We start from the raw sequence: 144,179 nt of genomic DNA on the forward strand, positions 1-144,179 counted from the left end.
GCATGGATGCAATGTCCAAGAGGGATCCTTATCCCTGCTCTGATACCACCTAAACTGTCACACCTCAACCCCTCTGACGTATACTCATATAATAAATAAATCCCTTATCATAAAAGCAAACAATATACGTTTCTAATTCATAGAGTAGTGGAACCCTCTCACCACTCTATATACTATACATTTATCTTCATGCAAAAAGATGAGGAGGAGAAGGTTGCCAATATGCGTCAGCCGCCGAACCTGATAACATGTGAAGTTCCTATGACCCACGTCAGTCAAAACTTTACTGCTATCTTATTCCTGAAAAATTTAGTGGTTTATATGAGCCACAACTCAGTATATATAAATTTTCATCTTTAATCTCACATGATACAAACATCAAGCATATTCTTTTATCAATACATATAATCAGAAACAATATATAACATAATTTAAAAACAAACCATTTCATATTCATATGCATATGCCACTCTATTCAGTTTATTTTTCTATAACAGTCAAGCCTGATATTTGCCCGGGGTTTCCAATATGATTGACCGTAGGTCCCATTATGATTTGACCCGAAGGTCCCACTGTAATTTGACCCGAAGGTCCCAATATGTTTGACCCGAAGGTCCCAATATGATTTGACCCGAAGGTCCCAATATGTTTGACCCGAAGGTCTCAATATGATCGACCCGAAGGTCCCAATATATCCACTATGATTTCAGATCCAGGGCAAAACCATCACAGATTCTCTTTAATCCAATGATTCACATAATCAGTATCATAAACATATATCCAATGATTCACATAATCGGTATCATAAACATATCCTTTGTACCAATAACATGTCCATATCATATTCCATCAAATTATCCAATATATCTAAACAAACATGTCCATTTCAGCAATCAAATATTCATATCATATTCAACCATCAAAATCAAATAATTCATAATCATATCAATTTCACACCATATAATCCAATAATTCACTCCAATTCAACATATAACAATCAACCACATAACACATGTAAAACTAAAAGTGTGATTTATACACACCTACTTAGGATAGACAATTTTACCGAAGTCGTGATTCTAACTCCTGGTTTAAAAGCTCTGACCCTCCCTTCTTGTCTTATTTTCCTTCCTTTATTTTTCTTCCAAGTTTTTTTTTATTTTTTTTCCCAGTATTGCTATAAAGTATATATCGTACTAGTATGAAGAATTCTCGGTTTTTGCCGACTTAATAATTTGAGAACTCAAACAAAATAAATAAATAAATAAAAGTTAACTAAATTTACATTATCTATTTAGATGACACTTGTTGTTTGATGAATTTTAAGATGACAACTACTGTAGCTATAGGGAACACGTGTGCTAGCTAATCTGTGTTATCCACAATGTACAACTCTAAAATATATATAAAAATAATAAAATCAATGTGTTAGTAAGAAAACACTTTTCATAATTTTAATGAAATACAAATATATGTATTAGACGTGTACGTGTATGGAATATCAAATTCCAAAGTAATTAGTACATATGTGCATATTTAGAGCTCGCATGAATCAAATTAACTATTTCATGGTGAAAACAATTTATAATTTACGTACTATTATTTATAGCTATATTAATTTTTCAGTAACAAAATAGAAAAAAAGCTACCCTAGATGATGTCCATTTAATGTCTCTGAAATTTGAAAGATAATAAAATGTGCGAAACATAATAAAATGCAAAAATATGCCAAATATGATGCATGTTTTGGGTCATGGATGTCACATTCCGATGTCAAAATTTAATAATATTTTCGTAAATTTTCATGTATTTCGTCAACAGTTTTATGTCAATATAACTAACAAAATATGTCAACTTAATACATTTAAAAAATGTCAATATGAAACTGTGTTGACATACTCAAAGCATGGTGTTAACATGTTTAATTCACTGTGTTGACATTTTTCAGAATTTTTAGTATTAAAATATAAAAAACGAATTTACATGTGGAAATTTATAGACCATTAGATCTTTAAAATCTTATAGTGTTAAATTAGTTGTAGTTAGTAATTAAGGTGTGAGTTAGCAATTGATCATTCCCCGGTATCTAGAGAAATTGTTAGAGATTCGTATATTTGTATTCGTATAATAACTATATTCGGCTAAGGTGTTAGTTTACTTATCTATAATTTCATATAAAATGCATCTAAAAGGGATTTTATAATATTAAAAGATGAGACATCTAAAGAATGCAGGGTTATTAATATTGTAGTTCAAACTTCACTCATCTTCTTAGCCAAGTTTAAAAATGATTGAGTAAACTACGCAAATGGTCCCTAAATTATGCATTTTGCACGCAATTGGTATCTAAATTTTAAAAATATCGTGAGTAATCCCTAAATTAAAGTGTAATCAATTTATGACACTTTTTCACTATTCATCATAATTTTACACCCAAAATGCCAATAAGGCATGAAGGACATTTTTGGACTTTCATATCTAGATACTGAGTCTGATATTTTCTTTATCTCTCTCGTTGGTACTGAATACAATGTTTTCTTATAGTTTGAGTACCTAAAATGATATTATTCCCTTCACTTTATCAATCACTTTATGTTATATCTTCTTTCTCTCTCTTTCTCTAAAACTTTTAGGAAGTGAAATATTAAAATAAAAAATAGTATGAAATTTTAAATATATTAATTAAAATTTTTAAAATTATACATTTAATTATTAAAATAATTTGTAGCAAAATTAAATTTTGATTGTGATTTGATTATTTTTTTAATACTAGAAATTATTGTTTTATAATTAAAACTAAATTTTTAATTTTTAATTAATCCTAATTTTTAATATTTATTGTTAAAAAAATAATTGAATCAGAATCAAAATTAAATTTAGCTACAAGTTATTTTAATATTTAAATTTATAATTTTAAATTTTATTCCATATTTAAGAATTTTATAGTTGTATTTTTTAATTTAATGTTTTACACTCTAAAAGTTCTAGACAAAGGGAGAGAAAGAAGATTCGACACAAAGTGATTGAAAAAGTGAAGTGAATAATATCGTTTTAGGTACTCAAACTATAAGAAAATATCATATTAAGTAATAAAAAGAGAGATAAAGAAAATATCAAATCCAGTACCTAGATATGAAAGTCTATAAATGTCTTTCATGCCTTGGGGGCATTTTTTGTACAAAATTTTGATGAATAGTGAAATAGTATAAAAAAATGTGACTACCCACAATATTTTTAAAGTTTAGATATCATTTATGTGCAAAACGCATAGTTCAGGGACCATTCACGGAGTTCATTAAAAAAAGATTTGACATTTGTATGTTTTTTTCTTCTTGCATATACTTGTTACTTTGTTAAGTTGCTTGGGAAAAGTCAAATCGATAATAGTGACACCTAATATCGGATATTCTGTACAAAATGATGTGTTAATGGTGACTTAGTATAGTTACACCATGTGCATAAAAATTATAAATATAGATGTAAATTAAAAGCATAGCTTATACCTTTTTTGAGGAGCAAGACACGTAATATATTAATCCAAGTCCATCATTACACGATAATAATATTTATCATTACCCTTTCATTCATGTGTTCATTACTTATCTGGTACGACGAGATTAACACAAGAAATCAGTTAAAGCGGCACATTCATCAGTTCTAACATAAAGATTTTGAGTTGAATACAAACTTATGTTGAGTAAATTTTGGATTATGAAAATGTGATGTGTTAAACTGAACTAGAACATGGTTTTGGGAGTTCTAATATGAAGCATTCATTTATGACTGTTTTTTTATTTTCTTTGACAGTAAATTTTAGTCTAAAAAAACTAGGATACAAAGTAAATCACATTCCACATATCATATCTTATTACCTTAAAAGGATCTTCAATTTTTTCGAATCAAAACAGAATATTACATGTATATATGTTTTTTATTAGATAGGAATCTAGAGAAAATATAAATATTCATATGCTAAAATATTATTGTGTTTATTGATGATATTAATGTTAGTCACACTCTTTATATAGAGGGAATTATGACCTTTATAAGGAAATAATTACAAATTAATTACATCAAAATCATGCATAATGTATCGATAAATTAAGTCATACAGTGATATATCCCTCACTGCTTTGTAAAGATATCTTCTAATTATCATCAAGCCGGATGAAGGAAAGTTCCACAATCTACTATCCTCAATCTTCTTGTTCATGAAATGTTGATCTGTCTCTGCATGTTTGGTTCAGCAAGCAGTTGAGAAAAATACATATTCATATATTAAAATAAGTGTCATATAAAATGACAATTATTTATCCTATATTTGTAAAATTTTGATCAACATTTCAATAGGCTTCGTTTGTAGTTGCATCCAATTTTTATGCAAGCTCCATCTTTACTCTTATCATATGGATGATAGATTTTTTTTTATGAATGCATTTCTACTTTTATTAAATAATTGAAAGAATGTATTATAGCATAAATATAATTAATACATTTCTATTGTTATGTATATCTGTAAATAAATAATTTATATGGGATTAGGTTATCATGAAAAAGATCATTTTTAAATGTTAATCACAAATTTGACTCTTAAGTGATATTTAGTCTAAAGTTTCAAGTACCGTATGAAATTGTCTACATGGTTCTCTTTATAATTCGAGTTATATTTTGACCAATTGATACTGGCGATAATGCGAAAAAATGACATTTTAAATAAGATAATAATATCCAAATTATTGGTGTTAATAATCATAATTAAACCATTAAAAATGAAGCATTTGTTTTTCAGTACATGATTTTATGTAGTGTTGTTTTGTGAGTTAAGTGGAGAGAGAATAAATTTAAGAAAATGGTGTTTCTTTAGTTAAGTTGAAAATAATTAAAATAAGAAAAATTCAAAATGTTGACTTTGTTAAAACAAATTACTCCCTTTATCTTAGAATGCTCTAAAAATGAATACGAATCAGATATGTGAAAATAATTAGCAAATACTAAAACTTGAATTTAAGTTAAATTTGAACATGATAGTATTTGACTTGGTTGAGTTTGATTAGATGTTAAGTTAATCCATAATTACAATACAAAGTGTGTGATTTTGTTACTTATCAAAATTATTTAGATTGCATTAGATGTAAGATATATAATAATAATAATAATAATAATAATAATAATAAAAAATCGGACGATGATTTATCAAATAATCAAATAGTACCTTCTTACTATATTGAATAAATATCAATTAAAAATTCAGAATCATTTATAAATATTTATCCATGTCCCTCTATTAATTAAAAAATTCAGAAAAAACATATATTCATATTTTATATAAATTTTGTCATATAAAAGGACAATTATTTGCCCTATATTTGGAAAATTTTTATCAATAATTCAATAGACTCGTCGACAGAAGGTGCATACAAAAGTAAGGCTCCATCTTTACTTTATTATATAGATGACAGTGACCAATAATCTTACCATACATTTCTTCTTTATCCAGCATCCCTCTATTAAACAAAGTGTCATATAAAAAGACAATTATTTGTCCTATATTTGGAAATTTTCGATCATCATTTCAATAGACTTCGTTTGTAGTTGCATACAATTTTTATGCAAGCTCCGTCTTTACTCTTATTATATGGATGACATATTGTTTTTGTTTATGAATACATTTATGAATACATTTGCTTTTCAGTACAAGATTTTATGTAGTGTCGATGCAAAAAAATAAATAAAATGACATGTAAAATAACATAATAATATCCAAATATTGGTGTTAATAATCATAATTAAATACTCCATGCGTCCCATTAAATATGATGCATTTGCTTTTCAGTACAAGATTTTATGTAATGTTGTTTTGTAAGTTAAGTGGAGAAGATGTTATTTACATTTTATTTAATGTGTCATTTCTAATAGGACAACCTAAAAAGGAAAAAAAAAGTGTCACTTTTAGTGAGACATGGGGAGTAGTGGACAATAATAATAAAATTAGAATACTACCGGAGTATACACTACATCAAATTCATAACAATTATCTAAATTGGAGCATAATAGTTTCAAGTAGGATTGTTTATTCGATCGGGTCCAGTTTTGGTCGGACCAATCATGTAACGACCGCATTTTGTAAGGATAGAAACTTGGTTGATCGCGACTAAGGGGGAATTAAGAATCGTGGAAGAAAAAGGAAAAAAAAGGTGCGCAACTGAACATGAACTGAAACAAACTTGCAGCAGGATGGTTCAAGAATGAATAACATCATGTATGGAGACATGATGCATTCAACATTATACTATTAAAAGCTTGCCATCTCTGCTCAACACAGCCCATCGTCGTCGCTGCTCAATCTGCACATTTTTTAAAAGATATGCCGGGATGAGTACTTCGTATACTCAGTAAACACATGTCGAAATATTCATTTTTCAGAAGAAAAAAAATTTGGCAAGTCACAATTGAGTGAACGTGGGGTTTTATCGTAAAAAGGCACGATAACACTAAAATAGTTTATACGTAAAATTGGACTGATCATTTTAAGTTCCATTTAACATTTATAAAACATCTGAACATATGTGAACTGAGAATGTGACCACATTCCATGACGGTCACTGGACAAGCCAACTCGAAAGATGGCGTACGATGAATTTGAAGGTCCATACAACGCCTTTGTTGTAGTTTTGCCTCTTAGAACCGTTAGTGGTCCAATCTTTTTCATCATACTTTGATATTTGATTTGCTCTCGTACTATTTTATTGTGGTGCGGAATCCGGATTTGAGGGCAAATCCTTTCCACGAAGGGGAGGATGATATGACCATGGTGCTAGATGTCAAGAGTCTTCACTTCGACATGAGCCATGGATTGATTGGGGTCCAAGGATGAGAGAGATGACAGGCCAAGGATCCAATACAGCTAGAGGACCTCCTGAAAATGCGAGGAATGGAGAAGGCTCGGATTTGAGGACAAATTCTTTCCAAAAAGGGGGGAATGATACAATCATGGAAGCCGTGCATCAAAGTTTACAATTGTAGCTGGATTCAATCTGTATTTTTCCTATCAAAATGATGTCCAACTGCTCTGAAATTGCTACCAATGTCTTCATCTTCGAAAGAGCTTCGCGTGAGTATCTTACACGCCTCAATCGGAGTCCGATGGAGGGAGTTATGACCGTTTTACGGAAGCCACGCAGTGTAAAAAAAGTCCGGGTGACTTTTGGTCAACACAATCCACCCGGAAGGGTGGCTACCCGAAAGCACGGTTGAGATAGCAAATCCCACCCGGACGGGTGACTTTCGGTCACCAAAATCCACCTGCGTGGGTGACGCACGCAGAGACTAGATTTCGTGGGATTTTTCTTGAAATTTAGGCCTAAACTATAAATAACACATTTTCTCATTTTCCTACTTAGTTGATGAATGAATTAAGAGCTTGAGAGACTTGTTTTTCCTCTTAGAGGTTTTTATCCAAATTCCTAGTTATAGTTTGCTTGAATCCATCAATTCTTAGTGAAACATGAATCAAGTAAATATATAGTTTGAGGCTTGTGGATTCCTTGAAGGTTTAGCCATGGATGCTTGTTAGCATGGTATAAGTGCCTTTTGCTTATTCCATCAATGACAATTATCCCTCTTTCCACATTATCCATTGCTTGATCTTCCCTCTTTTAGTTTAGATTCAATAGTTGTTGTTGGATCTAATTTTGTCTTTTGCTTGTTTTGAGATATTGAAAACTACATCAAAAAATATTAGATCAAACATCAATTTGGATTTTCCTTGGGAAATGGATCTTGAAAAAAGGTTGCTCTCGGATTGTTTGTGTCGTTATTTATCCTTCGCTGAAATTTGAGCGTGAGTTGGGCGTCGCAGATTGATCAAGTAGGAATACCAAACGGACCCGGACGAACGATGTTTTCTGTAACTTGCACGTGTTCTATGAACGGCTCCAGTAGGCAATCCAGCTGATCAACTTGATATGATTCAACCCAGTTTGGCTCTATTGAGTGTGCGAACGGAGAGACGCAAGAGCTCTTTCAAAACCTTAACCCACAGTACTACTACTTAGTAAAGGGAAGTAAGGGTCGAATCCCACGGAGAGGACGTATTCTACATTTGTAAGGGACAAGTTGGGGATGGCTGCTGCTACGCTTCACTAAAGTGGGTTAAGTAGAACTACTAAGGGTATTAAACAAACTGAGAGATTAACTACACTGAACTGATCAACTCATTCTAATTGAAGAACTTATATGAAAGTTTCCTGAAATAGCTAAACAGAATAAAAGTGAGCTGGTGTCAAAGCTCTACAAAATGTACGATAAAACCAAACTTTACTAACAAACTTATCTTCTTCATACAACCAAATCAAGGAACAGAGTAAAACAGATTTACAAAGAATTCCATCATAACAAACTTCGCCTGAAGAAACAAACTTACAAAACTAACACATGACTCCAAATTAAAGCAGAAAAAGACGACTGTAACACGTACATAAACTGACCGATTCATACTCATGCAGAAATCAAAACTTAACCATCAGATCTACGACTGCCGAATTTAAATCAGACACGATCACACCATTAATCAACGTAAACTTAAGCAGATCTACTCTACCATACTGCCAATAACCAGATCTAAACATCCTAGCATGTTCCCTTCAAGATTTCTTCGCAACCAAGCAGAATTCGTAAGCTAATGGCTCAGATCCAACAGATTTAACAATGACAAGAAACTTAGTTGACAGACTCATCGTAAAACAGAAATCAAAGATGATTTAGAGAATTCATGCATGGAATAGAATAGTGCAAGGTAAACGAAAATGATTCATCAGATTTACTTCGCAAAAACACTAGAGTTAATAACAGCAAGAAAACATAAAACCAAGCGTAACAAACTCAAAAACAACAGATTGTATCTTCGTCCCTTCTCGGAATGGAATTACAGAACCGGAATGAAAGTTTGAAAACCAACACCCAACCCCACTAAAACTAAAACTAAACTAAGAACCAAGTGTGTGGCGGAAATCAGGAGTTTGGAGTGTTGGGAGCCCCCATTTCAACCCTAGGAGAGAGCTGAAGTCTATTGAGTGTTGCTTCCTTCCTCCTTCTCTATTTCCATTTATAGGAAGGCGTGGGGTCTTGATCCCTAGGGCAACTGTCTTTTGAAAAGTCTGTCGTGCCCTTGCCAATTGCTCTGTCTGATCCGTTTATGCAGCAAAATAATTCCTTTTCCTTGATCCGCTTGTCCGCCCAACTAATCGGTTCGTTCTACGAATATGGCGGACCTTTGCACACACCTGGCTCACAATTGCACTCTAGAATACAGAATTGGGCGTAGTTTTAACTCATAACACATGCATGAAACGAGCCTTATCAGATCTCACAATACTTGGATCCATATCACTTCATCTGCGAACTCCCTTCTCAGAAAGCTATGTTGCCTTCAAGCGCCTGGAAACGGGAAAGAAGAAGCTAAGTCGAGATTCAAGTCAAAAGCGAGACAATATAAGAAATAAAGGGAATTCCCCGAACCAAATTGAAATTTTGATTGGTAGATGAGAAGAAATTCTGCATACCTTAAATGTATGTGTAGGAATTGTTTAGAGGGAGGCAGCATGAATGTTGCTGGAATGGGCGGAAAGTGAATTTTTTTCTTATAAGTAGTAGAAGTTGATCTGGACATGGTGATTCAGCCTTCACATATCATCCATGTTTCTTTTTTTTTAAACAAAAACGCCCTTTATGGGCGAGGGGTTTAGGCAGACCCCCAACCCGTGAATAAGATCAAAAAATAATGTACCAACTCATGATCTTAGCCGAGAAGTGACTAAGATCTAAAACAAGAACATGAAAATGCAAAGTAGAGGTCCCACAAGCCGGGATCCTCCATGCTATCAAGAGGTAAAAAAATACTAAATACACAAACAGAAGATACGAATATAAACTAAAACCAACCATCATGGGAGCAAAATCAATCCACATCTGTACGTCAGAAATGGAAGTTAGGATATCCCAGTTGGTCCATCCTAACTAGCGCCTTCAGGTACCGAGGCGCAGGGATTGGATCGTAGTACGTGAGGGCAGGGGTCTGGACCCCCTACCTGCCAGAAAATCGGCAGCCCGGTTCCCTTCTCTGTAGGTGTGTGAGAATCGAACCTGCCGCTGAGCTATCCTACTCTGTATCAAAGCCATGTGATGTCTAAGATCTGCAGATCCAAGATGTTCGGATGACAATAAGGTAACCAGAGCCGCTGAGTCCATCTCTATCCAAATGTGTGTCGAAAGTTCCATAACCATCTCCAAATATCATCCATGTTTCTCATTAGAGAAATCTGCTTCATCTTGCAAATGTAGAATAGAAACAAGAAGTATATAGATAGTTTATCTGAAATGTTGTTTAGGTGATGAAACAAGATTCTTTTTGTACAACTAAGATTCTACTCCATGATTCAAGTAATTTAAATAATATTATAATTTTTAAATGTCGGGTTCATATGAACTAAATTGTGGGAGCCACCTGGTTTTTTGTTTGAGATTCATGGAGTTCTGCATCAGACCATTATGCACTGACATGGTGCGTTTAGGTTTAACTGTAATTTCACTTTAAGAGTGAGACTTTCAATATGTAATTATCGTATTGAGACTTTCAATATGTAATTATCGTATTGAGACTTTCAATATGTAATTATCGTATCTGAGAACTTCACATAGAACTTTAACAGTACGATATACACCAATATTTCATTGATCAAAAGAAAACAACCGAAATAGACAAAGATGAAGAAGTCTGGGCAACGAGATATTAGCAGCTAAATCCTCTCTATGGCGGATTGGGCAATTGGGTCGATGAAAGTCACAACCCTGTCTTTGCAAAATATTGGATAGATAATAAAAATAATGTAAATTGCCAGAAGAGGGAGCACTACGATCCTGATGAAGAAATTCCCCACTTTCGACGGGTCATTCTTGAAAAGCCACCATACAAATGATGTGCACAAATAATAAATGTTTGTGCCCATTATCCCCAGCCCAACGATCTATGAAAACACAATGACCTGGGATCGCTTGCACACAAAAATTAACCATCGTTAAGAAACGTTGGCTAGTGAAATAACAAATATGTCACATGTAAAAGAGAACTTAAAACAAATATAAGTATCAATGGCTATTCTACATTAAACCAAATTGGTTTCAAGTTGAAACTTCGTGGACTTCTACTATCGTATCATAGAGGGTCACAGACTGCAATCTAAAACTTTTACTGACCCAACGATATATGAAAGCCAAAACAAAACAAAAAACTGACCTAACAGTATACAAGGCTTCAATTTGAGGGAGGGTATTGACGTTTTGAATTACAAATATTTCATATCGGTATAAGGTGTAAAGATTTACTTACATAGACTGAGTTCTTGTGAGGTCCCATTTTGGTGGCACTAGTGTTGAACTTAAGAAGTGGGATTAGAGCGAAAGGGAGCTCCAAAGATAGTATCATCTGCAATAAAATTGAATTCCACAAGTCCTAAATATTTCATATGATTTGTTAATTTATATAATTTATGTATGTACAAACCGATGAATTAACGGTGAGTCGACCAATCCCGGAAGATCCTCCAATTTCTAGCGGCTATGGCAATGCACCTTGTCATCAAATTTCTTATCCATTTTCTCATGTTAAGTTCCTAGAAACTCTATAAACAATAATTCAATTTTAGTGAATATGACTTAAATTGTAACGCCCCACTTTTTGAACCCTAATTTTCGAACCCTAAAATTTTTCCATTTAATGCTTTTAATGCCGTGAAGTATGAGAATTAAATGACGAGTGAAATTGTTATTTGATATTTCAGTGACCTAATTGTGATTTGGAATTTTGACTGTGCGTTGACTGAATTAATTTCGTTTGTGTGATGTGGCATTTGAAATATTTGGTGTTTGGTGAATTTATTTGTTATTCGAATGATTGATAACTTGACTGATGAGCACAAAATAGTGATGGTGGAATCACAATTGATTTTAAACAAATGCTTTCCTGTAGGATTATTTATTAGACTCAATTCTGTGTTGGATCCGATAAATTAAATAAATAAAACAAGATCAATCGTGTGAAAAATAAATGGTGGATTACACATTGGGCCAAATTAACTTGAATTAAATCCTAAAAATAAATAATGAATTACACAATTTAAATAAAATACAAATGGTTTTGCGCCAAATTAACTTGAATTAAATCCTAAAAATAAATGGTGGATTACACAATTTTAATAAAATGCAAATGGTTTTGGGACAAATTAACTTGAATTAAATCCTAAAAATAAATGGTGGATTACACAACTTAAATAAAATACAAATGGTTTTGGGCCAAATTAACTTGAATTAAATCCTAAATATAAATGGTGTATTACACAATTTAAATAAAATGCAAATGGTTTTGGGCCAAATTAACTTGAATTAAATCCTATACTAGTGAGCCCAAGTGAAGGAGGATTCCTTGAGCCCAAAGACTCTTCCAAGAGAATCATCGAAATCTCTTTCCCCTCTTCTTCATGGTCAACCGTTTCTATGGCTCCACAATCTGCAAAATAAGTTCTCAATTTAAATCAGTCAATTAAATCATTAGCATTTAATTGGCAATCAATCACCCAAATTTAAACACATAATCACGGTATCTCAATCCCAATTCATTCTATTTTTATAACCCAATTTATTCATCCTCCTGAGAGCATCAACAACGCTCTCTTATCTGTCTCTTATCTCATCTCAGAGAGAAGAGACGGATAAGAGACAGCGTTGCAGCCTTCCGTCTCGGTCTCGTCTCGCCGAGCGTCTCGTCTCGGAGGGACGACTCTCGAGACGTCTCGCCACGCGCGTTTGCGACGTGGCGAGCTCCGGTTCGTCCGTGACGCCCACTCACCGGCCCGAGAGTGGGTGTCGTTTTTATACAAAAAAATGTTATTTTTTATTTTTTTCTAAAATTCAGGAAAATTTCAAAAATTAAAAAAATTCCAAAAAATATACTAGCTGTTTATAGCCATTTTTTACAAATTTATTATTATTTTTATTATTTTAAGCCCCCAATCACTTCTATAAATATCAAATCATTCTCACAAATTAATCTACCATAAAAAAACTCTTTATTCTCACTCAAACAGTCTACATTCTTCATATCAAAACATTATTCTTCTCCTAAATTTAATCCATTCATGGATCCATTTGAGCAAATGCGTCGAATAAAAAAATCAAACACCCTGAATTTTCAAGTATCGTTGGAATCCACAGACTAAAAGTTCGTCGGAGCTCTCTCCCAAATTCGAAATAAAATCCTTCACCTCCCCAAGTCTATCGCTGCGAATTTTTGTTGCCTCGAGCTTTGATCCCACGGAATAAGACGTCACAACTGATGATATCTTCTTCTGCTTCTTTGAGTTTTGAGATTTTGAATTTAGATAGAGTGAGCGAAAGATTTTAAATTATGTATTTTTTATTTTTTTAGGATTTTATTAATGTAGTTTTTTTATTTTTTTATGTTTTAAGTTGTAATTTTATTTTATTTAATGAACTGTGTTTTCATTAATTGAATTTGTTGGAAATAAAAATAAAAAATGAAATTGAATGAATAGTTAAGGGATGAGATGGTTAAGAGACGGATAAGAGATGAAGGGTTGTAGGTTCTGTCTCTTAGTTAAGAGATGGAGTGAAAAGTACAGTGGGGCCCATGAATAGTTAAGAGATGAGACAGTAAAGAGACGGATAAGAGACGCGGATGGCCTCATACATTACACTCTCACCCAATACTCGAGACCTCTCAATCTGAAATTCACTCTCATAGAAGATATTGATCATTCGTATTTTCCCACTCAATCAAGTCCCACGTTCAAAGTTCACAGTCAAACTCAAACTTCTTGCAAGAATTGGAATCTAAATCCAACCAACTTTAAGGTATTATTTTTTCTACTATTCTCCCTCTCTACCTTACGAGTTTGAAATGAACTCATTGCAACCTCTCTGTCAGAAATCGAGAACCAAATTCAAGAGGGGAACTAACGTCTATTCATTCGCAATCTGTCATTGAAGGTATACACTACTCCCACCCAATTCCAATTTCATATCACTACACTCAAGCATCATATTGGAATCTTGAATTTAAGATGCCCGGTCAACGAAATTTGACCAATAATAAATGTGACGAGATTTTTAATTTTGGAAATTAAATGATGTAGCGTCGATCTACGTTCCGCGTAGATGACCGTAGCATATTCACTTTCCCAAATTCGATTCCCAGTGAGTGAGAAAAATTGGATTAAAGTTGGTCACATTGTAGCTTTTAATAAAGCTATGAGATTAAAGCTTAGGGAGTAATTAACTAGTGTTAATTGTCCCACATAAGAGATGAGACACATCTTTTAATGTGTATTTATTAAGTGACTTTACTACACTTAATAATTATAGTGGACTAAGATGGGTTGAAGAGCCCACGCGCGCCGAGCCGAGCCGTGGCCTTGCCCTTGCCCTTGTTCTTGGACTTGGACTTGGACTTGGATCTTGGATCTTGGTCATTGGGTGGTTTTTGGGCTTGGTTCTAAGGCTTGTCCCTGGACCCAACCTTAATGTTTTGGATCAACGCTTGCCAGACCAGTGGTATGACACATCGTCAACTATGACGCAGTCAAAGTCTACGAGGCTGCCACGTAACGCAGTCCACATGCGACGGATGAACTGGGCGTATACAACGTCTAGATTCATCGTCAACCACTCCAGCTTTCAAATTCATAACGGCCAGCCGTTACAGCCACGCCATGATGACAGCCATCAAGGCTGGGTTGACCCCTGTAGTGGACTAGGCCTATAAATAGGCTAGTCATTTCTTGCATCAACAAAACAAACACACAAACATCATACTCTCTCTGCATAGTCCTTTTCCCGAAGCTCAGCCCTCTCCTCTTCCAGTTCGTTGGAGCTCTGGTGATAGCGGTGCTGCTTCAGCAGAGAGGTTGCCGTTTTATATTTGGGGAAGACACGCCAAACCGAGAGCACTACCGGGGCGTATCACGTCTTGCGGAAAGAAGAATTTCCTTCACTCGGCTAAGTTTGATTTCCAATTTTGTTTTCATTGTATTTTCAGTTTCAGATCTTCCTTCTTGGGTTGTATTACGCCCGGTTTTGTTTATCTCTTGTAATTCTAGTAATAATCGCAACAATCGCAAGACGAGATATAATTGACGTTGAAGGATCGAACCTTAACTGAACTTAAAACTATTGAAAGCTAATCCTTTGCTTGGAGATGTCGACCAACGCCAACACTTCCACTGCCACTACTCCCGCCACCGCCGCCTCCACTGTTCCGGCCACCGCCACCTCCACTACTGCCGCTCTCTCATCAACCTTGATGGGTCAAGGCACTCCCTTTTCCGCCCCAACTACCTCTTCGGTATGGGACAACCCATTTGGGGCGTCCACTGGATCCACCTTTGGTGGGTCGATAGGTTCCACTTTTAGTGGTTCCTTTGGATCCTTTAATGGATCGAGTGTTGGTGCCTCCGGGCTCAATACTAGTGTTGGATCTCTTGGGAAACACATATGTGGGGGGCAATACGCTCAAAACAAATTTTGGAGGCTCAACTGGAGTCAACATGAATGGTTCATATCAAGGACCTAGCTCGGTGCCTTTGATGCCGAAGATTATGCCTCCCGTCGAGAAGCCCCCCAAGTTTGGAGGATCCGACTTCAAGAGGTGGCAACAGAAAATGTTGTTCTACTTGACAACAATGGGGGTCGTGCACTATCTCAAGGAAGACGAGCCACCCATGCCAAGCGATCAAGAGACAAGATTGGAGGTCTTCTCCGACTACGACGCATGGCATAAAGGGGATTATCTATGTAAAACTTTCATTTTAAGTGCATTAGATGATAGCCTCTACAATGTATACTCTAATGTAACCACATCTAAACAAATGTGGGAAAACCTAGAGAAAAAGTATCGTAGTAATGATGTCGGTACTAAGAAATTTGTAATAGCTAAGTACTTGGACTACAAAATGGTCGATTCAAGACCAGTGATAGACCAAGTACAAGAGTTCCAAATAATTATCCACGAACTCGCCGCTGAGGGGATGATCTTGCCAGAAAACTTTATTTCTGGCACTATAATTGAGAAACTTCCACCTAGTTGGAAGGACTTCAAGAGCTACCTTAAGCACAAGCGAAAGGAGATGACCCTTGAAGAACTGATCGTGAAGTTGCGCATTGAATCTACGTGCGCAAAAATGACCAAAAGGTTAAAGGCCATGGCCACTTTGAAGCCAAGGCCAACTTGTTGGAGCAAGGCGGTCCCTCTAACAAACGTCCTCGCCCAAATCGTCCAACGTCAAAGGACAAAGGCAAGGCAAAGCAACCTGTGAAAGGCGACTGCTACAAATGTGGCAAACCTGGGCACTACGCCAAGGATTGCCGAAGCAAGAACAAGAGGCCTGCTGCCCACGTCGTCGAGAAGGAGTTCAAAGACTGGGATGAGAATGACCTCATTGTCGTGGTCACTGAAGAGGCCAACTTGATTGAAAACAAGGGAAGCCGGTACATCGACACTGGAGCAACTGTTCATGTTTGTGCCGATAGGAGCAAGTTTTCAACATGGGGAATCAAGCATCATCCCAAGTGAAAGGAACTGGAGATGTGATCCTCAAAATGACATCTGACATCTCTATCACCTTGAAGGATGTGTTGCATGTGCCCGACATCCGAAAGAACCTAGTCTCGGGATCTATACTAGTTAGTAAGGGTTTTAAACTTGTATTTGAATCCGATAGATTTGTATTGTATAAGTTTGGAAAGTCCCTCGGAAAAGGTTATGTAACCGATGGACTTTTTAAGCTTAGTGTGGCTATAAGCCTTGTTTCAAAGCCTTTGGCTATCAATAACAATGCATCTACTTCCTCTTACTTGATTGAGTATTCAAACTTGTGGCATTGTAGATTGAGACATGTAAATATAAACGCCATTAAAAGATTAATAAATCTTGATTTACTAGAGGTTTATAGTAAAGATAAATGTAAGATTTGTCTTGAAGCCAAAATGGCTAAATTACCATTTCATTCAGTTGAAAGAAACACCAAACCCCTTGAATTAATTCACACCGATGTATGTGACTTAAAATTTGTGCACACAAGAGGTGGTAAAAAGTACTTTATCACCTTTATAGATGATTGCACAAGATATTGCTACATCTATCTTTTGAAAAGCAAAGATGAAGCAATAGAAGCGTTCAAGAATTATAAGAACGAAGTTGAGAATCAACTTGGTTGCAAAATAAAAATGATTTGAAGTGATAGAGGAGGCGAATATGTAGCCCCGTTTGAAGAACTATGCAACGTAAGTGGCATAATTCATCAAACAACTGCTCCCTATTCACCCCAATCTAATGGGGTTGCAGAACGCAAAAATCAAACTCTAAAAGAGATGATGAATGCACTGCTTCTGACTTCAGGATTACCACATAACATGTGGGGGGAAGCGGTTTTGACAGCCAACTATATCTTAAATAAAATCCCTCTCAAGGGCAAAGATGTTACCCCGTATGAGCTGTGGAAAGGAAGGAAACCATCCTACAAATACCTCAAAGTGTGGGGGTGTTTGGCTAAGGTGATGGTTCCCCCGCCCTAACAAGTTACAATCAGACCTAAAACGGTTGATTGCATCTTCATTGGACATGCACTTACTAGTAGTGCATACATATTTGTGGTCCACAAGTCCGAAATTCCAACTCTGACTGTAGGAACAACGATTGAATCAAGAAACGTTGTATTTCTTGAAAATACATTTCCTTGTAAAAATAAGGAAAACGTAGCATCCAATTTTGAGACAAGAATTGAGGATGAAACCACTAGTTCTAAACCATTGGAGATAGAGCCCGATTCACACAAGCGTGCAAGGCCTGATCCGAATGAGGCAGCACTGAGATGTGGGAATAGGGTCAGAACACCAAAGACATTTGGTCCTGACTATATTGCATTCATGTTGGATGAAGAACCAACATCGATAAAAGTAGCCTTTGCAGGCCCAGACGGGTTGCATTGGAAAGAAGCTGTTCAAAGTGAAATTGATTCAATTTTGCTAAACCACAAGTGGGTGTTGGTTGATCTACCTGAAGGTGCTAAACCTTTAGGATGCAAATGGGTCCTTAAAAGAAAGTTTAAGACCGATGGAACAGTGGACAAGTATAAAGCTAGACTAGTAGTCAAAGGCTTTAAACAAAAGGAAGGGTACGATTTCTTCGATACCTACTCACCTGTAACGAGGATTACATCAATTCGAGTGCTTCTCGTGATTGCTGCTGTACACAATCTTGAGATTCATCAAATGGATGTTAAGATTGCGTTTCTAAATGGTGACCTTGAAGATGAAATCTATATGGAATAACCTGAAGGTTTTGTAGTACCTGGACAAGAGAAAAATGTATGCAAACTGGTTAAATCCCTCTATGGATTGAAACAAGCGTCGTTGCAGTGGCACTTGAAATTTGATAACGTGATGTTATTAAAAGGATTTAAAATCAACGAATGTGATAAATGTGTTTACATTAAGAACACTAATAATGGATATGTTATAGTGTGTCTCTATGTTGATGATATGTTAATCATGGGTAGTAACACCCAAGTGATAAACGACACGAAAACCATGTTAAAAAGAAACTTTGACATGAAGGACATGGGTATAGCCGATGTAATTCTCGGAATGAAATTTCTAAGAACATCCGAAGGAATCACCTTAACACAGTCTCATTATGTTGAGAAAGTACTAACAAGATTCTGTTAGGGTTAGTATACTAAAAGGCATGTTTCGAGCAACTTCGCATGAATAGAATCTTGCTTGTGTACGCAAAAACTCTACAATCCACTTTTGACCCGATTCAGTATCATTCGAGCAGTTTGCATGAATAGAATCAATATATTATTACATTGTGTTTGCTTGTGCGTTTATAATATGTTTTATAAACATTTAAATGCATAAGAAGTAAACAAAGCCTAAGTCTTTTGCTTAGTAGACTGGTTGTGGGCGTCGTCCACTTTAAGGTATCTACAGTCGGTTCTATGCAATGCTTTTGTAACATCCCAAAATTTTTGTGACTATATTTAAAATTTCCTTTAATGAAATTAATTGTTTCTATGTGATTAAGTTGATTATATGAAATAATTGTTATGAGTGATGTGGAATGAAGTATTGTCTAATTGTTATATGTTCCAATGTGAGGAAATTAATTAAGTGAGATCATGCATTTTATTCTAGCCAATTTAATGGGATATTTTCGGCCCCTTCAAAATTATTGGAATTAATATTCTCTTCTTGGATTTAATTAATTGTTTTGGGATATTTATCTAAATTAAATCCAAACCAAATTATCCTTAATAGGAGGATGAATTATTTTTCTTTGATTTAATTGATGCCTTATTGATTCCCTTCTTTTATTTCAAATCCAATTAAATCATGCCACATTTTACTTTCTCACTCTAATTGAATTGATATTTGAAATATTTCCTTGTGCCAATTAAAGCCAAATTTTCGCCCCTTCCCTATTTGTGGAGAAATTGTATTTGTTTCCTATTGTTGTGGAATCCCTTTTTATTCAAATAAATACCAAATAAATACTTATGTCTAATTAATTTGGGATGTGAATATTTTCTTTCTATTTTGTCTCCATCCCACACGCCCCATATGCTTCTATTTTCCTTGTGGAAATTTATTTATTAGTTACCTATTTTATGGGAGTCTTTTCCTATAACAGAATTTCCAAATTTAAATCCTATCCCCATTTAATTGAGGATTTAAATAATCCTCTTCTCCCCTATTCAAAATACACGCCCCCCTCCCTTTTATTTTGCTACTTGTAGATTTTTCAAATTATTTTATTTCCTTGTTTATGAAATACTCAATATCTTTTACCAAATTTTGAGTATTTTTCTCTCCAAGAAAATACCAAGTCAATTCCTTGCTAATTTATTTGGCAAAATTTTCGAAATTCATCCCCATTCCACACGCCTACTTTTATTTCAATTGTGGGAATTTTTTTTTATATCTCCCACAATTTAATTAATTCATTTAAGTGTGGGATTTTAACCTAGACTATAAATATTAAAAACCTTAACCCTAGCTCCCATTGTCATCCTACACGCCTCCCTCCATCCTCCCTCACTCTCACACGTTTTCTCCTCCTCTCCCACTCTTCCTCCCCAAAAACCTCCCATTCAAGCTTTATTCTTGCACCCATTGAAGTGATTTTCAAGAGTCTCCGACGGATCACATCGTTCTTTGCTTCTACCGATTTATTTTTGTCCAAGAAGGTATATTTGCTCACTTTTCCTCATCCTTTTCGTTTGAACCATGTTCTTGAGTCCTACATGCATGTAGAGAGTGTAGGATTAATAGATCGTAAGATTTACCGGGGGGAAAGTGTGTTGTCGTAAGAACTTGGATGGTTATGTGTTTTTGATTGAAATCATGTGATGTTGGATTGGAATATTTGGTGAATGATGTGAGTTTATGTGCAAATATGTGTATGAGAAACCTTAAAGCATGATTATGTGTTTTCAAGCATGAAAAATTGGTGTTTGTTTGATGGAAGATGAAAACCCTATTTTCGAACTATGAACCCGAAATCTGTGGTGCACGACCAGTAACTTATGATCTGTAATTGACCCACCAAACGAATGAATTTTGATATGAAATTTTACTGAGTAAACTTCGAGGTGTTTCCTGTGTCTCGCGTGAATTTCAGCCCTTTTATCGAAAAATGAATTTTTAATAAATTTTTGAAGTTGACTGCGCAAATCTGCCAGAAACTCGTGTTCTCGCCAAGAATATTTCATTTTCTGTTTGACTGACCAAATGACCTCCGATTGATTTGATTCTTGAACTATATGAAAATGTGAAGTATCTTCTGAGTCGTGTTAAATTTTCAGCCATTTTGGGCATTGGATGAATTTATGGTGAATTTTTCAAATGAACTGCGCAGTGCTGTCAGAAACTGTATGTTCCGACCAGAGAGTTTAATATGTGATATGACTGACTAAATGACGTGATTTCGGTGTGAAAATTTTCATGGATGAACTTGAATGTGTCCTCTGTATTGTGACCAAAATTTAACTTCTTTTGAGGTCTGGTGAATTTATAGGGATTTTTACAAAACGGTCGCTCTGTTCTGCCAGTTTTCTGCCTTGTTAAAATGACGCCTAGTTTCAAGTTTAAAAGTATTGTATGATGCATGTATGTCCAACGAACGTGTCTAAATGGTGTAATCACTTGTGATAAGTTGGAATGTGTTATGTGTGTCTTTACACCTTTGTGACGTATGTTGGGTTGGGGAATTTGAGAAAAACGATGAGAGAGAAGCGATAGGACATGCATAGTAAAATGTTGTTGTGGAAGACTGACTTGTGTTGTCATTAACAAGGGTGTTGTGTTTTCGTGAACTCGAGGATCGAGAGTTGCTATAAGTTGAGTTGTGAATTGCTAGGCGAACGAGGTGGGCTTTCTTTTCAAACCTCTTTACTTTTCCGAAAATGCTATGTGGCGTTATAAGGGTGGTTTAACTGTTATGTCATGCCATGTTGTTTTTATTATGAGATTGTGTGCCTGATGCCTAGTTCGTATGAGTTTACTCCGTTAGGCTATATGGCTGTGTTGTGAAACGAATTCGGGTCTGAGTAGGGCCGCAAACCCTATCAGGCTGTGTACACTGGTGGGATCGTGAGCCGTCCTTGCTAGTCGGCCTGTCTCGTGGGCGAATAGTGTGGCCACTCTTTCGTCGCACTGTGATTGTGATTGATGGATTGATGTGGAAAATGGGGAGATAAATTTGTCTGGCCAGACTTGAATATTTTTGTGTTTCTTGTGATATTTCTTAGTATATAAAACTCGAGATCACTGGTATGAATGACATAACTTATTAAAATATTTTCGGCATGAGCCCATTGAGTACAACAAGTACTCAGCCCTGCATATTATTTTTCTTATGTGCAGGTTGAGCGGGATGTTGCGTGGATGTTGAGCTGGCTTAAGTACCTAGGATGCATTGTGTCCTCATACATAGGCGCTATCCTTGACTTTCCTTTAACCTTATTGTTTTTCCGCTGCTATAATTTGAAATATGTCTCAAGACTTTAACCTTCTCTTTATATTTTGTGTTTGAACATGTATGGTGGTGTTAGGTTTCAAACAAGTATTTACGTTGTCTTTTGAAAATGGTGTTCTCCGAGATTTAAGTTAAACGTTTGTTTTACCTTAGTTATTAATTATTTTATTTCATAAGTTTAATTTTTCCCGTTGCTCTTTTAAAAGCATTTTACCTTAAGTCTTCTCAAAAAAAATTTTTACCTTAAACTTCTTAAAACTAGGTTGTTTTCCTTTCTTAAGTTAATTAAGTCTTCTTTTAAACTGTTATCCATGCATGTCGGTCACGATCGCCGCGGTTGTGGTACCCCTTTGTATGGGCGGTCGTGACAGCTTTGCAAAAGAAAAAGAAGAATTTCACAACCTAGATAAGCTTTGGCTACCTATCATGAAAGGTTGCAATGTCAGTCCGATTATTTCTAAGCTTTATTGAAATAAGATGACGTTGGTGTGGTATAGCACTGAATGGATCTAACAGCAAGACGAGTCTTTATGCAATCTACTGAAAGACGAGGTCTTGATAAATATCTATGTTTTAATCAATGTACGTTAGCATTGAACGTACGGTATTGAGTATCTACTACTTTGACTTACCAAAGGTGCGGGTTTTTCGTCACCCAACGATCCAGGTATATTGGGTAGTGGTGATCATTATCTGGCGGTGCTAGGATTGCTATTATATTGAATAGTGCACGAGGTGAGTCTCGTTTGATAATGTCTTCAAGAGGAGCTTGAACAAGGTTTTATTATTCAGAAACTGGCCAGTTGGAGTTTTATTACTCTATGAATAATAAATAAGTGTTTCTTGCTAAGTCTACTCTTGGAATTAATAAGATGTTAATTAATTAAGTCCATAGCAGACTTTAATTAATTAATGAGCATTTATATCTTAAACGCGGGAAATAAATAAAAAACAAAATGGAAACCCGGATTACTTGTAATTTCGGATTTGGATGGGGAGTTCAATATTACGTCTGTAGTGGATGCTCGTAATATTCCAATATAAGATTGTATTAAATTGTGGGTTTAATTTAATTAGTAAAAAGCTAATTGGGGGAGCCCATATCCAAAACCTTCCATAGATCCCTGACTGTGCCCAATATGAACTTAATATAAATAGGAGAATAAAAGAGACTGAAAATACACAATTAATGGACATGAAAATATCGTCCATTCCATGATAATGAAAGGGACGATTTTTTCAAAGTGAATTCTCCTCCGTGAGATATTCAGCTCCTCCTTCGTGAGAAAGTTCTATCTTCTTTATTCGAGTCCTAGTGTTTCGATAAGATCAGCCCACCCTGATGTCGGAATACAGTTCAGGACACCAGTATGAAGATCCGTGGTCTAGTATTGAAGATCATCGTGGAGAAGGCGCATGCAATCAACGATTCTTTGGAGAATCAAATCGGTAAATTGGCTAACTCCGTAGCAAGCATGTTTTAGGGATTATTTGTGCTAAAGCATGTTTGAAATTCAAGTTATGAGCATGATACGTGTGATAATTACGCGAATAGATTTTGTCTGAATAATCTGCTAAATAGATCCGTATTATGTGATCCGTTAGAACGTACGCTTCCGCTACCAACCCCTTCAATTGGTATCAGAGCCAGTCTATGGCTCTGATTATTTGGATTTAAATTTCGCGAAATTCATGTATGCATGTATTATTTGATTGCGAAGCATGTCCTTGGTGTTTTGTTTAATTTATTATGCATGATGAACTCAAGAACTATCGAATCAAAGAACTTGAATTACTCGATCGTACGAGACGTGCGATCCGTTGGCGCTGGCACCGAGACGGATCTCACCACGCGCAATCGAGGTAGGGATGTCGAGATAGTGGGAGCGAGGGAGCTACGATCACGGGGCGATGCGTAGACGAGCAAGGGCAAGTGTGCGCCGCCGGCCGAGACCGCAAGCCCTAGAAGAATCCACGTCGAGATTGACATGGGCGGAGACACGGTGCGGCGGTTCGATCGAGAACCGCCGAGACACCACTTGTCTCCAGGCCGAACCCTAGGCGAAAGGTCAAGCGGCACCCACGAGATGTCTGGCCGAGAGTGTCGCGCCTGTGTGCGTCCCGCTGGCTCGGGCAGTGGGCGCCGCTAGAGCGGGTAAGGCCGAGACAGGCGACGAGCGGTAGGCGGCGTGTTGGCCGAGAGGGGTCTCGCTACCGCACGTGCCCCTGGCCGAGAGCAACTGCGCCACTCGACGTCCTGTAGGCCGAGAACCCGCGCCACCCGACGAGCCGCGACGCACCGAGACAGAGTCAGCGGCTGGCCGAGAAAGGCGACGCCTGTGCGCGTTGTGCTGGCCGAGAGCTGCTGAGTCCTCGTCGAGCTGATGTGCGAGGGATGGCCGAGAGCTGCCGAGTCCTCGTCGAGCTGATGTGCGAGGGATGGCCGAGAGCTGCCGAGTCCTCGTCACGCGCGCTCCTAGCCGAGACGTCGTGCACGTCGGATTCCAATGACGAACTCGTCGGATTTTCGTCGTTCATCGTTCGTGCGATAAGATAACGATGAAAGATTATTTTAATGATAATTTAATTATTTTATTAAAAGATATCAATAAAATATTATTATTTAATGGAAATAAAATCTTTTGGGAAGATTTCCCTAGATTATTGGATTTTTTTTGGAAAGTATTCAAGATGAATTTGGAAATAAGATTTGAATATATCTTTTATGGATTTTATATATTATGAGATTTGATTATGATTCAAATCTTGGATTAATTAGATTCTTTCCTTATTTAATGGATTTATATGGATTTTATTCCTAGATGAATCCTAGTTATATTTGAAAAATAATAATCTAATTTTTATCTATATCTTATGGATTTATATGGATTTATTCCTAGATAAATCCTAGTTGGATTTAGATAATGATAATATTATTTTATTCTTATCCTATGAATTTATATGAATTTATTTATTGATAAATTCTAGATGGATTTGAAAAGTGATAATATAATATTTTATTCATATCTTATTGATTTATATGGATTTGTTCCTAGATAAATCTTAGATAGAATTGAATAATTATAATATAATATTATCTAATTCTATGAATTGAAGGATTTGATTTTATCTTGATAATGATAATCCTAGATCAACGTTATCTTGAATTGAAGGATTTGATTTTATCAAAATAAAATCTATATTGATCCTAAATGGATTTAGATAGTTAACACTATCTTGATAAATCCTGAATGATTAAGGATAATAATTATCCAAGATAAAACATAATTATTTAATTGATTCTCCATTGACTAGATTAAATAATTATCATTAATTATCCAGTGTGTTTAAATGTCATGCATTAAATGGATTTATATGTTTATTTGGTGTTTATCTTTGTAAGTGGATTATCTGCTTTATCTGCTTATGTAATAATTATGCAAAAACTATATAAAATATCTAAGCGATAATTACAACAAGTGCGTTGTATATGGTCTCCATCAATTGGTCTGCAATTAATGAAGCTTTTTCTAATATTATCGCCACCTGCTCTGTGGGGACAATAATCCTAAGAAATAGCGAGTTCAAAAGGGCGGATTTCTTGAAAATAAATAGTATGAACTAGAATGTGGTTTCCAATATTATCGCCACCTGCTCTTTGGGGACAATAATCCTAAGAAACTACGAGATTTAGAAGTTCACACAAAATTTATGAGATAGCTTGATCTTGTTAGCAGCACATGAGCATTGTTATGGGAGTGTGTTGTAGAAATGAGACTCTGTAATGCTAAATTCGGTGGTCTTGCTTAAGCAACATTAGGCGGCCATGCCACTCTGTGGTCTCTAGACTATTCGTCGGTGTTGTGACCAGGAAAATTGTAAGATTTTAATGCGTATTGACTTCCACTGGAGGGTACAAAATTTTAATTTTACAGTTGCAAGATACATAATTGTTTTGTGGTTATTTGCGATTATGTGTTGAGTATAAGTATGTGATAATAAGTTTATATGCCAAATCTTCATTATGTCGTTCAAATTTTGTATGCGATCCTTAAAGAAATGAACTCGAATGCCAAAATTATGTGGACTGGAAATGAAAATGGATAAGATTCTCATCGCTAAAACTTGGAGTTTATACTCAATGATTCATGTCCTCCATTTCCTCGACATAATTCCACGAAGATTGTTCGAGAATGCTTTTAGCATGTACTTGACAAGTTCTTTAAGGAATAAGGTCAAGCTATTTTCTTCTAAGTAGCACGACAAGTTTTGGTTAGTGACGATGAAAGATGGATATCAATAGAATCTGTCAAGATGATTCGATTGGAATATCCTAAAGGGACAGAATATTTTGAGGAATCTTTTGATCACTCAAATAGTTTCTGACTCAAGTCATCGCCTGAAGTAATAAGAAATGACTAAAAGAAGGTTTGACCGAAAAGTAGAAATCCTTCAGAATATTAGTCGTTATATTACTGTTAGAGGAAAGTAACATGACATAATTCGTATAGGCTACATTTTTCCTAAGTCCTGGTTCATTTGAACAAAAGACTAGATATGGAAATGAGAAAGCCTGAATTGTCATCAAAATTTGTTTAAAGCGAGTGAAGATGCTTTGAAGGACAATGCAACTTCTAAGTAAGAGATCTTGATCCAGGTAGGTTTTTGTTGCAGTGAGAGCTGTTAATGCTCAATTATTGTTTTATGGTTGATGTTTAAGGCATCATAGTATTGAAACAATATAGATGCAACAAGATTGAGTATTAAACAACACATCAACTTCTTAAACATGAATGATAAAGTATTTATGGCACTTAGTCTTAAGGCCAAAGAAAATACTTAGTTATTGTTCAAACTGATCTAGACTATCAAGATTTTAACAATTTGTTAAATAGCTTGAATGTCGAGAATGTGTATTCGATGCACTATGAGTTAGAATCATTTGATTCAGAATACTTATAGAAGTGCAACGTAGAAAGACTAGCAAGTCTCAATGGTTTACACCAATAAGGAGACGAGCAAAGCGTTATGATCAGTAGTGGGAGTCTAATCTCCATTAACGAATCCAAGCATTCTTTCAAAGAATGGGATAGTTATGTAAGAAGGAATTGAAGTCTTTCTAAGACAAGTTTGATCAAGTGATGAGTTGTACTCATGAAAATCTTATCATTGATGGGATAAGCGTTAGATGTAACGAGATACACCTTAAAGAAACTACCATCATCAGTACCTTCTACAAAACACGAGTTGTGGACTAGAGCGACTCTAGTCTAGCACATCTCAAGGTGTAATATTGTTCCAACGCATGTTGGAAAGGTATCCAAGTAATTGGAGTTGAGTACTGAGGTATGTTTTAAGGTTGTCCCAAATGATGTAACATTATAAGTTCTGTAATCTTCAAAGATATAATTCTTGTATGAAGATCAAGAAAGGAACTAAAAGCCTAACAGCGTGATAACTCTCAGGATAAAGAGAGATATCGAATTTTCCACGTTACCAAGGACTAATACCATTAGAAGCTTATGCACGAATAAAATCAACTTCAACACCTAAGATTGTTATAACCATGTCATAGTGGGAGCGTTCCTAGGAACATAACAAGTTCATGGGTCTAAGAGTGTCGCAAGACTCGGTCTTAGATTAACTTGAACATAATCCCTTTAACTACAATGTAGAATTGGTTCATTTGGATATTCATCTTTGAAAAGGTGATAGATTCCAAACTACAATCTTAGATAGACAACATGTTTACAAGACTTGCAATACTACCTACAGGTTGTGTCAGTCAGTGGGAGCTAGTACATTTGCAAGTGTAAACGTGGATCTCAAATGGCTAGACAATGACAATGGGCTATGCCCAAAGAGAAATATCATCTTCTCGCTGTTTTTGTGCCAAGATTTGTTCGATCCTACTGTCTATCGGGACTTACATAAATTAGAATGTATGTATGATGATTGTCAAGACAGCTTTCTATTAATAGAAGTCTTGGGGAAATCATCTACATGGGACATCCTAATGGGTATGTAATAAAGGGCAAGAAACACATGATTGGAAGCTTATGAAGACCTTTGTGGTCTTAGGCAAGCATCTAAATCAGAGATAAGTGTTTTGCTTAGATTGTCAAATGTTTCGAATTTGACATGTGCCCTTTAAGTGTGTTTGTAAGCACAAGGAAGTTGAAAGTGCATTAAATATGGTATTATTGGTACTCTACGATGATGAAATCTATAAAAGTTGCAAACAACTAAGATTGGCATCTAGCGTAGGAAACTAGTTGTCTACCCAGTTTAAGATAAAGGATTTAAGAGAAACTAATTACATTCTAAGCATCTAAGTCTTTAAGATTGCTAGAAAGAATGTTGAGATTCTCTTAGAAATCCTATATCTATACATTTCTTGGAACATTTTAGCATTGGAAATTCCATGCAAAGGTTTTTACCTTTCAAGATGGAATTGTCTTGTCTCTAGTCAAATGTCATTTGACACTTAGTGAGAACAAGAAGAATGAGACTAATTCTGCAGATAGATCTCTCATGTATGCTATCATATGTACTAAGTTTGATATTAGTTGTACTTTTGCATAGCAAGCATATATCATTTTAACCATGGCAAATGACTTTGACTGAGGTAATGGATATACCATAGTACGTGAGAAAGACTAATAGCTATATTCTAGTTTACCAGTCATTCATGTAATGTCCTCGCGGTTACACTGACTAAGTCTCATAACTAATCAGTGATCGAGTAAGTCATCCTCATTATGTGTGTTTACATTAGGAGTATACTCCTAGAAGCTTTGATCGTAAGTTTGAGTATGCCTATGAGTATTTTTACTCTAGCAAAGGCTAACTCAAGGGAACACGAGATCATAAGCTAAGCAATCACATAGAGAGATAATTAAAGATCAAGTACGCAGCAAAGACATAGTGGTGGAAAAGATATTATCAGGGAACAACCAAGCAGATTTTTTACATAAATTGGCTTTGTGGCAACATGTTTCAAACATGATGTGAAATGAATGGTAGTACGATATATCTAGCTCCAAGACCTGCTTTGTGTATAAGTGGGAGAGTTTTTGGTAGTGGGTATACTCGAAAGCATGTTTTGAGTATAAGTGGGAGATTGTTAGGGTTAGTATACTAAAAGGCATGTTTCGAGCAACTGCGCACGAATAGAATCTGGCTTGTGTACGGAAACACTCTACAATCTACTTTTGACCCGATTCAGTATCATTCGAGCAGTTTGCACGAATAGAATCAATATATTATTACAATGTGTTTGCTTGTGCGTTTATAAGATGTTTTATAAACATTTAAATGCATAAGAAGTAAACTACAGTCGGTTCTGTGCAATGCTTTGCAAAAGAAAAAAAAGAATTTCACAACCTAGATAGGCTTTGGCTACCTATCGTGAAAGGTTGCAATGTCAGTCAGATTATTTCTAAGCCTTATTGAAATAAGATGACGTTGGTGTGGTATAGCACTGAATGGATCTAACAGCAAGACGAGTCTTTATGCTATCTACTGAAAGACGAGGTCTTGATAAATATCAATTTCTTAATCAATGTACGTTAGCATTGAGCATACGGTATTGAGTATCTACTACTTTGACTTACCAAAGGTGCGGGTTTTCGTCACCCAACGATCCAGGTATATTGGGTAGTGGTGATCATTATCCGGCGGTGCTAGGATTGCTATTATATTGAATCGTGCACGAGGTGAGTCTCGTTTGATAATGTCCTCAAGAGGAGCTTGAACAAGGTTTTATTATTCAGAAACTGGCCAGTTGGAGTTTTATTAATCTATGAATAATAAATAAGTGTTTCTTGCTAAGTCTACTCTTGGAATTAATAAGATGTTAATTAATTAAGTCCATAGCAGACTTTAATTAATTAATAGGCATTTATATCTTAAGCGCGAGAAATAAATAATAAACAAAATAGAAACCCAGATTACTTGTAATTTCAGATTTGGATGGGGAGTTCAATATTACGTCTGTAGTGGATGCCTGTAATATTCCAATATAAGCTTGTATTATATTGTGGGTTCAATTTAATTAGTAAAAAGCTAATTGGGGGAGCCCATATCCAAAACCTTCCATAGATCCCTGACTGGGCCCAATATGAACTTAATATAAATAGGAGAATAAAAGAGACAGAAAATACACAATTAATGGACATGAAAATTTCGTCCATTCCATGATAATGAAAGGGACGATTTTTTCAAAGTGAATTCTCCTCCATGAGATATTCAGCTCCTCCTCCGTGAGAAACATCTGTCTTCTTTATTCGAGTCCTAGTGTTTCGATAAGATCAGCCCACCCTGATGTCGGAACACAGTTCGGGACACCAGTCAGAAGATCCATGGTCTAGTATTGAAGATCATCGTGGAGAAGGCGCCAGCAATCGACAATTCTTTGGAGAATCAAATCGGTAAATTGGCTAACTCCGTAGCAAGCATGTTTTAGGGATTATTTGTGCTAAAGCATGTTTGAAATTCAAGTTATGAGCATGATACATGTGATAATTACGCGAATAGATTTTGTCTGAATAATCTGCTAAATAGATCTGTATTGTGTGATCCGTTAGGATGCACGCTTCCGCTACCAACCCCTTCAGATTCAACGCTTATGATAGCACGCCGGCTAAGACACCTACAGAGCTAAATGTTCATTTAACCAAGAACAAAGGCGAACATGTCGCACAAGAAGAATATGCAAAGGTCATTGGGTGCATTATGTATCTGACTAATTGCACCCGGCCTGATATCGCTTGCGTTGTGAACAAATTAGCACGCTACACGAGCAATCCAAACAAAGAGCATTGGGTTGCTCTTGTAAGGGTTTTGAGATATTTAAAATACACTCAAAATCATGGGCTACACTTTACGAGATACCCCCCAGTACTTGAAGGGTACTGTGATGCAAACTGGATATCCGATAATAAAGACTCACTCTCTACAAGTGGATACGTCATTACTATTGGGGGCGGTGTTGTCTCGTGGAAATCCACAAAATAAACTTGTATAGCCCGATCAATAATGGAATCTGAATTCATAGCTTTAGATAAAGTTGGTGAAGAAGCCGGGTGGCTTAAGAATTTCCTAGAGGACATTCCTTGTTGGTCCAAGCCTACGCCTCCAGTGTTAATTCGTTGTGATAGCCAAGCAGCTATCAGAAGAGCAAATAATGGCTTCTATAATGGTAAGTCTCGACACATTCGTCGACTACACAACACTGTGAGACATTTGATCACAACTGGCGTGATTACAATCGACTATGCAAAGTCAATAGATAATCTAGCGGATTCCCTAACCAAAGGGTTAAACCGTGATCAAATGAATAAATTGCTAGAGGGAATGGGTCTAAAATCCACAAACTAAAGGAATAATCATAGTGGTAACCCAACCATTATGACTGGAGATCCCTAGAACTTGGTTCAATGGGAAAACTAAGCTATGAGAGTTCATGAGAAGCACTCATCTACATCTATTCCCTAAAGAACAATAGAGTGTTGAAAAAACCTGCCTAAGTGGTAAGGCTAAGTCTATGACTTTTAATGGATCTTAAGGATCTCAAAGAGATGGAGTTCTCCAAGAGACCAAGTAGGGTAAGGAACTTGGTTCAATGGGAAAACTAAGCTATGAGAGTTCATGAGAAGCACTCATCTACATCTATTCCCTAAAGAACAATAGAGTGTTGAAAAAACCTGCCTAAGTGGTAAGGCTAAGTCTATGACTTTTAATGGATCTTAAGGATCTCAAATAGATGGAGTTCTCCAAGAGACCAAGTAGGGTAAGGAACTTGACTAAGAATCACCTATGTAAATGCGAAGTGTGGTCGCTTCACAAAACGCACTTATGAATCCAAAGTGGTGACCAAGACCGCAATGGACACAAACTGTGAGAACGGAAGAGGTTGTGGTGTTTAAGTGTTAACATCATTGTCTCGGTACACGCCGTGGAGGAATAGTTCAAAGCATCTCGCTACTAGTCCGCCTGCGTATCCGATGGTGCTATCTATGGACGGTTCAAAGCCAAAAACTACCTATCCTTGAACTTATATACCTCGTGAGGGTTGAGCTTGTGTTTGTATGTATATGCATTTGGCTTTTTCCACTCATGTGCGGGATTATTGGAATCTTGAATTTAAGATGCCAAGTCAACGAAATTTGACCAATAATAAATGTGACGAGATTTTTAATTTTTGGAAATTAAATGATATAGCGTCGATCTATGTTTTGCGTAGATGACCGTAGCATATTCACTTTCTCAAATCCGATTCCTGGTGAGTGAGAAAAATTGGATTAAAGTAGGTCACATTGTAGCTTTTAATAAAGCTATGAGATTAAAGCTTAGGGAGTAATTAACTAGTGTTAATTATCCCACATAAGAGATGAGACACATCTTTTAATGTGAATTTATTAAGTGACTTTACTACACTTAATAATTACAGTGTATTAAGATGGATTGAAGAGCCCACACGCACGCCGAGCCAAGCCGTGCCCGCGCCCGCACCGGTGCCCTTGCCCTTATTCTTGGACTTGGACTTGGACCCAAACTTAATGTTTTGGACCAACGCTTAGTCAGCGAGACCAGTGGCATGGCACATTGTCGACTATGACGCAGTCAAAGTCTACGAGGCTGCCACGTAACGCAGTCCACATGCGATGGATGAATTGGGCGTGTACAGCGTCTAGATTCATCGTCAACCACTCCAGCTTTCAAATTCGTAACGTCCAGCCGTTACAGCCACACCATGATGACAGCCATCAAGGCTGAGTTGACCTATGTAGTGGACTAGGCCTATAAATAGGCTAGTCATTTCTTGCATCAACATAACATACAGACAAGCATCATACTCTCTCTGCATAGTCCTTTTTCCCGAAGCTCAGCCCTCTCCTCTTGCAGTTCGCCGGAGCTCTGGTAATAGCGGTGCTGCTTCACCGGAGACGTTGCCGTTTTATCTTTGGGGACGACACGCCAAACCAAGAGCACTACCGGGGCGTATTTCGTCTTGCGGAAAGAGGACTTTGCTCGACTTGGCTAAGTTTGATTTTCTGTTTCGTTTTCATTGTATTTTCTGTTTCAGTTCTTCCTTCTTGGGTTGTAATACGCCCGGTTTTATTTATCTCTTGTAATTCTAGTAATAATCGCAACACATCATACATTACCGTTTACAACAATCGGTAATCAACCTTTTAATCGAGTAAATCGAACAACCTTAATGGAAACCGAATCAAAGAACAAACTTTTAAAGATCGAAAATTTAGAACTTATCTTCGGGGCTGCTGGAGCGGCTGCTGTGGCGTCGAGCGACGGTGGTGAGTGCGGGCGACGAATCGGAGACGGCAGCGTTGCACCACAGCGAATCGGGGAACCAGCGGGTTCTGTTTCGGGATCTTTTTTTGATCTTTTAGTGAGAGTGAAGAGAATTGCTGTGTGTGCGCCTTTAAAATCTTCAATTTTGCTTGCTGCAAATTTGAGAAATTTTTGGATGTTCTTGGTTGAGTTTTACAGTACAGAGAGAGGTAGCAGACGGTTTTGGGGAAAAAGGGGACGATGAATTTTGGAATGGAAGAGCAGTTGTTCCTTAAGGGCACCAGCAATGGGGCGCCCGATGGCGTCCATCGTCCTCTGGCGCGAACGATGCCCACATTGTGGGTGCCCGCCATCGTCCGTGGCCTACGCTCGCGCCCGTGCATCGTCCAAGCCCTACGTCGCGGACGATGGCCATCGGGCGCGCCATCGTCCGCGCTATTGTGGGTGACGCGGATGATGAACGCGACGATGGCATGCATTTTACTTAAAAAAATGTGTTTGCCGGGGATCGAACCCGGGTCTATTGCTTGGAAGGCAATAATCCAAACCGTTGGACTACAAACAATAGTTGAGATATCTTGAAAACTAAATTGTTTTATACGTTCATTAAGATAAGAATGTGATAAAAAATGATAATTTATGATTAAAAAGTAGAATTCGGTGAAACAAGAATTTACTTCTTGGAGTTATTAAGATGTTTATGTTGTGTGATTGAAATGAAGGTTTTTTATAAATGTATTAATTTTTAATTCGTATTGTAATTTTTTAATTTTTATAAATGTATTAATTTCTATAAATGTATTAATTTTAAATCAATGCAATCTACGTTGGTTTTTAGTTACTCGTTGTGTTTTTTAATTAGTTTGCATTAAATATTTGAAAACATTCAAATTAATTAACAAAACAATAGTAAACATATAGGGCGCGCCTTAGGGCGCTACATTATAGGTGGGGGGTAGGAGGATAAAACTGATGACGTGGCGCGCCATAGGGCGCCCCATTGCTTATGGCCTAATTATTTTATGCCTTCCAAATTTTAGACTTTGTTTTTGTTTTAAAGAAAAGTGGAATGACATTAGTGTGTACGTGTAGTTACTTCTGGTGGGGAGTATATTTTTGCTTACTTGTTAATTGCTTTTTACTCTCCTCCGTCCTGGATAATTCGTCTCACTTTGACTGAGCACGAGTTTTAAGAAATGTAATGAAAAGTGAGTTGAAAAAGTTAGTGGAATATGAGTCCTACTTTTATATATTAGTTTTATAATAAAATGCGAGTATGAATAAGTTAGTGGAATATGAGGTCCACTTCCACAAAGGGTAAAAAGTAAAATGGAACAAATTATGTGGGACAAACTGAAATGGAAAAATGTGACAAATTATCCTGGACGGAGCGAGTACCTTATCTTATCATGGGGTAATTGATGCTATTGTTTAAAAATATTTAATATTAGTTGGGGATTTGTTTTAAAGATGAATGAGAGGCATTACGTGTATTTTGAAAAAAAAGGAGTATTTTGAATTTTATACTCGTTTTATCCCTTTAATATTTGGTGAAAAAGCTAAAAGTGGAAGTGGGTGTGTGCGTATGGGGTGGAGTATTTTAAATTACTTTCTTACTTCCTCTTTACCACTTAATTTAATTTGTTTAGTTTGTTTTTAATATAATTTGTTGGGATGTGAGCGGCCAGAAATAATCGAAATACCTAAGCTTTTAATTGGGAAAAATTTGTAATCCTATCAATAAAAATAATCGAACTCTTAAGATGCATGCATTTTATTTATTTACTTAATTCCTTGTGGTGATCTGTGTTATTTCAAATGCTAAAGGTGATAGCTCGCAAGTGAATCATGAGCGCACGGGAAAGAATATATTTTCGGATTAAGTACTCTAAGTGGGCTTTCTTTTAAATAAGGACAATGTCCTAACTATTTATCGATGGGAATGAAATGTGAAAATGTTTATCATGCTGTATTTTGGTTTTAACGCGCCTATCTGAAATGGTTTTGCCATTATTATTTAAATCGAATTCGGGTCCTTGTAGGGCCGCAAACCCTATTTGGATTAGTATACACCTATGGTAGACCGTGTGCCAGCGTACGAGTTGGCCGGTCTAGTGACTTGGTTTTTGGCCACATTCCAAGTTATGTATGAGTATAATATGGTTGACGTCTATGAGAAAGTGACTGTGCAGTCGTGATTTTGAACAATGGAATATTTTCGTGCCTCGGGCCTTTTGAAAGATAAAGCTCTGATGATTACTTGAAAATGGCATGATAAATATAAATATTTTTGATAAACTGTTTTCGGCATAAGTCCACTGAGTATTTTATAGTACTCAGCTCTGCATGTGTTTTCCCTATGTGCAGGTTGAGTGGTGACGAGCTTGAGGTGGTGTTGAGTCGAACCTGAATTATTGTTGGATTCTATTTTTATCTACGAGGGTCGTCGTGTCTTCATACATGGTGTCACTCTTACTCTTGGATGCTTCCGCTGAGATAATACCATTTTACTCAATTATGTTTTGAACCCCTTTTTACTTGGAAAATTAATAATTGTTGTCATTGGGTTTAAATGTCAAAACACTACTCTGATTTTCCCTCCGTTAATTGAATATTAAATATTTTGGTCAATCTCTTTATTGATACCCTAGAATATTTTGCTTTTTTTAAAGTCCCATTAGTGCGACAACCCACATTTATTAATCCTAGAAAGGGCGGTCGTGACATAAATAGTATTTAATTATCTAATATGTTTTTATATGGTACTTGCATAATGTATTGTCCTGCATAAGTCCGGTAATAGTAGAGTTCTGACCTGAGGCCAACAATGCAATGGCATAAACCGTGGAGCTTGATTTCCTTAAAACATTCTAGGAAAAATTGAATTAAAATTTAAAATAGAGATATTATCCATATACTATTTATGTATTTTTATTATTTATTTATAAGATTGAGAATAAATTAACCTTGAGGAGCAAAGAAGCAGAATTCAGTGTTAAGTTGCTGCAACGGTCATAGTTTTCAGTTGAGAGATCATCTGCTAAGCAAACAGTTCCAGAAAAAAAAATTGTGACATTTATCAAAAATGCTATAAAAAGTGCAAATCCACTCTCGATCAATAAGTATCGACAAACATCCTGAAATAAAATTCAAAGTTGAAAAGACAAAAGTTAGATCTGTGTAGGATTAAATGTCTCATTTTGACTCAAGGAAAATTTTAAGAAATGTGTGAAGAAATAATATGATTGGTAAAAAATGCAATGAAATGTAGGGTTCGCTTTTAAAAAATAAGTAAAAGTGAAATTGAACATTTATATGTGAAAACCTATTTTGTTGCAAAATGCGACATTTTGCTGTGGAGGAATGAGTATTAGCCAATTATCTTACAGTGGTGACTTTTCATAGAAATATTAGTCAATAAACTACTCAAACTATAACAATACTATATATTCAACCAAACAAAGGCAACTTGAATGCACTAGCTCTATAGCTCTATATATATTCATTACTTACATTGATGCCACGCACAGTCTTAGATGTCTTCCTCAGCACTAGAGCAAAACGAGGAAAAAGATTATGCCTGCAAAAAAAAAATAATTAAAATCTTTTATTAATCAAGGAGAATCCACAAATATAAACTAAAAGGCTTGTGATTTTGTTTGGGTCAATTGGACAAAAAATCACGACCTCTAGTGCAATTAAGCACGTGCCTAATTTTTTTTCCAAATGATCAAATTTTGGCATGTCATATATTTTTGTCATTTGACAAGTATAAAAACTACGTAAAACAAATGTGATATTATAATATCCATATATCCCTTATCAGTGTATTGACAACTATTTCTGAGCATATGCAACATTTATGGTAATGGAAAGGAACTTACGGCATAACGAAGGCACCGAGCAGTGCGATGGCGTCGCCGGTGGCTCCTTGACCGCTGAACTTTGGCACGATACGAACATCCTTTTCATCACTTCTTGAGCTGGTGGCTTCATGTAGCTTAATTCTCCAAAGAAACATGCTACTATTAAGAACACTAATATGGCAATCAGCGATTCAAACTTCCACACATGTTTTTTTATCAAATAATAAATTATTAATACATAAATATTTAATTATTAACAAGTAATTAAAGATATATTAAAATAAGGATAAATTAATTTATTTTTATAATTTAATGATATAAATAATATTTTTTGAAATAAAATGAAGACTTACACCATATCTTTGTAAGCCGATCAGGAGTAGTGTACTGCACCAGGTGGAAAGAACCCCAACCAAAAGCGGTATTTTAAATAATATGTGTAGTGCGCTGTTCCAATCACTATTGTTAAAACAGATTTAATATGTGTAGTGCGCTGTTCCAATCACTATTGTTAAAACAGATTATTGTAGAGAAGATTGTTGTATTGGATTGATTGAATATGATACCCAACACCCATGTATTTATAGGGGTGTTGGGGACTCTTGAGATATACCAATAAATGTGCCTTGGAATAAGACTACTATTGGAACTAGACATTATTAATGTTCTATTCTTGGAACTCTAATGCTCATTAACCAACACTCCCCCTCTAGTCAAGTAACCGGATTTTCGATACCTAACTTGCTATAATTGCCTATGTTAGAATACCTGCAAGTTGATCTTTAGATCGAACAAATGGGAACTCAACAATTCATGCCTCGATTTTCTCTTTGATGAAGTGTCTGTTTACTTCAACGTGTTTTGTTCGATCATGTTGGACTGTATTTTCTGTATTGCTGATTGCAGCTTTGTTATCACAGAACAGTCGACATGTTTTTTGTGATAAAAGACTCAATTCCTCCATCAATCTTCTAAGCCACAGTATCTGTGTCAAACCATTTCTGATCCCTCTGAATTCTGCCTCTGCACTTGATAATGCTACGACCTTTTGTTTCTTGCTCTTCCAGGTGACTAGGTTTCCTCCAATAAATGTAAAGTACCCAGAAGTGGATTTTCTATCCACTTTCCAGCCCAGCCGACATCCGTATAACCATGAATCTCCAAATTTCCATTCTTCTTTAACATAATTCCATGATCAAAGGTTCTTTGATGTATCGGATAGCTCTTAATGTTGCTTCAAGGTGGTCGTTTTGGGGTTGGTGCATAAACTGACTTATCACACTCACTACATATGCGATATCTGGTCTAGTGTGTGACAAGTAGATTAATTTCCCTACTAACCTTTGATACCTTCCTCAGTCTGCAAGTTCAGCTCCTTCTGTAATTTGGAGACCATGGTTACCGACAATTGGCGTGTCTGCTGGCTTGCATACCATCATGCCAGACTCTGCTAGAAGATCCAAAGTGTATTTTTTCTGATTGATGAAGATCCCTTCTCTTGATCTCAGAACTTCAATGCCCATAAAATATTTGAGTGTTCCCAATTCCTTCATTTCGAACTCTGTCGCTAGATTCTTTTTGAGCTGCTCTATCTCTTCAGAATATTTGAGTGTTCCCAATGCCATAAAGTTATTAGGCATGTGATTTTATCCCCTCGCCTTTTCAGAAATAGAGTGTGATCTGCATTACTCTGTTGATAGTTGTATTTCTTCATTGCCTCTGTGAAACTCCCGAACCATGCTCTCGGAGATTGTTTTAACCCATACAGGGGTTTCTTTAGCTGACAGACTTCTCCGTCTTCAAAGTCATTCTCAAATCCTGGAGGAGCTTCCATGTAAACTTCCTTTCTTAGCTCACCATCTAGGAATGCATTAGTCACATCTAACTGGTGTAGGGGCCAGTCCTTGTTTGCTTCAATGGTGAGCATTATTCGAACCGTATTCATCTTTGCCACTGGTGAGAATGTTTCAGAGTAGTCCACCCCATAGGTTTGAGTATATCCTTTAGCTACAAGACGGACCTTGTATCTCTCGATAGTTCCGTCTGACCTTCGTTTGATCGTAAAGACCCATCTGCAGCCCACAATACGTTTTCCTTTTGGCAGTCCACATTTCTTCCAAGTCTTGTTTCTCTCCAAGGCTTTTAATTCGACCATCATCGCTTCTCTCCAGTGTTTGATTTTCAGGGCTTCTCTTACTGTCTGTGGGATTTCTTCTTCTCCATATAGAGCTGCCTCAAATGCTCTGGCCAGTTTTGTCAAGTTTGCTTTTGCTACACTACCCACCGGATATCTTGACTGTCTTCCGCCTGTCTTTTCCGGAGAATATCGTTTAGGTGGAATTCCCCGAGTACTCCGAGGTGGCAAAATATACTGTCCAGTATCTTCATCAATGATCCCTCTCTCTTCATCTTCTGTAACTATATTGTCAGTAGTAACAGTAACAGAGTTCTCAATAGAATTATTTACCTCGGATATCGGATGGGGAGATGTTGGGGCGACCATTTGTTCCGCAGGTTGATTTGTGTTTAAGACCTGCTCGGCGACAGAAGTAGTTGGCTTGGGTTGACCTTCATTGGGGTTATGATCATGGGACATAGGCATCCAGCTTAGCATGTCAACATTCGATACCTCGTTTATTTCCCTCTCCTCCTGACTGGTAAGTTGGGTGTTGTAAAAGAATTCTGTTTCTAGGAAATTACAGTTCATCGTGGTGATAACCTGTCGGTTTGTGGATCGTAGCATCTATATCTCTTTTGATTGATCTGATAAGGCTCATTTCATGCATCGATTTAAGGGTAAAATGTACGCTGCTTGATCGGTTTATCGCGCAAAACAAGTGTTAAATGTGCAGGAATGTCACTTGACTAAGGCAGCAAGGCCAAACTGATCAAGCAAGTACAAAAGGCGATAAAAGGCAAAGAATCGGGGCAGTTGATCAAGGGAAGTGATCAAGCAGTTAGGCGGGGACCGCTGGCTTCTAGAAGAAGAACACGTGAGGAAATGAGCTGGATGTGGCGCACCATTCTGTTATCAAGGACAACATTCTAGAAGGGGACACGTGCTAGCTTGTGAGACGCAAGGACGAACCTGAGTCATGAATCTGTTACTCAAAATCGTCGTCATTCTAGAAGAAAGGCACGTAGCTATCAATGAGTCGCTCATTCTCAGCATGAGCGAATATTCCCTGTCAAGATCGTTATCCAACTGGAGGCCGAATCGAGCTTATAAATAGAGGGTGTGCCATCACAAGAAAGGGAGATCCTTTACTTTTCCATCTAGTTTAGCTTAGTTTAGCTTAGTCCAGTTCTCTAGAATAGCTTAGGTTAGATAAAGTAATGCGTAGTTAGAAATGGGAATTAAAGAAGCGCTGCAGAATACTTGTTTTCTGTCGGCGATTCCTAAATTACCCGCCGAGATTCTTCTCGGTTTTAGTTGCTTTCTTATTTTCCGAAGTACTAGCTTAGTTTTAATTTCACGCTGTATTGCTCTCAGTTTAGTTTAAGAAAGTTATTTCGTTTTCATCATCGCATTTACTTTTCCGATGTTACCTGCAATTTACTTGTCCCAGTAGTTAAATCTCCGTTGATCAAGCTAGCTAGTTTAATTTTGCCTAGAGTAAAAACAGTAGTTAAAAACTCCAAAGTTAAAGCGTGGCAGCAGCCAACCCCCCTGTTCACTACTCACACACTCAACACACTAACTTCTCTGTGGGATCGACCCCGAACTTGCCGCTTTACTGTTAAAGTTGTGCAAAATTGGGAGTCTACAAATTACTTTGGTAAGGAAGAAAGAGCGAGAGCAAGACTGCATTGATTAAGTGGCAACGACATTTGCGAACTGATCCGACCGATTCGGTTATCATTCCATATAACTTGATCTGCATTCTAATTGCGTTTTCGTCTCTTTCCAAGTCCTTCCAAAATGGGGCCGTTGCCGGGGAAGCATGGTGTTACTTTATGTTTGTGCGTAGTGCGTAGGTGTATATAGTCTTATTTCCTTGTTTTCTCATTTTGATTTTCACTGTTGATGAGAAGGTACCAACGCGGTGGACACTGGAATCATCCCTTTCTATACAGAGAGACTAACGCTCATTGGAGAGTCTAGGAAGCCGGTGTTGTCACCACTCGTTATAGAGCAGCATTAGAAGCTGCAACAGCCGCTGAACAGAACACACAACCACCACCAACAGAGATGGCCATTGTCGCTGACGACTCTGGTATCGGATCTTTGCACGCTCATGATGAAAAGGAGCCCACACATGCCATTGCCGCTACTCCGGGGATGCGGACCATCGCGATCAAATCAGGAGTACTGGCTGTTTTGTCCCACCTTTACGGTCTTTCAAAAGAGTGTCCGTACGCATTTCTGGAGGAGTTCTGCCGATACTGTGATATTCAGCCCGTGTCGGCTGGATCCACATCCGAAGATTACAGGCTCAAAGCTATTCCCATCGTTTTAAAGGGCGATGCGGGCGTCTGGCTGTCAAGGCTGCCAGAAGGATCCATCAGGACCTGGGCCGAATTCCGCATGATATTCCTCGACCGCTTCTTCCCATCATCAAAGACGAATGCCCTCAAACGGGAGATTACAGAGGCTAGGCAGGAGTACGATGAACCCCTTGGCTAGTACTGGGACAGGTTCCAAGGTTTACTTCAAGCATGCCCCAACCACAAGATGAATTTGAAGGAAATTTACTTTGTTTTCTACAGTGGACTCACCGTGGATAGCAAGAACGACCTCAACCTCGCAGCTCAAGAGGACTTCTGGAAAACCCCGTTTAGCCAAGCCAAAAATATACTAGAGAGGCTTATCGAGGCTAAGCGGTCGTACGAGACATCTCGAGGCCAGTATAGAAGAGGGGCAGTGCATGTAGCAGAGGCGCGCAATGACGAAAAGTTGGAGGCTCGATTTGAGCAAATGGAGAAGAAACTGCTGGAGGCAGTAGAGAAAGCAAGACCGCCACCACCACCTGCACCAAATGAGACACAATATGTGTCACAACCGTCCCCACCAAAAGAACATCATTATTATTACTATGAATTCCCCTCTGAGGTAGGGCCGCAAGCCCAAGTGAATGCTGTGGGTCATTGGAACGCGAATGGGAACTGGATCAAGGGAAGCAAAGAGATGCTCCATGGAGGGACCACCCAAACTTTAGGTGGAGTGATCAGAATCAAAGCCAACCACCCCCGACGCAGTCCTTACAACTCACCGAGGGGCAGCCCAACTGGCCTGCTCGGATCCAGGAGAGGCCGAACACTGGAGGGAACAAATTGCTGGGCGGTCAGGCAGGATGGTCAAGAGGACCTCAAGGGAACTGGTCAAGTGGAGGACAACCTAACTGGTCAAGCCGACAACAGGAAGGAGAGTGGGGGTACCAGCACCAAGTCCCTCAGTTTTGTAACCAGGGAAGACAACCAAATGATCAAATGGTGAACTATGTCCAACCAAAGAAGTATGGACCTTCCGGCTACTATCAGCAAGGCCATGGAGGAGGTCGATTTAATCAGCGATATAACAAACAGCAATTTGAAGGTCCAGGAGATGCGATTATCCCGCATCAGCCCCAAGACGCGATGCGAGAAATACAAGAAACTCAGAAAGAGTAGAGGGCTGCACTCGAGATGCTTACAAACCAGTTATCTCAGGTAGCCATGTCCTTGGGCGAGCTGAGAGGGAATGAAGGAAGGCTTCCGGCCATAGTGCAGCAATCTACAGGACGAGAGATTGTCAATACAGTCTCTCTGAAATCGGAAAAAGTTTGTCAAAGTTCATTTGTGAGTTTTCTAGCACCTAGAGTCAATCATAATGAAGGCTTTGAGCCTAACACCCGTGAACAAGTTGCTGAGAATGGGAGGATGCTCGAAGAGAAAAATGTGACCGGTGTGATCCAACCGAGCGATCTTCCACCAAAGAGGACTGACCCAGGGGTATTTACGCTCCCAATTTCCATCAGAGGCGTTCAAATGGAGCACACAATGTGCGACTTAGGGGCTTCCATCAATATTATGCCTTATTCTATATACTAGAAGCTGAAAAATGCTAAGCTTATCGAAACCAATATGGAAATACAGCAAGCAGACGGGTCTTGCATTTACCCCGAGGGAGTTCTGGCAGATGAAATCGTCAAGGTCAACAAATTCATGTACTCCACCGACTTCTTCGTCATAAAGACGACAAAGCCAGGAGCAGAAGAGCCTGTGTGCATCCTTTTGGGAAGGCAATTTCTATCTACGGCTAGCACAATCATTAATGTTCGCCATGGGACGATACATCTAAGTTTAAATGAAGAACAGCTGACATTCGAAATTGACAAAGCTGTGAGGAAGCCGCAGGACAACGAGAGCATTCAATCATCAGACACTATCACACCTTGGGAACGAAAGTACCTAGAAAAGGAACCCTTCATTAAACCGTCATCTAACTCCACCAATGGTGAAAACCTTAAGAGTGAAGCACATGAGTGGTTCAAGACAACCATGACTAGGGAAATGGATAATCAAAGCCTTGAAAGAGCAATTATGGACTTCTGCAAGCCATCACGGCCAGCCAAGTCAGAAGAGATGGTTCAACCAGGCAAAGTCGAAAAACCACCTCACCAAGCTGGCTTGTTAAGAAGAGAGCTGAAGGAGAATCCCACACCTACAAGGCAGCCATTGCATCGGCCAAAGCTGCAGGAACAGGAAGAAAAATCGAAAAAAAAACTAAGGACAAGTGAAGAAGGGGTCAAGTGGAAAACAACAGACCCGAATGCAAACACAACCTTTTCATGGTTTTAACACACAAACATGCTTAAAAGAGTCCTCACACTCATGTTTTCATATAATCATACATCATTCACCAATGATTCATTAAATCTTCATACAATTTCATTCAAAACGCATACACACATACATATACAAATTTCCACCGATTAAATCCTTAGATTTGAAATCCCTACACTTACTATATGCATGAGGGAGTCAAAAGAATGTTTAGATGGAGAGGAATGAAAAATAGAGGTTTGATTGTACCTTTCTTGAATGAAACAATCGGTAGAAACGAATATAACTCTTGATTCTTCAACAAACTCTTGGTGAATCGAAAGGATCTTGAGTAGAGTAGAAGAACAAGTGTGGGAGGGGAGATGGAGAGAAGATGGGGCGTGTGAGAGAGGGAGTAGGCGTGTGAAATTGTGGGGGCTAGGGTTAGGGTTTGGTTTAATCTCTTATTTATAGGGTTAGGAATAAAACATCCCACAATTAAATAAAGATTTGGGGAAGATATGGGGGAGTGGGAATTGGCGTGAATTTGGTGGAGAGATTTTGAAATCGTGGCTATTTAATTAGCCAATGATTTTATTTGGTATTTCACGGAGTAGAATAAAATATTACGGAGCATAATAAAATAATAATTCTCTCAATAAAAATAGGGAAGTGGCGTGAATTATGCTTGTTCCACAAGGAATAAATTTCAAATCTTTAATTGAACAAGATAAGGCAAGATTTGCTAGGATATTCCAATTCATTCATGGAAAGAACTAAATAAGGGATCCAAATAAATAATAAATAATTCCTCTCTCCCACAAAATTTGGAAGATTTTGAAATATCCCTTAGTACAACAATAGGAGTCGATTTTCTCATGAAGAAATAAGGTAATTAGGCTTTGGATTTAATTGGATAATTATCCCAAGTAAATAATTAAATCCAAGAAAATAAAATTCCTCTCCAACAATTAACAGTGGTCGAAATTTCTCAACAAAAGGGCAAGGTAATTATTGATGATCCTATTTAAATCTCACTCCCCAAAAAAAATATAATTTACTGCAGTATATATTTCATTCCGCATCAATTAATTAAAGCCACGTCATAAATCGACGAATTTGACTCGGTCAAATCAGAATTAGGTCACCGAAGCAAATACATAACAATTCGTCATTTAATTGCCGCAATCAAAGATATAAATGAAATCGTCTTAGGGTTCGAAAATTAGGGTTCGAAAAGTGGGGCGTTACATCCTTCCACTCTTAAAAGAAATTTCGTCCCGAAATTTGGTATCCTCAAGGAAAGAGTTCAGGGTACATCTCTATCATTCTTTCCTCATTCTTCCACGTGGCTTCTTCGTTCCCATGATTTCTCCAAAGTACTTTCACACGAGCAGCCGGTTTATTCCCCACATTCTGGATCTTTCGGTCCAAAATCATTTGGGGTCTCTCTTCATAACTCAAGTCCGGGTTCAACGCGACTTCTTGGTAGTGAATCACGTGCTTTGGGTCAAACACGTATTTCCGCAATTGCGACACATGAAAGACGTTGTGCACGTTCCCAAGGCTTGGGCCTAGCGCCAAACGGTATGCAACAGGACCCACTCCTTTGAGGATTTCATAAGGCCCAATAAATCGCGGTTTCAATTTTCCCTTGACACCAAAGCGCGTTATCCCTTTCGACGGGGATACCTTGAGAAAGACCTTGTCGCCTGCTTGAAATTGTAAGTCGGTTCGTCGTGCATCCGCGTATGACTTCTGTCTGTCTTGAGCTTCTTTTATCCTCGCATGAATTTGTCGAACGATTCCAACCATTTCTTCAACTGCATAGGGCTTCTCTCACGAACTTCGTCCCAGTAGAGCGGGGATCTACACTTTCTTCCATAAAAGGCTTCGTACGGCTCCACGTTTATCGTTGCTTGGAGACTGTTGTTGTAAGCGAATTCGATCAACGGTAGCACTGATTCCCAACTTCCTCTGCGGTCGAGCACCACGGTTCTTAACATGTCCTTGAGAGTTTGGATCGCCCTCTCGGATTGTCCATCGGTCTACGGGTGAAGCGGCGTGCTAAAATTCAATCAAGTTCCAAGCTCGTGTTACAGACTCATCCAAAATCTTGAAGTGAATTTTGGGTCACGGTCGGACGTGATTGTCACTGGGACTCCATGCAGTCGCACTATTTCCTTTATGTAGATTTGAGCTAGCTTGCTTGATCCATGCGTTACGGGAATCGGTATGAAATGCGCACACTTGGTGAGTCGGCCTATAATTACCCATATGTCAGTATTCCCTTTTTGTGTCTTTGGCAATGCCGTCACAAAATCCATGGCGATGTGCTCCCATTTCCACTACGGAATTTCTAGAGATTGCAACTTTCCGTACGGTCGTTGATGTAGAGCCTTCACCTGTTGGCAGGCTAAGCAGCGCTCAACGAAGGCCGCTATATCCCTCTTCATACCATTCCACCAAAAGGACTTCTTTAAGTCTTGGTACATCTTCGTACTTACTGGGTGGGCGGTGTAAGGAGTCTCATGTGCTTCGCTCATCACTTCGTTTTTGAGCTCCTCGTTGTCCTGCATGCATAGTCTTCCTTTGAAGGTAAGAGCGTTGTCACCTTCTTCACTAAAGTTTCCAGATTCGCCGGTTCGCACCTCTACACGTATTTCCTCTAGTTTCGCATCCATCCGTTGTGCTTCAAGAATTCTCGGCCTTAGATCAGGTTCAACAACTAAAGTGGCGATTCGTGCTTCCACCGTTTCAGGTGCTCTCACTACCTCCAAACGTATCTTACTAACTCGCGGACCAGGCTTTCTTTGTTGGTGAGAAAAGTGGCCAGTTGGGAATGACCCTTCGGGTCAAGGCATCTGCCACTACATTTTCCTTGCCGGGGTGATAATTGATGCCACAATCGTAGTCCTTCACCAATTCGAGTCACCTTCGTTGTCGCATGTTTAAATCCTTTTGCTCAAAGAAATATTTTAGGCTTTTATGGTCCGTAAAGATCTCACATCGAACTCCGTAGAGATGATGTCTCCAAATCTTTAGGGCATGCACTACTGCTGCTAGCTCCAAGTTGTGGGTTGGGTAGTTCAACTTGTGCGGTCTCAATTGTCGTGACGCTTACGCGATCATTTTGTTGTTCTGCATCGACACGCATCCTAGTCCCACCTTCAAATCGTCGGTGCAGACTATGTAGTTCACTCCAGGGTCCGATACAGCTAACACTGGCGCGGTGGTCAATTTCTCCTTCAAAAGTTGAAAACTTGCCTCACACTACGGGTCCAATTGACTTTGACTCATTTCTTAAGTTGTTGGGTCATTGGACTCGCTATCTTGGAGAACTCTTCTATGAACCTTCGGTAGTGTCCTGCCAGTCCCAGGAAACTCCGAATCTCGTTCAGTGTCGACGGTGACTTCCATTGTTGTACAGCCTCAACCTTGGCGGGATCCACTTGGATTCCTTCTGCCGATACAATGTGTCCAAGAAAGTTTACTTCTTTCAACCAAAATTCACATTTGCTAAATTTGGCGTATAGCTTCTCGGTCCTCAACGTCCCCAAAGCGATTCGTAGATGCTCCCCGTGCTCCTTCTCGTTCCTCGACTAGACCAGGACGTCATCTATGAAGACCAAAACGAATTTATCCAAGTACGGATGAAACACTCGATTCATCAAATCCATGAATACCGTAGGTGCATTCGTTAGACCGAACGACATCACAACGATCTTATAGTGACCATATCTTGTACGAAATGCGGTCTTCGGTACGTCCTCCCTTCGAACTCTCAGTTTGTGATATCCGGACCTTAAGTCCATCTTTGAAAACACACTGGCTCCTCGGAGTTGGTCAAACAAGTCATCTATCCTCGGCAGTGGATACTCGTTCTTGAGAGTCAATTTGTTCAACTCTCTATAGTCGATACACATTCTCATCGACCCGTCCTTTTTCTTGACGAAAAGCACTGGTGTGCCCCACGGTGAGACACTAGGCCTAACGAATCCTAGGTCCATGAGCTCTTCAAGTTGTATCTTAAGTTTCTCCCACTCTTTTGGTGCCATTCGATACGGTGCCTTAGACACAGGTGCGGCTCCTGGTTCGAGGTCAATCGTAAACTCCACTTGTCGATCTGGCGGCGGTCTAGGTAACACTTCAGAAAAACGTCTAGAAATCCTCGCACAACAGCGACGTCTTCCACTTTCCTTTCCTCCATCTCCTCTCCGTGTTGAGATCGATGCTGACTCGACTGGTACCAATTTCCGTCATATGGAGTCCTAGAATCATCCCACTTCCTTTTCTCCCGGGAGTGGTGTGATGATGAGGTAGTGATTTCCTTAGTTCTCTCCTTAGGCATCTCTGTCTCAATATCCAGTGCTAGAGCTAGTGCTTCCGCGTAGGGAAGTCTCCCACGGCTCGCCAATGACATCTTTATATCGTGCCTTAGTCCCTCGCGGAACTTATCAGACAGCTTCTAGTCAGTATCGACTTAATCAGGTGCATATCGTGTCATGCTGTTGAGTGCACGGTCATACGTCCTTGGGTCAGATTTTAGAATTCAGACGCCTTCGCCTTCCTGTAGCTCTTCAACACGTACTTGTTATACACTTCCGCCTTGAAGCCTTCCCAAGTCATTCCTTCTGCTTGGTCTCGGGGCATTGTCTTCATCCTGGTGTCCCACCAGAAGTCGGCAGCGTCAGTCAGTTGGTAGTTCACACAACTTAACCGTTCTCGATCATTGCATCCTAGGATTGCGAAAATTCGCTCCAATGCGCGTATCCATGATTCGGCCTTGGCCGGTTATCCCATGAAAATTTCTATTAACTCTCCTCATTTTGTCTTCCAACTCCCACACAATTTTCTAATATTCATGGTATTATCACACATTTCTTTTCTCGATCGTCTAGTCGTCCCGTGGCTCTTTCTCGTCACCTTTCATATGTTCTCTCTTGTTGACGATATTTATTTTGTGCAATAAACTCTATTATGGGGCTAGTACTCCCTCTACAATTTCCTCGCACGATGGTGACCGTAAATACATCTTCTCATATTCATTATTCGGTTGTCGTTCGATCGATCCTTCACTCATAAATGTATCTCGTCAGTTACGTCGATGCTTCTGGTTGGTGTGCCATTTTTGAGCATGTCTGACTATAGAAACTTATTCCTTGTGTAAATCCGAGTCAACTACTGCATTTCCCTACCGTCTAGTATCAAGGATTCGAAATTTGACCCAACAGTCTTACTTGGATATGAACAGATTTCAAATTGTTGCAACATTGCTAAGGATGTCTTTAGTCGGGAAGGCTCCAAAATTAACCAAGGAAACAAGAACAACAATGCAATGATTGAGTTTCATTGGACTCAACCCGTCCATTCTAAGAATTAAATGGTTTAGAGGTATCAAATAAAACCCATAGAGCTTTGAGAATTTACTTATGATGAGAGCTTTGAAGAACATGAGATAGGTCATGGAAACAGGATGAAACTGCAAAAATTCTCAAATTCCATAGCCGACTGCTAGATCACAATTTGCAAAATTCCGGACAGCAATGAAGGATATCGTTCAAACATGTCAAGGCTTAAAATAATCAGTCGCGGCAGGATTTAGAAACATGGACAAATGTCATGTAGTAGTACAAATGATGGTTCAACAACATCATGTTATTGAAAAGATAAAATCACATCAATGAGTTCACGGGTTTGTTAAAGACAACTCAAAGTGAATGGAACTTTTCAGAAATTTAACACGATCAACCCGTTATGGAAGAAGAGAACATGATAGCCTTAACTTGGTGTTGTAGAAAGAAAAATCATTGAGTATGAAACAATATATGTAGTGAAACCGAGCTAAAAAGAATTTCACTTCTGCAAGAAAGAACTTGTCACATACATGGTTACAAAATAAAGAGGTGAACCAGTAGTCCAAGAATAATATTCCATTCTTTGAAGAAAACATGTCTGGAGGTGTGATCATACTGAAGGTCATAAGCAAACAACCTTAGGAATGAAGTTCAATGACGGAAGTTCATAAAGTCAAAATATTGTCCTTATGAATGATGAATCAAAGGAGACTACTCAATCAAGCTATCCAACGTTACAAAGGCAAACACAAACTTTCGAGACAAGTGAGTCATGACTCGATATAGAGGAAAAAAAATAATGGACATTACTTGCAAATTGGGAGCCAACCAATGTGTTTAAATAGACAAGGGCTCACGTTTATTCAAAACGTCCCGAAAGGAACTTAGAATCCAAGTAAGTACTGTTGAAAGTTAAACGTTCATTCTAGCTACGAGGGTCGCATCTTCGAAGTCTTCTTGCCATGCCACGCCACGTAGTTTTTGAGATGCATTGCCATTGCATCTTCATCGTTCATTATTTTCGCGAGCCTGAACATGGTAACATCGTTCTATGAAATCGTGGATTCCGAGTTGAGATTCATCGTATCGTCGAAAATTAATAACTATTTTTGATGGTCGCATCTTCAAAGTCTTCTTGCCATGCCACGTAGTTTTCGAGATGCATTGCCATTGCCCACGTGGTTTAAAGTGTCGTAAACGTCGTCGTACTTGTGTCGCATCGCCACTTTGGCATGGTATGCAAGACTTCATAGTTTTATTAGATCTTAGGTATGATCTCGCCCTTGTGAGGATATACCAAAGTTCGAAATATATATTTTCGTTGGTTTTATCACTCAGGAAAGTGATATTGCAGTTGTCAACTTACAACTAAGTTCTAGCACGTTCAGTCTGGCCTACCTCTTAGGCACTCTATAATTTCAAGCATAGCTTGAAGTCTCGTACTTCAACGTATATTTGATCATTACCTAACTCAAGCATCATATGACTCCTACGTTCGCAACAAAGTTCAAAAGTTCCACATTTCACTTTAATAGTGGTTCTATACAATACCTCGTAATTCATCGGTCATGAATTTTCACCACATATACGTCATCCATATATTGCACAATCAACACATTTATTCGCATAAGTCATTTGGTGTTCCATAGCATAACAAACATCGTACATTAATATATGTGAATAGCAACACTCAGTCAATCAATCATCCATGGAATCGCATTTCATAAATCATCATGCTCATCTGTATCACAAACACAACTCGCAACTACACGCGTATCACTCACAGTTTCATGGTCATGAAATTTCAACCGCCTAGGCATAAAATTTTGTCGTTCATGGAAGCAACATGTATTTCCTTCAAGTAAATTTTGCAGTTTCGCGGACGTGATAGCAAATCTCAACATCGACCAATACAAGTTCAAATCATACTTCACGTTTCACAATTCATGTAATATCAATCATTTAGAATTTCATCTATCCAAACTCATAGAAGTCCAATCACATATTCGCCGATTTTCCCTATCGGGGTGTGCACAACAATATTCATCATTTTTGGCATAGTCGTATTAAGCAATTTTATATCCATGTATTTTCATCATCCCACACTTCTAAGCAACATTTTCAATGACGTCATATTAGCTTCGATTCCCATAGGAATATCTTCATTCTCACAAGAGTAATATTCCCATCGCAATTTACAACATTTCACAGTTTCAGACCAATATTAATCAAGATACTTATTACCTCATTCTTCGTGGTTGGGCGGGGACGAGTCGTGGTGTTGAGCCTTCGACGATTATCAACTAGTCAATTTACACACGAATGGATTTTGACTCAAACAAGACTCTTGGGTCCAGAGCGGAAAGAAACTGAGGCTCTAAACTGTCACGACCGCCCTTCTAGGATTTAATAAATGCGGCGATCGCGACTTAAATGGACTTAAATATAACAAGGAAAAATAGGCTAGGGTTTCATCAAGGAGGTTTGACCGACATACTAAATGAACAATTAAGTATAAAACAGGAAGGGGACTCGGGTTTAAATAATGAGTTGGGCCGGCAATTAATACTCAAAGGAAACGATAAAGAGTTTGACATTATCCAACAGAATCAAAACAATAACTGGACAAATTTAAGTTCGGCCCAACAACTAGTAAAAGAAATATCGTAGCGGAAAACGACCAAGAGAAGGAGTGACGTCGTGTGTGAAGACACAACGACACCCATAATTCAAAGATAAACATTTAATTCTTCACGTTACTTGCTCAACACCACCAACCTCTCGCCGCCGCTCAACCTGCACGTAAGGAAAACACATGCAGGGCTGAGTACTATAAAGATACTCAGTGGACTTATACCGAAAACATTTTCATAAAAATTATTATTTATCTATCATGCCATACGTAAGTAACCATCGGGGTTTAGCTTTAGAAAGGCCCGAGGCACTCAAAATCATTTCCCATTGTAAAAAAGTCGACTGATCAGTCATTTTCCCATAGACGTTAGCCATATCCGCACATACATGACAAGGAATGCGACCGCAAACCAGGTCACTAGACCGGCCAACCCGTACGCTGACACACGGTCTACCATTGGTGTACACTAATCCAAGTAGAGTTTGCGGCTCTACGAGGACCCGAATTCGATTTAAATAATAGTGGCAAAAGCCACATCAGATAGGCACGTTAAAACCAAACAAGGCATAATAAACACAATTTCATTCTCATCGGTAAAATACTTAGGACATCGTCCTTATTTAAAAGAAAGCCCACCTCGACTGCTTAGATTTCAAGTATTTCCTTTCCCTTGCTGTCATACTGAGAGCGCGAGTTATCACCTTTACATTATGTGTATCACAATCAGTCTCAAATACCGACTCAAAATCATGCATGTCCCCAACGTTTTCCTTTTTCCCCATCTTTGAATAACACATCACGTCATCACATATATAAATCATGTATATCACTTATAACAACATAGTTGTTTTTGTAAAGATAGAAATCTGGCAGCACTGCGCAACTATTTTATAAAAATTACTAAAAACTCACCCGACTTCCGTTGGGGATAAAGTTTTACCACAATGCAGTAGACTCATCAAATAACTTCCAGTTAAAAATTCATGTCAAAATAACCTTTTTAGGTCGGTCAAATCGAAAACGTAACCTACTGGTCGAGAAAATAATTTCTGGCAGAATTGCGCAGTCAACTTCAAAAATTCACCAAAATTTCATATTTTGTCCAAATGAGTTGAAATTCACACACAACACAGAAGACATCATGACGTATACTCACAAAAGAATAGAATAAAAAGGAGTTCATTTGGTTTGTCAAAAACGTGTCGGAATCTACTGTCCGAATCCACAGTTTTCAATGCTTAAAAATTCGAATTAGGGTTTTATCCCCATTCATTCAAACACAACCTTTTCATGGTTTTAACACACAAACATGCTTAAAAGAGTCCTCACACTCATGTTTTCATATAATCATACATCATTCACCAATGATTCATTAAATCTTCATACAATTTCATTCAAAACGCATACACACATACAAATACAAATTTCCACCGATTAAATCCTTAGATTTGAAATCCCTACACTCACTATATGCATGAGGGAGTCAAAAGAATGTTTAGATGAAGATGAATGAAAAATAGAGGTTTGATTGTACCTTTCTTGAATGAAACAATCGGTAGAAACGAATATAACTCTTGATTCTTCAACAAACTCTTGGTGAATCGAAAGGATCTTGAGTAGAGTAGAAGAACAAGTGTGGGAGGGGAGATGGAGAGAAGATGGGGCGTGTGATAGAGGGAGTAGGTGTGTGATATTGTGGGGGCTAGTGTTAGGGTTTGGTTTAATCTATTATTTATAGAGTTAGGAATAAAATATCCCACAATTAAATAAAGATTTGGGGAAGATATGAGGGAGTGGGAATTGGTGTGAATTTGGTGGAGAGATTTTGAAATCTTGGCTATTTAATTAGCCAATGATTTTATTTGGTATTTCACGGAGTAGAATAAAATATTACGGTGCATAATAAAATAATAATTCTCTCAATAAAAATAGGGAAGTGGCGTGAATTATGCTTGTTCTACAAGGAATAAATTTCAAATCTTTAATTGAACAAGATAAGGCAAGATTTGCTAGGATATTCCAATTCATTCATGGAAAGAACTAAATAAGGGATCCAAATAAATAATAAATAATTCCTTCCTCCCACAAAATTTGGAAGATTTCGAAATATTCCTTAGTACAACAATAGGAGTCGATTTTCTCATGAAGAAATAAAGTAATTAGGCTTTGGATTTAATTGGATAATTATCCCAAGCAAATAATTAAATCCAAGAAAATAAAATTCCTCTCCAACAATTAACAGTGGTCGAAATTTCTCAACAAAAGGGTAAGGTAATTATTGATGATCCTATTTAAATCTCACTCCCCCAAAAAAATATAATTTACTGCTGTATATATTTCATTCCGCATCAATTAATTAAAGTCACGTCATAAATCGACGAATTTGACTCGGTCAAATCAGAATTAGGTCACCGAAGCAAATACATAACAATTCGTCATTTAATTGTGGCAATCAAAGATATAAATGAAAAAATCTTAGGGTTCGAAAAGTGGGGCGTTATAGTTAGAGTGATGTTTCTTTGATTTTTGGCTATAATGATGTACTCCCTCAGTCCCGGACTACTCGCACATTTCCTTTTCGGCACGGAGATTAAGGAATGAGTGTATAGCAAAGTCAACAATTACGGCTGTAGGTGATAATTTTTACTAAAAATGGAAAGAGTGCAAATAACTTGGGACGCACAGAAAGAAAATAAGTGCAAGTAGTCCGGGACGGAGGGAGTATTTTGTTAACAAAAGTGAAGTAAAAACATGGTTATAGTGATGTATTTTGTTAACATCAGTGAAGTAAAAACATGGTTATAGTGATATATTCCAGGGTTAGAGTAATGTTTCTTTGATATTTTGCTATTGTTGAAATTGTTTAAATTGTTCTATTTTGCTTAAGCTTTGCTTGGATACATGATCAGGGATGGAACTATGCTAGCTTGTGCATCAAAAGTGAAAGTTGATGGTTTACTATGTTAACCGAGGATTTTTATTTTGGGGTGAGAATTGATGGGTTATATTATATATATTATATAATGCATTAGCTAATGAATTGAATTGGGTTTCTATTTCACGTTAGGTTGTGATTCCAAACTCAAATTTGTTTTTTTTTCGACTGATATTATACATGCATATGCATTTAGTGAAGGCTGTTGCCGCATTATGTGCTTGCAACACACCATTTTATCGTACTCCAATAATCCAAATCAATTCTAATACCAATATTCATTAAACATGATGAATTATCAAACCATCTTCTTATTACATTTCTGTGATTTTTTTTACTTTAAATTATTTAGACGGCTATGCTTTTTAAGAAAGGATACATTTTTATAAGATGCCATTCTAGTTTTTGGACAATTAGATGGAAATTTGGATTGATCATCCATCAGTCCATAGAAGAAGAGGAGAGGATGGAAATTAGCATGATTTTACTTCACTGTTGTTAACAAAACACATCACTATTAGAATGATTTTACTTCACTGTTGTTAACAAAACACATCACTATTAGAATGATTTTACTTCACTGTTGTTAATAAAAACACATCACTATTAGCAAGATTTTACTTCACTGTTGTTAACAAAACACATCACTATTAGAATGATTTTACTTCACTGTTATTAATAAAATACATCACGATTAGAACGATTTTACTTCACTGTTGTTAACAAAACACATCACTATTAGCATGATTTTATTTCACTGTTGTTAATAAAATACATCACTATTAGCATGAATTTACTTCACTGTTGTTAACAAAACACTATCACTATTAGCATGATTTTACTTCACTGTTGTTAATAAAACACATCACTATTAGAATGATTTTACTTCAATGTTGTTAACAAAACACATCACTATTAGAATGATTTTATTTCACTGTTGTTAATAAAACACATCACTATTAGCATGATTTTCCTTCACTGTTGTTAACAAAACACATCACTATTAGAATTATTTTACTTCACTGTTGTTAATAAAATACATCACTATTAGAACGATTTTACTTCACTGTTGTTAACAAAACACATCACTATTAGCATGATTTTACTGATTTTACTTCACTGTTGTTAATAAAATACATCACTATTAGCATGATTTTACTTCACTGTTTTTAACAAAACACATCACTATTAGCATGATTTTACTTCAACGTTGTTAATAAAATACATCACTATTAGCATGATACAAATGTGTGATTTTTTATTTGCTTTCTTCATATAAGAGAACCACGTTTTTCACAGGATACGTACAAGGAAGAGCTAGCCGCAATGATTCAAAGCGGTTGTAGAGCAGAAATAGAAGCACTCTACTTCAATGGATATGATTTCTTGGGTAAGTATATAGGAAAGAAAACTGTACAAGCCAGTTACATATAATTCAGACCTAATTCAGAACAGTGGCTTGTGTTCACAGTGCTAATTGGTGTTTTTTTCTCATTATAATGATAGTCATAGAGATGTAACTGATAAGTTTTACCAGAAGAAGAGAACACATGTTACAACGACATTTTATTAATAAAAAATGGGAACTTGTCCTACACAATTGTTTCAATCAAAATTATAACAGAGACAAATTCCTCTGCTATGGTAATAAATATATGACGCAACACACCTATCTTCTGATCGACTCTCCTCTAGTTGTGGAAACCGAAAGGAGAGAGAGGAGGAAGACGAAGGGAGGGAAGAGAATCGAACTGGGGTTGAAGATTTGTGTAAGCAAACAAGCGATGGAGGTTGCAGAGATTGAGAGAATGCCGTGTTTCTGCTGAGAATTGAATTTGCAATGACGTAACCTAATTTTAGTTGTCAATGACCATTATACTCCCGCTTTGTTATTGTGGAGTAAATTTGTGAGAGAGGGAACTAATTTCTGCTTTAATTCTAAAATTACATGTATTAATATTAGCTCTTGATTTTCTTAATCTTGTGGCTGTAATTTATTCTCTAGTTATGTAGTTAATGGGCACTTGCCCTATATCACTACTATATATATATATATATATATATAGGGAGAGGATCAAAATAAGTATGCGTTTAAATCCAGAAATGCAGACCAAATCTCAGCCCTAGGATTAGATGATCTAATGGTCAATAATTAACCAAAAACACGGAAGGTCATAATTAAGCAATTTTAGGTCATATTATAATATTTGGATTTAATGTCATACTAAGATCGTTTTAGGTCATGCTTTGTTAGCATGACCTACAAATTACCTAATTATGACCTAAAAGTGCCCTAATTATGATATTGTTCTGCGTTTCTGTATTTAAATCCAGTTTTGCATAGATCAAAACCCTATATATATATATATATATATATATATATATATATATATATAAGGATGTGATCATATGATAACCCATATTTATGGTGATAACCTAATAACCTATCATTCTATGGACGAAATATATCATTTTATAAAATAGAATATCATTTTATGGATTAAAAGTATCATTCTATGCGTGCTGAAAAAATATCATTATTGTTAGGGTTTTGTATACTAGAAATCACCTTTCGAGTGATTGGATACTGTAAAACTCTAATGGTTATTTTCCAATAAATGCAACAGATTATTTTTGTCATAATGTTGTTATGTCTTGCATTTAATGGTTGTTTATTGCATATTTAAATGTATGAGCAAATGTAACAAAGTCTAAGTCTTTGTTTTAGTAGACCGGTTGTGGACGTCGTCCAATTTAAGGTAACACGGTCAGTTCTAAACAAAGAAAAATAAGAATTTCACAACCTAGATAGGCCTAGACTACCTATCGCGAAAGGTTGCAATGTCAGTCCGATTATTTCTAAACCTTATTGAAATAAGATGACGTTGGTGTGGTATAGCACTGAATGGATCTAACAGCAAGACGAGTCTTTATGCTATCTACTGAAAGACGAGGTCTTGATAATTAATTTCTTAATCAATGTACGTTAACATTGAGCATACGATATTGAGTATCCACTACTTTGACTTACCAAAGATGCGGGTTTTTCGTAACCCAACGATCCAGGTATATTGGGTAGTGGTGATCATTATCTAGAGGTGCTAGGATTGCTATTATGTTGAAACGTGCGCGAGGAGAGTCTCGTTTGATAACATCCACAAGAGGAGCTCGAACCGAGGTTTTATTATTCGGAACCTAGCTAGTTGGAGTTTGATTACTCTATGAATAATAAATAAGAGTTTCTTGCTAAGTTCACTCTTGGAATTCGAAATATGTTAATTAATTAAGTCTATAGCAGGCATTAATTAATTAATGGATGTTTCTATCTTAAGCGCGGGAAATAAATCAAATGCAATTAAAGGAAACCCGGAATACTTGTAATTTTGGATTTGGAAGGCAGTGCAATATTACTTCTGTAGTGGCTGCTCGTAATATTCCAATATAAGCTTATATTAAATTGTGGGATCAATTTAATTAGTAAAAAGCTAATTGGGTGAGGCCTGTTCTAAATTCTTCCTTAGATCCCTGACTGGGCCCAATATATGAGAATAAAGGAGACAAAAAAAATACAACAATTATTTTGTTAAAATTTTCGTCCCCCCCTCTAAAGAGAGACTTCGAAAATTGTGCTCCCTCCGTGAGCAGTTTCTGTCTTTCATTATTCGAGTCCTACTACGTTGGTGAGATTTGCCCACACAAATATTAGCGTATAGTCCGGGACACCAGTCAGAAGATCCGAGGTCTTGTATTGAAGATCTTCACGTGGAGACGGAGCAAGCCATCAACGATTCTTGATTGAATCAACGAGGTAAATTGGCTAATTCCGCAGTAAGCATGTTTTAGGGATTTTATGTGCTAAGGCATGTTTTAATTCAAGTTATGAGCATGATACATGTGATAATTACGCGAATAGATTTTGTCTAAATAATTTGCTAAATAGATCAAATTCATGTGATCCGTTATGAACGCACGCTTCCGCTGCCAGCCCCTTCAATTATATAGTGTATAAATATCATTTTTAGTAAAAATGATATTTTTGACCCATAAAATGATAGGTTGTTAGGTTATCACCATAAATATGGTTATCACCATAAATATGGTTATCATTTTAACGCATCCCTATATATATATATATAGAGAGAGTTGTGATCAATGTAGAACCAATTTTAAAGACCGAACTAGAGACCAAATCTGGGCCATTAGATCTAGTTTTTTTGATGAGATGTGCTGCTGTATAAATTTTTCGGTCTTCATTACAAGCTCATTTTACTTCATTGTATAGGTTTATTACTTCATTCCGTACGTAATACCTTGAAACTACAACATGTTTTTACTTTATTCCAGTAGGTTTTGAAATGATTCAACATATGTTTTTACTTTATTTACATTAAAAACTGCAATTTATTCAAGTGTGTTTATTACTTCATTCAGAAACGTTATTACTTCATTTGATAAGGTTTTTACTTCATTCCAGTAGGACTTCAAATGTTTCTACACATACTTCATTCCAATAATTTATCACATCATTCCATGTGTTTATTACACCATATCAGCGTTGTGGCGGTGGTGATAGATATTGTAGAGAGAAAGAACGGCACGCGGCGGCGAAACTGCATTTACGTACTGGAATGAAGTAATAATCCTACTTGAATGAAGTAAAAACCTACTGGAATGAAGTAAAAACCTACTGGAATGAAGTAAAAACTTCGTAACATGTTAGTATGACTTATTTACCTTCGGATGAATTAAAATAGGCTCGTGATGAAGGCGAAAATAATTGATAAATTTGTGTCTCTCATCCATAAAAAAGTAGATCTAAAACCCTAATTTGGTATGGTTCGGTGGTTCGGTCTTTAAGAGTGGATTTGTGAATAATGGGACTCTATATATATATATATATATATATATATATATATATAGGTGTGATCAAATACAAACCTCTATCTATAATACAAACTACAAACTTTAATCCTACACACTCCTTGTAAGTAATCTATGGTTAGCAATGAGATTCATATGTCAATGTCAACACCTAATACAAATTCTGTCACTGGGGGGAATGTCAACGCCTAATACAAATTCTGTCACTGGGGGGAATGTCAACAATGTCAACGCCTAAAGTTTGTATAGTTTGTATTATAGAGAGTTTGTAGATTGTCATGACCATATATATATATAGGGGTGTGATAAACTACAAACCCTCTATAATACAAACTTTAATCCTACTCACTTAATACAATTAATCAACGGTTAATATAAGAGATTTTTCTAATGTCAAAATTTCCTACAAATCTGTACACTCCGTTGACATCGAACAATCAGAATTTTTACACCCCCGTTGACATAATTTGTACACTATTGACATCAGCCCCCGTTTGCAGAATTTGTACACTCCGTTGACATCAGCCCTCCGTTGATAGAATTTGTACACCCTGTTGATATCAGCCCCCGTTGACATAATTTGTACACTCCGTTGACATCAGTTTGTATAGTTTGTATTATAGAGAGTTTGTATTTTATCACACCTCTATATATATATATATATAATTTGTATTATAGAGAGTTTGTATTTGTACCTCTTGGCTCTTGCCCTTCGTATTCCTCACCAGATTATGTGTTTCCTGCTAACAAATCACAGGCGGCCGCTCCACTGCATTGTTGGTGTTCCCACCACCACTCCCCTCCTCCAAGATTTTCATAAAATTTGTGCGTGTCACTGCGTTTATTTTTTTTCTCTGTGTTGTGTCAATTATAAAATTTCTCCGCTTATTCATATTCCAGTTAGGAATTTGTGGAATGTTGTTAGTGCCTATCACGAGATGAACCTCATTTAATTCCATTGCATCAAAATTGTCACGACCGTCCTTCTAGGGAATAATAAATGCGGCAATCGTTACTTAACAGGACTTAAATGCAATCAAAGAAAAGGGCTAGAGTTTTATAAAAAGGGGTTTGACCAAGGAAATAAATGAACAATAAATCAAGAGAAAAGGGTGACGCTTTGACAGATAGACCAAAAGGAGAAAACAATTATTATCATTGGTATTCAAAATAATATGGGTTCAACGTACTCCGAAACGTATCATGTCTTTAGATTCTAAAACGGAACTCAAAATAGTGTCAAGATTAAACAATAAGTAAAACAAGTTTAAAAATTCAAATCCAATGAGGCGATTTCACCTTCAGTGTGTGCGATTTTCACACACTGATTGAATCTGCGTCTGTTTTCATTTTTGTTTCACTGTTCATTCCGATTTCACTGTTCATGCGTTTACTGTTCACGCGATTTTTGTTCCTTTGATTTCGTTTGAGCTCTGATTTGGTGCTGGTTTTTTTTCTGATTCGTTTGAGCTCTGATTTTTCTGGTGTTGGCGGTTTGAGGGTGGGCTTGTGGTTGCGAGGTATAGAGAATCAGCAGGTGGGGGATTCGCAGGAGGGGGTGGTGTCTGGGGACCCTCTGCCGGAGATTGAGGGGCAAGCTGTTTTGCCTGAGGTCAAGCAGTCGGAGAGGATGGAGTAAGGAAATCCGGCACCTAGCGGTGACGTGAAGTCGATTGAGGTTAGGAGATCAGAGAGAACGAAGCTGCCTCGGGTTATCTCGACTCACGGTCGCACCGATTGTCCAAGACCGAAATCGCCTTTGATGAGAATGGCGGATATGAGGAGAAGGGGATTGAAGAGTAAGGCGCTGCGACATTCGAGATCGAAGGGTTTCAATGATTCTGATATGGTTTTGTTCTCTGGAAAAAAGAAGGCAGGGGAGAGGAAGTTGCAGGTGATGGAATCGATCTTTGAAGGTAAGGAGGGGTTGATGGAGGTTGCTGGGTGTGGGGAGGGAATGGCTAGGGTTGGGGCTTTGGAGGGGGGTGGGGATGAGATGGAAAGGGATTCTGGCTTGGCTCAGGGGGTTTTGCAGGTGTTGAGCAGCCCAGTTTGTTATCTCGGTGAGGGATCCAACATTGGGAAGGAACCGATCCCAGCGGCGTCCTCGGCTGATTTAGCGTTGGATCTCATTGAATCTCAGCCTCTGCAGGACATGGTCTTTATTGGGGAGCAAGTGGTTCAGAAAGCTGATGGGAAAGATTGTCTGATGTTGGAAATGGGGACACAACAGAAAGATGATTTGGGAAATGACTCGGGGGTAAATGCTTCGGTGCATGACAGTGATGCTGAGTTCCCTATGCTAAGTGCAGAAAACCTGAGATTGGCCAAGGAAAAAGAAAAGTTTAGGGGAGGGGAAGGGATGGAAGTGCCGAAAGTGGTTGAACAACCTAACAGAGATAAGAAAGGCAAGGCAGATGGGAATTTTAAGAACAACCACTGGGCTGGGGGAAGGAACTATAAAGCCTCTTTGGCAGAGGGGGTGATGGAAGAAAGAAATAAGCCGGTGAGTTTTGAGCCTGATAAGATAATGAAGATGTGTATGTTGAGTGAGAGTTGTGGGCTCCCTTCGATCCATTTTTCGAGTGCAGAAACTGCTTTTTTGGCTGAGAAACTGGGACACGCGATAGTAGGTAAATTTTCGCATTCAATTCCCTCTTCTTTGCACATCCAAAAAGCTCTCATGGGTATGAAATTCAAGGGAGAGTTTTCTTGGAAATATATAAATGCTAAGCATGTTTTAGTCCAATTTGCTTTGATTGAAGATTATGCCAAGTTGCTAAGCGGACCTAATGGTATGCCGGTTTGGTTCGTTGATCGTCATCCCATGAGAGTATTCAAGTGGTCTACAGATTTTGATCCTTTTTTTGAGTCCCCTATTGCGGCCGTGTGGTGCAACTTGATAGGCTTTCCCATACATCTCTTTGAGAAATCTGCCTTATTTGCCATTGGGGGTCTTCTGGGTGAACCATTACAGGTGGACCATGCAACAGTTTCTCGTTCTAGACTGTCTTTCGCTAGACTATGCATCGAGATAGATATTTCTAAAACTCTGGCACAAGAGATCATGATAAACTTTCAAGGCAGGGAAATTAGGCATACGGTAAATGGGATCGCATTCCACTTTATTGCCACGAATGTAAGCATGTTGGGCATTCTAGTGAGGTATGTTATGCAAATGGTCAGAGGGAAAAGCCGGTGAGGAGGGTTTACAAGAGGGCGTTTGAAAGGGAAGCTCGGCAGGAGGTTGGGGAGGAAGGTGCTGCTCCGAAGAATGGTCCTTGGCTGCTTCTGTGAGGCAGGAGGTGAGTTCTAGTGCTGGGGAAGGGGTTGAGGTGGAGGAAGGTTGGGTGGAGGATCTGGATAATGAGGGTTTTCTTCAACAAGGGAGGAGGCGTGGGAAGCAGGGGAAGTGGAAGGGAGGGTGGGGAGTCTCGGGCTTGAAGGGGGGAACCCTGGGGAAGGGGTTTAGCGGGGTGGTCTCGGGGATGGAGGGGATGGAGGAGGAGGTAGTAGGAGTGGGGCTGTTGTGTCTGGAAATTCGACTTTTTCTCCGTGGCCTGGTAGTTATGAAGGGGGGGGGGCGAGACAATATTAGGGATCAGGCTGGAGGAGTGATGGTTAGGACAAAACGAGGAGGACCTGGGGAAAGCCCCCTTGCTTCTGATAACAGATTCTCGGTATTGAATACTTTATCCTTAGAATCAGAGGACATCTCTTTTGGTCATCGTGCAAGGGAAGCTAAGTCTAAGATACAACACTTAAAGATGCTTCCGAATGGAGATTTTGATGCTGAGGTGTATGAGGATGAGAAAGAATGGGAAGATGAGGAGGATATGGCCGATGACTCCAGATTGCAACAGGATCAAATGCTAGAAAAAAGGAGGGCCTCCTTAGACTTGGCAAATTTGTTGGAGGGAAAAGGCTCGAAGAAGGGAAGACTTCTTGATGGGGCTTCATCGGGTGAGGTTGCCTATGTCATTTAATATACTGATTTGGAATGCCCGGGGTGTGGCTAACACAAACACTCAGAGCTTCATCAAGAAAATGGTAAGAGATAACAGAATTTCAGTTTTAGCAATAATTGAGCCCCTGGTTAAGCCAAAGCCTGATGTTTTTAGTAGGGTTTGTGGGATGAAATTTAAAGGTTCTAATAAAAATGGCCAAATTTGGGTGTTCGTGACGGAAGACATTGAGGTGGATGGGTGGGATGACTTGGACCATGTTTTTCATGGCCGGTATGCTTCTCCTTCCTTACCGGTTCCTCTCTTCATCTCGGTAGCTTATGGTAAATGCTCTAGGGAGGGGAGGATAGAGATGTGGGATAAGCTCCGAGAACTTGCTGCGAAGTTGGATGGGTCACCTTGGTTGGTGGGGGGAGATTTTAATATCTTTGTGTCTGAGGAGGAAAGACAGGGAAGTGTGAGGAGACAAGGTAGGAAAATCAGAGAAATGAAGGACTTTGCAGAAACTATTAGTGACTGTCAACTGCTTGACGTGGGAGCGGATGGACCAAAATTCACTTGGGCAAGGGGATATACTTTTGAGCGACTTGACAGAGTGCTACTTGGTGAAGGTTGGGAGAATGTCTTTGAGTCGACGAGAGTTACTAACCTCCCCAGAATTCTCTCGGATCATTGTCCCCTTTTGGTTGCTTTCCGGTTCCCGGGTCCTTGGGTCAAGCCATCTTTTCAGTTTCAAAATAGGTGGGTGCGACACCCCTTGTTCCTTAAGGAAGTTGAAAGATGTTGGAGGGAGGAAACGGGCACCTTTGGCATGGTTAACATTCAAATCAAACTGAGCCGTCTAAAGAGAAGCCTAAGAATCTGGAATCTTGTAGTTTTTGGCAACATTTTTGAGAAACTTAGAAAAGCTGAAGAGGAGGCCAAGGAAACATCGGAAAGGTATGAACAAAATCCTTCTCCAGCCCTTCGCACGGAGATGAACAAATCTATAGTTGAATTTCTTGTACGGTTGAAAATGGAGGAAGATTTTTGGCGTCAGAAGGCGGCTATTAAATGGGTGGCTGAAGGGGAGAGGAATACCAGATTTTTTCATGGTTGGGTGAAGCAGAAAACGATCAAGGCGAGAATACATACGATTGAGGATGGAGAGGAAATTCTAACAGACGATGCGCAGATTAGAAACTCGACAGCAAACTTTTTCAAAGAGCTGTTGACAGAGGATGTAGGGCTATTGGGGGAACCTGGGCCTGTTGGAAGCTGATGCCTCGACAGAGGAAATAAGGCAAATTGTGTTTAGTATCAATGCAGATAGCGCAGCAGGGCCGGATGGATATTCTGCTTTGTTTTTCCAAAGCTACTGGGAGATAGTTGGGGCAGATGTGATTGCAGCAGTACTCAATTTTCTTGCGGGCTCCCAAATCCCAGAGGAATTGCAGCGACCTTGATTGTCCTCGTCCTAAAAAAGAAGAATCCTACAAAATGGGCTAAGTTCAGACCCATTAGTCTGTGTAACGTTATGAATAAGATCATCTCCAAACTGCTTGCTGCAAGACTGGCTCCTCTGCTGCCGAGGCTTACTGTTCCAAATCAAAGCGGATTCATTAAAGGGAGGTTGATTAGTGACAATGTGTTGCTGGCCAAAGAACTTTTCCATGAAATTTGGAAAGGTGTGACGTCTCCAAACATGGTGTTGAAACTGGACATGGAGAAAGCTTATGACCGTGTTCAGTGGTCTTTTTTGATTAAAATTTTAAGGAAGATGGGTTTCTCGGAGAGAGGGCTTGGTCTAATTGAGAACTGTATCTCACCTTGTTGGTTCTCGGTCCTAATTAATGGGAGTGTGGCAGGCTTCTTCAAATCATCACGAGGACTCAGACAAGGGGATCCTATTTCCCCCTCACTATTCATTCTGGCAGCGGATTACTTGTCAAAGCTGTTAGATCGACTCATACTTCGGCGTAAGGACATGATGTATCGTACGGCAAGGTACACTATGGGGATCTCGCACTTGGCATATGCCGATGATATTATGATTTTCTCACAGGCCCAGAGCTCTTCTATCCTACAACTATTGGAATGCTTGAAACACTACATGGAGGTGTCTGGACAGAAAGTTAACGTGGGAAAGAGCTGCTTCTACTTGGATAAAAAACATCAGGCCTGGGCTAGAGAAGTGAGGGAGGTCAGTGGGTTCCAACAGGGAAACCTTCCTTTTGTTTACTTGGGAGTGCCAATCTTTAGGGGGCGGAAGAAAACAAGCCTGTTCTTGTTCATTCGTGATAAGATCTCGGCAAGAATTCACAGTTGGGGCCACAGACATTTATCGTTTGGGGGTCGGCTAACCTTGATAAGGAGTGTCCTGGGGGCGCTTCCAATACATATCTTTTAGGTCCTAGATCCTACAAAGGGGGCGATAAAGCAGATAGAGCAAAAAATGGCTCGATTTTTATGGGGATCTTGCGATACATCGAGGAAGACTCATTGGATTAAGTGGCAGACAGTTTGCCTTCCTACGGATGAGGGGGGATTGGGTATTAGAAGCTTGGCTGACTCTGTGGAGGCCTTTAGCATCAAAATGTGGTGGAGATTTAGGGAACATGACTCACTTTGGGCACAATATATGTATCAGAAGTACTGCTCAATTTCTTTTCCTCTGGTAGCATATATGTCTAATCGTTTCAGCCCAATGTGGAGAAGGCTGTTTAAGGTGGGGGATCTCTGTAGGGAGCAGGTTAGATGGGTGGTGGGAAATAGGAACATCAGCTTTTGGCATGATTCGTGGGTGTTGGACTATCCTCTTGCAAATTTGTGCAATTCCAGGCAGACTCGTCCTTCACTGAAAGTTAATGATCTATGGGAAGGGGAGCAGTGGAACGAGAGGGATCTCTGGGTGATGGCAGAAGAGGAGGGTCTGCCAGAGGAAATCGTAGAAAAAATTTTACAAATTCCCTTTGACAAGAGGGATAGGGATAGGGGAAGATGGAAGCTAACTGTAAATGGGCAATTTACTCTTGCTTCGGCTTGGGATTTGGTGAGGAATAGAGCGGGAAAGCGGCTGATATTTGAAATAATTTGGGGTAAGGCGATTGGACTCTCAATTCAATATTCCTCTGGCGTCTTTTGTCCAGTAGAATACCTGTGGATATGAAGCTGCAATGGAGGGGAATCTCACTAGCATCAATGTGTACATGTTGTAAGAGTCCTCAGGTGGAATCTAGGTTACATCTCTTTATAAATGGGGAGACAGCTAGGAGAGTGTGGCTATACTTTGCAAGATGGTTCCCTCAAGTCCCGGCATTTGACGAGATGGGTCAGAATTTAGAACTAAGGTTTCGATGGTGGCAGAGATATTTGGGCTTTCGCTCAGGTCAGCACCTCTGTAACATAATCCCTTGTTTAATTCTCTGGTATATTTGGTAAGAAAGGAATGAAATGGTGCATCGAGACAAGGCTTTTGAGGTTGAGAATATAATCAGAAAGGTGAACATGCAGTTGAGAAACTTAGTGTTGGCTAAGGTGATAACTCCAGAACAGTGGAGGGATTGCTGTCCGCGGTTGGAAGTGATGAGTGGTGCGGAGAGGGTGATACGAAGGAGGAAGGTTGGAAGGGTGCAGTGGTGAACCCCTGATTTGGGATGGATAAAACTCAATGTTGATGGGTCATATCAGCTGGGATCAAGAAGAGCAGGTGGGGGGTGTGGTGAGGGATCATGAGGGAGAAATAGTTGTTGCTTTCTCTACAGGTTTCGAGGGAGGTTCGGCTATTGAGGCAGAAATCTTGGCAATTTTGGCAGGTGTCAGATTAGCCAAGCATCATGGAAGCAGGCTTTGGATTGAATCAGATCCTAACATGGTGGTTAAATGGTTGTCGGAAGAGCAGCTCGGCCCAGCGGAATTCTGCACAGATTTGAGGATGATCAGGAAGGAGCTTCAAGGTTTGGAATGGAGAATCTCGGACATCTTCTGTAGCACCCCGGAAAATTTGTGACTTTTTAAAATTATTATTCTTATTTGATGGCTTATTTTTTTTTATTATTAATGTGGATGTTGAATGAGAATTTCTTTTGTGCAAATTGAGTCTCTATGTGTTTGAGTTAATTATGTGAAATTAGTTGTTGTGGGTTATGTGAGTTAATGTGATTAAGCGTCCAATGTGTGAATTAAATTAAGTGGGATCATGCATAATCATTCTAGCCATTTTATTTGAAATTTTCGGCCCTCCTATTTATTGGAAATAATACTTTCTTTCTTGGATTTAATTAATTATTTTGGGATATTTATCCAAATTAATCCTACCATACCTTGCCAAATCTTTCCTTAGCCTATTTAAATTAGGATTTAAATTATTTCCTTGTGGAAATACTTATAATTTTCGCCCCCTCCCTTCTTTTCTACTTGGAGATTCTTGAATTATTTTGTTCCTATTTTGTGGGATTCTTTCTGTAACGTCCCACTTTTTTAAACCCTAATTTTCGAACCCTAAGACGATTTCATTTGTTTCTTTTAATGTCATGAATTAAATGGCGAGTGAAAATTTGTTATGCGAGTTCCTTGATGACCTAATTTTTTTTGGTTCGAGGTTATGATTGCGGGTTGACTTAGTCAACTTCGTTGAATATGTGACGTGGTTATTTTTGAATAATTGATCTGGGATGAAATTATTTGTTTCCAAATAATCGATGAGTTGTTTTTACAAAGCTCGAATTCAGTGATGGTGAAATCACAATGTGAAATTAATTAAATCCTTTCCTTGTGGATTATTTATTAGACTAATTTCCAACGCATTTGATGAATTAAATAATTGATACAAGTCCAATCCAATAAAGAATAAATTGTGGAGTACACAATTTAAATAAAATTCTAACAGGGTCTTGAGCCCAAACGTATACTTATTCAAATAATATCCCTGGCCCAATCCTATTTCCTTTTGAGCCCAATACTCTAAATTCTTCCTTCCACCATCAGGAGCCCTTCTCCTCACCCTTCACGTGAATCCTCATTTCTACAGAGAAACATCTTTCAAATTTCAAAATTTAGTCAAAGCAATTAATCCCAAATTGATTAAGCAATCAAATACAAAAAATTCTCCCCTCCCACGTCCCAGCAATTACGTCTCAGCAATTACTCCCTCTTCACCCATTCCTGCAAATCTTTCCTAATTTTGGACGCAATCAAAGTGAAATCAAGCACCAAAAATTGCTCTCAGTACACAGATATATAAATCTTCCTACCCTAATCTCCTTCCCTCACACAAATTCGCAGCCACTCACTTCTCACTGTTGAATCGCAAAGCGGCGGAGGGAGCAGTAGGAAGAAACTTTATTTTTCCTCACCGAATCCTAATTCCATCACGGTAACCACTCTCTCATCCTCCTTTCATGTTCTTCCTCATAAAATGAAATATCGTTTACCCCAAAGCCTTCTGACAGAAACTAGGATCGATTCGAGAGGGGGACAAGCCAGAAACTGCAATCTTTTGTTTCAATCCAATCTGTTCTTTTGAAGGTATAATCTTCTTCCCCAATTCAATTCATCAATCCATGAACTGCATAGCATGTTTCTCACGCTATCAAATCGGATAATCAAAATAATAACCACAATCCGAATCAATCTTCTAATTAACTAAATCGAAACTCAAATTAAGAACTTACCTGCGGGGTTAAACGGGTGGAAACGAGGGCTGTCTCGGATGAAGTCGAGGCCGCCGGAGCGGCGACGCAGCGTCTGTTGCAGCGCCGAGCGACGGCGGAGGGCGCGAACGACGAATCGGAGGCGGCGACGGAAGCAGATTTCCGTGACCTCCGGGTTCTGTTTTGGGTCTTATTCTGATCCTTTCGGCGAGAGAACTAGGGAGTGAGTTTTGGTGCGTCTCCGAAATCCTCCTTTTGAGTGCTGAAACTTTTGGTGTTCTAAGTAGAGGGAGAGAGAAGTCGATGGTTTTGGGTGGAGGTTTTTTTTTCATACTTTTGTTTTATGCTTTAAATTCTTATTTTAGTAGAAAGGGTGTAAATTAAAATGGAAGTAGAGGGGAGTACGTGTTTAATTCCTGGAATGGGAGCTTTCTGTTTTTATTTTTAAAATTTCTTATGTAGACACTTTACTATGTATTTTGGGTGGGGTAGGGAGTACTACTTTAATGTTTGGTGGGGGAGTACGTGTACTCCTTTTGAAGAAGGGGTACATAATTTTATTAAAAAAAAAAAATCTCTATTTGCTATATTCTTTTAAGGCTGGAGCATTTGATTTTAAAGTGGAACGGCAGTAGTGTGTATGTATCTTGAACTAAGAGTATATGCTTTCCTACTAAAATCTTTCCTCTCTTTTGTTTGCAAATAAAATTTTTAATTAAATATTGGGTCTTTCAGTAGGCAATTATTTAAATTTTGGGCTGTTTTACTTGGTTGGGCCTATTTTTAATATTTCGTTGGGAAGCCGAAATTTATAAAAAATACTTTAGCCTTTAATTGTGGAAAATTGGTAGTCTTGGACGAGGAAATTAATTGAAGACATAGGAGGCATGCATCTTATTTATTTACTGAAAAGTGCGTTGAATTATGTATTATCTAAATGCTAAAGGTGAATCCTCGCAAGCGAAACGTGATACCAAGGGGAAGAAAATACTTGTGATCTAAGCAGTCGAGGTGGGCTTTCTTTTAAATAAGGACGATGTCCTAAATGTTTTTATCGATGAAAATGAAAATGAAATCGTGTTTATCATGCCTTGTTTGATTTTTAACGTGCCTATCTGATATGGCTTGAAGCCATTATTATATAAATCGAATTCGGGTCCTCGTAGGGCCGCAAACCCTACTTGGATTAGTGTACACCTATGGTAGATCGTGTGCTAGCGTACGGGCTGGCCGGTCTAGTGACCTGGTTTGCGGCCGCATTCCTTGTCATGTATTGGCAGATATGGCTAACGTCTATGGGAAAATGACTGCAGTCGACTTTTACAATGAGAAATGATTTTAGTGCCTCGGGCCTTTTTAAAAGCCAAAACCCGATGGTTACTCTCGATGGCATGATGAATAAAACTCTTTATTGAAAATATTTTCGGCATGAGCCCATTGAGTATTATTTTTAGTACTCAGCCCTGCATGTGTTTTCCTTATGTGCAGGTTGAGCGGCGACGAGCGGTTGGCGGTGTTGAGCAAATTAAATGAAGAATTAAACATTTATATATATATTTTTTTTTGACTATGAGTGTCGTTGTGTCTTCATACATGACGTCACTTTTCTCTTGGATGCTTCCGCTGTGATGTTTGCTTTATATACTTTTATTAAATTCTAAAACATGTTTTATTTGGAATATTTGCGAACTCGTTACCCTTTTTGAATAAATGCTAAACCCTTGGTCCTTTACTTATTAAACGTAATTACTCTCGGTCGCTTTATTTATTTAACTTAAATTTTGGCCACACTTTTATTGAAAACCCTAGCCTTCTTGAATGTCCTTTAAAACCCTTTTTATCACGATCGTCCGCTTTTATTAACCCTAAGGGGCGGACGTGACAGTTTGGTATCAGAGCCTCAGTTCTTTCCGCTCTGGACCCAAGAGTCTTGTTTGAGTCGAAATCTATTCATGTGTAAATTGGCTAAATGATAAACATCGAAAGCTCAACACCACAACTCGTCCCCGCCCAACCACGAAGAAAGAGGTAAAAATATTTTTGTGAGTTTTTGAATTGAACTACAGATGTTGTAAATTTCGATGGAAATATTACTCTTGTGAAAATGAAGGTATTTATATGGGAATCGAAGTTAATATGACATTTTGGAATCTTGGCTTGATATGAACTTGTATTTTACGATGGTGATTATTCAATTGCTTATGAGACAATATCTATGTGAAAGAACTTGAGCATGCTACTATACATAATTGTAAATCATATATGAATGAAAATTTTGAGATGATGTCGAATGTGGAGGTGCGAAACGCCTAACGCAAGGCAAGCGACGTGTGGGAACATATCGTGATTTAACGAAACGCGAAAACGAATGAACCTTTTTGCCTCGGAAATTAAATTCCATTCATTCTTATTATGATGCTACCATCACACCTCCATCGTTGGAGATTTATATATACGCACCCATCATATTCTCAGCATCATTTGAAACCTCATACACTGTTATTTCTTTCGATCCTTGTGCTGATGCTGAGTTTTTTTTTTTTTTTTTTTTTTTTCTTTTTTTTTAGATGGCCCAACGGTATTATGCTCCGATGCGTAATCGCTACTCCAGCGAAAGGGACCACCCGGTTGAGCGCTACCGAGATTACGAGTGGGACGGGAAGCTCTTCCTCATGTCCTACGTCACTGAGTTTTACAGTAAATGGATGAACGCCTATGCATATGGGGGAGCTACCCATCACGAGGGGATCCAAAAGCTCATCCACACTTTACCGTCTCCTTGGGATGAGTGGACCGCTCAGGCATCTCAGTTTTTCATATGGTATAGCCCGCCCGATTACACCGCGCGGGGGGATTTGGTTGGCCTTATAAAGGTGCTACTTCCGGCCATGACAGCTGCGTTCGACGGACCGCCACGTAATCCACCTCCACATATCTATCCGCCGGGTCAAGCCCGCATGCGGAAGTATCGCTACGACGAGGAGCCACATGTTTCACGTGCTCCTAAGAGAAGGAGACTTGGAATGCGTGTCTCGCCTCCTCTAAGAATCGACAGAGAGGTAGATAGGATGCTCGAGATGACCCCTCCACTCTTAAACGTCGAAGGAGAAGACGAGGATGAGGAACCACTCGAGGAGGGGGAGGATCCAAATGAAGAGAGTGTTGGAGAGACCGAGGAGGAGGGGGATGAGGATGGGGATAATTAGAAATGATGTCTTGTTACACTTTTCCCATGTTTTGATACTCTATTGTTTTGCTTGGCCTTGACATTTCTCTTTCCCGTTGTTTTACCTTCTGTTTTCGTTATGATGGAACTAAGACCTCTTCGAGGCAACATTTTGATATTTCTATGGGAAATTCTTGTCTTTTGCTATCCTATTGTGTAAATATTTGGTACCATCCTTTATTATCTTTTGTGCGATTATCTTTTGCTAGCCTATGACGCAATGACCTCTTGCTATACTATATTATAATTGTCATTTTCTATCATATTACACAATTACCTTTGATGTACTATTGCGCAACTATCTTTTGCTACTCGATTGTACAATTGCTTTTTGCCATAATTTGAAATTATCCTTGCTATTCCATTATGCAATTGTATTTTGTTATACTATTGTGCAAATATCCTTTACTACCTTATCGTGCAATTATCTTTTGCTATTCCATTGTACAATTGTCTTTTGTTACACTATTAAACAATTACCTTTTAATACCCTGTTGAGCAATCGCCTTTTGCTACAATCACCTTCTGCTATGCTATTTTGCAATTGCTCTCTTGTTATCATTCTGTGCAATTGTATTTGATACGTTTGCAAAAGCTCTTTATGATGCAATTGTCCCTTGATCCCCACTTTTCAACTATGCCACATGACTATTCTTGGATTTTGAATAAATGCGATAATAACTCGTGTGATAATGAATCAGAATGCCGCCAAGACGCAACATAAGACGTAACAACCGTGAACCTACCCCTCAGACGATGGAAGAGAGTGTAACTCAACCCATCCCTCCGCCACCACCTCCTCCACCTCCGGTTGACCGTGAAACTGTGAAGCTTTTTCTAGAGCAAAAACCTCCCGTCTTTGATGGAATGGGAGAACCGGCCCAGGCTGAATCATGGATACGCGCATTGGAGCGCATTTTCGCAATCCTAGGGTGCAATGATAGGGAACGGTTGAGTTGTGTGACCTACCAACTAACCGAGTCTGCTGACTTCTGGTGGGATACCAGGATGAAGACAATGCCCCGAGATCAAGCAGCGGGGATGACTTGGGAAGGCTTCAAGACAGAAATATATAATAAGTACGTGCCCAAGAGCTACCGGAAGGCAAAGGCATCTGAATTCTACAATTTGACCCAAGGGCGCATGACTGTGACCGAATATGACCGTGCGCTCAACAACATGACCCGGTACGCACCTGACCAAGTCGATACTGACGAGAAGCTGGCTGAAAAGTTCCGTGAGGGACTAAGGCATGAGATAAGGATGTCGTTGGCTAGTCGTGGAAGACTCCCCTACGCGGAAGCGTTAGCCCTTGCGCTAGATATTGAGGCAGCTATGCCCAAGGAGAGGATGAAGGAAAACACTACTTTGGCACTACCTCCACCACACCACTCTCGAGAGAAGAGGAAGTGGGAGGGGAATGGGACCCCGTATGACAACAAGAGGTACCAGCCCACCCAGAACCGACCACAGTATAGTGGAGGGCAAAACTTATCCAACCAGAGAGGGGACTTCCGACCCAAGCCACCCCAATGCAATGTGTGCTCCAAGTACCATTTTGGAGAGTGTAGAATTCAGAACACCACCAAGTGCTTTAATTGTGGGGGAAACGGCCACTTCTCTAGAGAGTGTCCGAGCAAGAATGTGGGAATGGGGTCGAGACAGAACACTCAAGGATCCCGCCAGCAGCCAAGGGCACTGCAAATTGAATCAAGGGGAAATCGCGATCAACCTCCGCGACAACAGCAACCTTACCGCCCAAGACTCCCTTCCCAGGCTAGAGCATATGCCTTGAGTCAGAAACAACCCAAGACTGAACATGAGAGTCACGAGAAGGGAAACCTGGCAGGTATGGGCAAAATCCTTGGCACTCCTATCGTTGTGTTGTTTGATACGGGCGCATCGCATTCATTCATATCTGAATTATGTGTGGACACCTTAAATTTACCTGCTTACAAATCTGAACATAAGATGATGGTGTCCTCACCAGTGGGAGGGGTAATAGAGGTTTCTCGAACATGCTCGAACGTAGAAATTGTTATGGGAGAACTTAAGTTAATCGCTCACAACCTACAAGTCATGGCAATGGGGGATATTGACATAATTTTGGGAATGGATTGGTTAGCTGCGAATTTTGCTACTATTCGTTGCAAGGAGAGACAAATATCTCTGCAAGCCCCGGGGGAGGAACCCACCATATACTATGGAATCTCGATGAACCGGCGAACGTCTATCATCTCCGCTCTTCAAGCTAGTACGATGGTGAGAAAAGGGCGTCCTGCTTATCTTGTCTATCTACAAGGAGAGGAGAAAGGAGAAAGGAAAGTGGAAGATGTTGCCGTTGTACGAGAATTTCCAGACATTTTCCCCGAAGCTTTGCCTGGACCACCGCCAGATCGACAATTGGAGTTCACAATCGACCTAGAGCCAGGGTCGGCGCCCGTGTCCAAGGCACCATACCGAATGGCGCCTAAGGAGTTAGAGGAACTCAAGATACAACTTCAAGAGCTTATGGACCTGGGTTTCATTAGACCCAGTGTCTCACCGTGGGGCGCTCCGGTGCTTTTTGTCAAGAAGAAGGATGGGTCGATGAGGATGTGTATCGACTATAGAGAGTTGAACAAAATGACCCTCAAAAACAAGTACCCACTGCCGAGAATAGATGACCTATTCGATCAACTCCGAGGAGCCGGTGTGTTCTCAAAAATGGACTTGAGGTCCGGATACCACCAATTGAGGGTCCGAAGGGAGGACATACCGAAGACCGCTTTTCGCACAAGATATGGTCACTATGAGTTCGTTGTAATGCCGTTCGGATTGACAAATGCACCCGCGGTATTCATGGATTTGATGAACCGAGTATTTCACCCATACTTGGATAAATTCGTCTTGGTCTTCATAGATGACGTACTTGTCTACTCGAAGAACGAGAAAGAGCACGAGGAGCATCTGCGAATCACCTTGGAGACGTTGAGGACCGAGAAGCTATACGCCAAATTCAGCAAGTGTGAGTTTTGGCTGAAAGAAGTCAACTTTCTTGGTCACATCGTGTCGGCAGAAGGAATCCGAGTGGATCCCGCCAAGGTTGAGGCGGTACAACAATGGAAGGCACCTTCGACACCAAACGAGATTCGAAGCTTCCTGGGTTTGGCAGGATATTACCGAAGGTTCATAGAGGGATTCTCCAAGATAGCGAGACCAATGACCCAACAACTCAAGAAGGGGGTAAAAGTCAATTGGACCCCGGAGTGTGAGGCAAGTTTTCAACTTTTGAAGGAGAAACTGACCACTGCACCAATCTTAGCTGTGCCAGAGCCTGGAATGAGCTACGTGGTCTACACTGACGCTTCGAAAGTGGGACTTGGATGTGTTTTGATGCAAAACAACAAAGTGATTGCCTACGCATCACGACAATTGAGGCCACATGAGTTGAACTATCCAACCCATGACTTGGAGCTAGCAGCGGTTGTACACGCCCTAAAGATTTGGAGGCATCACCTCTACGGGGTACGATGTGAAATCTTCACGGACCACAAAAGCCTGAAATACTTTTTCGAGCAAAACGATTTAAACATGCGACAACGAAGATGGCTCGAGTTGGTGAAAGACTACGATTGTGGCATCAATTACCACCCCGGCAAGGCAAATGTAGTGGCAGATGCATTGAGCCGGAAGGACCATTCTCAACTGGCCACTTTCCTCACCAAAGAAGAAAGCTTGATACGCGAGTTTAGTAAGATGCGCTTGGATGTGGTGAGAGCACCTGAAACCGTGGAAGCACGGATCGCCACTTTAGTTGTTGAACCTGATCTAAGGACGAGAATTATCAAAGCACAACGGATGGATGCGAAACTAGAGGAAATTCGTGTAGAAGTGCGAACCGGTGAATCTGGAAACTTTAGTGAAGAAGGTGACAACGCTCTCACCTTCGAAGGGAGACTCTGCATACCGAGTGACGAAGGACTCAAAAACGAAATCATGAGTGAAGCACATGAGACTCCTTACACCGCCCACCCGGGAAGTACGAAGATGTATCAAGACTTGAAGAAGTCCTTTTGGTGGAATGGTATGAAGAGGGACATAGCGGCATTTGTGGAGCGCTGCTTAGCCTGCCAACAGGTGAAGGCTCTACATCAACGACCTTACGGAAAGTTGCAACCACTAGAAATTCCCGAGTGGAAATGGGAGCACATCGCCATGGATTTTGTGACAGCACTGCCAAAGACGCAAAAGGGGAATACTGCTATTTGGGTAATTATAGACCGACTCACCAAGAGTGCACACTTCATACCGATTCCCATAACATATGGATCAAATAAGCTAGCTCAAATTTATATAAGGGAAATAGTGCGACTGCATGGAGTCCCAGTGACGATCACGTCTGATCGTGACCCGAAGTTCACTTCAATATTTTGGATCAGCCTACAACGGGAGCTAGGGACTCGTTTGAATTTTAGCACAGCGTTTCACCCGCAGACGGACGGGCAGTCCGAAAGAACGATCCAAACCCTCGAGGATATGTTGAGAGCTGTGGTGCTAGACCGAGGAGGAAGTTGGGAGTCTGCACTACCACTGATTGAGTTCGCCTACAACAACAGTTTCCAGGCAACCATAAACATGGCGCCGTATGAAGCCTTGTATGGGAGAAAATGTAGATCCCCGCTCTACTAGGACGAAGTTGGCGAGAGAAGAATACTTGGACCCGATGCAGTTGAAGAGATGGTTGGAATTGTGCGACAAATTCGTGAAAGGATAAAAGAAGCTCAAGACAGACAGAAGTCATACGCGGATGCACGGCGAACCGACTTACAATTTCAAGCTGGCGACAAAGTTTTCCTCAAAGTATCCCCGTCGAAAGGAATAACGCGTTTTGGTGTCAAGGGAAAATTAAAACCGCGATTTATCGGGCCTTATGAAATCCTTGAAGGAGTGGGTCCTGTTGCATACCGTTTGGCGCTACCCCCAAGTCTCGGAAATGTGCACAACGTCTTTCACGTGTCGCAGTTGCGGAAATATGTGTTCGACCCAAAGCACGTGATTCACTACAAGGAAGTCGCTTTGAACCCGGACTTGAGCTACGAAGAGAGACCCCAAATGATTTTGGACCGAAAAATTCAGAACGTGAGAAATAAACCGGTTGCTTACGTGAAAGTACTTTGGAAAAATCATGGGCACGAAGAAGCCACGTGGGAGAATGAGGACAAGATGATTGAATTGTACCCTGAACTCTTTCCTTGAGGATACCAAATTTCGGGACGAAATTTTTATTAAGGTTGGTAGGATGTAACGTCCCACTTTTTTAAACCCTAATTTTCGAACCCTAAGACGATTTCATTTGTTTCTTTTAATGTCATGAATTAAATGGCGAGTGAAAATTTGTTATGCGAGTTCCTTGGTGACCTAATTTTTTTTGGTTCGAGGTTATGATTGCGGGTTGACTTAGTCAACTTCGTTGAATATGTGACGTGGTTATTTTTGAATAATTGATCTGGGATGAAATTATTTGTTTCCAAATAATCGATGAGTTGTTTTTACAAAGCTCGAATTCAGTGATGGTGAAATCACAATGTGAAATTAATTAAATCCTTTCCTTGTGGATTATTTATTAGACTAATTTCCAACGCATTTGATGAATTAAATAATTGATACAAGTCCAATCCAACAAAGAATAAATTGTGGAGTACACAATTTAAATAAAATTCTAACAGGGTCTTGAGCCCAAACGTATACTTATTCAAATAATATCCCTGGCCCAATCCTATTTCCTTTTGAGCCCAATACTCTAAATTCTTCCTTCCACCATCAGGAGCCCTTCTCCTCACCCTTCACGTGAATCCTCATTTCTACAGAGAAACATCTTTCAAATTTCAAAATTCAGTCAAAGCAATTAATCCCAAATTGATTAAGCAATCAAATACAAAAAATTCTCCCCTCCCACGTCCCAGCAATTACGTCTCAGCAATTACTCCCTCTTCACCCATTCCTGCAAATCTTTCCTAATTTTGGACGCAATCAAAGTGAAATCAAGCACCAAAAATTGCTCTCAGTACACAGATATATAAATCTTCCTACCCTAATCTCCTTCCCTCACACAAATTCGCAGCCACTCACTTCTCACTGTTGAATCGCAAAGCGGCGGAGGGAGCAGTAGGAAGAAACTTTATTTTTCCTCACCGAATCCTAATTCCATCACGGTAACCACTCTCTCATCCTCCTTTCATGTTCTTCCTCATAAAATGAAATATCGTTTACCCCAAAGCCTTCTGACAGAAACTAGGATCGATTCGAGAGGGGGACAAGCCAGAAACTGCAATCTTTTGTTTCAATCCAATCTGTTCTTTTGAAGGTATAATCTTCTTCCCCAATTCAATTCATCAATCCATGAACTGCATAGCATGTTTCTCACGCTATCAAATCGGATAATCAAAATAATAACCACAATCCGAATCAATCTTCTAATTAACTAAATCGAAACTCAAATTAAGAACTTACCTGCGGGGTTAAACGGGTGGAAACGAGGGCTGTCTCGGATGAAGTCGAGGCCGCCGGAGCGGCGACGCAGCGTCTGTTGCAGCGCCGAGCGACGGCGGAGGGCGCGAACGACGAATCGGAGGCGGCGACGGAAGCAGATTTCCGTGACCTCCGGGTTCTGTTTTGGGTCTTATTCTGATCCTTTCGGCGAGAGAACTAGGGAGTGAGTTTTGGTGCGTCTCCGAAATCCTCCTTTTGAGTGCTGAAACTTTTGGTGTTCTAAGTAGAGGGAGAGAGAAGTCGATGGTTTTGGGTGGAGGTTTTTTTTTCATACTTTTGTTTTATGCTTTAAATTCTTATTTTAGTAGAAAGGGTGTAAATTAAAATGGAAGTAGAGGGGAGTACGTGTTTAATTCCTGGAATGGGAGCTTTCTGTTTTTATTTTTAAAATTTCTTATGTAGACACTTTACTATGTATTTTGGGTGGGGTAGGGAGTACTACTTTAATGTTTGGTGGGGGAGTACGTGTACTCCTTTTGAAGAAGGGGTACATAATTTTATTAAAAAAAAAAAATCTCTATTTGCTATATTCTTTTAAGGCTGGAGCATTTGATTTTAAAGTGGAACGGCAGTAGTGTGTATGTATCTTGAACTAAGAGTATATGCTTTCCTACTAAAATCTTTCCTCTCTTTTGTTTGCAAATAAAATTTTTAATTAAATATTGGGTCTTTCAGTAGGCAATTATTTAAATTTTGGGCTGTTTTACTTGGTTGGGCCTATTTTTAATATTTCGTTGGGAAGCCGAAATTTATAAAAAATACTTTAGCCTTTAATTGTGGAAAATTGGTAGTCTTGGACGAGGAAATTAATTGAAGACATAGGAGGCATGCATCTTATTTATTTACTGAAAAGTGCGTTGAATTATGTATTATCTAAATGCTAAAGGTGAATCCTCGCAAGCGAAACGTGATACCAAGGGGAAGAAAATACTTGTGATCTAAGCAGTCGAGGTGGGCTTTCTTTTAAATAAGGACGATGTCCTAAATGTTTTTATCGATGAAAATGAAAATGAAATCGTGTTTATCATGCCTTGTTTGATTTTTAACGTGCCTATCTGATATGGCTTGAAGCCATTATTATATAAATCGAATTCGGGTCCTCGTAGGGCCGCAAACCCTACTTGGATTAGTGTACACCTATGGTAGATCGTGTGCTAGCGTACGGGCTGGCCGGTCTAGTGACCTGGTTTGCGGCCGCATTCCTTGTCATGTATTGGCAGATATGGCTAACGTCTATGGGAAAATGACTGCAGTCGACTTTTACAATGAGAAATGATTTTAGTGCCTCGGGCCTTTTTAAAAGCCAAAACCCGATGGTTACTCTCGATGGCATGATGAATAAAACTCTTTATTGAAAATATTTTCGGCATGAGCCCATTGAGTATTATTTTTAGTACTCAGCCCTGCATGTGTTTTCCTTATGTGCAGGTTGAGCGGCGACGAGCGGTTGGCGGTGTTGAGCAAATTAAATGAAGAATTAAACATTTATATATATATTTTTTTTTGACTATGAGTGTCGTTGTGTCTTCATACATGACGTCACTTTTCTCTTGGATGCTTCCGCTGTGATGTTTGCTTTATATACTTTTATTAAATTCTAAAACATGTTTTATTTGGAATATTTGCGAACTCGTTACCCTTTTTGAATAAATGCTAAACCCTTGGTCCTTTACTTATTAAACGTAATTACTCTCGGTCGCTTTATTTATTTAACTTAAATTTTGGCCACACTTTTATTGAAAACCCTAGCCTTCTTGAATGTCCTTTAAAACCCTTTTTATCACGATCGTCCGCTTTTATTAACCCTAAGGGGCGGACGTGACACTTTCTCTCCAAATAAATTTGATTTGAACCATATCTCTATTTAATTAGTCAAAAAATCCCCACAACCTCAATTTCCTTCAAAAGTACACGCCTATTCCCTATTCTTTTTCTTCCACCAATTTTAATTTGTTTTATTTAAGTGGGGGAGTAATTCTTGAATAAATAGAACAAAAAAAACCCTAACCCTATTTTCCTCATTCTCACGCCTCCCTCCCTCCCACACGTTTTCTCTCTCCCTCTCTTCATCCTCTCCAAAATTCCTTCCAATCCTTGTTCTTGCATCCATTGGAGTTTAATTTTCAAGAGTTCCCGACGAATGCATCAATCTTTGCTTCTACCGTTTGGTTTTCGATCCAAGAAGGTATAATTGAAATTTTTCCTCATCTTCTCCATTGAAACTATGTTCTTGATTCCTTTATGCATATAGTGAGTGTAGGATTCTTAGATCGCATAATTAATCGGTGGAAATTTGTGTTTGTATGAGAACAATTGTGAATATGCGATTTTGAATGAATATGGGTGCAGTTTGAATGAATCATTTGTGAATGATGTGTGATTATATGAGAACTTGATTTTGAGAACCTTTTGAAGCATGATTGTGCATTGGAAGCATGAAAAATTTGTGTTTGGATGAATGAGGAAGAAACCCTAATTTCAAAATTGTGAAGCCTGAAAACTGTGGTGTTCGGACAGTGGATGCCGACGTGTGTTTGACTGACCAAACGATCGAATTTTGACACGATATTTGAACTGAGTAAACTTCAAGGTGTTTTCTGCGTTTGTGTGAATTTTAGCCCCTTTTGACGAAAGATGAAAATTTAATAAATGTTTGAAGTTGACTGCGCAATTCTGCCAGAAACTTGTATTCTCGCCCAGAAGGTTTCGTTTTCTGTTTGACTGACCAAATGGCCTCCTTTCGATGTGAAATTTTAAACTAGATGAAATTTGAAGTGTCTTCTGAGTTGTGTGAAAATTTCAGCCTCATTGTACATCGGATGGAATTTTGGTGAATTTTTCAAACCAACCGCGCAGTTCTGCCGGATTTGTTGTTATGTGGAAATATCACTTGTTGCCAAGTTTGAGGGAATTATATGATGTATGTATGATTTAGGAATGTTTCTTATGACGTGGTTATGTGTTATACGTTGATGTATGCTAGGGTGTTGTTTCGTTATTGTTGTGAACGTTTGGGATGGGTAAATTAAAGAGACGATGAAAGGAACGTTAGGGCATGCATGATAATTGTTGTGATGGAAGGCTGATTGTGCTATATATTTATGGTGTTGACAAAGATTGTTGTGCATACGCGGGTACGAAGAGCAAGTGTTTCAATAAAGTTGTGAACAATGTTTTGTAAGCAATCGAGGTGGGCTTTCTTTAACTAAACTCTTTTATTATTCCAAAGTATGATTGTGGAGCTATAAAGGGTGGTTTAAAGTGTTATGTCATGCCGTGATTGTTTTGATGTTGAGATTGTTGTCTGATGCCTAGTTCGTTTGAGCTTGCTCCGTTAGGCTATAGGGCTATGTTGAGATTGTGCTTGATTCCTAGTTTGTGAGTTCGCTCCATTAGGCTATATGGCTATGATAAACGAATTCGGGTCTGAGTAGGGCCGTAAACCCTATCAGGCTGTGTACACAGAGGGGATCGTGAGCCGTCCTTGCTAGTCGGCCGGTCTCGTTTGCGAATAGTGTGGCCACACTTTCGTCGCACTATGGTAAGAGGATGTGAATGATTGATTGTTGAGAAAGTGGGGAGATTGTTTTGCCTGGCCAGGCTATGAAACTGTTTTTGTGATACTCGATGATATTCCTTTTCTAAAATATTAAAATTCGAGTTCACTATGGTATGGATGACATAACTTTTATCAAATATTTTGGCGTGTGTCCACTGAGTATATCACGTACTCAACCCTGCATATGTTTTCTTTATGTGCAGGTTGAGCGGTGATGTTGCGGCGGATGTTGAGTCGAGCCTGTAGAAATTCCGGATGCGTCGTGTCTTCATACATAGGCGTCTCCCTTTGACTCTCTAGATACCTTTATTCCGCTGCCTTGTTTCGAATCATTTTTTTTGATAAAGTCTTTCGTTTTGATCTACACTACTTTATGACATTATTTACCTCGAGACATTAATCCGTTGTTTAACTATTCGATAGACCAAAATATTTCTTTTTGAAGTTAATTGAGTTTTCATATTCAATCTCGTCCTTTATTGTTGTCTTTCATTGCGTCCCCCTTTTCTTCCCCACTCCTTAGTCCCTCCCCTCGTCACGTTTTCCCCGTCTTCACTATCCTTAGTAAGGGTGGGCGTGACAGAGTGGTATCAGAGCTTCGTTCTTTCGCTCTGGTCCGAGAGTCTTCTTTTACCTTAAGTCTAGATTAGTGAACTTTAGACTAAAAGTGTAACGAATGCTCAACATCTGAAGCATCATGCTCAACCAAAAGAAAGTGAGGTATGTTTTAAGTTATTGAAAGAATATGAAATTGATGATGATATGATAAGGATGTATTGACAAGAGTATGCGTGTGTATGGAACTTATGTGTGAATATTATAATGTGACGGTATGATTATGTTGGAACGTGAGCATGAATTGTGTGATGTCATAAAGGTGTGTTATGTGTGAAAGTACTATGACGTGGGAGTTAGAAGATAAGATGAAAGAGAAGTACCCTGATTTGTTTTTGTGAGACGACCAAATTTCGGGACGAAATTTCTGTTAAAAGGGGAAGGATGTAGCACCCCATAAAATTTGAGACTTTTTAAAATTATTATTCTTATTTGATGGCTTATTTTTTTATTATTAATGTGGATGTTGAATAAGAATTTCTTTTGTGCAAATTGAGTCTTTATGTGTTTGAGTTAATTTGGTGTAATTAGTTGTTGTGGGTTATGTGAGTTAATGTGATTAAGCTTCCAATGTGTGAATTAAATTAAGTGGGATCATGCATAATCATTCTAGCCATTTTATTTGAAATTTTCGGCCCTCCTATTTATTGGAAATAATACTTTCTTTCTTGGATTTAATTAATTGTTTTGGGATATTTATCCAAATTAAATCCTACCATACCTTGCCAAATCTTTCCTTAGCCTATTTAAATTGGGATTTAAATTATTTCCTTGTGGAAATACTTATAATTTTCGCCCCCTCCCTTCTTTTCTACTTGGAGATTCTTGAATTATTTTGTTCCTATTTTGTGGGATTCTTTCTCTCCAAATAAATTTGATTTGAGCCATATCTCTATTTAATTAGTCAAAAAATCCCCACAACCTCAATTTCCATCAAAAGTACACGCCTATTCCCTATTCTTTTTCTTCCACCAATTTTAATTTGTTTTATTTAAGTGGGGGAGTAATTCTTGAATAAATAGAACAAAAAAAAACCCTAACCCTATTTTCCTCATTCTCACGCCTCCCTCCCTCCCACACGTTTTCTCCCTCCCTCTCTTCATCCTCTCCAAAATTCCTTCCAATCCCTGTTCTTGCATCCATTGGAGTTTAATTTTCAAGAGTTCCCGACGAATCGCATCAATCTTTGCTTATACCGTTTGATTTTCGATCCAAGAAGGTATAATTGAAATTTTTCCTCATCTTCTCCATTTAAACCTTGTTCTTGATTCCTTCATGCATATAGTGAGTGTAGGAATCTTAGATCGCATAATTAATCGGTGGAAATTTGTGTTTGTATGAGAACAATTGTGAATATGCGATTTTGAATGAATATGGGTGCAGTTTGAATGAATCATTTGTGAATGATGTGTGATTATATGAGAACTTGATTTTGAGAACGTTTTGAAGCATGATTGTGTGTTGGAAGCATGAAAAATTTGTGTTTGGATGAATGAGGAAGAAACCCTAATTTCAAAATTGTGAAGCTTGAAAACTGTGGTGTTCGGACAGTGGATGCCGACGTGTGTTTGACTGACCAAATGATCGAATTTTAACACGATATTTGAACTGAGTAAACTTCAAGGTGTTTTTTGCGTTTTGTGTGAATTTTATCCCCTTTTGACGAAAGATGAAATTTTAATAAATGTTTGAATTTGACTGCGCAATTCTGCCAGAAACTTGTATTCTCGCCGAGAAGGTTTCGTTTCCTGTTTGACCGACCAAATGGCCTCCTTTCGATGTGAAATTTTAAACTAGATGAAATTTGAAGTGTCTTCTGAGTTGTGTGAAAATTTCAGCCTCATTGTACATCGGATGGAATTTTGGTGAATTTTTCAAACCAACCGCGCAGTTCTGACAGATTTGTTGTTATGCGGAAATATCACTTGTTGCCAAGTTTGAGGGAATTATATGATGCATGTATGATTTAGGAATGTTTCTTATGACGTGGTTATGTATTATACGTTGATGTATGCTAGGGTGTTGTTTCGTTATTGTTGTGAACGTTTGGGATGGGTAAATTAAAGAGACGATGAAAGGAACGTTAGGGCATGCATGATAATTGTTGTGATGGATGGCTGATTGTGCTATATATTTATGGTGTTGACAAGATTGTGTGCATACGCGGGTACGAAGAGCAAGTGTTTCAATAAAGTTGTGAACAATGTTTTGTAAGCAATCGAGGTGGGCTTTCTTTAACTAAACTCTTTTATTTTTCCAAAGTATGATTGTGGAGCTATAAGGGTGGTTTAAAGTGTTATGTCATGCCGTGATTGTTTTGATGTTGAGATTGTTGCCTGATGCCTAGTTCGTTTGAGCTTGCTCCGTTAGGCTATAGGGCTATGTTGAGATTGTGCTTGATGCCTAGTTTGTGAGTTCGCTTCATTGCGTCCCCCTTTTCTTCCCCGCTCTTTAGTCCCTCCCCTCGTCACGTTTTCCCCGTCTTCACTATCCTTAGTAAGGGTGGGCGTGACATCTTCAGAGAAGGCAATAAAGCTGCGGACTTTCTTGCGGGCTTCGATTTGCAGGCAGGATCAGGAAGGGCTTTCACGAAGGATTCGGTACCTCCTCGGGTTAAAGTCCTTTACAGGCTTGATCAGCGAGGTTGGCAGAACTTTCGCTTCTGAGGATTATGGAAGTTGTTGCAGGGGGCTGAGGTTTATGCAGGGGCAGACCCGGGTTTGTTGGAAAGGGAGGCGCAACGCTGACCTGGAGGAGGATGGACAGAAATGCAATGCTGGCTTGATTTATGCAGTTGGACTGTTAGTAGATTTTGGACCAGATTTTGCAGGGGCTGGTTCTGGTCTGGAGCGCGAGGATTTTGAGGCAGGTGTATAGAGGTTGCATGACTGGTATTGATGTATGGCTTGGTTGATAGATGCTCTCTTATTTTGTAATAGTTTTGAGTTTAGCTTGTTCTATTTTCAAGACGATTCACTTTTTGAATTTTCTTTATGTAAACTTTCGGTTTGATGATACATAGGGGATGAGGGACCTACTCAACCCTCCACTGTGAAGGTGTTCGATAAAAAAAGAAAAGAAAAGAAAACCTTTTGAATCAAAATCGCCAACACATATACATTTTGTGATGTCTGTAATGTATTGTCATAAAAAACAAGATCATTTTGGTCAATAGAGCATAATAATCATTGTTGTTCTGTGGGAGTTAATTTATAGCATAACTCATTATATATGGGTTACTTGGCCAACAAGCATACTTTTTGAACCGATATCGACAACACACAAACATTTTGTGATGTCTATCATGTATTGTCATAAAAAAGAAGATCATTTTGGTCAATAGAGCATAATAATCATTGTTGTCCCGTGGGATTTAATTTAAAGCACAACTCATTATATTTGGGTTACTAGGCCAACAATCAAACCTTTTGAATCAAAATCGTCACCACACATACATTTTGTGATGTCTGTAATGTATTGTCATAAAAAACAAGATCATTTATGGTAAATAGAGCATAATAAGTATTGTTGTTCCGTGGGAGTTAATTTATTGCATAACTCATTATATTTGGTTCTATTTGGCCAACAAGCAAACCTTTTGAATCGAAATTACCAACACACATACATTTTGTGATGTCTGTAGTGTATTGTCATAAAATACAAGATCATTTTGGTCAAGAGAGCATAATAATCATTGTTGTGCCGTGGGAGTAAATTTTAAGCACAACTCATTATATTTGGGTTTACTTGGCCAACAAGCAAACCTTTTGAATCGAAATTTCCAACACACATACATTTGGTGATGTTTGTAATGTATTGTCATAAAAAACAAGATCATTTTGGTCAATAGAGCATGATAATCATTGTTTCCCAGTGAGAGTAAATATTAAGCATAACTCATTATATTTGGGTTTACTTGGCCAGCAAGCAAACCTTTTGAATCAAAATCGCCAACACATATACATTTTGTGATGTCTGTAATGTATTTTCATAAAATACAAGATCATTTTGGTCAATAAAGCACAATAATCATTGTTGTCCCGTGAGAGTTAATTTATAGCATAACTCATTATATTTGGGTTTACTTGGCCACCAAGCAAACCTTTTGAATCAAAATTGCCAACACACATACATTTTGTGATGTCTGTAATGTAATGTCATAAAAACAAGATTATTTTGGTCAATAAAGCGTAATAATCATTGTTGTGCCGTGGGAGTAAATTTTAAGCATAACTCATTATATTTGGATTTACTTGGCCAACAAACAAACTTTTTGAATCGAAATCGCCAACACATATACATTTTGTGATGTCTGTAATGTATTGTCATAAAAGTAAGATCATATTAGTCAATAGAGCATGATAATCATTGTTTCCCCGTGGGAGTAAATATTAAACATAACTCATTATATTTAGGTTTACTTGGCCAGCAAGCAAACCTTTTGAATCAAAATCGCCAACACATACATTTTGTGATGTCTGTAATGTATTGTCATAAAATACACGATAATTTTGGTCAATAAAGCATAATAATAATTGTTGTCCCGTGAGAGTTAAGTTATAGCATAACTCATTATATTTGGGTTTACTTGGCCAACTAACAAACCTTTTGAATCAAAATCGCCAACACAGATACATTTTGTGATGTCTGTAATGTATTGTCATAAAAACAAGATCATTTTGGTCAATAGAGCATAATAATCATTGTTGTGCCGTGGTAGTAAATTTTAAGCATAAATCATTATATTTGGATTTACTTGGCCAACAAACAAACTTTTTGAATTGAAATCGCCAACACATATACATGTTGTGGTGTCTGTAATGTATTGTTATAAAATACAAGATCATTTTGGTCAATAGAGCATAATAATCACTGTTGTCCCGTGGTAGTTAAACCTATTGAGTCGATATCGCCAACACACATACATTTTGTGTGTTGGTAAGAAAAGATGGCCTAACATCATCCTTAATCAAAATTACCTCCAAGTGGCTTCCATTGATTTGGCTTCTGAAGAATATACTTAAATGCTCAAAATTAGCTCCAAATGGATAAAGAACTTTTCAAAAAGGGTCAAAAATCTTGGATGTAAAAGTAGGTAAGAAAAGATGGCCTAACATCATCCTTAATCAACTTAAACACTATGTAAACTTAGGCAGACGATGAGCAAGTTCTAGAAATATATACATGAAGGCAGATAAATTACACAAGAAAGAAATTAAGGCTCAAATCTCACAAGATATAAACCTGATTCAAGGCGAGCAAGCAATTCACTAACTATGCACCTTTTTACCAAACCATCAAATCAAAACATCAAGCCATACTTAATGAAAGAGGAAGAGTGTAAGAGTTTGTATACTAGAAATCACCTTTTGAGTGATTAAATACTGTAAAACTCCATATTTTATTTTCCAATGGATGCAACAGATTAATTTTGTTATAATGTTGTTATGTTTTATATTTAATGAATGTTTATTGCATATTTAAATGTATAAGCAATGTAACAAAGTCTAAGTCTTTGTTTTAGTAGACCGCTTGTGGGCGTCGTCCATTTTAAGGTAACACGGTCAGTTCTGAACAAAGAAAAATAAGAATTTCACAACCTAGATAGGCCTAGACTACCTATCGTGAAAGGTTGTAATGTCATTCCGAATATTTCTAAGCCTTACTGAAATAAGATGACATTGGTGTGGTATAGCACTGAATTGGGTCTAATAGAAAGACGATTCTTTATGTTATCTACTGAAAGATGAGGTCTTAATAGTTAATTTCTTAATTAATGTACGTTAGCATTGAGCATACGATATTGAATATGCACTACTTTGACTTACCAAATGGTGGGGGCTTTTCGCAACCCAAGAATCCTGGTATATTGGGTAGCGGTGCTAGGATTGCTATTATATTGAATCGTGCGTGAGGTGATCGTTTGATAACATCCACAAGAGGAGCTCGAAACAAGGTTTTATTATTCGGAAACTAGCTAGTTGGAGTTTGATTACTCTATGAATAATAAATAAGTGTTTCTTGCTACGTCCACTCTTGGAGTTAATAATATGTTAATTAATTACGTTCATAGCATACATTAATTAATTAATGGACATTTTTATCTTAAGCACGAGAAATGAATGAAAAATAAATGGAAACTTGGAATACTTGTAATTTCGGATTTAGATGGGCAGTGCAATATTACTTCTGTAGTGGTTGCTCGTAATATTCCAATATAAGCTTATATTAAATTGTGGGTTCAATTTAATTAGTAAGAAGCTAATTGGGGGAGGCTGTACCCAAATTCTTCCATAGATCCCTGACTGGGCCCAATATGTGACTTAATATAAATATGAGAATAAAGGAGACAGAAAAGAGACTTAATTATTATCATAATTTTCGTCCCCCTCTGTTTCCGGAAGAGGGACAATTTTCAGCTCCCTCCGTGGGCAGTTTCCGTCTTCTTTATTCAAGTCCTAGTATTCTGGTGAGATCAGCCCACACTGATATCAGTTTACAATCAGGGAACAAATCAGAAGATCCGTGGTTTAGTACTCAAGATCTTCACGTGTAGAAGGCGCTCGCCAACTTCGATTCTTTGGAGAATCAACGAGGTAAATTGGATAATTCCGTAGTAAGCATGTTTTAGGTTTTAATTACGCTAAAGCATGATATATGTGAGAATTACACGGATAGATTTTGTCTAAATTATCTGATAAATATATCAAGATATTATATGATCAATTGAATGCACGCTTCCACTACCAATCCATACAATTGGTATCAGAGCCAGTCTTTGGCTCTGATTATTTGGATTTAAATTTCGCGAAATTCATGTATGCATGTGTTATTTGATTGCGAAGCATGTTCTTGGTATTTTTGTTTATATTTTATGCATGATGAACTCAAGAACTATCGAATCAAAGAACTTGAAATTTTTGATCGTACGAGACATGCGATCCGTCGGTGCTCGCGCCGAGATGGATCGCACCATGCGCCATCGAGATAGGGTTGTCAACGTTGTGGTGGCCGAGGGTCACGACCACGGTGTGACGCGCAGTCGAGCGAAGGCTCGTGCGCGCCGCTGACCGAGACCAAACCCTAGGCGGTGTCTGCAAGGCTGACGAAGGGAGAAGGGGTGGTGGATGGTTCGACCGAGAATCATCCAGGGACCGAGACGCCACCAAGGCCAGAACCCTAGGCGGAAATCCTAGCGGAAGCTTCCAGCGATGGCCAAGAGCACCGCGCCACGGCGCGGCTGCTGGCTGGAGCAATGGGAGTGGCTGGGAGGCGCGCCACCAGGCGCGACGTTGTAGCCAGAGCAGAGGCCGAGAGCGCTCGCGGCTGAGCGCGAGTCGCTGGCCGGAAACTCCAGCACCGAGGCTCAATGCCTGGTGCAACGACTGGTCGGGAACCACGCGCGGTTCACGTGCGGCGACGGCCGAGACTCCTGTCTGCGTCTGTTTTCCGATGAAGAACTCATCGAATTTTCATCGTTCATCGTTCGTGCAAACCTCGTACGATGAGATATCAACGATGGATTGTTTTAATGATTATTTAATTCTTTAATTAAAAGATATCATTAAAGTATTATTATTTAATGGAAATAAAATATTTTGGGAAGATTTCGCTAGAATTTAGGAATATTTAAATTATTTAATATATCTATGGAAATAAATAATATTATTATGATTCCTATATGACATGGACAAGAATAATTTAATAGTTTCCTAATTATTATATATCTAGAATCCTAATAAGGATAGATATGTAGGAATACATTAAATAATATAATTTCTCTTCCTAATCTTGAATATGGAAATAATTTAAATTTAATTTTTCATGTCTAATTAAGATTTAAATAATTCGTTTATTTTAGAAACATCTTATAGTAGATGTGAATAAGAATTAAATTCTAGAATATATAATTTCCTAAAGTAATATACTAAAACATAATAAAATATTTAATTATCCAGTCAATTAAACGCCAACAGAAATTAATTAAGTCTTTTTCTGCCTTAAGGCTAAGGATAATTAAAGAAAAACCATAACCAAAATATCTAAGCTATAATTACAAACTTAATGTTTGTATATGAACTCCATCGATTGGTCTGCAATTTCTAATATTACCCATTATGTGGGGACAATAATCATAAGAAATAGTAAGTTCATGAAGGCGGACTTCTCAAATATAAATAGTATGAACTAGAATGTGGTTTCTAATATTATCATCACCCATTATGTGGGGACAATAATCCTAAGAAACTACGAGATTCAGGAGTTCATAAAAATTTATGAGATATCTTGATTTTATTAGTAGCACATGAACATTGATATGGGAGTGTGTTGTAGAAATGATATTCTGTAATGCAAAATCTGGTGGTCTTGCTTATGCAACATTAGGCGGTCATGCCATTATGTGGTCTCTGGACTATTAGTCGGTGTTGTGACCAGTAAAATACTAAAATTTTAATGCGTATTGACCTCTTATGTAGGGTACAATATTTTAATTTTACAGTTGTAAGATTTTGAAAAGTTTTATGGTTAATCTACTCAAATATCTTACATAAGTTTATGACAAATAGTAAATCTTCAGTTTTGTAGTGCAAACTAGATCATCAAAATGTCATTCAATCATCTTTCTGCAATTATTAAAGAAACCAAACTCGAGGGTCAAAATTACTTAGAATAGAAATAAAATTTGGACATCGTTCTCATAGCTGAAGAGTACAATTTGTGCTCACTACTCCACAACCCCCAGTGCCGGCGGAAAATGCCGCGGCAGGAGTTAGAGATGCGTGTAAATGGTGGCATAAGGCGAATGAGATGGATAAGTGCTATATGTTGGCTTCTATGTCTTCAGTGCTCAAGCATCAACATTCTGCCATGGCGACTGCCACCGAGATTATGCAAAATCTCATAAATCTTTTTGGTACTCAGAATCGAACGGCTAAGTCTCAAGCCTTTCGGAGTATCATGACGAAGACAATGAATGAAGGCACGTCTGTGCGGGACCATGTCCTCGAGATGATGAGCCACCTCAACCAAATTGAGGTTTTGGGAGGGACAATTGATCCCGAGTCCCAAGTAAATATTATCCTTCTGAGTCTTCCATCTATCTTCTAGTAGTTCAAGCTTAACTTCGAGATGAACAAAAGGAATTACAACTTGGCAGAATTGTTGACTGAACTACAGTCGGCGGAGGACCTTATGGTTCAGGCTAAGGTAGCTATGCTGAGTTTGGCGCATCATTCCTCTGGCTCTAAGCCTGGCGTAGGACAAAAGAAGGCACCGAACCTGGTTGCAGCTAACAATGCTAAGGGAAAGAAGAAGAATGCTAACAAGAAGCCTTCGGGGAAGTGTTTCAAGTATGGAGAGAAGGGGCATTGGAAGACAGACAGTCCTAAAAAGGGCAAGGCTACAGGTATGCAGTGGTCGAGTCATGTTTGGCTTCGACATCTACTCTTACTTGGGTTATTGACACTAGAGCTACTGATCATATGTGTTTTGATCCTGACTTAATGCAGGTGAAAAGATGGCTATATGATGGTGAGATCGAGGTCCAGCTGGGCGACGCTATCATGGAAAGAATATCAAAAGCCTGCGATCTGATCGCAGAGGCGAATACCTCAGTGCCGAGTTTTTGGACTACTTATCGGTGGCGGGAATTGAATTCCAACTGACCGAGCCGAGCACGTCCCAGCAAAACGGCGTGGCTGAAATAATGAATATGACCTTGTTAAACATGGTCCGATCGATGATGAGTTATGCACGACTACCTATTTCGTTTTGGGGGCATGCTTTGCTTTCTGCAAGTCATATTTAGACAACTTACCGTCAAAATCAATGCCTACTAGTCCTTATGAGTTGTGGTCTTGGCGCAAGCCCAATCTAGCACATTTCAAGATTTGGGTTTGTCCGGCTCATGTATCGGAAAAGGATCCAACTAAGCTGGGATCAAGGACGGAGGTATGTGTGTTTATAGGGTAACCTAGAGGATCGAAAGCTTATGATTTCTATAGTCTCCGGAACAAGAAAGTCATTGTGAGTACTCACACCACATTCTTAGAGGAAGACTTTGTGATGAATCATAAACCCAACAGTGAAGTGGCTCTTGACGAGCTAACTTCTATCACAAGTTCCATTAACCAAGAACCCGTACCTAGTGTACAAACAATCCCCGAAGGCTGTAAGCAATGGATTCGGAACTACAATCTATGACCTACCCGAAGGCTGTACTGTCAATGGGAGAAAGTGGATATACAAGCGTAAACGTGGACCCGATGGACGAGTTTAACTCTTTAAGGCAAGACTAGTGGCCAAGGGGTATTGTCACGACCGCCCTTTAGGGTTAATAAATACGAGCGATCGTGATTAAAAGAACTTAATAAACAGACGAAGGAAACTAGGGTTTCAATAAAGAGTTTGACCAATAATTAATATTTAATAAAAAGGGGCCAAGAGGTTGACATTATCCAAATACATAGGTTCAAAGCTAAAAGAATGATGAGCAAAAACAATGTCTCAGCGGAAGCGTTCAAGAGAAAGAGTGACGTCATGTGTGGAGACTTAACGACACTTGTAGTTCACAACTAATCAAACCATGCTTAAATTTTAAATTGCTCAACACCACCAATTGCTCATCGCCGCTCAACCTGCACATAGGGAAAACACATGCAGGGCTGAATACTTAATATAATCAGTGGGCTTATGCCGAGAACATTTGATGAAAGTTATGTCATCCATACCATAGTGAACTCGAGTTTTACATTTAGAAAAGAAATATCATATAGTATCACAAATCAATTTCATAGACTGGCCAGTCAAAACAATCTCCCCACTTTCTCAACAATCATTCAATCACATCCTCTTTCCATAGTTCGACGAAAGTGTGGCCACACTATTCACCCACGAGATCGGCCGACTAGCAAGGACGGCTCACGATCCCACCTGTGTACACTAGCCTGATAAGGTTTGCAGCCTGAATTCGTTTAACATAGCCCTATAGCCTAATGGAGCGAACTCACAAACTAGGCATCAGGAAACAATCTCAACATAGCCCTATAGCCTAATGGAGCAAACTCACAAATTAGGCATCAGGCGACAATCTCATCATCAAAACAAACATGCATGACATAACAATTTAAACCACCCTTATTCCACCATAATCATACGTTTGAAAGCGTAAAAGAGTTTAGTAAAAGGAAGCCCACCTCTACTGTTTAATTCTTAAGTACTCTCGTCCCTTTGGTATCACGACTCACTTTTAACATTTAGATAATATATATATATCACCTTTAACATTTAGATAATTCTTAAGCGTTAAAGAGTTTAGTAAAAGAAAGCCCACCCTTAAGTACTAATTCACCTTTAACATTTAGATAATATATATATCAACACACTTTTCAAATACATAAATAAAAATGCATGCATCCTAAGTAAAGTCTTTTATCTTGTTTCTAGATTTTCACATATTTTCGATTATTCGGCTGCCGCTTGTACCCATAATTCCTCCGTTGGCTCCTTGTACTTTCCTCCAAAATGTAGAAATTAATCCCAATATTTATTTAAGCGCATAATATGAATTATCGCAACTATTTCCCTTTTGTTAAGAAAATTATATATTCCGGACACGGGATAAATTATTCATACTTCAAAATTATTTCGGGATCAAATTAAATAATTTCATCACGATTAATTATCGGCCCAAAGATTTATTTAAAAACCCCAAAGCTTAATTATTTCCCCACCTTATACCTCCAATTAACATTTTAAAGCCCAAACAATTAAATGGAGCCCATCTTTAAAAATTTACCCAATGTAAATTCGTGAGGCCCAATTCCTACTGCCACCATCTCCTCGTCGACAAATCTAAGACGGAATCGACCGAAATCTGACTCCTTCGACCGTCCAGAAGCCGCATCGGCAGGATCAGAGGCGGTGGAGATCAGGATTCGCCGCCAATTCGCCGGTTCACTGCTGCTGGCCGCTGGCCGCGTTGCTGCTCGGCGCCACTGTCGTCGTCCAACCAAGCCGCCTTCACCGTCAAACGCCGGGAGACGCTGCTGCTGTCGCCGCTGGTGTCGGCTTCTCCAATTCCTCCAGCCAGCGCCGCCGTTCCTCCATGGCACCGTATGCATTGTTGCCGTCGACAGTCACTGCACCGAGCATCGCTCAGCGCCGCTGTACCCGACGCCAGCCGCTGCGGTCGTTGACTCCGTCGTGTCTCGCTACACCGCAGCCCACGATTACTCTGATTCCGCCCCGAACAGCTTCGAAACAAACCCCAACCAGCCTCGATTAAACCCGAAAGACAAGTCATTTACAAAGTTATGTTTCTTTCGTATTTTCCGATTAAACCTAGCGGGGGTTCAATTGCGATGTTCGATTGATGTTTATTGATGAATTTGTTCATGTGGGAGTAGAGTTTGGCAGGTTGTGTAGTCTACAAAATGATATGAATGCTTTAAGAAACAAAGGTGGACAGTGAGGAGTACCCATATACCTTCTGCCAATAGACTTGTGAAGAGATTAGATGATTGTTATTCTGAGTCAAGGTTCTGACTTGGGATGATTATTGAATGAAGACTAGGCAGCCCTTCACTTGGTTTCGTGACTTGTGAAGGTAAAGACTTAGAAATCAAAAGCTCTTCTACTCTCTCTCTCAGCTCTCTCTGAATTTGCTTAGAATTGCAGATGTAAAATGGAGAATGACTACCGTGATGTTTGAGGGAGTAGAATCTGATTTGGAAATAATAGAGAGAAGGTGGCTGATGGTAGTTTAGGTTTGGGGAGAGATTTATGGGAGACAGGGGAAACGGTTTTTCCAACGTGGGGAAGGAGGATTCGAATTCTTCCTATATATTTTTTTATATATTTTTGTTTAATTTGAATTTGTTTGGTATTTATTTGCATATCACAGAGGAGGAATATCTCATCATGGAGGAGGATAATCTTTACCGAATCTTTAGTTAACAATTTAATTAATGTCGATTGGTGACCAAATCAACAGGTCGAAATTAATTAGATCAGTTTAATTCGCGGCCCCTTTATATTTTATTTAAATTGTGCAGCCACAATTTATTTATCACCGAACTGGATTTTTGTATTATTTATTTAGTTTATCGGATCCAATACGGAATTGAGTCCAATAAATATTCCTCACGGAAAGGAATTATTTAAGTTCGCATTGTGTTTTACTTCACAATTTCTAGCTCTAATAATAAATGATCAATTATTCACAAATATTGAACTTCACCTCACATCAATTATTCAAAGCAGCCACGTCACATATTCAACAAAGTTAACCCAGTCAAAATTTCAACCAAAATTAGGTCACGAAAAGTATCCAATAATAGTTCCACTCGACAATTAATCCACCGGCTTCGCAACATTAAAAGCATTAAATGCAAGTGCTTTAGGGTTCAAAAAGTGGGGCGCTACAGGAATACCCAAAGGGAAGGTGTCAATTACGACGAGACCTTCTCCCCGGTGGCCATGCTCAAATCGATTCGGATACTATTGTCTATAGCAGCTTACATGGATTGGGATGTGTGGCGGATGGACGTTAAGGCTGCATTCTTGAACGGGAGCCTTGAGGAGATCATCTTCATGGAACAACTTGAAGGATATGTCATGAAGGGCAAGGAACACATGGTTTGGAATCTTAAGAAGGCCATTTATGGCCTCAAGCATGCATCTAGATCATGGAACCAGTGTTTCGATCAAACTGTTAATAAGTATGGATTCGAAAAGTACCCAAATGAAAGTTGCGTTAACAAGAAGGTTGAAAAGGGGAATGTTGTGTTCTTAGTTTTATATATAGATTACATCCTACCAACCTTAACAGAAATTTCATCCCGAAATTTGTTACCCTCAAGTAAAGAGTTCTGGGTACAATTCCATCATCTTGTCCTCATTCTCCCACGTGGCTTATTCATGCCCATGATTTTCCCAAATTACTTTCACACAAGCAATAGGTTTATTTCTCACATTCTGGATCTTTCGTTCGAAAATAGATTGGGGTCTCTACTCGTAGCTCAAGTCTGGATTCAACGCGACTTCTTCGTAATGGATCATGTGCTTCGATTCGAACACGTATTTCCGTAACTGCGATACGTGGAAAATGTTGTGCACATTTCCTAGGCTTGGTGGCAGCGCCAATTGATATGCGACAGGGCCCACAAGAATTTCGTAAGGCCCAATAAATCGCGGCTTCAATTTGCCTTTGACGCCGAATCGTGTTATCCCTCTTGACGGGGATACCTTCAGGAAAACTTTATCGCCAGCTTGAAATTGTAAGTCGATTCGTCGGACATCCGCGTATGATTTCTGTCTGTCTTGAGCTTCTTTTATCCTTTCACGAATTTGCCGAACGACTCCCACAATTTCTTCGACTGCGTCGGGTCCAAGTATTCTTCTATCGCCAACTTCATCCCAGTAGAGCGGCGATCTACACTTTCTTCCGTATAATTCCTCATACGACGCCATGTTTATCGTTGCCTGGAAACTATTGTTGTAGGTGAACTCGATCAGTGGTAGTGCTGCCTCCCAACTTCCTTCTCGGTCGAGTACCACGGCTCTCAACATATCCTCGAGAGTTTGGATCGTTCTTTCGGACTGTCCGTCGGTTTGCAGGTGAAACGCTGTGCTGAACTTCAATTTGGTTCCAAGCTCTTTCCGTAGACGTATCCAAAATCTTGAGGTGAATTTTGGGTCACGGTCGGACGTTATAGTCACTGGGACTCCATGCAATCGAACTATTTCCTATATGTATATTTGAGCCAGTTTGTTGGACCCATAGCTTATGAGAGTCGGTATGAAGTGCGCACTCTTGGTAAGTCGATCTATAATTACCCAAATGGCGGTGTTCCCTCTCAAAGTCCTCGGTAATCCCGTCATGAAATCCATGGTGATGTGTTCCCATTTCCACTCAGGAATCTCTAGTGGTTGTAACTTTCTATACGGTCGTTGATGTAGAGTCTTTACTTGCTGGCAGACTAAACACCTTTCGACGAATGACGCTATGTCCCTCTTCATACCATTCCACCAAAAGGAATTCTTCAAATCTTGGTACATTTTCGTACTTCCTATGTTGGCGGTGTAAGGAGTCTCATGCGCTTCACTCATAACCTCATTTTTTAGCCCCTCGTTATCCGGCATGCATAGTCTTCCTTCGAAAGTAAGGGCATTGTCATGTTTTTCACTAAAATTGCCAGATTCGCCAGTTTGCACTTCTACACGAATTTCCTCCAATTTCGCATCCATCCGTTGAGCTTCAATGATTCCCGGTCTTAGATCAGTTTCAACAGTTAAAGTGGCGATTCGCGCTTCCACTGTTTCAGGTGCCCTCACAACTTCCAAACGCATCTTGCTAAACTCACGAATCAGGCTTTCCTCTCTGGTGAGAATGGTAGCCAGTTGGGAATGGTCCTTCCGGCTCAAAGCATCTGCCACTATATTTGCTTTTCCGGAGTGGTAGTTGATGCCACAATCGTAGTCCTTCACCAATTCAAGCCATCTTCGCTGCCGCATGTTCAAATCTTTCTACTCGAAGAAATACTTTAGGCTTTTGTCGTCCGCAAAGACCTCACATCGAACTCCATAGAGATGATGTCTCCAGATCTTTAAGGCGTGTACTACCGCTGCTAACTCCAAGTCGTGGGTTGGATAGTTCAACTCGTGTGGCCTCAATTGTCGTGATGCGTAAGCAATCAGTTTGTTGTTTTGCATCTACACACATCCAAGTCCCACCTTCGAAGCGTCCGTGTATACAACATAGTTCACTCCAGGCTCTGGCATGACTAGAATCGGTGCACTAGTTAGTTTCTCCTTCAAGAGTTGAAAACTTACCTCACACTCCAAGGTCCAATTGGCTTTTACTCCCTTCTTGAGTTGTTGGGTCATGGGTCTCGATATCTTGGAGAATCCCTCTATAAACCTTCGGTAGTATCCTGCCAAGCCTAGGAAACTCCGAATCTCGTTTGGTGTTGAAGGTGCTTTCCATTGTTGTACCACCTCTACCTTGGCGGGATCCACTCGACTTCCTTCTGCCGACACAATGTGACCAAGGAAGTTTACTTCCTTAAGCCAAAACTCACACTTGCCGAATTTGGCGTACAATTTCTCACTCCTCAACGTCTCCAAAGTGATTCGCAGGTGCTCCTCTTGTTCCTTTTCATTCCCCGAGTAGACGAGTACATCAGCTATGAAAACCAAAATGTATTTATCCAAATATGGGTGAAATACTCGATTCATCAAATCCATGAATACCACAGGTGCATTCGTCAATCCAAACGGCATTACTACGAACTCATAGTGACCATATCTTGTGCGAAAAGAGGCCTTCGGTATGTCTTCTCTTCAGACTCTCAATTGATGGTATCCGGACCTTAAGTCCATCTTTGAGAACACATTGGCTCCTCGAAGTTGATCGAATAGGTCATCTATCCTCGGCAGTGGATATTTGTTCTTGAGAGTCATCTTGTTCAATTCTCTATAATCGATACATATCCTCATCGTCGCATCCTTCTTCTTCACAAAAAGCACAGACGCTCCCCACGGTGAAACACTGGGTCTAATGAAACCCAAGTCCATAAACTCTTGTAGTTGTATCTTGAGTTCTTCCAACTCTTTAGGCGCCATTCGATATGGGGCCTTAGACACGCCGACCCGGGCTCTAGGTCGATTATGAACTCCAATTGTCGATTTGGCGGTGGGCCGGGCAAAGCTTCAGGAAAAACATCTGGAATTTCTCGTACCACAACAACATCCTCCGCTTTCCTTTCTTCCTTCTCATCTCCTTGTAGATAGACCAGATAGGCAAGGCGCCCTTTCCTCAACATCGTAGTGGATTGGAGTGCGGAGATGATAGACGTTTTCCAGTTCATCGTGATTCCATGATACACGATTGGTTCTTTTCAAGGGGCTTGTAATGATATTTGTCTCTCCTTGCAACAAATAGTAGCAAAATTCATAGCTAACCAATCCATTCCAAAAATTATATCGATTTTCCCCATTGCCATGACTTGTAGGTTGTGCGCGACTAGCTTAAGTTCTCCCATAAAAATTCCACATTCGAGCATGTTCAAGAAATCTCTATTACCCCTCCCACTGGTGAGGTCACCATCATCTTAAGTTCAAATTTATTAGCAGGCACACAATAGGTGTATCGAGGAGTTAGCCCATACATGCCAAGTTTCCGTTCTCGTGACTCCCTTGTTCAGTCTTGGGTTATTTAGAACTCAACGCATATGCTCTATCCTGGGAGGGAAGTCTTGGGCGGTGAGGTTGTTGTTGTCGTGGAGGTTGATCACGATTCATCCTTGGTTACACCGGTGGTGCCCTCAACTGCTGACGAAATCCTTGACTGTTCTACCTTGACCCCATCCCCACATTCTTGCTCGGACACTCTCTAGAGAAGTGGCCATTTCCCCCACAGTTAAAGCACTTAGTAGTGTTCTGCATTCTACACTCTCCGAAATGATACTTGGAGCACACATTACATTGTGGTGGTCTGGGTCGAAAGTCACCCCTCTAGTTAGAGAAATTTTGTCTGTCCTCATACTGTGGTCGGTTTTGGGCGGGCTGGTACCTCTTGTTTTCATAGTGGGTCTTATTCCCATCCCACTTTCTCTTCTCTCGAGAATAATGTGGTAGAGGCAGTGCCAATGTAGTGTTTCACATCGCCCTCTCCTTGGGCATAGTTGCCTCACAACTAGTGCGAGGGCCAACGCTTCCGCGTATGTAAGTCTCCCACGACTAGCTAATGCCATCTTAATCTCATGTCTTAGACCCTCACGGAACTTATCGGCCAGCTTCTCATCGGTGTCAACTTGTTCAGGTGCATACCGAGTCATATCGCAGAGTGCGCGGTCATATTCAGTCACCGACATACGTCCTTGGGTTAAGTTGTAAACTCAGCCGCCTTTACCTTTCAGTAGCTCTTAGGTACGTACTTGTTGTATATTGCCTCCTTGAAATTTTCCCAGGTCATTCTACCCACTTGATCTCGTGGCGTGGTCTTCATCTTGGTATCCCACCAGAAGTCGGCCGACCCAGTTAATTGGTAGGTCACACCAGCCATTCGTTCCGCATCGTTGCACATTAAAATCGTGAAAATGCGTTCTAATGCGCGTATCCAACTCTCAGCCTTTTCCGGCTCTCCCATTCCATCGAATACAGGTGGTTTTTGTTTTAAGAACATCTTCACAATTTCTCGGTCTACTGGAGGCGGAGGAGGTGGTGGTGATGGTGCTTGCACGCGTTTCTCCTTTCGATAGTTTCTCATTTTAGTTGATTCAATTTCACCACTTGCTGGACGATTTCCTCTCGTCGACGACCTTCATTCGTATATCTTAATCTATCAGGGTGCTCGTGCTTTCATTCCAATACAATCGTACAGTGATGATCTTATGCGACGATCTTAAATACACTGACTCACAACTTTCTATTGTTATCCATATATCCCTTGATCAAACCACTTACATAAATTTGAGCTGTAAAACGTGCTCATTTGGTGTACACGGTTTCTCTCAACTTTCTATTTCTCCAGACCTAATATCTAGGTAGGGCATAACGTTCGATTCTTCAGCTGCTTGCTACCACTAAGCATAGATGCAAAAATATTCAACTCCTCATGTTGTTGGTGTATCATCTTTTGTACGTGTCTCTTGAAACTTATTCCCCATATGTGTTTGCAGAGATCGAGCCATTGTCTTTCTTGAGAGTCTTATATCAAGAATTTAGAAATCTATTTAACAGTCTTACTTGGATCAGAACGGGTTTCAACATGAGAAGCACTATTGAAATTGCCCTTGATTTAGAATGGCTCCGAAAATGACTCAAGAGGAACAAGAATGAGTCACTACTTTCATTAAAAGGAAACAGTGATGCATCACTTGCAAATTGCAGGTCAATCAAAAGTTTTAAATGCACAAAAAAAATACCATTTTCAAGGAGCTTCATAGAAAGAAATTTCTGAGAATCCAAGTAAGTACTGTCAATTAAATTCATCCATTCTAGCTACAAAGGTGGCACTCCGTCATTTCCCGGAGATAATAGAAGCTTCCTCGAAAACTCTAGATTCTAAGTTAAGATTTTTGGTGTCGTTACATCAATTAACTGTCCTTGAAGGTCACATCTTCATATTGTTTTTGGTACGCCATAGCGGTCATTCTCATTAAAACATGGTAATAACACTCCCGGCCTTAACGTGTCATAAGCGTTGTCATATTTGTAACACGTCGTCGTGTTAACATGTTATGCACGATTGCATTCACTTTATTTGATTGCAGGCACAATTTCTTGTCGTTGTAATGATACATCACCTAACATTTCTTCTTGTCTTGATCTAGTTAGAAACTTCCTTTCGTTTGGTTCTTATCATCCAAGGAAAACAATAGGCAATTATAATAATCCGTCTAGTTCGAAGTTTATGTTTTCATTTGTCCCATCACTCAGGAAAGTGATATTGCAGTTATCAATTTACGACTATGTTCAAGCACGTTCAGTCTAGCATACTTCTTAGGCACTCTATGTTTTTCAGACATAGTTAATAGTCTCATACTTCAACATATATTCGATCATTGCTTAATTCAAGCTTTATATGGATTCTACATTTGCAACGAAGTTCAAAATTCCACATTTCACTTTCATAATGATTCTATACGATACCTCGTACTTAATAAATCATGAATTATCATCACATAAAACGTCATTTTTATATTGTGCAATCAAACATGTTTATCCATATAAACCATTTGGCATTTCACAGCATTTCATCCAGCGTATATTAATGTTTAAAATAGTAACTCAATCAATCCTATCGTCCATGGAATCACATTTCAGAAATCGTACAGTTCATGGACATCTGTATCACAACCACAAAATTGCAACTATGCACTCATCATGCTTTGTATTCACAGTTTCGTAATCATGCAATTTCGACCACATAGGCATAAAAAAATAAATTTCCGCTCAAGTAATCAACATGTATGTCCTTCAAGTTAAATTCGCAGTACAAACATGTAATAACAAGTCTCCACCTCTAGCATGCGATTCATATTCACACTTCAATATCCATAAAATTCAACACCTTAATCACATACTCCCATAGTGTCTCATGTCTCGTACGACCACAACATTTTCCAAAAGCCATAGCATTTACTTCAAATTTCTAATAGGCCCAAAATTGCCATTTTCACAAGGAACCATTTTTCCATCGAATTTCAAAAATAATTCCAATAATTCATTTAAAAGTCGCAAGAATATTCTTACCCCTGCTTTCGTGGTTGGGCGTGCCGAGTTGTGGTGTTGAGCCTTCGATGTTTAACACTTTAGCCAATTAATACAAGGACAGATTTTGACTCTTGGGTCCAGAGCGGAAAGAAACTAAGGCTCTGATACCAAACTGTCACGACCGCCCTTTAGGGTTAATAAATACGGGCGATCGTGATTAATAGAACTTAATAAATAGACGAAGGAAACTAGGGTTTCAATAAAGAGTTTGACCAATAATTAATATTTAATAAAAAGGGGCCAAGAGGTTGACATTATCCAAGTACTTAGGTTCAAAGATAAAAGAATGATGAGCAAAAACAATGTCTCGGCTGAAGCGTTCAAGAGAAAGAGTGACGTCATGTATGGAGACACAACGACACTCGTAGTTCACAACTAATCAAACCACGCTTAAATTTTAAATTTCTCAACACCACCAATTGCTCATCGCCGCTCAACCTACACATAGGGAAAACACATGCAGGGCTGAGTACTTAATATACTCAGTGGGCTTATGCCGAAAACATTTGATGAAAGTTATGTCACAAATCAATTTCATAGACTGGCCAGTCAAAACAATCTCCACACTTTCTCAACAATCATTCAATCACATCCTCTCAATAATCGAGTATCACAAATCCTCTCAATCACATCCTCTCAATATTCGCCCACGAGACCGGCCGACTAGCAAGGACGGCTCACGATCCAACCTGTGTACACTAGCCTGATAGGGTTTGCGGCTCTACTCAGAGCCGAATTCGTTTAATATAGCCCTATAGCCTAATGGAGCGAACTCACTAACTAGGCATCATGAAACAATCTCAACATAGCCCTATAGTCTAATGGAGCAAACTCACAAACTAGGCATCAGGCGACAATCTCATCATCAAAACAAACATGGCTTGACATAACAATTTAAACCACCCTTATTCCACCATAATCGTACTTTTGAAAGCGTAAAAGAGTTTAGTAAAAGAAAGCCCACCTCGACTGTTTAATTCTTAAGTACTCTCTTCCCTTTGGTATCACGACTCACTTGCGATGATTCACCTTTAACATTTAGATAATATATATATCAACACACTTTTCAAATACATAGATAAAAATGCATGCATCCTAAGTAAAGTCTTTTATCTCATTTCTCGATTTTCGCATATTTCGATTATTCGATGGCCGCCTGTACCCATAATTCCTCCGTTGGCTCCTCGTACTTTCCTCCAAAATGTAGAAATTAATCCCAATATTTATTTAAGCGCATAATTTGAATTATCGCAACTATTTCCCTTTTGTTAAGAAAATTATATATTCCGAACTTGGGATAAATTATTCATACTTCAAAATTATTTCGGGATCTAATTAAATAATTTCATCACGATTAATTATCGGCCCAAAGATTTATTTAAAAGCCCCAAAGCTTAATTATTTCCCCACCTTATACCTCCAATTAACATTTTAAAGCCCAAACAATTATATGGAGCCCATCTTTAATAATTTACCCAATTTAAATTGGTGAGGCCCAATTCCTACTGCCACCATCTCCCCGTCTCTCTCTCCCTCGTCGACAAATCCAAGACGGAATCGACCAAAATCCGACTCCTTCGATCGTCCAGAAGCCACATCGGCAGGATCAGAGGCGGAGGAGATCAGGATTCGCCGCCAATTCGCCGGTTCGCTGCTGCTGGCCGCTGGCTGCGTTGCCGCTCGGCGCAACTGTCGTCGTCCAACCAAGCCGCCTTCATCGTCAAACGCCGGGAGACGCTGCTGTTGTCCCCGTCGGGTCATGCCGCTGGTGTTAGCTTCTCCAATTCTGCCAGCCAGCGCCGCCGTTCCTCCGTCGCACCGTAGGCATCGTTGTCGTCGGCAGTCACTGCACCGAGCGCCGCTCAGCGCCGCTGTACCCTAAGCTTGCCGCTGCGGTCATTGACTCCGTCAAGTCTCTCTACACCGCAGCCCCCGATTCCGCCCCGAACAGCTTCGAAACAACCCCCAACCAGCCCCGATTAAACCCGAAAGACAAGTCCTTTACAAAGTTATGTTTCTTTCCTATTTTCCGATTAAACCCAGCTGGGGTTCAATTGCGGTGTTCGATTGATGTTTATTGATGAATTTGTTCATGTGGGAGTCGAGTTTGGCAGGTTGTGTATTCTACAAAATGATATGAATGCTTTAAGAAACAAAGGTGGGAAGTGAGGAGTAACCATATACCTTCTGCCAATAGACTTGTGAAGAGATTGGATGATTGTTATTCTGGGTCAAGGTTCTGACTTGGGATGATTATTGAATGAAGACTAAGCAGCCCTTCACTTGGTTTCGTGACTTGTGACGGTAAAGACTTGGAAATCAAAAGCTCTTCTACTCTCTCTCTCGGCTCTCTCTGAATTTGCTTAGAATTGCAGATGTGACATGGAGAATGGAGAGTGACTACCGTGATGCTTGAGGAGTAGAATCTGATTTGGAAATAATAGAGAGAAGGTGGCTGATGGTAGTTTAGGTTTGGGAGAGATTTATGGGAGACAGGGGAAACAGTTTTTCCAACGTGGGGAATGAGGATTCGAATTCTTCCTATATTTTTTTATATATATTTTTGATTAATTTGAATTTGTTTGGTTATTATTTGCAGATCACAGAGGAGGAATATCTCATCACGGAGGAAGATAATCTTTACCGAATCTTAAGTTAACAATTTAATTAATGTCGATTGATGACAAAATCAACAGGTCGAAATTAATTAGATCAGTTTAATTCGCGGTCCCTTTGTATTTTATTTAAATTGTGCAGCCCGCAATTTATTTATCACCGAACTGGATTTTTGTATTATTTATTTAGTTTATCGGATCCAACACGTAATTGAGTCCAATAAATATTCCTCACGGAAAGGAATTATTTAAGTTCGCATTGTATTTTACTTCACAATTTCCAGCTCTAATAATAAATTATCAAATATTCACAAACATTTAACTTCACCCCACAATAATTATTCAAAGCAGCCACGTCACATATTCAACAAAGTTGACCCAGTCAAAATTCCAACTCAAAATTAGGTCACGAAATGTATCCAATAATTCCACTCGACAGTTAATCCACGGGCTTCGCGACATTAAAAGCATTAAATGCAAGTGCTTTAGGGTTCAAAAAGTGGGGCGTTACAGGTATACCCAAAGGGAATGTATCAATTACGACGAGACCTTCTCCCCGGTGGCCATGCTTAAATCGATCCGGATGCTATTGTCTATAGCAGCTTACATGGATTGGGATGTGTGTCGGATGGACGTTAAGACTGCGTTCTTGAACGAGAGCCTTGAGGAGATCATCTTCATGGGACAACTCGAAGGATATGCCGTGAAGGGCAAGGAACACATGGTTTGGAAGCTTAAGAAGGCCATGTATGGCCTCAAACAAGCATCTAGATCATGGAACCAGTGTTTCGATCAGACTGTTAATAAGTTTGGATTCGAAAAGTACCCAAATGAAAGCTGTGATAACAAGAAGGTTGAAAAGGGGAATGGTGTGTCCTTAGTTTTATATGTAGATTGCATTCTTCTAATTGGAACCAATAAAAAGATGTTGTCATCAGTACGAACTTGGTTATCGAACCAGTTTGAGATGAAGGATATGGGAGACGCTGGACACATCCTCGGAATCATGGTTCTTCGGAATCGTGAGAACAGGATGTTGTACTTATCTCAAGAACCTTACATCGATGATGTGCTTAGTCGCTTTAGCATGTAAGATGCCAAGAAAGGTTTCTTACATTTTAGACATGACATCCATCTATCTCAAGAGATGTGCCCCAAAACGCCATCTGAGATAGAAGAGATGAGAAAGATACCATATGCTTCGGTAGTTTGAAGTCTCATGTATGCTATGCTTTGTACAAGGTCTGATGTTTGCTTTGTTGTTGGCATGGTGGCAAGATATCAGTCGAATCCGGGACAAGGACATTGGACTGCCGTAGAGAACATACTCAAGCACCTTAAACGGACTAAGGACTATGCTCCAGTTTACAATGCAGCCAAGCTTTGTCCTTTGCGATATACTGACTCAGATTTTCAAGCTGATCAGGACTCGAGAAAATCTACTTCTGGATATGTGTTCACCTTAGGAGATGGAGTCGTAATTTGGAAGAGTGTGAAGCCGAGTATGTGACCGGTTCAGAGGCTGCAAAGGAGGTTGTATGGTTCAAGAACTTTCTTATGGTCTTAGGTGTGGTTACGAATCTGTCCAAGAGCATCACCATTTATTGTGACAATTCTGGTGCTGTGACAAACTCGAAAGAATCACGGGCTCACAAAGCAAGCAATTACATAAAGAAGAAGTATCATATCATTAGATATATATTGCAGAGATGAGACATACAAGTGGTCAAGATTGCGTCAGAGAACAACCTGATAGATCCTTTTACAAAGGCATTGGCTGGTGGTGTGCAGTGGTCGCTGGGTAGAGGTCAGAAACTTTCCAGCGCGTTCCTAGCGGGTCACTGCGCAAGTGCCAGCGGTCGCTAGGAAAAGTCCAAAACCTGCGAAAAATTCAATAAAACAAGAAAACGAAAAATACACAAAAACAACTTAAAAACTGGAAAAACGTTGGGTTACCTCCCAATTAGCGCTCTTTTAGAGTTATTAGCTTGACTATACCCCTCTCTACTCCTTGGGGAGGTTCTACTAATGCAACTTCATCCTCCTCCATCACCTTGTCTGAGCTATAGTATTTCTTCACAAGGTGTGTTAGGGTTTGTATACTAGAAATCACTTTTAGAGTGACTGAATACTGTAAAACTCTAATATTTATTTTCCAATGAATGCAACAGATTATTCTTGTCGTAATGTTGTTATGTTTTACATTTAATAGATGTTTAATGCATATTTAAATGTATAAGTCAACATAACAAAGTCTAAGTCTTTGTTTTAGTAGACCGGTTGTGCGCTGCGCTCAATTTAAGGTACGCGGTCAGTTCTGAACAAAGAAAACTAAGAATTTCACAACCTAGATAGGCCTAGACTACCTATTGTCACTCAATTTATGCTATCTACTGAAAGATGAGGTCTTGATAACTAATTTCTTAATCAATGTACGTTAGCATTGAGCATACGATATTGAGTATCTACTACTTTGACTTACCAAAGGTGCAGGTGTTTCGTCACCCAACGATCCAGGAATATTGGGTAGTGGTGATAATTATCTGGTGGTGCTAGGATTGATATTATATTGAATCGCGCGCGAGGAGAGTCTCGTTTGATAACATCCACAAGATGAGCTCGAAACAAGGTTTTATTGTTTGGAACCTAGCTAGTTGGAGTTTGATTACTCTATGAATAATAAATAAGAGTTTCTTGCTAAGTCCACTCTTGGAGATTAATGGATGTTTCTATCTTAAGCGCGGGAAATGAATTAAACAAATTAAAGGAAACCCGGAACACTTGTAATTTCGGATTTGGAAAGGCAGTGCAATATTACTTCTGTAGTGGCTGCTTGTAATATTCCAATATAAGCTTGTATTAAATTGTGGGTTCAATTGAATTAGTATAAAGCTAATTGGGTGAGGCCATTCCAAATTCTTCCTTAGATCCCTGACTGGGCCCAGTATGTGACTTAATATAAATAGGAGAATAAAGGAGACAGAAATAAGAATTATTCTCATTAAAAAAAATTTCGTCCCCTCCTTTTTGAGAGAGAGAGTTCAAAAATTACTTCTTCTGTGAGTAGAGTTCTGTCTTCGATATTCGAGTCCTAGTATTCTGGTGAGATTTGCCCACACAAATATCAGTATACAGTCCGGGACACCAGTTAGAAGATCTGAGGTTAAGTTCTGAAGATCTTCACGTAGAGAAGACGCATGCCATCTTCGATTCATTGGAGAATCAACAAGGTAAATTGGCCGACTCCGTAGTATGCATGTTTTAGGATTTATTTGCTCTAAAGCATGATTTAAATCCAAGTTACGAGCATGATACATGTGATAATTGCGCGAATAGCATTTATCTAAGTAATCTGCTAAATAGATCAAATTCATGTGATCGGTTTCATTATGCACGCTTCCGCTGCCAACCCCTTCAATTGGTATCAGAGCCAGTCTTTGGCTCTGATTATTTGGATTTAAATTTCGCGAAATTCATGTATGCATGTGTTATTTGATTTCGAAGCATGTTCTTGTTGTTTTTTTGTTTAATTTTACGCATGATGAACTCAAGAACAATCGAATCAAAGAACTTGAATTTATCGATCGTACGAGACGTGCGATCTGTCGGCGTTTGCGTCGAGATGGATCGTGCCATAAATGATCGGCATAGGGTTGTCGATTGAGTGGGAGCCGAGAGATCGGCATCGGGTTGTCGATTGAGTGGGAACCCAGGCGGAGCCCGCAACAGCCTCGACAAGGAGGTGGCCGGCGAGGAGTGGTGTTTCATCCGAGAACCACCGAGACACCACGAGTCACCAGGCCAAACCCTAGGCGGAAGGTCCAGCGCAACCCGACAAGACACGTGGCTGAGAGTGTCGCGCATGTGTGCATGACGCTGGCTCGGGCAGTGGGAGGAACTGGAAGGAGGTGGACCGAGACGGGCGGTCAGAGCTGGCCGAGAGCAGGCGCGCCACCGTGCGCACTACTGGCCGAGAGGAGCCGCGCCTCCGCGCACGCTCCTGGCCAAGACGCTGGCAACACCCGACGAGCCGCTGGCCGAGACGCTGGCGCGCTGGTGGCTGTGACGCTGCGTGCGTCGTGGTCCAACTAAGAACTCGTCGGATTTTCATCGTTCATCGTTCGTGCGAACCTCGTACGATGAGATAACGATGAAAGCTCATTTTAATGATTATTTAATTTTTTAATTAAAAGATATCATTTAAATATTATTAATTAATGGAAATATAATCTTTTTGGAAGATTTACCTAGATTTTAGGAATATTTTTATTATTATCTATATCTATGGAAATAAAAAATATTATTTTATTCCTAGATGATATGGATGAGAATAATTTAATAGTTTCCCAATATTTATCTAGATTTTAGGAATATTTTTAATATTATCTATATCTATGGAAATAAATAATATTTTTTTTCCTAGATGATATGAATGAGAATAATTTAATAATTTCCTAATATTTACATATCTAGAATCCTAATTATGATAGATATGTATGGATACATTAAATAATAAATCTTCTCTTCCTAATCATTGAACATGGAAATAATTTGAATTTAATACTAGAACATTATTTTGTATATATCTTATAGTAGACCTGAATAAGAATTAAATACTAGAACATTATTTTGTTAATGGAAGACGCCAACTATGTATAAAAGATTTAATTATCCAGCATATTAAATACCTACAGAATTTAATTAAGCCTTAATCTGGCTCAAGGCTAAGGATAATTTAATAAAAACCATAACCCAAAATATCTAAGCTGTAATTACGAACTCAACGTTTGTATATGGTCTCCACCAATTGGTCTGTAATTTATGAAGTTGTTTCCAATATTATCGTCACCTGCACTGTGGGGACAATAATCCTAAGAAATAGCGAGTTCATAAGGCGGACTTCTCAAATATAAATAGTATGAACTAGAATGTGGTTTCCAATATTATCGCCACCTGCACTGTGGGGACTATAATCCTAAGAAACTACGAGATTCAGAAGTTCACACATAATTTATGGGATAGCTTGATCTTGTTAGCAGAGCATAAGCATTGTTATGGGAGTGTGTTGTAGAAATGAGATTATGTAATGCTAAATTTGGTGGTCTTGCTTAGGCAACATTAGGCGGCCATGCCACACTTGTGGTCTCTGGACTATTCGTCGATGATTGTGACCAGTAAAATTGTAAGATTTTAATGCGTATTGACCTCCTCTGGAGGATACAAAATTTTAATTTTACTGTTGTAAGATTTTGAAAAGTTTTATGGTTAATCTAATCAAACTTCTAACATAAGTTTATGACAAATGGTAAATATTCTGTTTTGCAGTGCAAATCAAATCGTCAATATGTCGTTCAATCCTCTTTCTGCAATACTTAGAGAAAACAAACTCGAGGCCCAAAATTACTTAGAATGGAAGCAAACGCAGCGGCAGGAGTAAGAGATGCACACAGCGGTATGAGTGCTCACAACCCCGCGACCTCCAGTGCCGCCAGCCAACGCAGCGGCAGGAGTCAGAGATGCACACAGACGGTGGCATAAGGCGAATGAGATGGCTAAGTGCTATATGTTGGCATCTATGTCATCAGTACTCAAGTATCAACATTCAGCCATGGAAACTACCGCCGAGATCATGCAGAATCTCAAGAATTTTTTTGGTACTCAGAATCGAACGGCTAAGTCTCAAGCCTTTCAGAGTATCATGTCGAAGACTATGGAGGAAGGCTCGTTTGTGAGGGTCCAAGTCCTCGAGATGATGGGTCACCTCAACCAGATTGAGGTCTTGGGAGGGACGATGAATCCTGAGTCCCAAGTGACCATTATCCTTCAGAGTCTTCCCCCTAGCTTCCAGCAATTCAAACTCAACTACGAGATGAACAAAAGGAACTACACCTTGGTTGAGCTGTTGACTGAACTTCAGTCGGCAGAGGATCTTATGATTCATGCTAAGGCGGCCATGATGACTTCGGCACCGAACTCAGGACCAGCCAAGATAGCTAAGGGAAAAAAGAAGAAGAAGAAGGGGGCAAAAAAGAAGCCCACGGGGAAGTGTTTCAAGTGTGGAGAAAAGGGGCATTGGAAGCCAGACTGTCCTAAAAAGGGCAAGGCTACAGGTATGCACCAAGCTTTAGTAGTCGAGTCATGTTTGGCTTCGAAGTCTACTTGCACTTGGGTTATTGACACAGAGCTACTGATCATATTTGTTTTGATCCTTACTTAATGCAGGTGACAAGACGGCTACATGATCGTGAGATCGAAGTCCAGCTGGGCAACGCTATAAAAGTGGAGGCCGTTGCAGTGGGAGACGTTTATTTGCATTTTAGTAGTGATAGATTTTTTATTTTGAAGAATGTTTTGTTGATACCTTCTTTTAGAAGAAATTTAATTTCAGTTTCTAAATTAGTTTTTAGTGGATATTCGATTTCTTTTAATGACAACTGCATTATTAAGAAAGATAGCTCGTATATCTGTCGTGGTATCATGGAAAACAATCTCTACACAATCACATCTACACAGTTTAATAATCGCAAATCAGAACTCAATACAACATCAAAAATTTCAAAGAAACGAAAAGAACCTTCAAGTTCAATGAACGAAACGTACTTATGGCACCTTAGACTTGGTCATGCCAATTAAAGGAGGATCCATTCTCTTGGTCAACAAGATCTTATTAAAGGTCTAGAGGAGGAACCTTTTCATAAGTGTGAGTCATGCTTAGAAGGCAAGATGACCAAAAGGCCTTTTTAGGCTAAGGGCAATAGGGCCAAGGAAGTACTTGAGCTCGTTCATTCCGATGTGTGGACCAATGTCTACTGAAGCAAGAGGTGGTTTTCTATACTTCATCACATTCATTGATGACTTCTCGAAAATTGGATACGTCTATTTGAGGACCCACAAGTCAGAGTCCTTTAGCAAATTCAAAGAATTTAAGGCTCAAGTGGAAAGGCATCATGGTAAGAGTATCAAATGCCTGCGATCTAATCATGGAGGCGAATACCTTAGTGCCGAGTTTTTGGACTACTTATCGTAGTCGGGAATCCAATCCCAATTGACTGCGCCGGGCACGCCCCAGCAGAACGGCGTGGCTGAAAGAAGGAACAGGACCTTGTTAAACATGGTCCGATCGATGATGAGTTATGCACGACTACCTATTTCGTTTTGGGGATATGCCTTGCTTTCTGCAAGCCATATATTAGACAATTTACCATCAAAATCCGTACCTACTACTCCTTTTGAGTTGTGGACTGGGCGCAAGCCCAATCTAGCACATCTCAAGGTTTGGGGTTGCCCGGCTCATGTATTGGAAAAGGATCCAACTAAGCTAGGATCTAGGACGGAGGTATGTATGTTTATAGGATACCCCAAAGGGATGAAAGGTTATGAATTCTTTAGTCTCCGAGATAAGAAAGTTATTGTGAGCACTCACGCCACGTTCTTAGAGGAAGACTATGTAATGAATCATAAACCCAACAGTGAAGTGGCTCTTGTCACAAGTTCTGTTAACCAAGAACAAGTACCAAGTGTACAAACAATTCCTGAAACTTCAACTTCTACACCAAGAATTGTAGAGCCGCACCGCAGTGGGAGGGTCTCGTATGAGCTCGACAGATACATATATTGGGGGAATCCATGGATCACTCCTCGGACAGCAATGTATTAGATCCCTGGAACTTTGCGGAGGCGTTGGCGAATGTCGATCATTGCGAATGGGTGAAAGCAATGGATTCAGAACTACAATCTATGATAGACAAAGGCGTCTACGATTTGTCTGTCCTACCCGAAGGCTGTACTACCATTGGGAGCAAGTGGATATATAAACATAAACGTGGACCCGATGAACGAGTTAAAGTCTTCAAGGCAAGACTAGTGGCTAAGGGGTATACCCAAAAGGAAGGTGTCGATTACGACGAGACTTTCTCCCTAGTGGTCATGCTCAAATCGATCCAGATACTGTTGTCTATAGCAGCTTACATGGATTGGGATGTATGGCAGATGGATGTTAAGACTGCATTTCTAAATGGAAGTCTTGAGGAGACCATCTACATGGAACAACCCGAATGATATGCCATAGAGGGCAAAGAACACATGGTTTGGAAGCTTAAGAAGGCCATTTATGGCCTTAAGCAAGCATCTAGATCGTGGAACCCGTGTTTCGATCAAACTGTTCGCACGTTTGGATTCGAAAAGTGCCCAAATGAAAGTTGTGTGTATAAGATAGTTGAAAAGGGGAATGTAGTGTTCTTAGTATTATATGTAGATGACATTATTCTAATTGGAAACAATAAAAAGATGTTGTCATCAGTCCGAACATGGTTATCAAACCAGTTCGAGATGAAGGATATGGGACACGCGGGACACATCCTCGGGATCAAGGTTCTTCGAAATCGAGAAAAGAAGATGTTGTGCTTATCTCAAGAATCTTACATCGACACAATACTTAGTCAATTTAGCATGCCGGACGCTAAGAAAGGTTTCTTACCTTTTAGACATGACATCCATCTATATCAAGAGATGTGCCCTAAAACGCCGTCTGAGATACAAGCAATGAGAAGGATTCCATACGCTTCGGCAGTTGGAAGTCTCATGTATGCTATGCTTTGTATAAGGCATGATATTTGCTTTGCTGTTGGCATGGTGGCAAGATATCAGTCGAATCCGGGTCAAGGACATTGGACTGCCGTAAAGAACATACTCAAGTACCTTAAACGGACTAAGGACTATGCTCTAGTTTACAATGCAGTCGAGCTCTGTCCTTTGGGATATACTGATTCAGACTTTCAAGCTGATCAGGACTCGAGAAAATCTACTTCAGGATATGTGTTCACCTTAGGAGGTGGAGCCGTAATTTGGAAGAGTGTGAAGCAGAAATGCATTGCGGACTCGACCATGGAAGCCGAGTATTTGGCCGCTTCGGAGGCTGCCAAAAAAGGCAGTGTGGTTCAAGAACTTCCTTATGGATTTAGGTGTGGTTACGAATCTGCCCAAGAGCATCACAGTTTATTGTGACAATTCTGGTGCTGTGGCAAATTCGAAGGAACTGAGAGCTCACAAAGCGAGCAAACACATAGAGCGAAAGTATCATATCATAAGAGATACAGTGCAAAGAGGAGACATACAAGTGGTCAAGATTGCGTCAGAGAACAACCTGGCAGATCCTTTTACAAAGGCATTGGCGGTAAAACCATTCAAGAGCCACGTTAAAGGGAATAGGAGTTCGACTCATTCAAGACCTCAAATCGCTTTCAGTATAAGTGGGAGAAATTTGATGCGTGTGCACTACTGTTTTGTATACTCGAAAGCTGTTTTGAGTATAAGTGGGAGATTGTTAGGGTTTGTATACTAGAAATCACCTTTCGAGTGATTGAATACCGTAAAACTCTAATAATTATTTTTCAATGAATGCAACAGATTATTTTTTTGTAATGTTGTTATGTTTTACATTTAATGGATGTTTAATGCAAATTTAAATGTATAAGTCAACATAACAACGTCTAAGTCTTTGTTTTAGTAGACCGGTTGTGGGCTGCGCTCAATTTAAGGTACGCGGTCAGTTCTGAACAAAGAAAAATAAGAATTTCACAACCTAGATAGGCCTAGACTACCTATTGTGAAAGGTTTCAATGTTAGTCCGATTATTTCTAAGCCTTATTGAAATATGATGACATTGGTGTAGTATAACACTGAATGGATCTAATAGCAAGATGAGTCTTTATGCTATCTACTGAAAGACGAGGTCTTGATAATTAATTTCTTAATCAATGTACGTTAGCAATAAGCATACGATATTGAGTATCTACTACTTTGACTTACCAAAGGTGCGGGTTTTTCATCACCCAATGATCCAGGTATATTGGATAGTAGTGATCATTATCTGGCGGTGGTAGGATTGCTATTATATTGAATCGCGCGCGAGGAGAGTCTCGTTTGATAACATCCACAAGAGGAGCTCGAAATAAGGTTTTATTGTTTGGAACCTAGCTAGTTGGAGTTTGATTACTCTATGAATAATAAATAAGAGTTTCTTGCTAAGTCCACTCTTGGAGATTAAAATATGTTAATTAATTAAGTCCGTAGCAGACATTAATTAATTAATGGATGTTTCTATCTTAAGCGCGGGAAATGAATTAAACAAATTAAAGGAAACCCGGAACACTTGTATAATTCAGATTTGGAAAGGCAGTGCAATATTACTTCTGTAGTGGCTGTTTGTAATATTCCAATATAAGCTTGTATTAAATTGTGGGTTCAATTTAAATAGTAAAAAGCTAATTGGATGAGGCCATGTCCAAATTCTTCCTTAGATCCCTGACTGGCCAATATGTGACTTAATATAAATTGGAGAATAAAGGGGACTGAAATAAGAATTATTCTCATTAAAAAAATTTTCATCCCCTTCTTTTTGAGAGAGAGAGTTCGAAAATTACTTCTTCCGTAAGTAGAGTTTTGTCTTCGTTATTCGAGTCCTAGTATTCTGGTTAGATTTGCCCAAACAAATATCAGTATACAGTCAGGGACACCAGTCAGAAGATCCGAGGTTGAGTTCTGGAGATCTTCACGTGGAGAAGACGCAAGCCATCTTCGATTCTTTGGAGAATCAACAAGGTAAAACTCCGTAGTATGCATGTTTTAGGATTTATTTGTTCTAAAGCATGATTTAAATTCAAGTTACGAGCATGATACTTGTGATAATTGCGCGAATTGAATTTGTCTAAGTAATCTGCTAAATAGATCAAATTCATGTGATCGGTTTCATTATGCACGCTTCCGCTGCCAACCCCTTCACGATGGCCATTGGCTTGAAACAACATTCCACCCGAGGCTAGCAACTCAACCGTCCCACTATCATAGATTTTCTTGATCATTTGAGGGCCGGTCCATTTGGACCTGAACTTTCCGGGGAAAAGAGAGAGTCTCGAATTGTGCAACAAAACTACATCCTCCAAACTTAGCTCGAGTGGACTAATCATCCTATCATGGTAGGCCTTCATCCTTTCTTTGTAGGTAGACGAGCTATCATATGCTTCCATTCAAAACTCGTCCATCTCATTGAGAAAGAGGCGCCTCTCTTTGCTTGCCTTTTGGAAATCTTGATTCAATTTCTTCACCGCCCAAAAGGACCTATATTCCAACTCAAAAGGAAAATGACATGATCTCCCAAAAACTAATTGATAAGGAGACATACCTATAGGAGATTTGTACGCGGTACGATATGCCCACAACGCATCATCCAAACGGAGTGCCCAATCCATCCTATTAGTGCTCACTACTTTCTGTAGAACGAACTTGATTTCTCTATTTGCAAGCTCGGTTTACCCATTGGCTTGGGGATGGTAAGGTGAGGTGACTCTATGCTTGACTCCATACTTGTCCAATACGTTCTCTAGCCACCTATTGTTGAAGTGAGATCCTCCATCGCTTATGAGGGCGCGGGGTGTACTAAACCTACTAAAAATATTTTTCCTCACAAAAGCAGTTACAACTTTAGAATCATTAGGTTTGGTAGAAATTGCTTTTACCCATGTAGACACATATTCAACTGCAAGTAAAATGTATTGGTACTCCCCTGATTTTGGGAATGGTCCTATAAAATCTATCCCCCATACATCAAACAATTTTACCTCAATGATGGTGTTTATAGGCATCTCCTTCTTCTTGGATATTCCCCCCCGTGCGTTGGCATTCGTTGCATTGGAGCACAAAACTGGCGGAGTCATGATAAATGGTTGGCCAGTAGAAACCACTTTGAAGGATTTTGATGGCGGTTCTTTGCATACCTGATACTCTCGGATTTTGCAAGGTTTTAAGGTCATCTTTTGATCCGTTTTTAATGTCAAAGTCACATTACATGTCCATTATTTGCATATTTTGTATATTTTGGTATTTTGACATGTTTTGTAAGAAATGTGCACATTTGAGCCTAAAAAGGGAGTCAAATCGCCAAGATGGAAATCTGGAGCTGTTCTGCCTGCCCAACGACCGCTGCAGCTCTGCCGGCGACCGCTGGCGCCCAACGGCCGATAAGCCAGTAGCGGCCCACTCCAGAAAAGTTGGCATGAAATCCAGACACGTCCAACGACCGCTGGACAATGTGTGGCGACCGTTGTCGAGAGTCTACAGAGTTATGGAATGATGGATGGCGACCACTGAAACAAGTGCAGCGACAGCCAGCCAAAGGTCAGAAGCCTCGGACCATCTCGTGGCGACTGTTGGCCAAGGTGCAGCGGCCCACCAGGAAAAAGCGACGAGCGAATTTGCCCTACTTTCTCCCCAAGATTTACCAAATTTTGCAACCCTTTTCCTTATATGATGAGGGACGATTTTTGTAACATCCCAGAATTTTGTGACTTTTATTTAATATGTTGATTTGGAAATTTAAGCTATGAAATTGATTGTTTCTATGTGATTAAGTGGATTATGTGAAATAATTCTCGTGGCTGATATGGAGTGAAGTATTTGATACTTTTATATTTTTACAGTGTTGGGAATAAATTAGATAGGATCATGCATTTTTTTTTCCTAGCAAATTCATTGGAATTTTCGGCCCTCCTAATTGTTTGAAATGAGTATTTCATTTCTTGGATTTAATTAATGATCTTGGGATATTTATCCAAATTAAATCCAAACCCAATTATCCCTAACACTAGCCTATTCTCTTGGAGTTTTTGAAAATCCCCTATTTTTAATTAGGAGGATGAATTATTTCTCTGATTTAATTGGTGCCTTGTTGACTCCCTTCTTTTAATTAAATCCAATTAAATCTTGTCATATTTTATTTCTTCACCCAAATTAAATAAAGATTTGAAATAACTCTTAGGCTAATTAAGCCAAATTTTCGGCCTCCTCATTATTTTTGTAGAGGAGAATTTATTTGTTTCCTTTTGTGAGACCCTTTTTGTTCAAATTAATACCTATGTCTAATTAATTGGGGATGTGATTATTTCCTTTTAATCCTCACCTATATCACACGCCACTATGCTCTAATTTTTTTTCCTTGTGCATTCCTCTTTAATTTTCGGCTCCCACCTTATTTTTCCTACTTGGAGATTTAAATTATTTTGTTCCCTTGTTTATGGAATGTTCATTTTTTTTATTTCCTAAATTGTGGATCAATTTCTCTCCAAGTAAATACCAAATAATTCCTTGTAAATTCCCAGCCATAATTTTTGAAAATTATGCCTTCTCTATAATTGTGGGATTTTAATTATTGTCCCCTATTTTATCCCCCACAATTAATTAAATTTTGGATTTAACCTAGAACTCTAAATTCACCTAAACTAAACCCTAGCCCCCATTTTTTTTCCTACCCTAGCCATCCACCCTCTCTCTCCCTCTCTCTCACACGCCTCTCCTCTCCCTCTCCATATTCTCTCCAAAAATCCACCATTCATCCTTGTTCTTGCATCCGTTGGAGTTGATTTTTCAAGAGTATCCGACGAATCCATCAATTCTTGTTTCTACCGATTCGTTTTTATCAAGAAAGGTATATTTGATTCATTTTCCCTCCTTCTTTTCATTTAATCTTTGTTCTTGAACCCTACATGCATATAGTGAGTGTAGGAATCATAGATCGCAAAATTTTTATCGGTGGGAATTTATGTTTGCATGAGAACTTGGGTGAATATGCGTTTTTGAATGAGTTTATGTGGAGTTTGATTTGAATCCTTGGTGAATAATGTGAGTATATGTGAGAGCATGATTGTGATAAACTTTTAAGCATGATTGTGTGTTATAAGCATGAAAAAAAATTGTGTTTGGATGATTGAGGAAGAAACCTTATTTTTGAAATTCTTAAGCCTGAAATCTGTGATGTTCGGACAGTGGATTCCAACGTGTGTTTGACCAAGCAAACGATTTAATTTTGACACAAACTTTTAACTGAGTAAAATTTAAGGTGTTTTCTGTGTTGTATGTGAATTTCAGCCCTTGTTGATGAAATATGAATGTTTAATAAATATTTGAAGTTGACTGCGCAATTCTGCCAGAAACTTGTATTCACGCCCAGAAAGTTTCGTTTTCCATTTGACAGATCAAATGGCCTCCTTTTTATGTGAATTTTGAACTAGATGAAATTTGAAGTGTCTTCTGAGGTTTGTGAAAATTTCAGCCTCATTGGACATCGAATGAATATTTGGTAAATTTTTCAATGGAACTGCACTGTGCTGCCAGAATTTTTATGTTCCGACCGGAGGGTTACATTATTGTTTTGACTGACCAAATGACGTAATTTTGGTGTGGAATTTTAAATGGATGAACTTGAATGTGTCTTCTGTGTTGTGACCAAATCTTAGTCTGATATGAGGTCGTATGGATTTTTGGTGATTTTTACAAACCAACCGCGCAGTTCTGTCAGATTTGTTGTTATGTTGAAATATCACTTGTTTCCAAGTTTGAGTGAATTATATGATGCATGCATGATTTAGGAATGTATCCTATGACGTGATTATGTGTGACACGTTGAGAAATTTTATGACATGTTTTCCCTACGTTGATGAATGTTTGGGATGGGTAAATTTAAGAGAATGATGAAGGGAACGATAAGACATGCATGATAATGTGAATTGATGGGAGGTTGATTTGTATTGTGGTTTAGCAAGGGTTATTGTGAGTACGTGAGCACAAGGAACGAGGGTTGTCTTAAGCAGATATTGAATTGTTTAAGTAAACGAGGTGGACTTTCTTTTTCAAATCTCTTTATTTTCCAAAAATACGATGTGGTGTTATAAGGGTGGTTTAACTTGTTATGTCATGCCATGTTATTTTGTTTGTGAGATTGTTGCTTGATGCCTAGTTCGTCTAAGCTTGCTCTGTTAGGCTATATGGTTGTGTTGTGAAATGAATTCGGGTCTGAGTAGGGCTGCAAACCCTATCAGGTAGTGTACACTGGTGGGATCGTGAGCCGTCCTTGCTAGTCGGCCGATGTAACGCCTCACTTTTCGAACCCTAAGACGATTATATTTATTACTTTGATTGCCGCAATTAAATGACGAATTGTTATGTGTTTGCTTTGGTGACCTAATTTTGATTTGACCGAGTCGAATCCGTTGATTTTATGACGTGGCTTTAATTATTTGTCGCAGAATGAAATATATATATATATATATATATATATAGCCGTGAATAATATTTTATTTTAGGGAGTGAGGTTTAAATGGGATCATCAATAATTACCTTACCCATTTATTTGGAATTTTTCGACCACTATTAATGGTTGTGGAGGAATTCTATTTTTCTAGGATTTAATTATTTGTTTTGGGATAATTATCCAAATTAAATCCAAAGCCTAATTATCTTATTTCTTCATGATAAAAATCGACCCCTATTATTGTTCTAAGGGAGATTTCGAATTCTCCCAATTTTTGGGAGGAGGGAATTATTCATTATTTATTTTGATCCCTTATTTATTTCTTTCCATGATTTAATTGGAATATCCTAGCAAATCTTACCTTACTTTATTTTATTAAAGATTTGGAGATTTTTCCTTGTGGGAGGAACCAAATCACACGCCTACTTCCTATTGATTTGGGAGGATTTTATTAATTTTTCTGCTCCGTGTTATTTTATTCTACTCCGTGAAATATCATATAAAATCAAAGGCTAATTAATTAGCCATAATTTCGAAAATCCCCCCCCTTATTTCTCCCCATAATTCACGCCAATTTCTTCCCCAAATCTCCTTCAAATATCTCTTAATTAATTCTCCATATCTTCATGCAATTAATTGGAGATTTCATTTTAACTCTATAAACAAAACAAAACCTAACCCTAGCCCCACCAAAAAAATCACCCCCTCCCTTGAAGTACACCCCCATTCCCCCTTCTCCACTCCTCTCACACTTGTTCATCTACTCTACTCAAGATCCCTCCTTTTGGCCAAAAGTTAGTTGAAGAATCAATAGTTATATTCGTTCCTACCGTTTGTTTCGTCCAAAGAAGGTAAAATCAAACCTCCATTCTTCATTCCTCTCCATCTAAACATTCATTGACTCCCTCATGCATGTAGAGAGTGTAGGAAATTCAAATCTAAGGGTTTAATCGGTGGGAATTTGTGTTTGTATGCGTGTATGCGTCTTGAATGTAATTGTATGATGAATTTAAATGAATCTTTGGTGAATGACGTGTGATCTTATGAAAGCATGAGGGTGATGACTCTTTTAAGCATGTTTGTGTGTTCAAAGCATGAGAAGATTGTGTTTGAATGAATAGGGATAAAACCCTAATTCGGATTTAAAAGCATGAAAAAAAAACTGTGAGACAGTAGGTTCCGACACGTATTTGACTGCCAAAATGAACTCTGTTTCGATCGTTCTTTTTCCTGAGCAAAACTTCATGATGTCTTATGTGTTGTGTGTGAATTTCAATCCTTTTGGATAAAAGATGAATTTGTGGTGAATTTTTGAAGTTGACTGCGCAATTCTGCCAGAAAATGTTTTCTCGACCAGTAGGTTACGTTTTCTATTTGACCGACCAAAAGGGGTATTTTGATTTGAAATTTAAACTGAAAGTTATTGGATGAGTCTACTACATTGTGGTAAAGTTTTAGCCCCAACGGGAGTCGGGTGAAATTTTAATGATTTTTATAAAATAGTTGCGCAGTGCTGCCAGATTTCTATCTTTACACAAACAACTATATTGTTATGTTATAAGTGATAAACATGATATATATGTGATGAAGTGATGTGATATGCGAAGAGGTATGCTATGATGTGATCTCAATATGTTGATGGGGAAAAGGGAAAGTTAGGGTCATGCATAATATTAAGTCCATGTTGGTGACTGATTGGGAATACCTTATCTAAAGGTGAAAAATTCGTGCGCGAAGCGTGATATCAAAGGGAAAACGATACTTGAAATCTAAACGGTCGAGGTGGGCTTTCTTTTAACTACGGACCATGTCCTAATTACTTTATCGATGGAAATCACTATGTTAATCATGTCGTGATTTGTTTTAACGTGCCTATCTGATGTGGCTTTTGCCACTATTATTTAAATCGAATTCGGATCCTCGTAGGGTCGCAAACCCTACTTGGATTAGTGTACATCTATGGTAGATCGTGTGCTAGCGTACGGGCTGGCCGGTCTAGTGACCTGGTTTGCGGCCGCATTCCTTGTCATGTATTGGCAGATATGGCTAACGTCTATGGGAAAATGACTGATCAGTCGACTTTTACAATGGGAAATGATTTTGAGTGCCTCGGGCATTTCTAAAGCTAAACCCCGATGGTTACTTACGTATGGCATGATAAATAACAATTTTTTATAAAAATGTTTTCGGATAAGTTCACTGAGTATTTGTATAAGTACTCAGCCCTGCATGTGTTCTCCTTATGTGCAGGTTGAGCGGCGACGAGCGGTTGGCGGTGTTGAGCAAACTAAACAAATTGATAGTATTGTCTTGAAACTCCGAGTGTCGTCGTGTCTTCACACATGACTTCACTCTTTCTCTTGGTCGTTTCCGCTGCGATATTTCTTTTACTTATTAGCTATTGGGCTTGAACTTGAATTTGTTCGGTTATTGGATTTTTACAATCTTGTTGGATAATGTCAAACTCTTAATCTTTTCCTTGAATATTAATTTTCGGCCCAACTCATTATTTAAACCCGAGTCTTCATCTTATTTTATACTTAATTACTCATTTAATATGTTGGTCAAACATTTTTGATGAAACCCTAGCCTATTTCCCTTGTTACATTTAAGTCTGTTTAAGTCACGATCGCCACATTTATTATACCCTAGAAGGGCGGTCGTGACATTTATTAAATGTTAAACCTTTAGTCTTTTTATTTATTAAACATGAATACCCTTGGCCGTTTTATTTATTAAACTTAAGTTCTTGGTCAAACTTTTATTGAAACCCTAGTCTTCTATGTCTGTTCATTATGTTCTTTTAATCACGATCGCCCGCTTTTATTAACCCTAAAGGGCGGTCGTGACAGTTTGATATCAAAGCTTCAGTTCTTTCCGCTCTGGACCCAAGAGTCTTGTTTGAGTCAAAATCCATTCATGTGTAATTGGCTAAATGATAAACATCGAAAGCTCAACACCACAACTCGTCCCTGCTGAACCACGAAGAATGAGGTAACAAGTATTTTGATAGTTTTTTATATGAACTGTGAAATGTTGGAAATTTCGATGGGAATATTTCTCTTGTGAGAATGGAAGTACTTCTATGGGAATCGAGGTTGATATAATATTTTGAAAACTCTGCTTGGGGATGAAATGATGAATATGCATGGGTATGAAATTTTTAATTGCGTTTATGCCAAAAATAATGAATGTCGTTATGAAAATGAACTTGTATTGGTTGATGTTGAGATTTGCTATTACGTCCACGAAACTGCAAAATTTACTTGAAGAAGATACATGTTGCTTCCATGAACGACAAATTTTTTTTTTATGCCTAGGCAGTTAAAATTTCATGACTATGAAACTGTGAAATGCAAAGCATGATACGCGTATAGTTGCGAGTTGCGATTGTGATACAGATGAGCATGAACGGCATGAATTAGGAAATGTGATTCCATGGATGATTGATTGACTGAGTGTTGCTATTCATATATATTAATGTACGATGTTTGTTATGCTATGGAACACCAAATGATATATACGAATAAATGTGTTGATTGTGCAATATATGGATGACGTTTATGTGGTGAAGATTTATGACCGATGAATTACGAGGTATTGTATAGAACCAATATTAAAGTGAAATGTGGAACTTTTGAACTTTGTTGCGAACGTAGGAGCCATATGAAGCTTGAGTTAGGTAATGATCAAATGTACGTTGAAGTAAGAGACTTCAAGCTATGCTTGAAATTATAGAGTGCCTAAGAGGTAGGCCAGACTGAACGTGCTAGAACTTAGTTGTAAGTTGACAACTGCAATATCACTTTCCAGAGTGATAAAACCAACGAAAGTTTTTTTTTCGAACTTTGGAGTATCCTCACAATGGCAAGATCATACCTAAGATCTAATAAAACTATGCAGTCTTGCATACCATGCCAAAGTGGTGATGCGACACAAATACGACGACGTTTACGACACTGTAAGACCACGTGTACAATGGCAATTCATTTCGAAAACCTACGTGGCATGGCAAGAACACTTTGAAGATGCGACCAACAAAAATAGTTATTATTTTCGACGATACGATGAATTGCAACTTGGAATCCACGAGTTCATAGAACGCTGTTACCATGTTCAGGCTCGCGAAAAATGTGCGAGGGAGTGCGACCCTCGTAGCTAGAATGAACGATTTTTAAATCAACAGTACTTACTTGGATTCTATGTTCTTTTCGGGACGTTTGAGATAAACGTGAGCCCTTGTCTATTTAAACACCTTGGTTGACTCCCAATTTGCAAGTAATGTCCATTATTTTCCTTATATCGAGTCATGACTCACTTGTCTCGAAAGTTTGTGTTTGCCTTTGTAACGTTGGATAGCTTGATTGAGTAGTCTCCTTTGATTCATTATTCATAAGGACAATACTTTGACCTTATGAGATTCATTCATTGAACTTCATTCCTAAAGTTGTTTGCAGTTTTGACCCTCAGTATAATCACACCTCCATACATGTTTTCTTCAAAGGATGGAATATTCTTCTTGGAACTATTGGTTCACCTCGTTATTTTGTAACCATGTATGTGGCAAGTTCTTACTTGCAGAAGTGAAATTCTTTTTAGCTCGGTTTCACTACATATATTGTTTCATACTCAATGATTTTTTTTCTTTCTGCAACACCAAGTTAAGGCTATCCTGTTCTCTTCTTCCTTAACGGGTTGATCGTGTTAAATTTCTGAAAAATTCCATTCACTTTGAGTTGTCTTTACCAAACCCGCGAACCCATTGATGTGATTTCATCTTTTCCAATAACATGGTGTTGTTGAACCATCATTTGTACTATTTCATGACATTTGCCCATGTTTCTAAATCCTGTCGCGGATGATTGTTTTAGGCCTTGACATGTTTGAACGATATCATTCATTGCTGTTCGGAATTTTTGCAAATCGTGATCTAGCAGTCGGCTATGGAATTTGAGAATTTTTGCAGTTTCATCCTGTTTCCATGACCTATCTCATGTTCTTCCAAGCTCTCATCAGGAGTAAATTCTCAAATATCTATGGGTTTTATTGGATACCTCTAAACCCTTTAATTCTCAGAGTGGACGGGTTGAGTCCCATGGAACTCAATCAATGCATTGTTATTCTTGTTTCCTTGATTAATTTTGGAACCTTCCCAACTAAAGACATCCTTAGCAATGTTGCAACAATTTGAAATCTGTTCATATCCAAGTAAGACTGTTCGGTCAAATTTCGAATCCTTGATTCTAGACGGTAGGCAAACGCAGTAGTCGACTCGGATATACGCAAGGAATAAGTTTCTATAGTCAGACATGCTAAAAATTGACACACCACTCCCGGGAGAAAAGGAAGTGGGATGATTCTCGGACTCCATACAACGGAAAACGGTACCAGTCGAGTCAGCATCGATCTCAACACGGAGGAGGACAACATACTTCTAGTCAGAGAGAAGACTACCGATCCAGGGCACCACAGTGCAACGTGTGCTCTAAGTATCACTTCAGAGAATGTCGGCATCAAAACGTTACCAATTGTTACAAATGCGGAGGGAATGGTCACTTCTCTAGGGAGTGTCCGAGCAAGAAGGGAGGATTGGGATCGAGGTAGAACGATCAAGGATCCCGTCAGCAATCAAGGGCACCGCAGAATGAATCAAGGGGAAATCGCGATAAACCTCCGCGACAACAACAACCCTACCACCCAAGACTCCTTCCTCAGGCTGGAGCATATGCCTTGAGACAGAAAAAACCCAAGACTGAACCAGGAAGTCACGAGAAGGGAAACCTGGCAGGTATGGGCAAAATCCTCGACACACCCATTGTTGTATTGTTTTATACGGGCGCATCGCATTTCTTTCATATCTGAATTATGTGTGGACACCTTATATTTTCCCACTTACAAATCTGAACATACGATGATGGTGTCCTCACCAGTGGGAGGGACAATAGAAATCCCTCGAACATGCCCGAACGTAGAATTTGTTATGGGAGAACTTAAGTTAGTCGCTCAAAACTTACAAGTCATGGCAATGGGGGATTTTGACATAATCCTGGGGATGGATTGGTTAGCTGTGAACTTTGCTACTATTCGTTGCAAGGAGAGACAATTATCTCTGCAAGCCTCGGGGGAGGTACCCACCATATACTATGGAATCTCGATGAACCGGCGAACATCTATCATCTCCGTGCTTCAAGCTAGTACGATGGTGAGAAAGAGGCGTCCCGCCTATCTTGTCTATCTACAAGGAGAGGAGGTAGGAGAAAGGAAAGTGGAAGATGTTGCCGTTGTACGAGAATTTCCAGACGTTTTCCCCGAAACTTTACCTGGACCACCGCCAGATCGACAACTGGAGTTCACAATCGACCTAGAGCCAGGGTCGGCGCCTGTGTCCAAGGCACCATACCGAATGGCGCCTAAAGAGTTAGAAGAACTCAAGATACAACTTCAGGAGCTTATGGACCTGGGTTTCATTAGGCCCAGTGTCTCATCGTGGGGCGCTCATGTGCTATTTGTCAAGAAGAAAGATGTGTCGATGAAGATGTGTATCGACTATAGAGAGTTGAACAAAATGACCCTCAAAAATAAATATCCACTGCCAAGGATAGAGGACCTATTCGACCAACTCCGAGGAGCCTGTGTGTTTTCAAAGGTGGACTTAAGGTCCGGATATCACCAATTGAGGGTCCGAAGGGAATACATACCGAAGACCGCGTTCCGCACAAGATATGGTCACTATGAGTTTGTGGTAATGCCGTTCGGATTGAGAAATGCACCCGCAGTATTCATGGATCTAATGAACCGAGTATTCCACCCATACTTGGATAAATTTGTCTTGATCTTCATAGATGACGTACTCGTCTACTCGAAGAATGAGAAAGAGCACGGGGAACTTCTACGAATCACCTTGGAGACGTTGAGGACCGAGAAGCTATACGCTAAATTCAGCAAGTGTGAGTTTTGGCTGAACGAAGTCAATTTTCTCGGTCATATCGTGTCGGCAGAAGGAATCCGAGTGGATCCCGCCAAGGTTGAGGCGGTACAACAATGGAAGGCACCTTCGACACCAAACGAGATTCGGAGTTTCCTGGGTTTGGCAGGACATTACCGAAGGTTTATAGAAGGATTCTCCAAGATAGCGAGGCCAATGACCGAACAACTCAAGAAGGGGGTGGAAGTCAATTGGACCCCGGAGTGTGAGACAAGTTTTCAGCTTTTGAAGAAGAAACTGACCACTGCACCAATCTTAACTGTGCCAGAGCCTGGAATGAGTTACATGGTCTACACTGACGCTTCGAAGGTGGGACTAGGATACGCATTGATGCAGAACAACAAAGTGATCGCCCACGCATCACGACAATTTAGACCGCACGAGTTGAACTACCCAACCCACGACTTGGACCTAGTAGCAGTGGTACACGCCTTAAAGATTTGGAGACATCATCTCTACAGAGTTCGATGTGAGATCTTTACGGACCACAAAAGCCTGAAATATTTCTTCGAGCAAAAGGACCTAAACATGCGACAACGAAGATGGCTCGAATTGGTGAAAGACTACGATTGTGGCATCAATTACCACCCTGGCAAGGCAAATGTTGTGGCAGATGCCTTAAGCCGGAAGGGTCATTCCCAACTGGCCAGTTTTCTCACCATCGAGGAAAACCTGGTACGCGAATTTAGCAAGATGCGTTTGGAGGTAGTGAGAGCACCTGAAACGGTGGAAGAGTGAATCGCCACTTTAGTTGTTGAAACCAATCTAAGGTCGAGAATTGTTGAAGCACAACGGATGGATGCGGAATTAGAGGAAATACGTGTAGAGGTGCGAACCGGCGAATCTGGAAACTTTAGTGAAGAAGGTGACAACGCTCTTACCTTCAAAGGGAGACTTTGCGTACCAAGTGACGAAGAACTAAAAAACGAAGTGATGAGCGAAGCACATGAGACTCCTTACACCGCCTACCCAGGAAGTACGAAGATGTACCAAGACTTGAAGAAGTCCTTTTAGTGGAATGGTATGAAGAGGGATATAGCGGCCTTCGTGGAGCGCTACTTAGCCTGCCAACAGGTGAAGGCTCTACATCAACGACCATACGGGGAGTTGCAACCACTAGAAATCCCCGAGTGGAAATAGGAGCACATCGCCATGGATTTTGTGACAGCATTGCCCAAGACGCAAAGGGTATGGGTAATTATAGAACGACTCACCAAGAGTGCACACTTCATACCGATACCCATAACCTATGGATCAAACAAACTAGCTCATATTTATATAAAGGAAATAGTGCGACTGCATGTCCCAGTGACGATCACGTCTGACCGTGACCGGAAATTCACATCAAGATTTTGGATCAGCCAACAACGTGAGCTAGGCACTCGACTGAATTTTAGCACCGCATTTCACCCGCAGACAGACGGGCAATCCGAAAGAACGATCCAAACCCTCGAGGATATGTTAAGAGCCGTGGTGTTAGACCGAGGAGGAAGTTGGGAGTCCGCACTACCACTAATTGAGTTCGCCTACAACAACAGTTTCCCGGCAAGGATAAACATGGCGCCGTATGAAGCCTTGTATGGAAGAAAATGTAGATCCCCGCTCTACTGGGACGAAGTTGGAAAGAGATGAGTACTCGGGCCCGATGCACTTGAAGAGATGGTTGGAATCGTTCGACAAATTCGTGCGAGGTTAAAAGAAGCTCAAGACAGACAGAAGTCATACGCGGATGCACGACGAACCGACTTACAATTTCAAGCTGGCGACAAGGTTTTTCTCAAAGTATCCCCGTCGAAGGGAATAACGCATTTTGGTGTCAAGAGAAAGTTGAAGCCGCGATTTATTGGGTCGTATGAAATCCTTGAAGGAGTGGGTCCTGTTGCATACCGTTTTGCGTTACCCCCAAGCCTTGGGAACATGCACAACGTCTTTCATGTGTCGCAGTTGCAGAAATACGTGTTTGACCCAAAGCACGTGATTCACTACCAAGAAGTCACGTTGAACCCGGACTTGAGCTACGAGGAGAGACCCCAAACGATTTTAGACCGAAAGGTCCAGAACGTGAGAAATAAACCAGTTGCGTACATAAAAGTACAATGGAGAAACCAAGGGCACGAATAAGCCACGTGGGAGCTCGAGGACAAGATGATGGAATTATACCCAGAACTCTTCCCATGAGAGTACCAAATTTCGGGACGAAATTTCTTTTAAGAGTGGTAGGATGTAACGCCCCACTTTTCGAACCCTAAGACGATTGTATTTATTACTTTGATTGTCGCAATTAAATGACGAATTGTTATGTGTTTGCTTTGGTGACCTAATTTTGATTTGACCGAGTCAAATCCGTTGATTTTATGACGTGGCTTTAATTATTTGTCGCGGAATGAAATATATATATATATATAGCCGTGAATAATATTTTATTTTGGGGAGTGAGGTTTAAATGGGATCATCAATAATTACCTTACCCATTTATTTGGAATTTTTCGACCACTATTAATGGTTGGAGAGGAATTCTATTTTTCTTGGATTTAATTATTTGTTTTGGGATAATTATCCAAATTAAATCCAAAGCCTAATTATCTTATTTCTTCATGATGAAAATCGACCCCTATTATTGTTCTAAGGGAGATTTCGAATTCTCCCAATTTTGGGAGGTGGGAATTATTCTTTAGTTATTTTGATCCATTATTTATTTCTTTCCATGATTTAATTGGATTATCCTAGCAAATCTTACCTTACTTTATTTTATTAAAGATTTGGAGATTTTTCCTTGTGGGAGGAACCAAATCACACGCCTACTTCCTATTGATATGGGAGGATTTTATTAATTTTTCTGCTCCGTGTTATTTTATTCTACTCCATGAAATATCATATAAAATCAAAGGCTAATTAATTAGCCATAATTTCGAAAATCCTCCCCTTATTTCTCCCCATGGTTCACGCCAATTCCTTCCCCAAATCTCCTTCAAATATCTCTTAATTAATTCTCCATATCTTCATGCAATTAATTGGAGATTTCATTTTAACTCTATAAATAAAACAAAACCTAACCCTAGCCCCCACCAAAAAAATCGCCCCTCCCTTGAAGTACATGCCCATTCCCCCTTCTGCACTCCTCTCACACTTGTTCATCTACTCTACTCAAGATCCCTCCTTTTGGCCAAAAGTTTGTTGAAGAATCAATAGTTATATTCGTTCCTACCGTTTGTTTCGTCCAAAGAAGGTAAAATCAAACCTCAATTCTTAATTCCTCTCCATCTAAACATTCCTTGACTCCCTCATGCATGTAGAGAGTGTAGGAAATTCAAATCTAAGGGTTTAATCGGTGGGAATTTGTGTTTGTATGCGTGTATGTGTCTTGAACGTAATTGTATGATGAATTTAAATGAATCTTTGGTGAATGACGTGTGATCTTATGAAAGCATGAGGGTGATGACTCTTTTAAGCATGTTTGTGTGTTCAAAGCATGAGAAGATTGTGTTTGAATGAATAGGGATAAAACTCTAATTCGGATTTAAAAGCATGAAAAAAAAACTGTGAGTTCGGACAGTAGGTTCCGACACGTATTTGACTAACCAAATGAACTCCGTTTCGATCGATTCTTTTTCCTGAGTAAACTTAATGATGTCTTCTGTGTTTTTTGTGAATTTTAACCCATTTGGATAAAATATGAATTTGTGGTGAATATTTGAAGTTGACTGCGCAATTCTGCCAGAAAATATTTTCTCGACCAGTAGGTTACGTTTTCTATTTGACCGACCAAAGAGGGGTATTTTGATATGAAATTTAAACTGAAAGTTATTTGATGAGTCTACTGCATTGTGGTAAAGTTTTAGCCCCAACGGGAGTCGGGTGAATTTTTAATGATTTTTATAAAATGGTTGCGCAGTGCTGCCAGATTTCTATCTTTACAAAAACAACTATATTGTTATGTTATAAGTGATATACATGATATATATATGTGATGAAGTGATGTGGTATGCGAAGAGGTATGCTATGACGTGATCTCAATATGTTGATGGGGAAAAGGGAAAGTTAGGGACATGCATAACATTAAGCCCATGTTGGTGACTGATTGGGAATACCTTATCTAAAGGTGAAAAATTCGTGCGCGAAACTTGATATCAAAGGGAAAACGATACTTGAAATCTAAACGGTCGAGGTGGGCTTTATTTTAACTACGGACCATGTCCTAATTACTTTATCGATGGAAATCACTATGTTTATCATGTCGTGATTTGTTTTAACGTGCCTATCTGATGTGGCTTTTGCCACTATTATTTAAATCAAATTCGGATCCTCGTAGGGTCGCAAATCCTACTTGGATTAGTGTACACCTATGGTAGATCGTGTGCTAGCGTACTGGCTGGCCGGTCTAGTGACCTGGTTTGCGGCCGCATTCCTTGTCATGTATTGGCAGATATGGCTAACGTCTATGGGAAAATGACTGATTAGTCGACTTTTACAATGGGAAATGATTTTGAGTGCCTCGGGCCTTTCTAAAGCTAAACCCCGATGGTTACTTACGTATGGCATGATAAATAACAATTTTTTATGAAAATGTTTTCGGCATAAGTTCACTGAGTATTTTTATAAGTACTCAGCCCTGCATGTGTTCTCCTTATGTGCAGGTTGAGCGGCGACGAGCGGTTGGCGGTGTTGGGCAAACTAAACAAATTGATAGTATTGTCTTGAAACTCCGAGTGTCGTCGTGTCTTCACACATGACTTCACTCTTTCTCTTGGTCGTTTCCGCTGCGATATTTCTTTTACTTATTAGCTATTGGGCTTGAACTTGAATTTGTTCGGTTATTGGATTTTTACAGTCTTGTTGGATAATGTTAAACTCTTAATCTTTTCCTTGAATATTAATTTCCGGCCCAACTCATTATTTAAACCCGAGTCTTCATCTTGTTTTATACTTACTTACTCATTTAATATGTTGGTCAAACCTTTTTGATGAAACCCTAGCCTATTTCCCTTGTTACATTTAAGTCTGTTTAAGTCACGACCGCCACATTTATTATACCCTAGAAGGGCGGTCGTGACATTTATTAAATGTCAAACCTTTAGTCTTTTTATTTATTAAACATGAATACCCTTGGCCGTTTTATTTATTATACTTAAGTTCTTGGTCAAACTTTTATTGAAACCCTAGTCTTATATGTCTGTTCATTAAGTCCTTTTAATCACGATCGCCCACTTTTATTAACCCTAAAGGGCGGTCGTGACAGCCGGTCTCGTGGGCGAATAGTGTGGCCACACTTTCGTCGCACTGTGATATGATGATTGTGATTGATGGATTGATGAGAAAAGTGGGGAGATAAATTGTCTGACCGTTTGTGGTACCCCTAGTATGGGCGGTCGTGACAATAACGCTTATGTATGAAGACACAACGCATCCTAAGTACTTAAGCCAGCTCAACATCCACCGCAACATCCCGCTCAACCTGCACATAAGAAAAATAATATGCAGGGCTGAGTACTTGTTGTACTCAATGGGCTCATGCCGAAAACTTTTTAATAAGTTATGTCATCCATACCAGTGATCTCGAGTTTTAAGTAGTAAGAAAATATCACGAGAAACACAAAAACATTCAAGTCTGGCCAAACAATTTATCTCCCCACTTTTCACATCAATCCATCAATCACATCACAGTGCGACGAAAGTGTGGCCACACTATTCGCCCACGAGACCGGCCGACTTGCAAGGACGGCTCACGATCCCACCAGTGTACACAGCCTGATAGGGTTTACGGCCCTACTCAGACCCGAATTCGTTTCACAACACAGCCATATAGCCTAACGGAGTAAACTCATACGAACTAGGCATCAGGCACACAATCTCATAATAAAAAACAACATGGCATGACATAACAGTTAAACCACCCTTATATCGCCACATAATATTTTTCGGAAAAGTAAAGAGGTTTGAAAAGAAAGCCCACCTCGTTCGCTTAGCAATTCACAACCCAACTTAGCAACTCTCGATCCTCCAGTTCATGAATACACACCACCCTTGTCAACGACAACACAAGTCAGCCTCACACATCAACATATTACTATGCATGTCCAATCGTTTCTCTCTCATCGTCTTTCTCAATTCCCCAACCCAACATACGTCACAAAGGTGTAAAGACACACGTATCGCATTTCAACTTATCACACGTGATCACATCATTTAAACACGTTCCTTGGACATACATGCATCATATAACACTTTTAAACTTGAAACTAGATGTCATTTTAACAAGGCAGAAAACTGGCAGTACTGCGCGACCGTTTGGTAAAAATCACTATAAATTCACCCGACCTCAAAAGAAGCTATATTTTGGTCACAATACTGAAGACACATTCAAGTTCATCCATGAAAATCTTCACACCGAAATCACGTCATTTATTCAGTCATATCACATATTAAACTCTTTGGTCGGAACATACAATTTCTGACAGTATTGCGCAGTTCATTTGAAAAATTTACCGTAATTTCATCCAATGCCCAAAAAGGCTGAAAATTTAACACGACTCGGAAGACACTTCAAATTTTCATATAGTTCAAGAATCACATTAATCGGAGGTCATTTAGTCATTCAAACAGAAAACGAAACATTCATGGCGAGAACTCAAGTTTCTGGCAGATTTGCGCAGTCAACATCAAAAATTTATTAAAAATTCATTTTTCGATAAAAAAGGGCTGAAAATCACACGAGACACAGAAAACACCTTGAAGTTTACTCAGTAAAAATTTCATAGGAAAACTCATTCGTTTGATGGGTCAATTACAGATCATAAGCCACTGGTCGTGCACCACAGATTTCAGATTCAAGTTCGTAAATAGGGTTTTCATCTTACATCACACAACCACCGATTTCTCATGCTCGAAAGCACATAACCATGCTTGCAAGTTCCTCATACATATATTTGCACATAAACTCATATTATTCACCAAATATTCCAATCCAACAACACATGATTTCAATCAAAACACAGTATCATCCAAGTTCTTACGAAAACACACTTTCCCCCGTTAAAACTTGCGATCTATCAAACCTACACCCACTACATGCATGTAGGACTCAAGAACATGTTTAAAACGGATAGGATGAGGAAAAGTGAACAATATACCTTCCTTTGACAAAACAAATCGGTAGAAACGATGGACGATGCGATTCGTCGGAGACTCTTGAAAATAAACTTCAACGGATTGCAATAACAAGAGTTGGATGGAGGATTTTTGGAGATGGGAGAGTGGGAGAGGAGAGAAGACGTGTGGGAGAGAATGAGGGAGAGGGGGTGGCATTTTTTTTTGAGAAAGGGGGCTAGGGTTTGTTAAGTGTTTTTTTTTTGTAGTATTAGGTTAAAGTGTTGGAAGGAAAGAATCTCACCACATTCTCGGCAGATCCTACACAATCAAGGCACACAAGATTAGTGATTGATTAGTATCTTTTCTATACCTTGTATGAAATCAGGAGTAGGAATTAATAGCTTACCATATTGAGGAGAATTGATGGCCTATATGAGGCGTGTAAAACCTTTGTAAATCAATCAACCAATAATGAAATTATTCCCTCAAAAACCTATATTCAACATGGCTTCAGAGCAGGTTATGAATTAGGGCTCAGAAAAATCTCATCACAGCCCTATACCAATCCCGACCAAAAAACCAAGAAGCAAGTGAGAAAACCAAATCCCAATCCAAAATGGCCGACGATAAACCAACCACAGAATCATCAAGCAGCAAGATACGATCAGGCAAGAATGTAACTGTTGCATTAAAACTCAACGGAGGAAATTACCCGTTGTGGTCGCGACTGATGAAAGTCGCAATCGGGAGTAGGGGAGGCTACTCCCACATAACTGGAAAACCAGCCCCACCAGCGCCGGACAGCAAGGAGTACGAAGATTGGGAGGAGACCGATCTCATCGTCTTCTCCTGGATCGTGGACAACATCGAGAACAATATAATTGCGGATTTTGCCTACCACCAATCTGCCCAAGCACTCTGGGAGAGTCTAGCCACCACCTATGAAAGTGAGGCGGACCTCTACCTCGTGTACGACCTGGAGGACAAGGCGAACACGATTAAATAGGGAGATATGGACCTCGAGACTTACTATCGAAAAATCCATGGGATGTGGATCAATATCGATCGGTGCCAAAAGCAACCGATCGACTGCTGCGACAAAGGGGTAAGCCAATTCCGAGCATACTCAAACACCAAGCGAGTGCTTCGATTTCTTGCTGGACTGAATGAGGAATACGAGGGTGTTCGTCGCGACATCCTCAAAGAGGTGACACCACCTCCAATCGAAGCCGCGTACAGCTGGGTGAAGAAGGAGGCGGCCCGACGGAGAATCGGACCACCAATGTCCCTCAACAACACCACTGACAACAGCCATGGAGGAACCGATCTAGCATCTGGAGGAATTGGCCACGGCCTTGCAGCACAAGGACAGAGACAACCTCATCGGGCCGGGAACTCACGACCAACGGCCACCACACACCGCCTGGGAAGCAAACCGGTGGACAAGTCCAAATTGTGGTTCTCTCACTGCGGAATGCAGAAGCACACGCGAGAAAATTGCTTCCAATTGGTGGGATATCCCGATTGGTGGGAAGAGAAGCAGACGGGAAGGGCCAAAATGGCCGTCGGCTTAACCGTCGGGAATGAGATGAGAAAGTCGAACTCTGAGAAATGGGAAGCACCACCAAATGGGCGAGGGAAGCAGAAGGAAGGGGGACCAGAAGCCTCTAGCGGAGGCAGCGGCGGAGGCGTCGTCGGAGCCGGTAATTTCGCCGAGAGGCGGAACTGGAACGAGAGAGGGAACGGCGCCTCGTCAAATGGAGGTAAAGGGTTGGGGATTCACAACCCTAACCTAGTAATTTGTGTTTATTACAAAGTCCCCCCACCACTTTCCGAAAAATATACAAGGAACCCCACACTTTGCACAAAACCCCCCAAATTTATGATGACCTGCATAGTGACCCACAACTTATAGAATTTTGTGAAAAGCCCCCTGACATTTCCGAAAAATTCGAAATATGCCCTATTTACCTTAAAAACCGATTTGAGCCTCTAAACCGAATTTCCGCTGCATATATCGTGAACCGTGGGATTGAGGGGGAGAAAAAGGGATGGATTTTTGATTGTGGGGCCACCGATACCATGACCCCAAATAAGAATGATTTTATCAGTTTTAGTGATATTACTAAGACATATATAATGACTGCTAGTGGGGAATTAATCACTGTAGTCGGGGCGGGCACTATTGAAATATCCCCGACATTGAGACTTTCAAATTGCCTCTATGTTCCTACCTTGTCCCAGAGATTACTGTCTATAAGTCATGTGACGAAGGAATTAAACTGCACGTTACTGATGCATCTCGACTTTTGTATCTTGCAGGATATTCGGACGAGGAGGATACTTGGGCGTGGCACTGAGAGCCAAGGACTCTACTACGTGGATGAGATAGCTCAACAAGGAAGTGCGTTGCTGGCTCACGGGTCCACGAAAAGGGAGGTTTGGCTTTGGCACCAACGACTGGGACACCCCTCTCCTGGTTATTTTAGTTTACTTTTTCCTAAGATTTCGATTCCAAAAGATTTTAGTTGTGAGACTTGTGTTTTGGCTAAAAGCCACAGACAATCATTTAAACCTACAAACACTCGTATGAATTCCATTTTCTCTCTTGTGCAGGCTGATGTTTGGGGTCCTGCACCTGTTGTGGGGGGGAATGGTTTTAGATACTTTGTCATATTTGTTGATGATTGCACTAGGATGACATGGATATATTTTTTAAAACACAAATCCGAAGTGCCAGACAAATTCATTCTTTTCTTTAAACTCATTCAAACCCAATTCCATACCACTATCAAAACTCTTTGGTCCGACAATGGGAGAGAATTCGTTAACCAAAAAATGCTAGATTTCTTTATCGAAAAGGGCCTCATCCACCAAACTTCTTGCCCCTACACCCCCGAGCAGAATGGGGTAGCCGAGCGAAAAAACCGAGTCATCCTTGAAACCACCCGAGCCTTGATGTTTAAGTCCAAAGTCCCTAAATCCTTTTGGCCAGAAGCAGTTGCCACCTCGATCTTTGTTATAAATCGACTTCCGACCAAGATTCTAAACAAAAGACACCCCTTGATACTTTGACCAAACTCACCAAAATTCCCGAACATCTGAACCTTCAACCTAAAGTCTTTGGATGTACAGTGTATATCCATATCCCAAAACACGAGCGAACCAAATTGTCACCCTGTGCCACCAAATGCGTCTTTGTGGGTTACGGGGTTAATCAACGAGGGTACAGATGCTATGATCCAAACACACAAAAAGTCATAACCACAATGAACTGTAATTTTTTAGAAACCGAATTCTTCTACCACACCAACTTTAGTAGTCAGTGGGAGAGTGAGTCAGAAAATACTTTTTGACTACCTAAGTTGGTTTGTGCCTCGGTCAAACCACTCCAACGAAGACTCAACAGAGAAAGTTAGCACGGCCACCGAGCACGTCTCAAACACCGAGTCCTCTCAGCCACCACCTGATGATCCTCCTCAACCGATATCCGAGGTAACTTCTGATGATCCTCAAACAATTTCGATCCCTAACCAAATTGATACAGAGACTGTTCTGGATGAGAGTACTGGGAGGTACATCCTTCCGCCCCGGAGCACTCGGGTAGTTCCACCTAAAAGATACTCCCCGGAGAAGATAGGAAGGCGGAGTCAGTATGCGGTTGCAAACTTCGCCCAAGCAAACCTAACCAAAATGGCGAGAGCCTTTGAGGCTGCACTCTATGAAGAGGAAGAAATCCCTTATACAGCAGGGGAAGCTTGGCAGAAGAAACAGTGGAGAGATGCAATGCTAGTAGAGATGGATGCACTAATGAAGAATAAAACTTGGGAAATTAGCAAACTTCCCAAAGGAGCAGCAACTGTGGGGTGTAGATGGGTGTTCACCATAAAAAGGAGGCCAGATGGGTCTATCGATCGATACAAGGCAAGGCTAGTAGCAAAAGGGTACACTCAGACTTACGGTGTGGACTATGCCGAAACATTCTCACCAGTAGCCAAAATCAACACAGTAAGAGTACTATTTTCAATCGCAGCCAATAGAGACTGGCCTCCTCACCAATTTGATGTGACGAATGCCTTCCTACAGGTGAACTGACCAAGCCAGTCTACATGGAACCTCCTCCAGGCTTCGAAGGAGATTTTTTGGATGGAGATGTTTGCAAACTCAAGAAGACCTTGTATGGTTTGAAGCAATCCCCGAGAGCTTGGTTTGGCAGGTTCACTGAAGTGATGAAAAAGTATGAATACCAACAAAGCAACTCGGACCACACATTGTTCCTTAAGAAGAGAAAGGGTAAGCTCACTTGCCTTATTATTTATGTCGATGACATGATTATCACCGGGGATGATGAAGAAGAGATAAGTCAGCTGAAGAAGAATTTATTCAAAGAGTTCGAGATGAAGGACCTTGGTGCCTTGATATACTTCTTAGGCATCGAGGTGAAAAGGTCGAAACAAGGTATATTCATCAATCAACGAAAATATGTACTTGATATCCTTGCAGAAACAGGAATGGTCGACTGTAAGCCAGCAGACACTCCTATGGTTCAGAATCATGGATTACAAATCCGTGAAGGAGCTAAACGGGCTGATCGGGGGAAATATCAGAGACTAATGGGAAAGCTCATTTATCTATCCCATACTCGGCCGGATTTGGCCTATGCTGTTGGAGTAGTTAGCCAGTTCATGCATGCACCCCAGGAAGAACATTGGGAGGCCGTCCTAAGAGTAGTACGGTACTTGAAGGGCACGCCAGGACATGGAGTATTATTCAAGAAGCACAATCACTTAGAGATACATGGATATACGGATGCAGATTGGGCAGGAAACCCAAATGATCGAAAGTCAACAGCCGGTACTTCACCTTTGTAGAAGGTAATCTCGTGACATGGAGAAGCAAGAAGCAGAAAGTAGTAGCTCTGTCGAGTGCTGAAGCAGAGTTCCGAGGAATCAAGAGTGGATTAACCGAAGTGCTATGGCTTAGGAGACTTATGACTGAGTTGGGACTCAAATCGGAACAAACATGTCGATTATTGTGTGATAATAAGGCTGCTATTAGTATCTCCGAGAATCCGGTTCAACATGATCGAACCAAGCATGTGGAGGTGGATAGACTTTATAAAAGACACAATTGATGCAAAGATCGTGGAATTACCATATGTCAGGTCGGAAGATCAACTGGCCGATATCTTGACCAAGGCTGTGAACTCTCAATCTTTTCATGGAGTATTGGACAATTTAAGCAACGGTAATCCCGTCACTTAACTTGAGGGGGAGTGTTGGAAGGAAAGAATCTCACCACATTCTCGGCAGATCCTACACAATCAAGGCACACAAGATTAGTGATTGATTAGTATCTTTTCTATACCTTGTATGAAATTAGGAGTAGGAATTAATTGCTTACCATATTGAGGAGAAATGATGGCCTATATGAGGCGTGTAAAACCTTTGTAGATCAATCAATCAATAATGAAATTATTCCCTCAAAAACCTATATTCAACATAAAGTTTTAAGGAATATTTACTTAATTATGGGGGAATAAAATAATGGTCAAATGAAATAAAAAGTCCCATAATTAAAAGAATAAAATAGGCATGTGGGAGATGAGGGAATTTTCGAAAACTTCATGTATACACAACAAGGAATTTATTTGGTATTTACTTGAAGGATATATTCATAAATTAGGAAATAAAAATAATGAATACATGGGAACAAATAAATTAAATCTCCAAGTAGGAAACATGAGGTAGTGGCCGAAAATTTGAGGTGGAATGCACAAGGAAATTATTTAAATCCCCAATTAAATATAATAGGATTTAACTTAGGAAATTTCGTTATAGGAAAAAGGCTCCCATGAAATAGGTAACAAATAATTAAATTCCCTCAATAAAAAAGGCATAGGGGCGTGTGGGGTGGAGACCAAATAGAAGGAAAATATTCACATCCCCAATTAATTAGACATAGCTATTTATTTGAATAAAAAGGGATTCCACAAAATAGGAAACAAATAAATTACTCTCCCAAAAATTAGTGAAGGGGCCGAAAATTATTTGGCTCAAATAGCCAAGGAAATATTTCAAATATCAATTCAATTAGAGTGAGGAAATAAAATGTGGCATGATTTAATTGGATTTGAAATAAAAGAAGGGAATCAATCAGGCACCAATTAAATCAAAGAAAAATAATTCATCCTCCTATTAAATAGGGGATTTTTCGCAACTCCCAAAAAAAAAACCTAGAGTTCGAATTTCATGTAGCATAAATTAGGGATAATTTGGTTTGGATTTAATTTGGATAAATATCCCAAAACAATTAATTAAATCCAAGAAGACAATATTAATTCCAATAATTTTGAAGAGGCCGAAAATTCCAATGAATTGACTCGAACAAAAGTAAATGCATGATCCTATTAATTATTTCCCCACATCGGAAAATGTAAAAATTATCAACCACTTCATTCCACATCACCCACGATAATTATTTCACACAATTCACTTAATCACATAAGAACAAAAATTTTATAATTGAAATTTCAAATCAACTTATTAAATAAAAGTCACAAAAGTTTGGGATGTTACAGTTATCCTCGACTCTCTTAAAACCTTAGTTCTGCTTCTATATTATTAAACTATGCCTCAAGACTTTATCCTTTTCGTACTGTGTTTGAGCATGTCTAATTGTGTTAGGCTTTAATCTGATGTTTACCTTGGTTCTCTAAAATGGTTTCTCGTGAACTAAACCAAATGTTTTCTTTTGGAAGTTAATTGTTTTTTTTATTTTCTCCGCTGCTTATTTTGAAAAACCTTTTTGTCTTAAGTCGTTGCTAATTAATAATAAATTTATAACATTAAGTTCTTTAAACTAAAAATTTGTTGTCTAAGCTTTTAATGGACCAAAAATATTATTCCTTTAAGCTATTTAAGCTTTAATAAACTGTTATCCTTGTAAGTTGTCATTTTTGTTGTCCCTTGGTCACGATCGCCTCGTTTGTAGTACGCCTAGTATGGGCGGTCGTGACAGAGTGGTATCAGAGCTTCGTTCTTTCGCTCTAGTCCGAGAGTCTTCTTTTACCTTAAGTCTAGATTAGTGAACCCTTATTGACTAGAAGTGTCACGAAGGCTCAACATCCAAAGCACCACGCTCAACCAAAAAAAAGTGAGGTATGTTTTAAGTTGTTGCAAGCATGTGAGATCGATGCATGAAATTGGCGATGATATGATGATGATGTTTTGGCAAGTGTATGCATGCGAATGTATGTTATACGTGAAGATGAACTGTGATGATATGATTATGTGGAATATGAGTATGATTGGTATGATAATTTAAGCACGTGTTATATATGTGAATACGATGTTGTGATAGTATGATTATGTGAAGTATGAGCATGATTGACAAGATGATCTAAGCACGTGTTGTATGTTGATTATGTATTTGTTATGGTGTGATTATATGGAGCATGAGCAAGATTAATATGATGACTAAGTATGTGTTATATGTGTGAAAGTACTATGACGTGAGCATGTGAACATAGGATGATGGAGTGTTTTACATGAAGGATGAAGGTTGATGAGTTGTTTTGAGTATGTTGAAATTTTTTTTTTGAGAAAAAAAAAGTAATTTAAAAATGTTGTTTCAAACATATATGTGAAGTGCATGAGTGTTTTGTTTGGAATACAAATGTGTTATGAGTTTTGAAAGATTTGCATAGTTTGATAGGTAGAAAAAAAAGAAAAAGGATTTTGTGGTTGATGTTTTGTAATATTAATGACTAGTTGTTCTAGTGGAGTTTGATTGAGGAAAAATGTTTATGTTTTGCAATATCGTTGAACTTCAAATGAAAACATGTTAGTTCTTTCTTTTGGGGAAAATTAATTGATCAATGGAAAATGTTGTGTTTATGAATTGTTCAAAAAAAATTAATTACCTTTTCGTTTGGAAAATTGAGCCATGGAAGTGTGATGTTATGTATGTTATGAGGTGCGAAGTATGATGCGTTATTCTATGGAGTGTTTTATACGAGTGATGAAAGTTGATGCGAAAGTACGTTTTAGTTTGAGTCTAAACTTTTACTTTAAAAGTGCGATATGGAAAAAATAAACTTTTTTTCGGAAAGTGTGAAAGTGTAAAGAAATTTTGTTTCAAAAGTTGTAAATATAATTGTGAAGTTCGAAAGTGTTTTGCTATGGGATGTGAAAATGTTGTGTGTTTATCTTGAGGTCTGAATGACGTAAATTGTGGTAGATGATGACCTATGAGATGATGAATTGTGTTGTGAACTTAGAGTACCTAAAATATAAGCCTAGTTGACCGCGCGAATCATAGTTCTAAGTTGAAAACTTAACTATTGCTTCTCTGAGCAATGAATCGTACGAGAACATGAAAGTTGAGGCAAACCCTTAAGTCAAGGTGCGAGACAAGAAGAGCTGAAGCTAAGTGATATTTTCATGCAACGACGAGCAGTCATACTCGCGATTTAAACTAGTATAGTGTAATCTTGCGTAAGTGGCAACACGATGGAGATGATCTTCATACCCTGCTAAGGAGCACGAGGATGACAACAATATCCTACGAGGATAATCATTATGACATGCAGAGAACTTTATGAAGATATGGACTCCGACTATCATTATTAGGGGCATTGACACGAAGAATCTCAGCGTGGAATCCATAGTTCTTAGAGCGATGTTACTAGTCTCGGCTTGCGAAAGATGAACGAGGTGGTGCGACTTTAATAGCTATAACAAACTATTTTAATCAACAGTTCTT

At 39.1% G+C, this 144,179-nt stretch overlaps 3 protein-coding genes, 4 long non-coding RNA genes, 1 other non-coding gene and 1 pseudogene across 8 annotated transcripts; 5 read left to right on the forward strand and 4 right to left on the reverse strand.

Moving 5' to 3' along the window:
- Nucleotides 1-10,719: 10,719 nt before the first annotated feature.
- LOC121808991 lies at nucleotides 10,720-37,867 on the reverse strand (annotated as a pseudogene).
- Nucleotides 33,918-33,989, reverse strand: TRNAG-UCC. The gene has a single exon. It is a non-coding gene; the product is annotated as a tRNA-Gly (tRNA).
- A 26,022-nt stretch (nucleotides 37,868-63,889) lies between the features above and the next one.
- Nucleotides 63,890-65,068, forward strand: LOC121808993. The gene has a single exon (XM_042209545.1). The coding sequence runs from the start codon at nucleotides 63,890-63,892 to the stop codon at nucleotides 65,066-65,068; it is 1,179 nt and encodes a 392-aa protein (XP_042065479.1).
- A 255-nt stretch (nucleotides 65,069-65,323) lies between these two features.
- LOC121808994 lies at nucleotides 65,324-67,795 on the forward strand. The gene is made up of 4 exons (XM_042209546.1): nucleotides 65,324-65,989; nucleotides 66,197-66,884; nucleotides 67,229-67,424; nucleotides 67,477-67,795. Exons 1-4 carry the CDS (start codon nucleotides 65,324-65,326, stop codon nucleotides 67,793-67,795), a joined length of 1,869 nt encoding a protein of 622 aa, XP_042065480.1.
- Nucleotides 67,796-68,849: 1,054 nt separating this feature from the next.
- Nucleotides 68,850-70,979, forward strand: LOC121807289. Its single transcript, XR_006051790.1, has 3 exons — nucleotides 68,850-69,312; nucleotides 70,384-70,448; nucleotides 70,926-70,979. It is a non-coding gene; the product is annotated as an uncharacterized LOC121807289 (long non-coding RNA).
- A 2,440-nt stretch (nucleotides 70,980-73,419) lies between these two features.
- On the forward strand, nucleotides 73,420-74,458 carry LOC121808995. Its single transcript, XM_042209547.1, has 3 exons — nucleotides 73,420-73,613; nucleotides 73,671-73,967; nucleotides 74,242-74,458. Exons 1-3 carry the CDS (start codon nucleotides 73,420-73,422, stop codon nucleotides 74,456-74,458), a joined length of 708 nt encoding a protein of 235 aa, XP_042065481.1.
- Nucleotides 74,459-78,237: 3,779 nt separating this feature from the next.
- On the reverse strand, nucleotides 78,238-79,442 carry LOC121807254. Its single transcript, XR_006051777.1, has 2 exons — nucleotides 79,156-79,442; nucleotides 78,238-79,049 (listed from the first exon to the last, which is right to left on the reverse strand). It is a non-coding gene; the product is annotated as an uncharacterized LOC121807254 (long non-coding RNA).
- On the forward strand, nucleotides 78,339-80,676 carry LOC121807255. Its single transcript, XR_006051778.1, has 3 exons — nucleotides 78,339-79,009; nucleotides 80,081-80,145; nucleotides 80,623-80,676. It is a non-coding gene; the product is annotated as an uncharacterized LOC121807255 (long non-coding RNA).
- Nucleotides 80,677-88,163: 7,487 nt separating this feature from the next.
- LOC121806954 lies at nucleotides 88,164-105,955 on the reverse strand. The gene is made up of 3 exons (XR_006051721.1): nucleotides 105,833-105,955; nucleotides 104,613-104,677; nucleotides 88,164-88,375 (listed from the first exon to the last, which is right to left on the reverse strand). It is a non-coding gene; the product is annotated as an uncharacterized LOC121806954 (long non-coding RNA).
- Between the last annotated feature and the right edge of the window lie 38,224 nt (nucleotides 105,956-144,179).

This window comes from Salvia splendens, chromosome 6 (assembly GCF_004379255.2).
Source record: "Salvia splendens isolate huo1 chromosome 6, SspV2, whole genome shotgun sequence".
NCBI lineage: Eukaryota > Viridiplantae > Streptophyta > Magnoliopsida > Lamiales > Lamiaceae > Salvia > Salvia splendens.

What these genes read in the sequence shown, in the direction of transcription:
- LOC121808993 (XM_042209545.1), top strand. Translation starts at nt 63,890, where the DNA reads ATGGTAAGAGATAACAGAATTTCAGTTTTAGCAATAATTGAGCCCCTG.
- LOC121808994 (XM_042209546.1), top strand. Translation starts at nt 65,324, where the DNA reads ATGAATAAGATCATCTCCAAACTGCTTGCTGCAAGACTGGCTCCTCTG. An exon ending in GATATTTGAAATAATTTGGG is followed by an intron (nt 66,885 to 67,228) that starts GTAAGGCGATTG and finishes ATATTTGGTAAG; the next exon opens with AAAGGAATGAAATGGTGCAT. An exon ending in AAGGTTGGAAGGGTGCAGTG is followed by an intron (nt 67,425 to 67,476) that starts GTGAACCCCTGA and finishes GGGTCATATCAG; the next exon opens with CTGGGATCAAGAAGAGCAGG.
- LOC121808995 (XM_042209547.1), top strand. Translation starts at nt 73,420, where the DNA reads ATGGAAGAGAGTGTAACTCAACCCATCCCTCCGCCACCACCTCCTCCA. An exon ending in GGGTGCAATGATAGGGAACG is followed by an intron (nt 73,614 to 73,670) that starts GTTGAGTTGTGT and finishes GTGGGATACCAG; the next exon opens with GATGAAGACAATGCCCCGAG. An exon ending in AGACTCCCCTACGCGGAAGC is followed by an intron (nt 73,968 to 74,241) that starts GTTAGCCCTTGC and finishes TGTAGAATTCAG; the next exon opens with AACACCACCAAGTGCTTTAA.